The 121,896-nt window shown below is 62.4% G+C and overlaps 15 protein-coding genes across 16 annotated transcripts; 7 read left to right on the plus strand and 8 right to left on the minus strand.

The window, feature by feature from the left end:
* Nucleotides 1–4,540: 4,540 nt before the first annotated feature.
* Nucleotides 4,541–8,773, plus strand: KRP23_2880 (Condensin complex subunit 1; the record flags this gene model as incomplete). Of its 2 annotated transcripts, none has more annotated exons than XM_067887664.1 (5): nucleotides 4,541–5,203; nucleotides 5,289–5,632; nucleotides 5,707–8,049; nucleotides 8,134–8,509; nucleotides 8,576–8,773. In XM_067887664.1, the coding sequence occupies 5 exons, from the start codon at nucleotides 4,541–4,543 to the stop codon at nucleotides 8,771–8,773; spliced, it is 3,924 nt and encodes a 1,307-aa protein (XP_067750235.1). The 2 variants fall into 2 exon arrangements, with proteins under 2 accessions (XP_067750235.1, XP_067750234.1); XM_067887663.1 differs by having other exon boundaries at nucleotides 8,579–8,773.
* Nucleotides 8,774–8,898: 125 nt separating this feature from the next.
* Nucleotides 8,899–11,702, minus strand: KRP23_2881 (Alpha,alpha-trehalose-phosphate synthase [UDP-forming] A; the record flags this gene model as incomplete). Its single annotated transcript, XM_067887665.1, has 5 exons — nucleotides 8,899–9,246; nucleotides 9,339–9,704; nucleotides 9,771–10,016; nucleotides 10,090–10,279; nucleotides 10,342–11,702. 5 exons carry the CDS (start codon nucleotides 11,700–11,702, stop codon nucleotides 8,899–8,901), a joined length of 2,511 nt encoding a protein of 836 aa, XP_067750236.1.
* A 21,467-nt stretch (nucleotides 11,703–33,169) lies between these two features.
* On the minus strand, nucleotides 33,170–61,477 carry KRP23_2882 (uncharacterized protein; the record flags this gene model as incomplete). Its single annotated transcript, XM_067887666.1, has 4 exons — nucleotides 33,170–33,187; nucleotides 33,280–45,612; nucleotides 45,670–50,763; nucleotides 50,840–61,477. The coding sequence occupies 4 exons, from the start codon at nucleotides 61,475–61,477 to the stop codon at nucleotides 33,170–33,172; spliced, it is 28,083 nt and encodes a 9,360-aa protein (XP_067750237.1).
* A 1,457-nt stretch (nucleotides 61,478–62,934) lies between these two features.
* On the plus strand, nucleotides 62,935–90,870 carry KRP23_2883 (uncharacterized protein; the record flags this gene model as incomplete). Its single annotated transcript, XM_067887667.1, has 5 exons — nucleotides 62,935–66,593; nucleotides 66,668–67,508; nucleotides 67,573–74,005; nucleotides 74,087–88,782; nucleotides 89,734–90,870. The coding sequence occupies 5 exons, from the start codon at nucleotides 62,935–62,937 to the stop codon at nucleotides 90,868–90,870; spliced, it is 26,766 nt and encodes an 8,921-aa protein (XP_067750238.1).
* A 264-nt stretch (nucleotides 90,871–91,134) lies between these two features.
* Nucleotides 91,135–93,232, minus strand: KRP23_2884 (Plant UBX domain-containing protein 7; the record flags this gene model as incomplete). The annotated part of the gene is made up of 11 exons (XM_067887668.1): nucleotides 91,135–91,382; nucleotides 91,455–91,650; nucleotides 91,720–91,775; nucleotides 91,851–92,004; nucleotides 92,083–92,229; nucleotides 92,304–92,536; nucleotides 92,599–92,663; nucleotides 92,751–92,899; nucleotides 92,970–92,996; nucleotides 93,080–93,131; nucleotides 93,195–93,232. The coding sequence occupies 11 exons, from the start codon at nucleotides 93,230–93,232 to the stop codon at nucleotides 91,135–91,137; spliced, it is 1,365 nt and encodes a 454-aa protein (XP_067750239.1).
* Nucleotides 93,233–93,380: 148 nt separating this feature from the next.
* Nucleotides 93,381–93,716, minus strand: KRP23_2885 (Fructokinase; the record flags this gene model as incomplete). Its single annotated transcript, XM_067887669.1, has 1 exon — nucleotides 93,381–93,716. The coding sequence occupies one exon, from the start codon at nucleotides 93,714–93,716 to the stop codon at nucleotides 93,381–93,383; it is 336 nt and encodes a 111-aa protein (XP_067750240.1).
* A 171-nt stretch (nucleotides 93,717–93,887) lies between these two features.
* KRP23_2886 (uncharacterized protein) lies at nucleotides 93,888–94,175 on the minus strand (the record flags this gene model as incomplete). Its single annotated transcript, XM_067887670.1, has 1 exon — nucleotides 93,888–94,175. The coding sequence occupies one exon, from the start codon at nucleotides 94,173–94,175 to the stop codon at nucleotides 93,888–93,890; it is 288 nt and encodes a 95-aa protein (XP_067750241.1).
* A 967-nt stretch (nucleotides 94,176–95,142) lies between these two features.
* KRP23_2887 (Fructokinase) lies at nucleotides 95,143–96,027 on the plus strand (the record flags this gene model as incomplete). The annotated part of the gene is made up of 1 exon (XM_067887671.1): nucleotides 95,143–96,027. The coding sequence occupies one exon, from the start codon at nucleotides 95,143–95,145 to the stop codon at nucleotides 96,025–96,027; it is 885 nt and encodes a 294-aa protein (XP_067750242.1).
* Nucleotides 96,028–96,208: 181 nt separating this feature from the next.
* Nucleotides 96,209–97,238, plus strand: KRP23_2888 (Protein-lysine methyltransferase METTL21D; the record flags this gene model as incomplete). Its single annotated transcript, XM_067887672.1, has 4 exons — nucleotides 96,209–96,400; nucleotides 96,483–96,736; nucleotides 96,803–96,991; nucleotides 97,052–97,238. 4 exons carry the CDS (start codon nucleotides 96,209–96,211, stop codon nucleotides 97,236–97,238), a joined length of 822 nt encoding a protein of 273 aa, XP_067750243.1.
* A 169-nt stretch (nucleotides 97,239–97,407) lies between these two features.
* Nucleotides 97,408–99,346, minus strand: KRP23_2889 (Vacuolar protein-sorting-associated protein 33-like protein; the record flags this gene model as incomplete). The annotated part of the gene is made up of 2 exons (XM_067887674.1): nucleotides 97,408–97,508; nucleotides 97,588–99,346. The coding sequence occupies 2 exons, from the start codon at nucleotides 99,344–99,346 to the stop codon at nucleotides 97,408–97,410; spliced, it is 1,860 nt and encodes a 619-aa protein (XP_067750244.1).
* A 108-nt stretch (nucleotides 99,347–99,454) lies between these two features.
* On the plus strand, nucleotides 99,455–101,032 carry KRP23_2890 (uncharacterized protein; the record flags this gene model as incomplete). The annotated part of the gene is made up of 4 exons (XM_067887675.1): nucleotides 99,455–100,541; nucleotides 100,627–100,748; nucleotides 100,819–100,889; nucleotides 100,981–101,032. 4 exons carry the CDS (start codon nucleotides 99,455–99,457, stop codon nucleotides 101,030–101,032), a joined length of 1,332 nt encoding a protein of 443 aa, XP_067750245.1.
* A 136-nt stretch (nucleotides 101,033–101,168) lies between these two features.
* KRP23_2891 (Histone-lysine N-methyltransferase NSD3) lies at nucleotides 101,169–103,189 on the minus strand (the record flags this gene model as incomplete). Its single annotated transcript, XM_067887676.1, has 4 exons — nucleotides 101,169–101,342; nucleotides 101,425–101,543; nucleotides 101,617–102,247; nucleotides 102,323–103,189. The coding sequence occupies 4 exons, from the start codon at nucleotides 103,187–103,189 to the stop codon at nucleotides 101,169–101,171; spliced, it is 1,791 nt and encodes a 596-aa protein (XP_067750246.1).
* A 152-nt stretch (nucleotides 103,190–103,341) lies between these two features.
* Nucleotides 103,342–103,893, plus strand: KRP23_2892 (uncharacterized protein; the record flags this gene model as incomplete). The annotated part of the gene is made up of 1 exon (XM_067887677.1): nucleotides 103,342–103,893. One exon carries the CDS (start codon nucleotides 103,342–103,344, stop codon nucleotides 103,891–103,893), a length of 552 nt encoding a protein of 183 aa, XP_067750247.1.
* A 387-nt stretch (nucleotides 103,894–104,280) lies between these two features.
* Nucleotides 104,281–118,920, plus strand: KRP23_2893 (uncharacterized protein; the record flags this gene model as incomplete). Its single annotated transcript, XM_067887678.1, has 10 exons — nucleotides 104,281–104,972; nucleotides 105,054–105,395; nucleotides 105,474–109,713; nucleotides 109,787–111,181; nucleotides 111,250–114,608; nucleotides 114,685–115,629; nucleotides 115,703–116,446; nucleotides 116,523–117,263; nucleotides 117,340–117,712; nucleotides 117,781–118,920. The coding sequence occupies 10 exons, from the start codon at nucleotides 104,281–104,283 to the stop codon at nucleotides 118,918–118,920; spliced, it is 13,971 nt and encodes a 4,656-aa protein (XP_067750248.1).
* A 172-nt stretch (nucleotides 118,921–119,092) lies between these two features.
* KRP23_2894 (uncharacterized protein) lies at nucleotides 119,093–119,938 on the minus strand (the record flags this gene model as incomplete). Its single annotated transcript, XM_067887679.1, has 1 exon — nucleotides 119,093–119,938. The coding sequence occupies one exon, from the start codon at nucleotides 119,936–119,938 to the stop codon at nucleotides 119,093–119,095; it is 846 nt and encodes a 281-aa protein (XP_067750249.1).
* Between the last annotated feature and the right edge of the window lie 1,958 nt (nucleotides 119,939–121,896).

The raw sequence follows: 121,896 nt of genomic DNA on the forward strand, positions 1-121,896 counted from the left end.
CTCCGTCGTCCCTAACTCTCGGCCACTCCTATCTCTTGGACTGACCAGCAACAAACTCTCGGTTCAATGTACCTCAAGCTCGCTGACAGGCATCCCACGCAGCCGAGCGTATCCAGACCCTAAGACAAGCTAGCTAGACTTACCGAAGACGGACTTGACCCTTGGTGGCTTGTGGGGAAGACTGCTGATTTATTTCTCTTATCCTACAGCTCTGGGAGCCTCTGTAGGTCATCATTTGGCTAGTCCTATATCTCTATACAAATATCAAGTGTAAACAGATCTCTGTGGGAAATCGTATAGCCGGCTCTACACAGAGGGTACGACACGAAATGGGTACAAACGAGGCTTTTAACCTCGGCCGGGGTTTTATTAGGCCCAGCCGAGACCTCGGTCACTATTGTTCCTAGGTCACTATAGCGCGGGAAATGAGACCCGCCAATCAAGACGCTCTGTCGCCGTTCACTGAAAGGTGCAACGTCAGCCAAACCGTGACAGTTCGGCACCAAAACCCGACGCCACACGTACGACTGACCGACCTTGGCGTCACCATGTGGGAGTCTTGGAAATACGTCGAGGTTGCACTTTTGGCCGAAAATACTCCGGCCTCGGTCGACTCTCTGGGGCGTCTCCCAGGGGTCAATGGCAACGGAATCATGGACGGGTCGACTGGATCAGACGCGTGGCGGACGTTCGGTGGACGGCTGACTCCCGCCTCGGCCACCCCGAAGGCCGACCGAAGCTTCTGCTTCCACTTGCGGAGCGCCGTAGCGGCGTCCTCGGGTGCCCTTGCTCGGAGGTCTGCTTCCGACGGGAACACTTGGGGTTCACATCCCATAGCGCGCAGGAGTTGCACCGTGTCCTCGGCCACCTGCCGAGTACTCCACGGGCACAGTTAACTCACCACCGAGCTCCATCCAGATGGCTTGGCGAACAACCTCTGGAGCGAAGGATCGCATCCAGTTGCTCTTCACCTCCATGAGTTCTAGGTATCGACCCAGAACTCGGTTGGCGGCCGGGTGTCTCCGTTAAGAGGAGGCCGGCCGCCATTCGGCCGAGAATTCGCATCCTCGGCCATCGCCGGCGATCGGTGATCGTCGGACCCATCTTCGTCGTAACCGTTGGCTGGTTCGGGACCAGCCACTTCGTTCAACTCTTCGGTGAGGTTTCGCGCAAGCGACCTCACCCCTCCGCTGCATCCTGCAGATACTGCAGCGGCTTCCGAAAGCTCGGGCATAGCTGCCTTCTCTTCCAGGTCATCTTCTTCGTCATCTTCCTTGGCGTCAGAATAGTCCATCGGCTCATCAAAACTGTCCGAACGCTCGTTGATCGACGCCAACGTACTCGGCGTCGCGAACGACGAACCGGAACGCCCCGAACCCTCGGTACGCGTTCCACTTGACCTCGCCGGCGTTGCTGGTACCGCTGACTTCGCTTCTTTCGCCATCTTCTTTCTTCTTCTCTTCTTTCTTCCCTCGAATGCTCGTTAAGGTAAGAACCTATATGCAACCAAGACACACAGAAGGTCACACCAATCCCGGGTCGCGGCACCAGTTGTCGTGTAGGAACACGCAGAAAATCTCACTACCGAACGGTATGAGTCCCACCAACAACACACGCTTCCCTCGCGAAAGGTCAGCGAACGTTGGATCAACACCTGAAGACCAGGAACGATCCCTTACACCGGGTTGGTTGTAAGCGCCTCTGTATACCAAGGTTGAGTTCGGTCAACCTTAAAACCCGCACTACTAGCCACGAGCGAGGGCTAGAATGCAATATTGCGCTTTCGCGCGAACCCCCGCAGTCCCTCAGAAGTAAGGGTACCGGCAGTCACGCCTAATACGGGTTTGCCGAGGGTAACCTCGGCGGGTAGTGAAATACACTTGGGAACACTCGGGCTCCACCAGTATATAGGGACCGACACTCTCCGTCGTCCCTAACTCTCGGCCACTCCTATCTCTTGGACTGACCAGCAACAAACTCTCGGTTCAATGTACCTCAAGCTCGCTGACAGGCATCCCACGCAGCCGAGCGTATCCAGACCCTAAGACAAGCTAGCTAGACTTACCGAAGACGGACTTGACCCTTGGTGGCTTGTGGGGAAGACTGCTGATTTATTTCTCTTATCCTACAGCTCTGGGAGCCTCTGTAGGTCATCATTTGGCTAGTCCTATATCTCTATACAAATATCAAGTGTAAACAGATCTCTGTGGGAAATCGTATAGCCGGCTCTACACAGCCGAGGGTACGACACGAAATGGGTACAAACGAGGCTTTTAACCTCGGCCGGGGTTTTATTAGGCCCAGCCGAGACCTCGGTCACTATTGTTCCTAGGTCACTATAGCGCGGGAAATGAGACCCGCCAATCAAGACGCTCTGTCGCCGTTCACTGAAAGGTGCAACGTCAGCCAAACCGTGACAGTTCGGCACCAAAACCCGACGCCACACGTACGACTGACCGACCTTGGCGTCACCATGTGGGAGTCTTGGAAATACGTCGAGGTTGCACTTTTGGCCGAAAATACTCCGGCCTCGGTCGACTCTCTGGGGCGTCTCCCACGGGTCAATGGCAACGGAATCATGGACGGGTCGACTGGATCAGACGCGTGGCGGACGTTCGGTGGACGGCTGACTCCCGCCTCGGCCACCCCGAAGGCCGACCGAAGCTTCTGCTTCCACTTGCGGAGCGCCGTAGCGGCGTCCTCGGGTGCCCTTGCTCGGAGGTCTGCTTCCGACGGGAACACTTGGGGTTCACATCCCATAGCGCGCAGGAGTTGCACCGTGTCCTCGGCCACCTGCCGAGTACTCCACGGGCACAGTTAACTCACCACCGAGCTCCATCCAGATGGCTTGGCGAACAACCTCTGGAGCGAAGGATCGCATCCAGTTGCTCTTCACCTCCATGAGTTCTAGGTATCGACCCAGAACTCGGTTGGCGGCCGGGGTGTCTCCGTTAAGAGGAGGCCGGCCGCCATTCGGCCGAGAATTCGCATCCTCGGCCATCGCCGGCGATCGGTGATCGTCGGACCCATCTTCGTCGTAACCGTTGGCTGGTTCGGGACCAGCCACTTCGTTCAACTCTTCGGTGAGGTTTCGCGCAAGCGACCTCACCCCTCCGCTGCATCCTGCAGATACTGCAGCGGCTTCCGAAAGCTCGGGCATAGCTGCCTTCTCTTCCAGGTCATCTTCTTCGTCATCTTCCTTGGCGTCAGAATAGTCCATCGGCTCATCAAAACTGTCCGAACGCTCGTTGATCGACGCCAACGTACTCGGCGTCGCGAACGACGAACCGGAACGCCCCGAACCCTCGGTACGCGTTCCACTTGACCTCGCCGGCGTTGCTGGTACCGCTGACTTCGCTTCTTTCGCCATCTTCTTTCTTCTTCTCTTCTTTCTTCCCTCGAATGCTCGTTAAGGTAAGAACCTATATGCAACCAAGACACACAGAAGGTCACACCAATCCCGGGTCACGGCACCAGTTGTCGTGTAGGAACACGCAGAAAATCTCACTACCGAACGGTATGAGTCCCACCAACAACACACGCTTCCCTCGCGAAAGGTCAGCGAACGTTGGATCAACACCTGAAGACCAGGAACGATCCCTTACACCGGGTTGGTTGTAAGCGCCTCTGTATACCAAGGTTGAGTTCGGTCAACCTTAAAACCCGCACTACTAGCCACGAGCGAGGGCTAGAATGCAATATTGCGCTTTCGCGCGAACCCCCGCAGTCCCTCAGAAGTAAGGGTACCGGCAGTCACGCCTAATACGGGTTTGCCGAGGGTAACCTCGGCGGGTAGTGAAATACACTTGGGAACACTCGGGCTCCACCAGTATATAGGGACCGACACTCTCCGTCGTCCCTAACTCTCGGCCACTCCTATCTCTTGGACTGACCAGCAACAAACTCTCGGTTCAATGTACCTCAAGCTCGCTGACAGGCATCCCACGCAGCCGAGCGTATCCAGACCCTAAGACAAGCTAGCTAGACTTACCGAAGACGGACTTGACCCTTGGTGGCTTGTGGGGAAGACTGCTGATTTATTTCTCTTATCCTACAGCTCTGGGAGCCTCTGTAGGTCATCATTTGGCTAGTCCTATATCTCTATACAAATATCAAGTGTAAACAGATCTCTGTGGGAAATCGTATAGCCGGCTCTACACAGCCGAGGGTACGACACGAAATGGGTACAAACGAGGCTTTTAACCTCGGCCGGGGTTTTATTAGGCCCAGCCGAGACCTCGGTCACTATTGTTCCTTGGTCACTATAGCGCGGGAAATGAGACCCGCCAATCGAGACACTCTGTCGCCGTTCACTGAAAGGTGCAACGTCCGCCGGACCTTGACAGTTCGACTCCAAACCCAACGCCACATAAGCAAATTCGCCGACGTTTTGACGGAATACCCCATATATAACTTACGTAAACAAAAGAATGTACAATCCGTTAACATTTGTGTACCACACTTATCAGTGAGGACTAGTATTCACGTGGTGTGGACCACCTATTTAAAATTTAAAGTTCGTGCGGAAAATCATATTATAATGGAGTTCCTGGTGCCGCTGCACGCAGCGGACTTGGAGCTGCCCAAGGCGGGGCGCTACCACGTGCAGAGCGTGCTGACGTTCGAGGGTGAGACGCCGGCCGAGCTCTCTGCGCGCGTGCAGCGGCTGGAGGACCATGTGCTGGGCAGTGACGCGGGCCTGGAACTGCTGCGCGCCGAGTGGCTGGACCTGACGTACAGCCTCGTGAAGAAGCTGCCGGGGCTCTCGGAGCCGCTGCGCATGCGCGTGGTGGAGGCGCTGGCAGCCTTCGTGGCCAACGCGACGGAGGGCGTGCTGGCCAGACGCCCTGGGAGCGACGCGGACGACGTGGCGCAGTATCGCAGCGCCTTCAAGGCGAGCGTCTACTTCCTCATCACGGCGCTCACGAGCGTCAGCAACGCGCAGCTGCAGGCAGACAAGGACGTGGTCAAGCACAAGCGCAAGGCAAGCGCCACGTCCGCCCTCAACCGCGTCAACTGGAGCAAAGTGGTGGAGGGCGCCATCCAGAAGCTCAGCCGCTCCGTGAGCCCTGCCACCTTCAGCATGTGGAACATGAACGTGCCCGAGGAGGAGTTCTCCATGCTCTACTGCAAGGCCGTGTTCGAGCTGCTGGGGAACGCGTCGCTCTGTCGGGGCAAGACGCTCAAGCCCAAGCTCTACCATGTGCGTGGATGAGTTGTTGTTGTTGTTTCTAGTGCTTTGCGACTGTAGAATTGACTGTGTATTTGCCATGCTGTTTTTTTGCTAGCTACTGGCCATGGGGCTGCAAAAGGCGCCCGCGATCCACATTTCCGTCGTGGCGTCACTCATCGACCTGATCTATACGCACGAGCATTTGAGCGCCTCCATCGCCGAACTCGTCGAGCTGCTGTACTTCAAGTACGCCAACGTGACGTTCGCGGCGGATCTCATCAATGAGATTGGCAAGATCTCGTCACGTGACGCGTCCAAGGACGTGGCTGGAACGAGAAACATCTCGATGTTCCTCTCGAGCTTGTCGACTCTCACCCCCGCGTTGATCATGGGCAACCTGAGTTTCGTGTTGGCGTTGTTGGACTCGGAAGCATATCAGCTCCGCAACGCTGCCGTCACGTGCGTGACGCAGATCTTGCTGTGGAACTTCCGCCAGAGCGGACACCAGGACCCTCAACCTCCTCTGCCGATAGCGCGGCATCCAAGAAGAAAATGCGGAAGCGGAAGAAAACTGACGGAGAGACAAAGAGCGATGGGTCTGAGAGTGAGGACAGTACTGCTGATGAGGATGCCAGCAGCAGCAGCGACTCGAATGACGAAGAAGACGCAGGCAAGACTAGCGCAGAAGCCCCACGTACATTCTCTCGTTCGACGAGGGACCAGCTCCTCACTGTGCTTGAAGATCGCACTCACGATGTCAACTCTTTCGCGCGAAGTCACGTGCTCAAGATGTGGGCGTTGCTGTGTGAGGAGGGCGCTCTACCGCTGCACATGCTGAAGAATGTGACGCTAATGGCAGTGGGTCGGTTGCAAGACAAGGCAGCTGTGGTTCGTCGTCATAGCATTCACTTGCTGTCGCTGCTATTGGAAAGAAACCCGTTCATGGGGAACTTGAACCGTGATTTCTACGCGAAAAAGCGGGACGAGTTGACGGAAGAAATGAAGAAGAAGCGCGACGAGGTGATTGCCGGCGCGGAGAAGGAAATGAGTGAAGCTTTGGGAGAAATCGCGATCCAGAACGGAGGAGACGCAGAGTCTTCCGCGCTCTCTCAACCAGCGATTTCTTCCGAAGAGCAAGCGGCGGCACTTGAAAAAGAATTGCAGACGACCGTGCGTCTGTTGAAGTTTTACCAGGACGCAATCGACTTTATTGATGAATTCGAGTTGCAAGCGCTGCCGTTGATGGCCCAGTTGCTGGGAAGCAAATCGATTTCGGATGTGCTGGAGGCTATCCAGTTTTTCGAGAAGGCGTATCGTTTCCATCTTGGCGCCGCTCAAACCGGGATCAAGAAAGTTTTGCCTCTCACGTGGCGATCTGACGTGTCCATTCAAGAGCAGCTGTCTAACACATTCGTGGCGCTTTTTATTCGCATTGACGAGGAAGACCCTGAACGGAATTCACCGCAATTGGTGGCAGAAAATTTGGTAAAGTTTCTGGATGAGTGCACGGTTGCTGAGTATACTTGCCTCGAACGGATTATGGGGGAGCTTCATCGCAGCCAGAAGGTGCCAATGGTGGTAATTAGCTCTCTTTGGGGGCTTGTGGATGTAACGGTGTACCCCATCTCGATTGTGAGCAATGCATTGGTACTGCTCAGCATGATCGCAAGTATTGATGATTCGATGTTGTTCTCCAACGATCGCCTCGGCCAAGTGCTTTCGATGGGTTTTGGCGACGTCGCGTGCAGCCCAGACTCCCGCTTTCGTGTTCTTGGAGCCGCTTGCCGGTTGGTACAATGCATTCAGCTGGAGCCGAAAAATGCAGCTGCGAGGAGCAGCAGTCAGACTCAGCGGCGCATACAGCGCTCGAATCTAGACGCGACCGAGCAGATTATTCTTTGCTTGCAACGTTTTCTTGCGCTGGATTTTGTCGGCGATGACACGATTGAGCTGGAGTGTTTGCATTCTACGTGGTTCGACATTGTGCAACAAGCGATCGAAGCCATCTTCTCCATCTGCGAGCGCCCTGAAGATGTGTGTGGCGATGTGATCAAGCATCTCTCTCTGCGTCTGTTTGAAAGCGAAACGAACGATGTGTCTCGTGTGGAGCTGGCGCACTTCTTCTTCGTGCTCGGGCACTCAGCAGTTAAAGTGGCCATCCACGTGGAAAAGCTAGCCGCGAAAGTGAAGAAAATGCGTTTCAATCGCAATTCTGCGGCAAAACCCGCTGACAACACCGCGTCTAACGGCGACGCCGAAGACGTAACAGCAATGGAGGATGAACTTGGTGTGGCTGCAGAGGTCGAGGCGGAGGAGGATACCTTCGTGAACAACGTTATCCAGAAGGAGATTGCTTGCCGCAATCTGTTAGGGCTGTACAGCCCGCTTATCATTCGTGTGCTCGTTGGAAAGGAGGAAGAGTTCAAGGGTGACGAGCTACTGACGGAGTGCGCGGTGGTAGCGCTCAGCAAGTTCATGGCTGTGTCAGAGGAGTTTTGTGAAAAGCACTTGCAGCTTCTGTTCACGATTCTGCAGAATTCCCCACAGCCTTCCGTGCGAGGTGACGTGATTATTGCGCTAGGAGATCTATCGTTCCGTTTCCCGAACTTGGTGGAGCCGTGGACGTCACACCTGTACAACCGGCTCCGTGATGTGAATCTCAACGTCCGCAAGAACACAATCGTTGTGCTCTCTCACCTCATTCTGAACGACATGATCAAGGTGAAAGGCCAGGTGAGCGAGATTGCTATTTCATTGGTTGACGAGAACGATGGCATTCGCAACCTTGCGAAGCTGTTCTTCTTTGAGCTGTCGAAAAAGGGCAACAACCCCATTTACAACATGCTTCCGGACGCGATCGGCCAGCTGTCTACAAGGTACGGGTGGTACTTTGGATTTTGCTGCAGGAGCAGAGGTCTTATGGGTGACTGACGTGTTGTGTGCGTCCTTGTGTTGTCTAGTGAGCTCGTATCCAATCCGGAATTCCAGACGATCACGCAATTCCTCATTCAGTTCATTGCGAAGGAAAAGCAGATCGAAAGTATCGTGGAAAAGTTGGCCCAGCGGTTTCCGACAGCCTCCAAGGCACAGCAGCAGCGCGATCTCGCGTACTGCTTGGCGCGTTTGCCGCATACAGAGAAGTCGCTTAAGTATCTGTACCAGAACCGTAAACTCTTCAGCGATGCACTTCACGATGCTGCTGTTGCCGACCACTTCACGTCCCTGGTTGCTAAAGCGCGGCGTGGAAACAGTGCACTGTCAGCCACAGCTGAGATGAAAGAAGCTATTGATACACTGGACCAGTTCGTGGTCGGGAAGAAGGAGGGCAAGGAGGAGGTACGCTGCCTCCATTGTTCGTGATCTGTCCGTTTGACTCACAACTTATCCGTTGCCTGTGGTTAGCAGGATGAAACTATGGACGGAGAGACTAAGGAACGCGTGTCGTCACCACAAGCCAAGGGCAGGGCAAAGCGCAAGGCTGTCGGGAAAGGCGCCAAGGCGACGCGAGCCATGCCCAAGAAGAGAGAGCGAGCCAAGCGAAGGACTCGTAAGCAGAAAGCAACCCGTGCCGTGAGTGACGATTCTTCAGAAGAAGAGTAGGTGGAGGAAGTACGTAAAAGTTGACGTCGTCGTGAATGAATCAAGCTCTGCGTGTTCGTCTGACAAGTTGCCGGCGGGGCAGCGGTCGTTTTTCACGTAGTGGCAACATGTTGCTCAGCAAATAGTTAGCCTGAGAGCGGCTGGCGGTCTCCAGCCAGCAGGCTCGTGCAGGCAGTCAGCACGCGTAGAACTTCGTCCGGGTCCTCCAGATAATATTGCGCGCGACTAACTTTCATGCCCACTGTGCAAGTGTAGCAGTTGCTACCCTGCACCACATCGAACATATCCTCGTCTGTGCGCTCGTCGCCGAGTGCGAGGATGAAATCGAAGTCCAGCGCCGTGAAGTACGGCGTCTCGCTTTCATATTCCAAGATCCGGCTCACGGCGCGGCCCTTGTTCACCCGCCACGGGCGGATCATCACGTACTTCTTAATGCGACACATCACCACGCCAACCGGCAAATCACGCAGCATCTGATCAAATGCAATTGCATATCCTTGGCCTGCTTCAGCCCGAAGGTGGGGTCGGCATCTCGAAAGTGCCACGTGTAGCAACAGTCCTTCACGTCCAGTAGGGAGCCAGGCGTCCGCTCTGTGAAATGCTCCAAAATGCTCTCCACTTCATCTCGCCACTCGAGCTCAACGTCGCTGAACATACATTGCCAAGGAGTTCTTTCAAGAAAACCATTTTCGCTGCCATTGGTGCCCATGACCGAAGAAGACGAACTGGCCAGCGGATCATCTTCCAGGAGGACGGTGCTCGGTAGTGATTCCGCTGCGTGCGGCGACTCGTCCGCCATAATATCTCCACTGCCTATCGTAATAGTACCAATACCATCGACGTCGAGCGTAGATGGGTGCTTGGAGGCTGGGCGGAACCAATAACCATGCTCCGCAGCAAGCCCCACGCGCGGCAAGTGGCCAAACCATTCCTGTCAAACACATATGAGTCGTTAGAGACAGCAGCACGCATTTCTGCTATTGAAACACCCATTTACCTGCAAGCGGCTTTTGTTCCGTCCGCTGATAATATAGACGGTGTTGTGCGGGTCTGCGGTCAGGTCTTCCAGACACGAGAGCAGCGCTGGAGAAGGATCAGCTAACTCTTCCATGCTTTGGTAGTTTACGAGCGTGCCGTCATAGTCCAGCAGAAACAAGCGTCGTTGGCTCCGTTCGTAGTAACCGAGCAGTTGGGCCGTGTCTAGCTTGTCTAAGCGATTGTACTCTTGCGCGGTAGCAGCAGCCTGCATCATTACCAAGCGGTGGGTGTTAGCAGTTGTTGTAGGTCCAATCGACAAAATGTATCAATCCGCTTACCTCGTTCAGCGCGGACATGATCCGCTGAGCCCATAGCGTCGAGGTGTATGTGTTGACATAGCGGGAAAGTTGGTGGTGGCGGATACGCTTCGTGGTCGTGCTCATGCGAAGGGCGGTGTCGACGCTTGCTGCGACTTGCTCAATGTGCATCGGGTTCACCAGCAGCGCGCCTTGAAAAGATGACGCACAGCTGATGACATTGTAGCACAAATTAGAGTCCATTAACCACGGTACGCTTCACAAGCCACGCACCCTGCAAATTCGCTGTAGACGAGCACGCCGTGACAGCTCTTCTTCTGGGCGGCAATGAACTCCATGGCCTGTAGATTGATACCTTCCTTGATGCTACTGACGATGGCCACGTCTGCGCAATTGTACAGCGCAACGAGCTGGTCGTGGTCGATAGACTGCTTCAGATAGCGCACAGGGCAGTATTCAGCTGTCCCAAAGCGCCCATTCAGGCGCCCCACAAGCTCGTTAATCTGGCGGCTGAGCAATCTGTACTGCGACGACGCCGTGCGCCCAGCATCGCGTACTACCACGTAGAGCACGACCTTGCCGCGGTACTCTGGGTAGTGCTGCAGCAAGTACTCCATGGCCTCGAGCATCTCGGGGATGCCCTTGCAAACGTCGAGCTTGTGCACGCCCACGATGATTTTCATGCCATCCTGCTGTCGCTTGAGCATCTCGACGTGGGCCTCCACCTTAGGCGTGAGCGCGTACTTGACGGGGTCGATGCCCATGGGGCAGATGCCCAGCGAGATGAGTCTCCCGTTGTACTCGACGCGACTGGGCGACGACTCGAGCCCGAGCATGCGTGTGCACACGTTGAGGAAGTGGCGCACGTAGTCAAAGTGGTTGAACACGACCAGGTCCGCGCCCAGCACGCCGTGCAGCAGCGCCTCGCGGACGGGCAGCATCTGGAAGAACTCCGAGGACGGGAAGGGGCAGTGGAAGTAGAAGCCGCACGTGACTTCCGGGAAGCGGCGGCGCAGCAGGCCGGGCAACGCCATGAGCTGGTAGTCGCACACGAGCACGAGGTCCCCGTCCTTGTAGATCTCCGACACGGCGTCGAGAAACTTCTGGTTGGCCGAGCAGTAGGCGTCGAACTTGTCGCCAAAGTGCTCGAGCAGGCGGCTGTCGGCGCGCTGCGGCAGCGAGTGGAAGAGCGGCCAGAGCACCACGTTGCAGAACTGGTTGTGGTACAGGTCCAGCGCCTCCGGGGACAGGAAGACCGGGTGGCACGCAAAGTCCGTCTCGAGGCGGCGCCGCACGCCGTCCTGGCTTGACTCGTCCACAGCCGCGCCCGGCCACGAGACCCAGCGCACGGCGTTGCGCTGTCCCAGGTGGTCGATGGCGCTCTTGAGCCCCGTGGAGGATGCCACGTACTGCCAGCCGCCGCCCTGGTCCGTCTTGACCATGCGCACGCAGCGCTGCAGACTGCACACGATGATCTTGTTACTGTCGCTGGCCATGGGGACGGGCCCCGCGATGCGCGAGCTGTAGCGCTGCGAGTCCTGGCGCACGGCCGCCAGTCGCCGGTGCAGGTCGTGCAGCTGGTCCAGCAGTGCGCTCTCGCCCAGCTCCGGCTCCACGTCTGTCGGCTCGAGCATCTCGACGCAAAACAGAAAGTGACAGATATTGGCTCGAAGGTAGTGAGCGCCGCTCTTGTAGAGAGACATCTCGCTATAGGAACCACTTCAAGTTGATGTATGTATTCATGGGGAAAATGTACGCAGAGTAATGCAAGCTACCTACACTTCAAGTCGCCGCCTACTGCCCGTCCACAATCGCCAGCAGCATGTCGCGGTACTCGCCGCTCGTGTCGCCGCGGATGCGCTTGCTCAGCTCCTTGCCGAACAGCTTCTTGTACGCAGTCTTGATCTGCGGCAGCAGGACGTGGTAGCGCACCACCGCCGCGCTGAGGCCGTACTCGTCCGTGCCCAGGCCCTTCATGGTGCTCTCGAAGAGCTCCGCCAAAAGCTCGAACGGCTCAAACGCCATACGGACGTGGTACAGGAGCGCCGCCTGGGCGTCACCCTTGAACTCGCCCTTGATAGCCTTGACGATGCTCGTCTTCTTGTACTTCTTCGAGTAGGCCGCGTCGATGTTGCGCAGATGCTGCGCAGGACTCGAAACAACGATCCGAATGAACGTCTCCTCTTCCGTGCCCCACTTTCCTTCGCCAGCCTTGTACAGCGCGTCAGCATCCGCAGCAGCCCTAGCACTCGTGTACACTGCGGGGTCGAAGCTCGGCAAGTCTCCCTGCATCGCGGCCATGACCACCTTCTTCAGGTCGCCGCTCAGCTCACCTCGCAGAACACTCACAAGATCCTCCCCGTAGAGCTCGCGGTACGTCTTTTTCAACATTGCGATCTCGGCGTTCGAGCGAGCCATCACCACCGGGTAGATCCACTCCTCTGTCGTGCCCAGGCCCTTCGTCGCCTTACGCAGAATCTCAGCTTCCACGTGCTCTAGCGGACTCGCCAGCATCTTCAGCAGAATGCCGTAGTCGCTCGTGCTCTTCACCCACACCGTCAAGCTCTGTTTGTACAGGATGCGGTAGCGCCACCAGATCAGATAGCGCTGCTCGGCCGTCTTGGGTACAAGAATCGAAGCTAGAGCCTTCTCATCCGTCTCGGCACCGGAGCACTTCGCCTTAATTTCCTCGACCACAGAATCAATATCGCCGTACAGAGTCAACGAGGCACCTCCAGCAATATCATGCGAGCTCTGTGCATACAGGTTTCCAAACCCAACGGATCGAACAATCGTACTCGAGAACGTCGTCACTGCAGACACATTCTTCTGGGCAGTCGCACCACTCGATGAAATGCTCGCCTTCTCCTCCACCGACGTGCTCACGCCGACGGCTGCACGGCTCACAACAGCACTCGAGCCACTCACAGCAGTGCTACTCACAGCAGTGCCACTCATAGTGGCGTCACCCGCAGCAATGCTCGCCGATCCAGACGCAGACGCGCCGAACTCCACCTCGGCCGCGTCAAACACCGACAGAAGAAGCTGGCAGTACTCGCCGCTCACCACGCTCTGGATACGCGAGCGCAGCTCCTGGCGGTACAAGCGCATGTACACGATACGAATGCGCACAAGCAGCCCGTAGTAACGCACCACCCAAGCACTCAGTCCGTAGGCGCTCTTGCCAGCGCCCTTCAGCGTCGTCTCGAACAGCTCCGCGAGCAGCTCCACCGGCTCCACCACCGAGCGCACCAAGAACAGCAGAGCACGCTTGGCATCGCCAGAGAACTCCGCCGTAACCGCGCTTACGAGGTCCGTCTTGTACTTCGCCACGTACGCACGGTTGATACTGCGCAGGTGCTCCGCAGGACTCAGCACCAGGATGTTGATGAACGTCGTCTCGTCCGTGCCCACGCGACCTTCGCCAGCCTTGTACAAGACGTCCGCGTCGGCAGCAGCCTTCGCGCTCGTGTGCACAGAGGCGTCGAAGTCGGCCACCTCGCCGCGAATGGCGGTCAGGATCACCTTCTTCAGGTCGCCGCTCAGCTCACCTCGCAGAATCTGCACCAGGTCATCGCCGTACTTCTCCTGGAACGTCTTCTTCAGCAGCGCAATCTCAGCGTTCGAGCGAGCCATCACCACCGGGTAGATCCACTCCTCTGTCGTGCCCAGGCCCTTCGTCGCCTTACGCAGAATCTCAGCTTCCACGTGCTCTAGCGGACTCGCCAGCATCTTCAGCAGAATGCCGTAGTCGCTCGTGCTCTTCACCCACACCGTCAAGCTCTGTTTGTACAGGATGCGGTAGCGCCACCAGATCAGGTAGCGCTGCTCGGCAGTCTTTGACAGCAGCAGAGACGCCAGGGCGGTCTCGTCTGAAGCCGCACCGGTGCACACGCGCTGGATCTCCTGCGCAGCCGCGTCGATGTCGGCAGAGAACGTCATCGACTCGACGCTGGAGCCCTCACGGGCGTAGCGCGCGTACAGGCTGCTCATCGCCGCGGTGCCGGCAGCAACCAGCGCAGCAGAACTCTCCCCGCCGCTCTCGGCCGACCTCACCGTCACCGAGCCAGCAGAAGCGCGCTCCGTCTCACTTGCGCTGACACCAGCACCACTCGATGAAATGCTCGCCTTCTCCTCCACCGACGTGCTCACGCCGACGGCTGCACGGCTCACAACAGCACTCGAGCCACTCACAGCAGTGCTACTCACAGCAGTGCCACTCATAGTGGCGTCACCCGCAGCAATGCTCGCCGATCCAGACGCAGACGCGCCGAACTCCACCTCGGCCGCGTCAAACACCGACAGAAGAAGCTGGCAGTACTCGCCGCTCACCACGCTCTGGATACGCGAGCGCAGCTCCTGGCGGTACAAGCGCATGTACACGATACGAATGCGCACAAGCAGCCCGTAGTAACGCACCACCCAAGCACTCAGTCCGTAGGCGCTCTTGCCAGCGCCCTTCAGCGTCGTCTCGAACAGCTCCGCGAGCAGCTCCACCGGCTCCACCACCGAGCGCACCAAGAACAGCAGAGCACGCTTGGCATCGCCAGAGAACTCCGCCGTAACCGCGCTTACGAGGTCCGTCTTGTACTTCGCCACGTACGCACGGTTGATACTGCGCAGGTGCTCCGCAGGACTCAGCACCAGGATGTTGATGAACGTCGTCTCGTCCGTGCCCACGCGACCTTCGCCAGCCTTGTACAAGACGTCCGCGTCGGCAGCAGCCTTCGCGCTCGTGTGCACAGAGGCGTCGAAGTCGGCCACCTCGCCGCGAATGGCGGTCAGGATCACCTTCTTCAGGTCGCCGCTCAGCTCACCTCGCAGAATCTGCACCAGGTCATCGCCGTACTTCTCCTGGAACGTCTTCTTCAGCAGCGCAATCTCAGCGTTCGAGCGAGCCATCACCACCGGGTAGATCCACTCCTCTGTCGTGCCCAGGCCCTTCGTCGCCTTACGCAGAATCTCAGCTTCCACGTGCTCTAGCGGACTCGCCAGCATCTTCAGCAGAATGCCGTAGTCGCTCGTGCTCTTCACCCACACCGTCAAGCTCTGTTTGTACAGGATGCGGTAGCGCCACCAGATCAGGTAGCGCTGCTCGGCAGTCTTTGACAGCAGCAGAGACGCCAGGGCGGTCTCGTCTGAAGCCGCACCGGTGCACACGCGCTGGATCTCCTGCGCAGCCGCGTCGATGTCGGCAGAGAACGTCATCGACTCGACGCTGGAGCCCTCACGGGCGTAGCGCGCGTACAGGCTGCTCATCGCCGCGGTGCCGGCAGCAACCAGCGCAGCAGAACTCTCCCCGCCGCTCTCGGCCGACCTCACCGTCACCGAGCCAGCAGAAGCGCGCTCCGTCTCACTTGCGCTCACACCAGCACCACTCGATGAAATGCTCGCCTTCTCCTCCACCGACGTGCTCACGCCGACGGCTGCACGGCTCACAACAGCACTCGAGCCACTCACAGCAGTGCTACTCACAGCAGTGCCACTCATAGTGGCGTCACCCGCAGCAATGCTCGCCGATCCAGACGCAGACGCGCCGAACTCCACCTCGGCCGCGTCAAACACCGACAGAAGAAGCTGGCAGTACTCGCCGCTCACCACGCTCTGGATACGCGAGCGCAGCTCCTGGCGGTACAAGCGCATGTACACGATACGAATGCGCACAAGCAGCCCGTAGTAACGCACCACCCAAGCACTCAGTCCGTAGGCGCTCTTGCCAGCGCCCTTCAGCGTCGTCTCGAACAGCTCCGCGAGCAGCTCCACCGGCTCCACCACCGAGCGCACCAAGAACAGCAGAGCACGCTTGGCATCGCCAGAGAACTCCGCCGTAACCGCGCTTACGAGGTCCGTCTTGTACTTCGCCACGTACGCACGGTTGATACTGCGCAGGTGCTCCGCAGGACTCAGCACCAGGATGTTGATGAACGTCGTCTCGTCCGTGCCCACGCGACCTTCGCCAGCCTTGTACAAGACGTCCGCGTCGGCAGCAGCCTTCGCGCTCGTGTGCACAGAGGCGTCGAAGTCGGCCACCTCGCCGCGAATGGCGGTCAGGATCACCTTCTTCAGGTCGCCGCTCAGCTCACCTCGCAGAATCTGCACCAGGTCATCGCCGTACTTCTCCTGGAACGTCTTCTTCAGCAGCGCAATCTCAGCGTTCGAGCGAGCCATCACCACCGGGTAGATCCACTCCTCTGTCGTGCCCAGGCCCTTCGTCGCCTTACGCAGAATCTCAGCTTCCACGTGCTCTAGCGGACTCGCCAGCATCTTCAGCAGAATGCCGTAGTCGCTCGTGCTCTTCACCCACACCGTCAAGCTCTGTTTGTACAGGATGCGGTAGCGCCACCAGATCAGGTAGCGCTGCTCGGCAGTCTTTGACAGCAGCAGAGACGCCAGGGCGGTCTCGTCTGAAGCCGCACCGGTGCACACGCGCTGGATCTCCTGCGCAGCCGCGTCGATGTCGGCAGAGAACGTCATCGACTCGACGCTGGAGCCCTCACGGGCGTAGCGCGCGTACAGGCTGCTCATCGCCGCGGTGCCGGCAGCAACCAGCGCAGCAGAACTCTCCCCGCCGCTCTCGGCCGACCTCACCGTCACCGAGCCAGCAGAAGCGCGCTCCGTCTCACTTGCGCTCACACCAGCACCACTCGATGAAATGCTCGCCTTCTCCTCCACCGACGTGCTCACGCCGACGGCTGCACGGCTCACAACAGCACTCGAGCCACTCACAGCAGTGCTACTCACAGCAGTGCCACTCATAGTGGCGTCACCCGCAGCAATGCTCGCCGATCCAGACGCAGACGCGCCGAACTCCACCTCGGCCGCGTCAAACACCGACAGAAGAAGCTGGCAGTACTCGCCGCTCACCACGCTCTGGATACGCGAGCGCAGCTCCTGGCGGTACAAGCGCATGTACACGATACGAATGCGCACAAGCAGCCCGTAGTAACGCACCACCCAAGCACTCAGTCCGTAGGCGCTCTTGCCAGCGCCCTTCAGCGTCGTCTCGAACAGCTCCGCGAGCAGCTCCACCGGCTCCACCACCGAGCGCACCAAGAACAGCAGAGCACGCTTGGCATCGCCAGAGAACTCCGCCGTAACCGCGCTTACGAGGTCCGTCTTGTACTTCGCCACGTACGCACGGTTGATACTGCGCAGGTGCTCCGCAGGACTCAGCACCAGGATGTTGATGAACGTCGTCTCGTCCGTGCCCACGCGACCTTCGCCAGCCTTGTACAAGACGTCCGCGTCGGCAGCAGCCTTCGCGCTCGTGTGCACAGAGGCGTCGAAGTCGGCCACCTCGCCGCGAATGGCGGTCAGGATCACCTTCTTCAGGTCGCCGCTCAGCTCACCTCGCAGAATCTGCACCAGGTCATCGCCGTACTTCTCCTGGAACGTCTTCTTCAGCAGCGCAATCTCAGCGTTCGAGCGAGCCATCACCACCGGGTAGATCCACTCCTCTGTCGTGCCCAGGCCCTTCGTCGCCTTACGCAGAATCTCAGCTTCCACGTGCTCTAGCGGACTCGCCAGCATCTTCAGCAGAATGCCGTAGTCGCTCGTGCTCTTCACCCACACCGTCAAGCTCTGTTTGTACAGGATGCGGTAGCGCCACCAGATCAGGTAGCGCTGCTCGGCAGTCTTTGACAGCAGCAGAGACGCCAGGGCGGTCTCGTCTGAAGCCGCACCGGTGCACACGCGCTGGATCTCCTGCGCAGCCGCGTCGATGTCGGCAGAGAACGTCATCGACTCGACGCTGGAGCCCTCACGGGCGTAGCGCGCGTACAGGCTGCTCATCGCCGCGGTGCCGGCAGCAACCAGCGCAGCAGAACTCTCCCCGCCGCTCTCGGCCGACCTCACCGTCACCGAGCCAGCAGAAGCGCGCTCCGTCTCACTTGCGCTCACACCAGCACCACTCGATGAAATGCTCGCCTTCTCCTCCACCGACGTGCTCACGCCGACGGCTGCACGGCTCACAACAGCACTCGAGCCACTCACAGCAGTGCTACTCACAGCAGTGCCACTCATAGTGGCGTCACCCGCAGCAATGCTCGCCGATCCAGACGCAGACGCGCCGAACTCCACCTCGGCCGCGTCAAACACCGACAGAAGAAGCTGGCAGTACTCGCCGCTCACCACGCTCTGGATACGCGAGCGCAGCTCCTGGCGGTACAAGCGCATGTACACGATACGAATGCGCACAAGCAGCCCGTAGTAACGCACCACCCAAGCACTCAGTCCGTAGGCGCTCTTGCCAGCGCCCTTCAGCGTCGTCTCGAACAGCTCCGCGAGCAGCTCCACCGGCTCCACCACCGAGCGCACCAAGAACAGCAGAGCACGCTTGGCATCGCCAGAGAACTCCGCCGTAACCGCGCTTACGAGGTCCGTCTTGTACTTCGCCACGTACGCACGGTTGATACTGCGCAGGTGCTCCGCAGGACTCAGCACCAGGATGTTGATGAACGTCGTCTCGTCCGTGCCCACGCGACCTTCGCCAGCCTTGTACAAGACGTCCGCGTCGGCAGCAGCCTTCGCGCTCGTGTGCACAGAGGCGTCGAAGTCGGCCACCTCGCCGCGAATGGCGGTCAGGATCACCTTCTTCAGGTCGCCGCTCAGCTCACCTCGCAGAATCTGCACCAGGTCATCGCCGTACTTCTCCTGGAACGTCTTCTTCAGCAGCGCAATCTCAGCGTTCGAGCGAGCCATCACCACCGGGTAGATCCACTCCTCTGTCGTGCCCAGGCCCTTCGTCGCCTTACGCAGAATCTCAGCTTCCACGTGCTCTAGCGGACTCGCCAGCATCTTCAGCAGAATGCCGTAGTCGCTCGTGCTCTTCACCCACACCGTCAAGCTCTGTTTGTACAGGATGCGGTAGCGCCACCAGATCAGGTAGCGCTGCTCGGCAGTCTTTGACAGCAGCAGAGACGCCAGGGCGGTCTCGTCTGAAGCCGCACCGGTGCACACGCGCTGGATCTCCTGCGCAGCCGCGTCGATGTCGGCAGAGAACGTCATCGACTCGACGCTGGAGCCCTCACGGGCGTAGCGCGCGTACAGGCTGCTCATCGCCGCGGTGCCGGCAGCAACCAGCGCAGCAGAACTCTCCCCGCCGCTCTCGGCCGACCTCACCGTCACCGAGCCAGCAGAAGCGCGCTCCGTCTCACTTGCGCTCACACCAGCACCACTCGATGAAATGCTCGCCTTCTCCTCCACCGACGTGCTCACGCCGACGGCTGCACGGCTCACAACAGCACTCGAGCCACTCACAGCAGTGCTACTCACAGCAGTGCCACTCATAGTGGCGTCACCCGCAGCAATGCTCGCCGATCCAGACGCAGACGCGCCGAACTCCACCTCGGCCGCGTCAAACACCGACAGAAGAAGCTGGCAGTACTCGCCGCTCACCACGCTCTGGATACGCGAGCGCAGCTCCTGGCGGTACAAGCGCATGTACACGATACGAATGCGCACAAGCAGCCCGTAGTAACGCACCACCCAAGCACTCAGTCCGTAGGCGCTCTTGCCAGCGCCCTTCAGCGTCGTCTCGAACAGCTCCGCGAGCAGCTCCACCGGCTCCACCACCGAGCGCACCAAGAACAGCAGAGCACGCTTGGCATCGCCAGAGAACTCCGCCGTAACCGCGCTTACGAGGTCCGTCTTGTACTTCGCCACGTACGCACGGTTGATACTGCGCAGGTGCTCCGCAGGACTCAGCACCAGGATGTTGATGAACGTCGTCTCGTCCGTGCCCACGCGACCTTCGCCAGCCTTGTACAAGACGTCCGCGTCGGCAGCAGCCTTCGCGCTCGTGTGCACAGAGGCGTCGAAGTCGGCCACCTCGCCGCGAATGGCGGTCAGGATCACCTTCTTCAGGTCGCCGCTCAGCTCACCTCGCAGAATCTGCACCAGGTCATCGCCGTACTTCTCCTGGAACGTCTTCTTCAGCAGCGCAATCTCAGCGTTCGAGCGAGCCATCACCACCGGGTAGATCCACTCCTCTGTCGTGCCCAGGCCCTTCGTCGCCTTACGCAGAATCTCAGCTTCCACGTGCTCTAGCGGACTCGCCAGCATCTTCAGCAGAATGCCGTAGTCGCTCGTGCTCTTCACCCACACCGTCAAGCTCTGTTTGTACAGGATGCGGTAGCGCCACCAGATCAGGTAGCGCTGCTCGGCAGTCTTTGACAGCAGCAGAGACGCCAGGGCGGTCTCGTCTGAAGCCGCACCGGTGCACACGCGCTGGATCTCCTGCGCAGCCGCGTCGATGTCGGCAGAGAACGTCATCGACTCGACGCTGGAGCCCTCACGGGCGTAGCGCGCGTACAGGCTGCTCATCGCCGCGGTGCCGGCAGCAACCAGCGCAGCAGAACTCTCCCCGCCGCTCTCGGCCGACCTCACCGTCACCGAGCCAGCAGAAGCGCGCTCCGTCTCACTTGCGCTCACACCAGCACCACTCGATGAAATGCTCGCCTTCTCCTCCACCGACGTGCTCACGCCGACGGCTGCACGGCTCACAACAGCACTCGAGCCACTCACAGCAGTGCTACTCACAGCAGTGCCACTCATAGTGGCGTCACCCGCAGCAATGCTCGCCGATCCAGACGCAGACGCGCCGAACTCCACCTCGGCCGCGTCAAACACCGACAGAAGAAGCTGGCAGTACTCGCCGCTCACCACGCTCTGGATACGCGAGCGCAGCTCCTGGCGGTACAAGCGCATGTACACGATACGAATGCGCACAAGCAGCCCGTAGTAACGCACCACCCAAGCACTCAGTCCGTAGGCGCTCTTGCCAGCGCCCTTCAGCGTCGTCTCGAACAGCTCCGCGAGCAGCTCCACCGGCTCCACCACCGAGCGCACCAAGAACAGCAGAGCACGCTTGGCATCGCCAGAGAACTCCGCCGTAACCGCGCTTACGAGGTCCGTCTTGTACTTCGCCACGTACGCACGGTTGATACTGCGCAGGTGCTCCGCAGGACTCAGCACCAGGATGTTGATGAACGTCGTCTCGTCCGTGCCCACGCGACCTTCGCCAGCCTTGTACAAGACGTCCGCGTCGGCAGCAGCCTTCGCGCTCGTGTGCACAGAGGCGTCGAAGTCGGCCACCTCGCCGCGAATGGCGGTCAGGATCACCTTCTTCAGGTCGCCGCTCAGCTCACCTCGCAGAATCTGCACCAGGTCATCGCCGTACTTCTCCTGGAACGTCTTCTTCAGCAGCGCAATCTCAGCGTTCGAGCGAGCCATCACCACCGGGTAGATCCACTCCTCTGTCGTGCCCAGGCCCTTCGTCGCCTTACGCAGAATCTCAGCTTCCACGTGCTCTAGCGGACTCGCCAGCATCTTCAGCAGAATGCCGTAGTCGCTCGTGTTCTTCACCCACACCGTCAAGCTCTGTTTGTACAGGATGCGGTAGCGCCACCAGATCAGGTAGCGCTGCTCGGCAGTCTTTGACAGCAGCAGAGACGCCAGGGCGGTCTCGTCTGAAGCCGCACCGGTGCACACGCGCTGGATCTCCTGCGCAGCCGCGTCGATGTCGGCAGAGAACGTCATCGACTCGACGCTGGAGCCCTCACGGGCGTAGCGCGCGTACAGGCTGCTCATCGCCGCGGTGCCGGCAGCAACCAGCGCAGCAGAACTCTCCCCGCCGCTCTCGGCCGACCTCACCGTCACCGAGCCAGCAGAAGCGCGCTCCGTCTCACTTGCGCTCACACCAGCACCACTCGATGAAATGCTCGCCTTCTCCTCCACCGACGTGCTCACGCCGACGGCTGCACGGCTCACAACAGCACTCGAGCCACTCACAGCAGTGCTACTCACAGCAGTGCCACTCATAGTGGCGTCACCCGCAGCAATGCTCGCCGATCCAGACGCAGACGCGCCGAACTCCACCTCGGCCGCGTCAAACACCGACAGAAGAAGCTGGCAGTACTCGCCGCTCACCACGCTCTGGATACGCGAGCGCAGCTCCTGGCGGTACAAGCGCATGTACACGATACGAATGCGCACAAGCAGCCCGTAGTAACGCACCACCCAAGCACTCAGTCCGTAGGCGCTCTTGCCAGCGCCCTTCAGCGTCGTCTCGAACAGCTCCGCGAGCAGCTCCACCGGCTCCACCACCGAGCGCACCAAGAACAGCAGAGCACGCTTGGCATCGCCAGAGAACTCCGCCGTAACCGCGCTTACGAGGTCCGTCTTGTACTTCGCCACGTACGCACGGTTGATACTGCGCAGGTGCTCCGCAGGACTCAGCACCAGGATGTTGATGAACGTCGTCTCGTCCGTGCCCACGCGACCTTCGCCAGCCTTGTACAAGACGTCCGCGTCGGCAGCAGCCTTCGCGCTCGTGTGCACAGAGGCGTCGAAGTCGGCCACCTCGCCGCGAATGGCGGTCAGGATCACCTTCTTCAGGTCGCCGCTCAGCTCACCTCGCAGAATCTGCACCAGGTCATCGCCGTACTTCTCCTGGAACGTCTTCTTCAGCAGCGCAATCTCAGCGTTCGAGCGAGCCATCACCACCGGGTAGATCCACTCCTCTGTCGTGCCCAGGCCCTTCGTCGCCTTACGCAGAATCTCAGCTTCCACGTGCTCTAGCGGACTCGCCAGCATCTTCAGCAGAATGCCGTAGTCGCTCGTGTTCTTCACCCACACCGTCAAGCTCTGTTTGTACAGGATGCGGTAGCGCCACCAGATCAGGTAGCGCTGCTCGGCAGTCTTTGACAGCAGCAGAGACGCCAGGGCGGTCTCGTCTGAAGCCGCACCGGTGCACACGCGCTGGATCTCCTGCGCAGCCGCGTCGATGTCGGCAGAGAACGTCATCGACTCGACGCTGGAGCCCTCACGGGCGTAGCGCGCGTACAGGCTGCTCATCGCCGCGGTGCCGGCAGCAACCAGCGCAGCAGAACTCTCCCCGCCGCTCTCGGCCGACCTCACCGTCACCGAGCCAGCAGAAGCGCGCTCCGTCTCACTTGCGCTCACACCAGCACCACTCGATGAAATGCTCGCCTTCTCCTCCACCGACGTGCTCACGCCGACGGCTGCACGGCTCACAACAGCACTCGAGCCACTCACAGCAGTGCTACTCACAGCAGTGCCACTCATAGTGGCGTCACCCGCAGCAATGCTCGCCGATCCAGACGCAGACGCGCCGAACTCCACCTCGGCCGCGTCAAACACCGACAGAAGAAGCTGGCAGTACTCGCCGCTCACCACGCTCTGGATACGCGAGCGCAGCTCCTGGCGGTACAAGCGCATGTACACGATACGAATGCGCACAAGCAGCCCGTAGTAACGCACCACCCAAGCACTCAGTCCGTAGGCGCTCTTGCCAGCGCCCTTCAGCGTCGTCTCGAACAGCTCCGCGAGCAGCTCCACCGGCTCCACCACCGAGCGCACCAAGAACAGCAGAGCACGCTTGGCATCGCCAGAGAACTCCGCCGTAACCGCGCTTACGAGGTCCGTCTTGTACTTCGCCACGTACGCACGGTTGATACTGCGCAGGTGCTCCGCAGGACTCAGCACCAGGATGTTGATGAACGTCGTCTCGTCCGTGCCCACGCGACCTTCGCCAGCCTTGTACAAGACGTCCGCGTCGGCAGCAGCCTTCGCGCTCGTGTGCACAGAGGCGTCGAAGTCGGCCACCTCGCCGCGAATGGCGGTCAGGATCACCTTCTTCAGGTCGCCGCTCAGCTCACCTCGCAGAATCTGCACCAGGTCATCGCCGTACTTCTCCTGGAACGTCTTCTTCAGCAGCGCAATCTCAGCGTTCGAGCGAGCCATCACCACCGGGTAGATCCACTCCTCTGTCGTGCCCAGGCCCTTCGTCGCCTTACGCAGAATCTCAGCTTCCACGTGCTCTAGCGGACTCGCCAGCATCTTCAGCAGAATGCCGTAGTCGCTCGTGCTCTTCACCCACACCGTCAAGCTCTGTTTGTACAGGATGCGGTAGCGCCACCAGATCAGGTAGCGCTGCTCGGCAGTCTTTGACAGCAGCAGAGACGCCAGGGCGGTCTCGTCTGAAGCCGCACCGGTGCACACGCGCTGGATCTCCTGCGCAGCCGCGTCGATGTCGGCAGAGAACGTCATCGACTCGACGCTGGAGCCCTCACGGGCGTAGCGCGCGTACAGGCTGCTCATCGCCGCGGTGCCGGCAGCAACCAGCGCAGCAGAACTCTCCCCGCCGCTCTCGGCCGACCTCACCGTCACCGAGCCAGCAGAAGCGCGCTCCGTCTCACTTGCGCTCACACCAGCACCACTCGATGAAATGCTCGCCTTCTCCTCCACCGACGTGCTCACGCCGACGGCTGCACGGCTCACAACAGCACTCGAGCCACTCACAGCAGTGCTACTCACAGCAGTGCCACTCATAGTGGCGTCACCCGCAGCAATGCTCGCCGATCCAGACGCAGACGCGCCGAACTCCACCTCGGCCGCGTCAAACACCGACAGAAGAAGCTGGCAGTACTCGCCGCTCACCACGCTCTGGATACGCGAGCGCAGCTCCTGGCGGTACAAGCGCATGTACACGATACGAATGCGCACAAGCAGCCCGTAGTAACGCACCACCCAAGCACTCAGTCCGTAGGCGCTCTTGCCAGCGCCCTTCAGCGTCGTCTCGAACAGCTCCGCGAGCAGCTCCACCGGCTCCACCACCGAGCGCACCAAGAACAGCAGAGCACGCTTGGCATCGCCAGAGAACTCCGCCGTAACCGCGCTTACGAGGTCCGTCTTGTACTTCGCCACGTACGCACGGTTGATACTGCGCAGGTGCTCCGCAGGACTCAGCACCAGGATGTTGATGAACGTCGTCTCGTCCGTGCCCACGCGACCTTCGCCAGCCTTGTACAAGACGTCCGCGTCGGCAGCAGCCTTCGCGCTCGTGTGCACAGAGGCGTCGAAGTCGGCCACCTCGCCGCGAATGGCGGTCAGGATCACCTTCTTCAGGTCGCCGCTCAGCTCACCTCGCAGAATCTGCACCAGGTCATCGCCGTACTTCTCCTGGAACGTCTTCTTCAGCAGCGCAATCTCAGCGTTCGAGCGAGCCATCACCACCGGGTAGATCCACTCCTCTGTCGTGCCCAGGCCCTTCGTCGCCTTACGCAGAATCTCAGCTTCCACGTGCTCTAGCGGACTCGCCAGCATCTTCAGCAGAATGCCGTAGTCGCTCGTGCTCTTCACCCACACCGTCAAGCTCTGTTTGTACAGGATGCGGTAGCGCCACCAGATCAGGTAGCGCTGCTCGGCAGTCTTTGACAGCAGCAGAGACGCCAGGGCGGTCTCGTCTGAAGCCGCACCGGTGCACACGCGCTGGATCTCCTGCGCAGCCGCGTCGATGTCGGCAGAGAACGTCATCGACTCGACGCTGGAGCCCTCACGGGCGTAGCGCGCGTACAGGCTGCTCATCGCCGCGGTGCCGGCAGCAACCAGCGCAGCAGAACTCTCCCCGCCGCTCTCGGCCGACCTCACCGTCACCGAGCCAGCAGAAGCGCGCTCCGTCTCACTTGCGCTCACACCAGCACCACTCGATGAAATGCTCGCCTTCTCCTCCACCGACGTGCTCACGCCGACGGCTGCACGGCTCACAACAGCACTCGAGCCACTCACAGCAGTGCTACTCACAGCAGTGCCACTCATAGTGGCGTCACCCGCAGCAATGCTCGCCGATCCAGACGCAGACGCGCCGAACTCCACCTCGGCCGCGTCAAACACCGACAGAAGAAGCTGGCAGTACTCGCCGCTCACCACGCTCTGGATACGCGAGCGCAGCTCCTGGCGGTACAAGCGCATGTACACGATACGAATGCGCACAAGCAGCCCGTAGTAACGCACCACCCAAGCACTCAGTCCGTAGGCGCTCTTGCCAGCGCCCTTCAGCGTCGTCTCGAACAGCTCCGCGAGCAGCTCCACCGGCTCCACCACCGAGCGCACCAAGAACAGCAGAGCACGCTTGGCATCGCCAGAGAACTCCGCCGTAACCGCGCTTACGAGGTCCGTCTTGTACTTCGCCACGTACGCACGGTTGATACTGCGCAGGTGCTCCGCAGGACTCAGCACCAGGATGTTGATGAACGTCGTCTCGTCCGTGCCCACGCGACCTTCGCCAGCCTTGTACAAGACGTCCGCGTCGGCAGCAGCCTTCGCGCTCGTGTGCACAGAGGCGTCGAAGTCGGCCACCTCGCCGCGAATGGCGGTCAGGATCACCTTCTTCAGGTCGCCGCTCAGCTCACCTCGCAGAATCTGCACCAGGTCATCGCCGTACTTCTCCTGGAACGTCTTCTTCAGCAGCGCAATCTCAGCGTTCGAGCGAGCCATCACCACCGGGTAGATCCACTCCTCTGTCGTGCCCAGGCCCTTCGTCGCCTTACGCAGAATCTCAGCTTCCACGTGCTCTAGCGGACTCGCCAGCATCTTCAGCAGAATGCCGTAGTCGCTCGTGCTCTTCACCCACACCGTCAAGCTCTGTTTGTACAGGATGCGGTAGCGCCACCAGATCAGGTAGCGCTGCTCGGCAGTCTTTGACAGCAGCAGAGACGCCAGGGCGGTCTCGTCTGAAGCCGCACCGGTGCACACGCGCTGGATCTCCTGCGCAGCCGCGTCGATGTCGGCAGAGAACGTCATCGACTCGACGCTGGAGCCCTCACGGGCGTAGCGCGCGTACAGGCTGCTCATCGCCGCGGTGCCGGCAGCAACCAGCGCAGCAGAACTCTCCCCGCCGCTCTCGGCCGACCTCACCGTCACCGAGCCAGCAGAAGCGCGCTCCGTCTCACTTGCGCTCACACCAGCACCACTCGATGAAATGCTCGCCTTCTCCTCCACCGACGTGCTCACGCCGACGGCTGCACGGCTCACAACAGCACTCGAGCCACTCACAGCAGTGCTACTCACAGCAGTGCCACTCATAGTGGCGTCACCCGCAGCAATGCTCGCCGATCCAGACGCAGACGCGCCGAACTCCACCTCGGCCGCGTCAAACACCGACAGAAGAAGCTGGCAGTACTCGCCGCTCACCACGCTCTGGATACGCGAGCGCAGCTCCTGGCGGTACAAGCGCATGTACACGATACGAATGCGCACAAGCAGCCCGTAGTAACGCACCACCCAAGCACTCAGTCCGTAGGCGCTCTTGCCAGCGCCCTTCAGCGTCGTCTCGAACAGCTCCGCGAGCAGCTCCACCGGCTCCACCACCGAGCGCACCAAGAACAGCAGAGCACGCTTGGCATCGCCAGAGAACTCCGCCGTAACCGCGCTTACGAGGTCCGTCTTGTACTTCGCCACGTACGCACGGTTGATACTGCGCAGGTGCTCCGCAGGACTCAGCACCAGGATGTTGATGAACGTCGTCTCGTCCGTGCCCACGCGACCTTCGCCAGCCTTGTACAAGACGTCCGCGTCGGCAGCAGCCTTCGCGCTCGTGTGCACAGAGGCGTCGAAGTCGGCCACCTCGCCGCGAATGGCGGTCAGGATCACCTTCTTCAGGTCGCCGCTCAGCTCACCTCGCAGAATCTGCACCAGGTCATCGCCGTACTTCTCCTGGAACGTCTTCTTCAGCAGCGCAATCTCAGCGTTCGAGCGAGCCATCACCACCGGGTAGATCCACTCCTCTGTCGTGCCCAGGCCCTTCGTCGCCTTACGCAGAATCTCAGCTTCCACGTGCTCTAGCGGACTCGCCAGCATCTTCAGCAGAATGCCGTAGTCGCTCGTGCTCTTCACCCACACCGTCAAGCTCTGTTTGTACAGGATGCGGTAGCGCCACCAGATCAGGTAGCGCTGCTCGGCAGTCTTTGACAGCAGCAGAGACGCCAGGGCGGTCTCGTCTGAAGCCGCACCGGTGCACACGCGCTGGATCTCCTGCGCAGCCGCGTCGATGTCGGCAGAGAACGTCATCGACTCGACGCTGGAGCCCTCACGGGCGTAGCGCGCGTACAGGCTGCTCATCGCCGCGGTGCCGGCAGCAACCAGCGCAGCAGAACTCTCCCCGCCGCTCTCGGCCGACCTCACCGTCACCGAGCCAGCAGAAGCGCGCTCCGTCTCACTTGCGCTCACACCAGCACCACTCGATGAAATGCTCGCCTTCTCCTCCACCGACGTGCTCACGCCGACGGCTGCACGGCTCACAACAGCACTCGAGCCACTCACAGCAGTGCTACTCACAGCAGTGCCACTCATAGTGGCGTCACCCGCAGCAATGCTCGCCGATCCAGACGCAGACGCGCCGAACTCCACCTCGGCCGCGTCAAACACCGACAGAAGAAGCTGGCAGTACTCGCCGCTCACCACGCTCTGGATACGCGAGCGCAGCTCCTGGCGGTACAAGCGCATGTACACGATACGAATGCGCACAAGCAGCCCGTAGTAACGCACCACCCAAGCACTCAGTCCGTAGGCGCTCTTGCCAGCGCCCTTCAGCGTCGTCTCGAACAGCTCCGCGAGCAGCTCCACCGGCTCCACCACCGAGCGCACCAAGAACAGCAGAGCACGCTTGGCATCGCCAGAGAACTCCGCCGTAACCGCGCTTACGAGGTCCGTCTTGTACTTCGCCACGTACGCACGGTTGATACTGCGCAGGTGCTCCGCAGGACTCAGCACCAGGATGTTGATGAACGTCGTCTCGTCCGTGCCCACGCGACCTTCGCCAGCCTTGTACAAGACGTCCGCGTCGGCAGCAGCCTTCGCGCTCGTGTGCACAGAGGCGTCGAAGTCGGCCACCTCGCCGCGAATGGCGGTCAGGATCACCTTCTTCAGGTCGCCGCTCAGCTCACCTCGCAGAATCTGCACCAGGTCATCGCCGTACTTCTCCTGGAACGTCTTCTTCAGCAGCGCAATCTCAGCGTTCGAGCGAGCCATCACCACCGGGTAGATCCACTCCTCTGTCGTGCCCAGGCCCTTCGTCGCCTTACGCAGAATCTCAGCTTCCACGTGCTCTAGCGGACTCGCCAGCATCTTCAGCAGAATGCCGTAGTCGCTCGTGCTCTTCACCCACACCGTCAAGCTCTGTTTGTACAGGATGCGGTAGCGCCACCAGATCAGGTAGCGCTGCTCGGCAGTCTTTGACAGCAGCAGAGACGCCAGGGCGGTCTCGTCTGAAGCCGCACCGGTGCACACGCGCTGGATCTCCTGCGCAGCCGCGTCGATGTCGGCAGAGAACGTCATCGACTCGACGCTGGAGCCCTCACGGGCGTAGCGCGCGTACAGGCTGCTCATCGCCGCGGTGCCGGCAGCAACCAGCGCAGCAGAACTCTCCCCGCCGCTCTCGGCCGACCTCACCGTCACCGAGCCAGCAGAAGCGCGCTCCGTCTCACTTGCGCTCACACCAGCACCACTCGATGAAATGCTCGCCTTCTCCTCCACCGACGTGCTCACGCCGACGGCTGCACGGCTCACAACAGCACTCGAGCCACTCACAGCAGTGCTACTCACAGCAGTGCCACTCATAGTGGCGTCACCCGCAGCAATGCTCGCCGATCCAGACGCAGACGCGCCGAACTCCACCTCGGCCGCGTCAAACACCGACAGAAGAAGCTGGCAGTACTCGCCGCTCACCACGCTCTGGATACGCGAGCGCAGCTCCTGGCGGTACAAGCGCATGTACACGATACGAATGCGCACAAGCAGCCCGTAGTAACGCACCACCCAAGCACTCAGTCCGTAGGCGCTCTTGCCAGCGCCCTTCAGCGTCGTCTCGAACAGCTCCGCGAGCAGCTCCACCGGCTCCACCACCGAGCGCACCAAGAACAGCAGAGCACGCTTGGCATCGCCAGAGAACTCCGCCGTAACCGCGCTTACGAGGTCCGTCTTGTACTTCGCCACGTACGCACGGTTGATACTGCGCAGGTGCTCCGCAGGACTCAGCACCAGGATGTTGATGAACGTCGTCTCGTCCGTGCCCACGCGACCTTCGCCAGCCTTGTACAAGACGTCCGCGTCGGCAGCAGCCTTCGCGCTCGTGTGCACAGAGGCGTCGAAGTCGGCCACCTCGCCGCGAATGGCGGTCAGGATCACCTTCTTCAGGTCGCCGCTCAGCTCACCTCGCAGAATCTGCACCAGGTCATCGCCGTACTTCTCCTGGAACGTCTTCTTCAGCAGCGCAATCTCAGCGTTCGAGCGAGCCATCACCACCGGGTAGATCCACTCCTCTGTCGTGCCCAGGCCCTTCGTCGCCTTACGCAGAATCTCAGCTTCCACGTGCTCTAGCGGACTCGCCAGCATCTTCAGCAGAATGCCGTAGTCGCTCGTGCTCTTCACCCACACCGTCAAGCTCTGTTTGTACAGGATGCGGTAGCGCCACCAGATCAGGTAGCGCTGCTCGGCAGTCTTTGACAGCAGCAGAGACGCCAGGGCGGTCTCGTCTGAAGCCGCACCGGTGCACACGCGCTGGATCTCCTGCGCAGCCGCGTCGATGTCGGCAGAGAACGTCATCGACTCGACGCTGGAGCCCTCACGGGCGTAGCGCGCGTACAGGCTGCTCATCGCCGCGGTGCCGGCAGCAACCAGCGCAGCAGAACTCTCCCCGCCGCTCTCGGCCGACCTCACCGTCACCGAGCCAGCAGAAGCGCGCTCCGTCTCACTTGCGCTCACACCAGCACCACTCGATGAAATGCTCGCCTTCTCCTCCACCGACGTGCTCACGCCGACGGCTGCACGGCTCACAACAGCACTCGAGCCACTCACAGCAGTGCTACTCACAGCAGTGCCACTCATAGTGGCGTCACCCGCAGCAATGCTCGCCGATCCAGACGCAGACGCGCCGAACTCCACCTCGGCCGCGTCAAACACCGACAGAAGAAGCTGGCAGTACTCGCCGCTCACCACGCTCTGGATACGCGAGCGCAGCTCCTGGCGGTACAAGCGCATGTACACGATACGAATGCGCACAAGCAGCCCGTAGTAACGCACCACCCAAGCACTCAGTCCGTAGGCGCTCTTGCCAGCGCCCTTCAGCGTCGTCTCGAACAGCTCCGCGAGCAGCTCCACCGGCTCCACCACCGAGCGCACCAAGAACAGCAGAGCACGCTTGGCATCGCCAGAGAACTCCGCCGTAACCGCGCTTACGAGGTCCGTCTTGTACTTCGCCACGTACGCACGGTTGATACTGCGCAGGTGCTCCGCAGGACTCAGCACCAGGATGTTGATGAACGTCGTCTCGTCCGTGCCCACGCGACCTTCGCCAGCCTTGTACAAGACGTCCGCGTCGGCAGCAGCCTTCGCGCTCGTGTGCACAGAGGCGTCGAAGTCGGCCACCTCGCCGCGAATGGCGGTCAGGATCACCTTCTTCAGGTCGCCGCTCAGCTCACCTCGCAGAATCTGCACCAGGTCATCGCCGTACTTCTCCTGGAACGTCTTCTTCAGCAGCGCAATCTCAGCGTTCGAGCGAGCCATCACCACCGGGTAGATCCACTCCTCTGTCGTGCCCAGGCCCTTCGTCGCCTTACGCAGAATCTCAGCTTCCACGTGCTCTAGCGGACTCGCCAGCATCTTCAGCAGAATGCCGTAGTCGCTCGTGCTCTTCACCCACACCGTCAAGCTCTGTTTGTACAGGATGCGGTAGCGCCACCAGATCAGGTAGCGCTGCTCGGCAGTCTTTGACAGCAGCAGAGACGCCAGGGCGGTCTCGTCTGAAGCCGCACCGGTGCACACGCGCTGGATCTCCTGCGCAGCCGCGTCGATGTCGGCAGAGAACGTCATCGACTCGACGCTGGAGCCCTCACGGGCGTAGCGCGCGTACAGGCTGCTCATCGCCGCGGTGCCGGCAGCAACCAGCGCAGCAGAACTCTCCCCGCCGCTCTCGGCCGACCTCACCGTCACCGAGCCAGCAGAAGCGCGCTCCGTCTCACTTGCGCTCACACCAGCACCACTCGATGAAATGCTCGCCTTCTCCTCCACCGACGTGCTCACGCCGACGGCTGCACGGCTCACAACAGCACTCGAGCCACTCACAGCAGTGCTACTCACAGCAGTGCCACTCATAGTGGCGTCACCCGCAGCAATGCTCGCCGATCCAGACGCAGACGCGCCGAACTCCACCTCGGCCGCGTCAAACACCGACAGAAGAAGCTGGCAGTACTCGCCGCTCACCACGCTCTGGATACGCGAGCGCAGCTCCTGGCGGTACAAGCGCATGTACACGATACGAATGCGCACAAGCAGCCCGTAGTAACGCACCACCCAAGCACTCAGTCCGTAGGCGCTCTTGCCAGCGCCCTTCAGCGTCGTCTCGAACAGCTCCGCGAGCAGCTCCACCGGCTCCACCACCGAGCGCACCAAGAACAGCAGAGCACGCTTGGCATCGCCAGAGAACTCCGCCGTAACCGCGCTTACGAGGTCCGTCTTGTACTTCGCCACGTACGCACGGTTGATACTGCGCAGGTGCTCCGCAGGACTCAGCACCAGGATGTTGATGAACGTCGTCTCGTCCGTGCCCACGCGACCTTCGCCAGCCTTGTACAAGACGTCCGCGTCGGCAGCAGCCTTCGCGCTCGTGTGCACAGAGGCGTCGAAGTCGGCCACCTCGCCGCGAATGGCGGTCAGGATCACCTTCTTCAGGTCGCCGCTCAGCTCACCTCGCAGAATCTGCACCAGGTCATCGCCGTACTTCTCCTGGAACGTCTTCTTCAGCAGCGCAATCTCAGCGTTCGAGCGAGCCATCACCACCGGGTAGATCCACTCCTCTGTCGTGCCCAGGCCCTTCGTCGCCTTACGCAGAATCTCAGCTTCCACGTGCTCTAGCGGACTCGCCAGCATCTTCAGCAGAATGCCGTAGTCGCTCGTGCTCTTCACCCACACCGTCAAGCTCTGTTTGTACAGGATGCGGTAGCGCCACCAGATCAGGTAGCGCTGCTCGGCAGTCTTTGACAGCAGCAGAGACGCCAGGGCGGTCTCGTCTGAAGCCGCACCGGTGCACACGCGCTGGATCTCCTGCGCAGCCGCGTCGATGTCGGCAGAGAACGTCATCGACTCGACGCTGGAGCCCTCACGGGCGTAGCGCGCGTACAGGCTGCTCATCGCCGCGGTGCCGGCAGCAACCAGCGCAGCAGAACTCTCCCCGCCGCTCTCGGCCGACCTCACCGTCACCGAGCCAGCAGAAGCGCGCTCCGTCTCACTTGTGCTTCGATGTGCTGTGCTACTCGTCTGAATTCCACTGCTGATTTGGTTATCATCATTCATGGGCTTTTCAATTTGTGCTGAGAAGTCAGAGCCAGCGAAAAGAACACTATCGTCCGCGAAACTTACGAAGGAAGATAGACTCTGGGTTTGCTGGTTCTCCTTTTCTTTGTTTGCTCCGTCGATGACAGTGACGTGATACTGAGCATTGCCGTTGGCACTCAGTCCAAGTAAGAACTCACCAAAATCAATGCTTTGTGGCTTGGCAAATCCAAACTCCTGGAAGAAAGTCATGAGCGACTTTGCTGAGCCATAGAATACTGTTTCCCCTCCTTCGGTGATTAACACATGTTCATAGTCCCCAGAGAGTTCAGGAGATTCCTTCAGCATGGAGGTCAAGACCTCCGGACTTGCTGCCTTGGTCGTCTTTTTGTCCTCGCTAGCCACTTCGTCAATCATCAGGATACGTTTGTGCTGTCCAAACTCAACACCAAATTGGTGAACCGCAAGCTCAGGGAAATGCACCGAAAGCGTTTGTGACACGTTCCACGCTGCTCTCTTCTCATCCCGAGAACCATTTTCGTATAGATTCTCACTGAAGGTGGAAAAGCTCTTGGAGCAGAAATCACGAGAAAGCTCACGCAGTTCATCTGGAGAAATGGCCGAAACGTCCTTACCCCATTTCTCACAGAAGCTCACAAATTGCGACAGCCACGACCACCCAAAGGAAACCTCCTTCACTTTCCGCAGCTTCGACTCCGCCATAGTACTACCTGCCAACCCAATCACGACAAGTGTCTTCTCATACTCCATCTTCGCACCACCCAACCGTCTACTCGCAACACTTCCACTAGCCAATGTCTTCAAAACTCCAGTCGAGCCGACATTCGCGGACGTAGTCGCGGGGCGAGTGGTGGCACTCACGGCAGAGCCGATGGCAGCACCCGTGGCAGCGACCGTAGCCACGCCAATGGCGCTCGTCGCCAGACCGGTCACGCTGTCGCGAGAAACGTCCTCCGACGTCACGGTGGTGGTCTCCTCCGTCGTCTCGGAGGTCTCCTCGGTCTCCTCGGTCGTCTCGGTCGTCTCCTCGGTCGTGATCTCTGTGGTTTCCGTCGTCTCGGTCGAGCCAGACGTCACCAACCTGGTGGCGCCCGTCGTCACCGACTCGCCCTCCTCGGTCACAGTGGTCTCCTCCGTCGTCTCGGTGGTCTCCGACGTTTCCGTGGTCTGCTGGTTCGCGCCCGTGCCGCTCGTCCAGCCAGACGTCACCGCGTAGTCGCCACGCTCAGTCACGCTGCGGGTCACATCATCGCCCACGTCCTCACTGATCACCGCCTCCGTCGTCTCCGTCGCCTCCGTCGAGCCGACATTCGCGGACGTAGTCGCGGGGCGAGTGGTGGCACTCACGGCAGAGCCGATGGCAGCACCCGTGGCAGCGACCGTAGCCACGCCAATGGCGCTCGTCGCCAGACCGGTCACGCTGTCGCGAGAAACGTCCTCCGACGTCACGGTGGTGGTCTCCTCCGTCGTCTCGGAGGTCTCCTCGGTCTCCTCGGTCGTCTCGGTCGTCTCCTCGGTCGTGATCTCTGTGGTTTCCGTCGTCTCGGTCGAGCCAGACGTCACCAACCTGGTGGCGCCCGTCGTCACCGACTCGCCCTCCTCGGTCACAGTGGTCTCCTCCGTCGTCTCGGTGGTCTCCGACGTTTCCGTGGTCTGCTGGTTCGCGCCCGTGCCGCTCGTCCAGCCAGACGTCACCGCGTAGTCGCCACGCTCAGTCACGCTGCGGGTCACATCATCGCCCACGTCCTCACTGATCACCGCCTCCGTCGTCTCCGTCGCCTCCGTCGAGCCGACATTCGCGGACGTAGTCGCGGGGCGAGTGGTGGCACTCACGGCAGAGCCGATGGCAGCACCCGTGGCAGCGACCGTAGCCACGCCAATGGCGCTCGTCGCCAGACCGGTCACGCTGTCGCGAGAAACGTCCTCCGACGTCACGGTGGTGGTCTCCTCCGTCGTCTCGGAGGTCTCCTCGGTCTCCTCGGTCGTCTCGGTCGTCTCCTCGGTCGTGATCTCTGTGGTTTCCGTCGTCTCGGTCGAGCCAGACGTCACCAACCTGGTGGCGCCCGTCGTCACCGACTCGCCCTCCTCGGTCACAGTGGTCTCCTCCGTCGTCTCGGTGGTCTCCGACGTTTCCGTGGTCTGCTGGTTCGCGCCCGTGCCGCTCGTCCAGCCAGACGTCACCGCGTAGTCGCCACGCTCAGTCACGCTGCGGGTCACATCATCGCCCACGTCCTCACTGATCACCGCCTCCGTCGTCTCCGTCGCCTCCGTCGAGCCGACATTCGCGGACGTAGTCGCGGGGCGAGTGGTGGCACTCACGGCAGAGCCGATGGCAGCACCCGTGGCAGCGACCGTAGCCACGCCAATGGCGCTCGTCGCCAGACCGGTCACGCTGTCGCGAGAAACGTCCTCCGACGTCACGGTGGTGGTCTCCTCCGTCGTCTCGGAGGTCTCCTCGGTCTCCTCGGTCGTCTCGGTCGTCTCCTCGGTCGTGATCTCTGTGGTTTCCGTCGTCTCGGTCGAGCCAGACGTCACCAACCTGGTGGCGCCTGTCGTCACCGACTCGCCGGGGGCCGCGCCGGCCTCCTCCGTCTTGCGGATGGCGCGACCGCCCGACACAGATGTCGAGCTGGCAGACGGCGCCGCGAGGCTGCTCTCCTCGGTCTCCGTCTCCTCGCGCGTCTCCGTCTCCACCGTCGTGCTCTTCTCGCCAGAGGTCGTCTCCGTCTCCGTCGTGGTCTCCACCTCGACCGTCCTCACCAGCTCGCCGCTGGCAGACGTCGAAGGGCTCGTGGTCGACTTCACCGTCTTCGTCACGATGCTGCCATCGGCCTCCTGCGACTGGAACACCTCCGTCGTCACCGACTCGCCGGGGGCCGCGCCGGCCTCCTCCGTCTTGCGGATGGCGCGACCGCCCGACACAGATGTCGAGCTGGCAGACGGCGCCGCGAGGCTGCTCTCCTCGGTCTCCGTCTCCTCGCGCGTCTCCGTCTCCACCGTCGTGCTCTTCTCGCCAGAGGTCGTCTCCGTCTCCGTCGTGGTCTCCACCTCGATCGTCCTCACCAGCTCGCCGCTGGCAGACGTCGAAGGGCTCGTGGTCGACTTCACCGTCTTCGTCACGATGCTGCCATCGGCCTCCTGCGACTGGAACACCTCCGTCGTCACCGACTCGCCGGGGGCCGCGCCGGCCTCCTCCGTCTTGCGGATGGCGCGACCGCCCGACACAGATGTCGAGCTGGCAGACGGCGCCGCGAGGCTGCTCTCCTCGGTCTCCGTCTCCTCGCGCGTCTCCGTCTCCACCGTCGTGCTCTTCTCGCCAGAGGTCGTCTCCGTCTCCGTCGTGGTCTCCACCTCGACCGTCCTCACCAGCTCGCCGCTGGCAGACGTCGAAGGGCTCGTGGTCGACTTCACCGTCTTCGTCACGATGCTGCCATCGGCCTCCTGCGACTGGAACACCTCCGTCGTCACCGACTCGCCGGGGGCCGCGCCGGCCTCCTCCGTCTTGCGGATGGCGCGACCGCCCGACACAGATGTCGAGCTGGCAGACGGCGCCGCGAGGCTGCTCTCCTCGGTCTCCGTCTCCTCGCGCGTCTCCGTCTCCACCGTCGTGCTCTTCTCGCCAGAGGTCGTCTCCGTCTCCGTCGTGGTCTCCACCTCGATCGTCCTCACCAGCTCGCCGCTGGCAGACGTCGAAGGGCTCGTGGTCGACTTCACCGTCTTCGTCACGATGCTGCCATCGGCCTCCTGCGACTGGAACACCTCCGTCGTCACCGACTCGCCGGGGGCCGCGCCGGCCTCCTCCGTCTTGCGGATGGCGCGACCGCCCGACACAGATGTCGAGCTGGCAGACGGCGCCGCGAGGCTGCTCTCCTCGGTCTCCGTCTCCTCGCGCGTCTCCGTCTCCACCGTCGTGCTCTTCTCGCCAGAGGTCGTCTCCGTCTCCGTCGTGGTCTCCACCTCGACCGTCCTCACCAGCTCGCCGCTGGCAGACGTCGAAGGGCTCGTGGTCGACTTCACCGTCTTCGTCACGATGCTGCCATCGGCCTCCTGCGACTGGAACACCTCCGTCGTCACCGACTCGCCGGGGGCCGCGCCGGCCTCCTCCGTCTTGCGGATGGCGCGACCGCCCGACACAGATGTCGAGCTGGCAGACGGCGCCGCGAGGCTGCTCTCCTCGGTCTCCGTCTCCTCGCGCGTCTCCGTCTCCACCGTCGTGCTCTTCTCGCCAGAGGTCGTCTCCGTCTCCGTCGTGGTCTCCACCTCGATCGTCCTCACCAGCTCGCCGCTGGCAGACGTCGAAGGGCTCGTGGTCGACTTCACCGTCTTCGTCACGATGCTGCCATCGGCCTCCTGCGACTGGAACACCTCCGTCGTCACCGACTCGCCGGGGGCCGCGCCGGCCTCCTCCGTCTTGCGGATGGCGCGACCGCCCGACACAGATGTCGAGCTGGCAGACGGCGCCGCGAGGCTGCTCTCCTCGGTCTCCGTCTCCTCGCGCGTCTCCGTCTCCACCGTCGTGCTCTTCTCGCCAGAGGTCGTCTCCGTCTCCGTCGTGGTCTCCACCTCGACCGTCCTCACCAGCTCGCCGCTGGCAGACGTCGAAGGGCTCGTGGTCGACTTCACCGTCTTCGTCACGATGCTGCCATCGGCCTCCTGCGACTGGAACACCTCCGTCGTCACCGACTCGCCGGGGGCCGCGCCGGCCTCCTCCGTCTTGCGGATGGCGCGACCGCCCGACACAGATGTCGAGCTGGCAGACGGCGCCGCGAGGCTGCTCTCCTCGGTCTCCGTCTCCTCGCGCGTCTCCGTCTCCACCGTCGTGCTCTTCTCGCCAGAGGTCGTCTCCGTCTCCGTCGTGGTCTCCACCTCGACCGTCCTCACCAGCTCGCCGCTGGCAGACGTCGAAGGGCTCGTGGTCGACTTCACCGTCTTCGTCACGATGCTGCCATCGGCCTCCTGCGACTGGAACACCTCCGTCGTCACCGACTCGCCGGGGGCCGCGCCGGCCTCCTCCGTCTTGCGGATGGCGCGACCGCCCGACACAGATGTCGAGCTGGCAGACGGCGCCGCGAGGCTGCTCTCCTCGGTCTCCGTCTCCTCGCGCGTCTCCGTCTCCACCGTCGTGCTCTTCTCGCCAGAGGTCGTCTCCGTCTCCGTCGTGGTCTCCACCTCGACCGTCCTCACCAGCTCGCCGCTGGCAGACGTCGAAGGGCTCGTGGTCGACTTCACCGTCTTCGTCACGATGCTGCCATCGGCCTCCTGCGACTGGAACACCTCCGTCGTCACCGACTCGCCGGGGGCCGCGCCGGCCTCCTCCGTCTTGCGGATGGCGCGACCGCCCGACACAGATGTCGAGCTGGCAGACGGCGCCGCGAGGCTGCTCTCCTCGGTCTCCGTCTCCTCGCGCGTCTCCGTCTCCACCGTCGTGCTCTTCTCGCCAGAGGTCGTCTCCGTCTCCGTCGTGGTCTCCACCTCGACCGTCCTCACCAGCTCGCCGCTGGCAGACGTCGAAGGGCTCGTGGTCGACTTCACCGTCTTCGTCACGATGCTGCCATCGGCCTCCTGCGACTGGAACACCTCCGTCGTCACCGACTCGCCGGGGGCCGCGCCGGCCTCCTCCGTCTTGCGGATGGCGCGACCGCCCGACACAGATGTCGAGCTGGCAGACGGCGCCGCGAGGCTGCTCTCCTCGGTCTCCGTCTCCTCGCGCGTCTCCGTCTCCACCGTCGTGCTCTTCTCGCCAGAGGTCGTCTCCGTCTCCGTCGTGGTCTCCACCTCGACCGTCCTCACCAGCTCGCCGCTGGCAGACGTCGAAGGGCTCGTGGTCGACTTCACCGTCTTCGTCACGATGCTGCCATCGGCCTCCTGCGACTGGAACACCTCCGTCGTCACCGACTCGCCGGGGGCCGCGCCGGCCTCCTCCGTCTTGCGGATGGCGCGACCGCCCGACACAGATGTCGAGCTGGCAGACGGCGCCGCGAGGCTGCTCTCCTCGGTCTCCGTCTCCTCGCGCGTCTCCGTCTCCACCGTCGTGCTCTTCTCGCCAGAGGTCGTCTCCGTCTCCGTCGTGGTCTCCACCTCGACCGTCCTCACCAGCTCGCCGCTGGCAGACGTCGAAGGGCTCGTGGTCGACTTCACCGTCTTCGTCACGATGCTGCCATCGGCCTCCTGCGACTGGAACACCTCCGTCGTCACCGACTCGCCGGGGGCCGCGCCGGCCTCCTCCGTCTTGCGGATGGCGCGACCGCCCGACACAGATGTCGAGCTGGCAGACGGCGCCGCGAGGCTGCTCTCCTCGGTCTCCGTCTCCTCGCGCGTCTCCGTCTCCACCGTCGTGCTCTTCTCGCCAGAGGTCGTCTCCGTCTCCGTCGTGGTCTCCACCTCGACCGTCCTCACCAGCTCGCCGCTGGCAGACGTCGAAGGGCTCGTGGTCGACTTCACCGTCTTCGTCACGATGCTGCCATCGGCCTCCTGCGACTGGAACACCTCCGTCGTCACCGACTCGCCGGGGGCCGCGCCGGCCTCCTCCGTCTTGCGGATGGCGCGACCGCCCGACACAGATGTCGAGCTGGCAGACGGCGCCGCGAGGCTGCTCTCCTCGGTCTCCGTCTCCTCGCGCGTCTCCGTCTCCACCGTCGTGCTCTTCTCGCCAGAGGTCGTCTCCGTCTCCGTCGTGGTCTCCACCTCGATCGTCCTCACCAGCTCGCCGCTGGCAGACGTCGAAGGGCTCGTGGTCGACTTCACCGTCTTCGTCACGATGCTGCCATCGGCCTCCTGCGACTGGAACACCTCCGTCGTCACCGACTCGCCGGGGGCCGCGCCGGCCTCCTCCGTCTTGCGGATGGCGCGACCGCCCGACACAGATGTCGAGCTGGCAGACGGCGCCGCGAGGCTGCTCTCCTCGGTCTCCGTCTCCTCGCGCGTCTCCGTCTCCACCGTCGTGCTCTTCTCGCCAGAGGTCGTCTCCGTCTCCGTCGTGGTCTCCACCTCGATCGTCCTCACCAGCTCGCCGCTGGCAGACGTCGAAGGGCTCGTGGTCGACTTCACCGTCTTCGTCACGATGCTGCCATCGGCCTCCTGCGACTGGAACACCTCCGTCGTCACCGACTCGCCGGGGGCCGCGCCGGCCTCCTCCGTCTTGCGGATGGCGTGACCGTCCGACACAGATGTCGAGCTGGCAGACGGCGCCGCGAGGCTGCTCTCCTCGGTCTCCGTCTCCTCGCGCGTCTCCGTCTCCACCGTCGTGCTCTTCTCGCCAGAGGTCGTCTCCGTCTCCGTCGTGGTCTCCACCTCGACCGTCCTCACCAGCTCGCCGCTGGCAGACGTCGAAGGGCTCGTGGTCGACTTCACCGTCTTCGTCACGATGCTGCCATCGGCCTCCTGCGACTGGAACACCTCCGTCGTCACCGACTCGCCGGGGGCCGCGCCGGCCTCCTCCGTCTTGCGGATGGCGCGACCGCCCGACACAGATGTCGAGCTGGCAGACGGCGCCGCGAGGCTGCTCTCCTCGGTCTCCGTCTCCTCGCGCGTCTCCGTCTCCACCGTCGTGCTCTTCTCGCCAGAGGTCGTCTCCGTCTCCGTCGTGGTCTCCACCTCGATCGTCCTCACCAGCTCGCCGCTGGCAGACGTCGAAGGGCTCGTGGTCGACTTCACCGTCTTCGTCACGATGCTGCCATCGGCCTCCTGCGACTGGAACACCTCCGTCGTCACCGACTCGCCGGGGGCCGCGCCGGCCTCCTCCGTCTTGCGGATGGCGCGACCGCCCGACACAGATGTCGAGCTGGCAGACGGCGCCGCGAGGCTGCTCTCCTCGGTCTCCGTCTCCTCGCGCGTCTCCGTCTCCACCGTCGTGCTCTTCTCGCCAGAGGTCGTCTCCGTCTCCGTCGTGGTCTCCACCTCGATCGTCCTCACCAGCTCGCCGCTGGCAGACGTCGAAGGGCTCGTGGTCGACTTCACCGTCTTCGTCACGATGCTGCCATCGGCCTCCTGCGACTGGAACACCTCCGTCGTCACCGACTCGCCGGGGGCCGCGCCGGCCTCCTCCGTCTTGCGGATGGCGTGACCGTCCGACACAGATGTCGAGCTGGCAGACGGCGCCGCGAGGCTGCTCTCCTCGGTCTCCGTCTCCTCGCGCGTCTCCGTCTCCACCGTCGTGCTCTTCTCGCCAGAGGTCGTCTCCGTCTCCGTCGTGGTCTCCACCTCGACCGTCCTCACCAGCTCGCCGCTGGCAGACGTCGAAGGGCTCGTGGTCGACTTCACCGTCTTCGTCACGATGCTGCCATCGGCCTCCTGCGACTGGAACACCTCCGTCGTCACCGACTCGCCGGGGGCCGCGCCGGCCTCCTCCGTCTTGCGGATGGCGCGACCGCCCGACACAGATGTCGAGCTGGCAGACGGCGCCGCGAGGCTGCTCTCCTCGGTCTCCGTCTCCTCGCGCGTCTCCGTCTCCACCGTCGTGCTCTTCTCGCCAGAGGTCGTCTCCGTCTCCGTCGTGGTCTCCACCTCGACCGTCCTCACCAGCTCGCCGCTGGCAGACGTCGAAGGGCTCGTGGTCGACTTCACCGTCTTCGTCACGATGCTGCCATCGGCCTCCTGCGACTGGAACACCTCCGTCGTCACCGACTCGCCGGGGGCCGCGCCGGCCTCCTCCGTCTTGCGGATGGCGCGACCGCCCGACACAGATGTCGAGCTGGCAGACGGCGCCGCGAGGCTGCTCTCCTCGGTCTCCGTCTCCTCGCGCGTCTCCGTCTCCACCGTCGTGCTCTTCTCGCCAGAGGCCGTCTCCGTCTCCGTCGTGGTCTCCACCTCGATCGTCCTCACCAGCTCGCCGCTGGCAGACGTCGAAGGGCTCGTGGTCGACTTCACCGTCTTCGTCACGATGCTGCCATCGGCCTCCTGCGACTGGAACACCTCCGTCGTCACCGACTCGCCGGGGGCCGCGCCGGCCTCCTCCGTCTTGCGGATGGCGCGACCGCCCGACACAGATGTCGAGCTGGCAGACGGCGCCGCGAGGCTGCTCTCCTCGGTCTCCGTCTCCTCGCGCGTCTCCGTCTCCACCGTCGTGCTCTTCTCGCCAGAGGCCGTCTCCGTCTCCGTCGTGGTCTCCACCTCGATCGTCCTCACCAGCTCGCCGCTGGCAGACGTCGAAGGGCTCGTGGTCGACTTCACCGTCTTCGTCACGATGCTGCCATCGGCCTCCTGCGACTGGAACACCTCCGTCGTCACCGACTCGCCGGGGGCCGCGCCGGCCTCCTCCGTCTTGCGGATGGCGCGACCGCCCGACACAGATGTCGAGCTGGCAGACGGCGCCGCGAGGCTGCTCTCCTCGGTCTCCGTCTCCTCGCGCGTCTCCGTCTCCACCGTCGTGCTCTTCTCGCCAGAGGTCGTCTCCGTCTCCGTCGTGGTCTCCACCTCGACCGTCCTCACCAGCTCGCCGCTGGCAGACGTCGAAGGGCTCGTGGTCGACTTCACCGTCTTCGTCACGATGCTGCCATCGGCCTCCTGCGACTGGAACACCTCCGTCGTCACCGACTCGCCGGGGGCCGCGCCGGCCTCCTCCGTCTTGCGGATGGCGCGACCGCCCGACACAGATGTCGAGCTGGCAGACGGCGCCGCGAGGCTGCTCTCCTCGGTCTCCGTCTCCTCGCGCGTCTCCGTCTCCACCGTCGTGCTCTTCTCGCCAGAGGTCGTCTCCGTCTCCGTCGTGGTCTCCACCTCGACCGTCCTCACCAGCTCGCCGCTGGCAGACGTCGAAGGGCTCGTGGTCGACTTCACCGTCTTCGTCACGATGCTGCCATCGGCCTCCTGCGACTGGAACACCTCCGTCGTCACCGACTCGCCGGGGGCCGCGCCGGCCTCCTCCGTCTTGCGGATGGCGCGACCGCCCGACACAGATGTCGAGCTGGCAGACGGCGCCGCGAGGCTGCTCTCCTCGGTCTCCGTCTCCTCGCGCGTCTCCGTCTCCACCGTCGTGCTCTTCTCGCCAGAGGTCGTCTCCGTCTCCGTCGTGGTCTCCACCTCGACCGTCCTCACCAGCTCGCCGCTGGCAGACGTCGAAGGGCTCGTGGTCGACTTCACCGTCTTCGTCACGATGCTGCCATCGGCCTCCTGCGACTGGAACACCTCCGTCGTCACCGACTCGCCGGGGGCCGCGCCGGCCTCCTCCGTCTTGCGGATGGCGCGACCGCCCGACACAGATGTCGAGCTGGCAGACGGCGCCGCGAGGCTGCTCTCCTCGGTCTCCGTCTCCTCGCGCGTCTCCGTCTCCACCGTCGTGCTCTTCTCGCCAGAGGTCGTCTCCGTCTCCGTCGTGGTCTCCACCTCGATCGTCCTCACCAGCTCGCCGCTGGCAGACGTCGAAGTGCTCGTGGTCGTCTTCACCGTCTTCGTCACGATGCTGCCATCGGCCTCCTGCGACTGGAACACCTCCGTCGTCACCGACTCGCCGGGGGCCGCGCCGGCCTCCTCCGTCTTGCGGATGGCGCGACCGCCCGACACAGATGTCGAGCTGGCAGACGGCGCCGCGAGGCTGCTCTCCTCGGTCTCCGTCTCCTCGCGCGTCTCCGTCTCCACCGTCGTGCTCTTCTCGCCAGAGGTCGTCTCCGTCTCCGTCGTGGTCTCCACCTCGATCGTCCTCACCAGCTCGCCGCTGGCAGACGTCGAAGTGCTCGTGGTCGTCTTCACCGTCTTCGTCACGATGCTGCCATCGGCCTCCTGCGACTGGAACACCTCCGTCGTCACCGACTCGCCGGGGGCCGCGCCGGCCTCCTCCGTCTTGCGGATGGCGCGACCGCCCGACACAGATGTCGAGCTGGCAGACGGCGCCGCGAGGCTGCTCTCCTCGGTCTCCGTCTCCTCGCGCGTCTCCGTCTCCACCGTCGTGCTCTTCTCGCCAGAGGTCGTCTCCGTCTCCGTCGTGGTCTCCACCTCGACCGTCCTCACCAGCTCGCCGCTGGCAGACGTCGAAGGGCTCGTGGTCGACTTCACCGTCTTCGTCACGATGCTGCCATCGGCCTCCTGCGACTGGAACACCTCCGTCGTCACCGACTCGCCGGGGGCCGCGCCGGCCTCCTCCGTCTTGCGGATGGCGCGACCGCCCGACACAGATGTCGAGCTGGCAGACGGCGCCGCGAGGCTGCTCTCCTCGGTCTCCGTCTCCTCGCGCGTCTCCGTCTCCACCGTCGTGCTCTTCTCGCCAGAGGTCGTCTCCGTCTCCGTCGTGGTCTCCACCTCGATCGTCCTCACCAGCTCGCCGCTGGCAGACGTCGAAGTGCTCGTGGTCGACTTCACCGTCTTCGTCACGATGCTGCCATCGGCCTCCTGCGACTGGAACACCTCCGTCGTCACCGACTCGCCGGGGGCCGCGCCGGCCTCCTCCGTCTTGCGGATGGCGCGACCGCCCGACACAGATGTCGAGCTGGCAGACGGCGCCGCGAGGCTGCTCTCCTCGGTCTCCGTCTCCTCGCGCGTCTCCGTCTCCACCGTCGTGCTCTTCTCGCCAGAGGTCGTCTCCGTCTCCGTCGTGGTCTCCACCTCGATCGTCCTCACCAGCTCGCCGCTGGCAGACGTCGAAGTGCTCGTGGTCGACTTCACCGTCTTCGTCACGATGCTGCCATCGGCCTCCTGCGACTGGAACACCTCCGTCGTCACCGACTCGCCGGGGGCCGCGCCGGCCTCCTCCGTCTTGCGGATGGCGCGACCGCCCGACACAGATGTCGAGCTGGCAGACGGCGCCGCGAGGCTGCTCTCCTCGGTCTCCGTCTCCTCGCGCGTCTCCGTCTCCACCGTCGTGCTCTTCTCGCCAGAGGTCGTCTCCGTCTCCGTCGTGGTCTCCACCTCGACCGTCCTCACCAGCTCGCCGCTGGCAGACGTCGAAGGGCTCGTGGTCGACTTCACCGTCTTCGTCACGATGCTGCCATCGGCCTCCTGCGACTGGAACACCTCCGTCGTCACCGACTCGCCGGGGGCCGCGCCGGCCTCCTCCGTCTTGCGGATGGCGCGACCGCCCGACACAGATGTCGAGCTGGCAGACGGCGCCGCGAGGCTGCTCTCCTCGGTCTCCGTCTCCTCGCGCGTCTCCGTCTCCACCGTCGTGCTCTTCTCGCCAGAGGTCGTCTCCGTCTCCGTCGTGGTCTCCACCTCGATCGTCCTCACCAGCTCGCCGCTGGCAGACGTCGAAGGGCTCGTGGTCGACTTCACCGTCTTCGTCACGATGCTGCCATCGGCCTCCTGCGACTGGAACACCTCCGTCGTCACCGACTCGCCGGGGGCCGCGCCGGCCTCCTCCGTCTTGCGGATGGCGCGACCGCCCGACACAGATGTCGAGCTGGCAGACGGCGCCGCGAGGCTGCTCTCCTCGGTCTCCGTCTCCTCGCGCGTCTCCGTCTCCACCGTCGTGCTCTTCTCGCCAGAGGTCGTCTCCGTCTCCGTCGTGGTCTCCACCTCGACCGTCCTCACCAGCTCGCCGCTGGCAGACGTCGAAGTGCTCGTGGTCGTCTTCACCGTCTTCGTCACGATGCTGCCATCGGCCTCCTGCGACTGGAACACCTCCGTCGTCACCGACTCGCCGGGGGCCGCGCCGGCCTCCTCCGTCTTGCGGATGGCGCGACCGCCCGACACAGATGTCGAGCTGGCAGACGGCGCCGCGAGGCTGCTCTCCTCGGTCTCCGTCTCCTCGCGCGTCTCCGTCTCCACCGTCGTGCTCTTCTCGCCAGAGGTCGTCTCCATCTCCGTCGTGGTCTCCACCTCGATCGTCCTCACCAGCTCGCCGCTGGCAGACGTCGAAGTGCTCGTGGTCGTCTTCACCGTCTTCGTCACGATGCTGCCATCGGCCTCCTGCGACTGGAACACCTCCGTCGTCACCGACTCGCCGGGGGCCGCGCCGGCCTCCTCCGTCTTGCGGATGGCGCGACCGCCCGACACAGATGTCGAGCTGGCAGACGGCGCCGCGAGGCTGCTCTCCTCGGTCTCCGTCTCCTCGCGCGTCTCCGTCTCCACCGTCGTGCTCTTCTCGCCAGAGGTCGTCTCCGTCTCCGTCGTGGTCTCCACCTCGACCGTCCTCACCAGCTCGCCGCTGGCAGACGTCGAAGGGCTCGTGGTCGACTTCACCGTCTTCGTCACGATGCTGCCATCGGCCTCCTGCGACTGGAACACCTCCGTCGTCACCGACTCGCCGGGGGCCGCGCCGGCCTCCTCCGTCTTGCGGATGGCGCGACCGCCCGACACAGATGTCGAGCTGGCAGACGGCGCCGCGAGGCTGCTCTCCTCGGTCTCCGTCTCCTCGCGCGTCTCCGTCTCCACCGTCGTGCTCTTCTCGCCAGAGGTCGTCTCCGTCTCCGTCGTGGTCTCCACCTCGACCGTCCTCACCAGCTCGCCGCTGGCAGACGTCGAAGGGCTCGTGGTCGACTTCACCGTCTTCGTCACGATGCTGCCATCGGCCTCCTGCGACTGGAACACCTCCGTCGTCACCGACTCGCCGGGGGCCGCGCCGGCCTCCTCCGTCTTGCGGATGGCGCGACCGCCCGACACAGATGTCGAGCTGGCAGACGGCGCCGCGAGGCTGCTCTCCTCGGTCTCCGTCTCCTCGCGCGTCTCCGTCTCCACCGTCGTGCTCTTCTCGCCAGAGGTCGTCTCCGTCTCCGTCGTGGTCTCCACCTCGACCGTCCTCACCAGCTCGCCGCTGGCAGACGTCGAAGGGCTCGTGGTCGACTTCACCGTCTTCGTCACGATGCTGCCATCGGCCTCCTGCGACTGGAACACCTCCGTCGTCACCGACTCGCCGGGGGCCGCGCCGGCCTCCTCCGTCTTGCGGATGGCGCGACCGCCCGACACAGATGTCGAGCTGGCAGACGGCGCCGCGAGGCTGCTCTCCTCGGTCTCCGTCTCCTCGCGCGTCTCCGTCTCCACCGTCGTGCTCTTCTCGCCAGAGGTCGTCTCCGTCTCCGTCGTGGTCTCCACCTCGACCGTCCTCACCAGCTCGCCGCTGGCAGACGTCGAAGGGCTCGTGGTCGACTTCACCGTCTTCGTCACGATGCTGCCATCGGCCTCCTGCGACTGGAACACCTCCGTCGTCACCGACTCGCCGGGGGCCGCGCCGGCCTCCTCCGTCTTGCGGATGGCGCGACCGCCCGACACAGATGTCGAGCTGGCAGACGGCGCCGCGAGGCTGCTCTCCTCGGTCTCCGTCTCCTCGCGCGTCTCCGTCTCCACCGTCGTGCTCTTCTCGCCAGAGGTCGTCTCCGTCTCCGTCGTGGTCTCCACCTCGACCGTCCTCACCAGCTCGCCGCTGGCAGACGTCGAAGGGCTCGTGGTCGACTTCACCGTCTTCGTCACGATGCTGCCATCGGCCTCCTGCGACTGGAACACCTCCGTCGTCACCGACTCGCCGGGGGCCGCGCCGGCCTCCTCCGTCTTGCGGATGGCGCGACCGCCCGACACAGATGTCGAGCTGGCAGACGGCGCCGCGAGGCTGCTCTCCTCGGTCTCCGTCTCCTCGCGCGTCTCCGTCTCCACCGTCGTGCTCTTCTCGCCAGAGGTCGTCTCCGTCTCCGTCGTGGTCTCCACCTCGACCGTCCTCACCAGCTCGCCGCTGGCAGACGTCGAAGGGCTCGTGGTCGACTTCACCGTCTTCGTCACGATGCTGCCATCGGCCTCCTGCGACTGGAACACCTCCGTCGTCACCGACTCGCCGGGGGCCGCGCCGGCCTCCTCCGTCTTGCGGATGGCGCGACCGCCCGACACAGATGTCGAGCTGGCAGACGGCGCCGCGAGGCTGCTCTCCTCGGTCTCCGTCTCCTCGCGCGTCTCCGTCTCCACCGTCGTGCTCTTCTCGCCAGAGGTCGTCTCCGTCTCCGTCGTGGTCTCCACCTCGACCGTCCTCACCAGCTCGCCGCTGGCAGACGTCGAAGGGCTCGTGGTCGACTTCACCGTCTTCGTCACGATGCTGCCATCGGCCTCCTGCGACTGGAACACCTCCGTCGTCACCGACTCGCCGGGGGCCGCGCCGGCCTCCTCCGTCTTGCGGATGGCGCGACCGCCCGACACAGATGTCGAGCTGGCAGACGGCGCCGCGAGGCTGCTCTCCTCGGTCTCCGTCTCCTCGCGCGTCTCCGTCTCCACCGTCGTGCTCTTCTCGCCAGAGGTCGTCTCCGTCTCCGTCGTGGTCTCCACCTCGACCGTCCTCACCAGCTCGCCGCTGGCAGACGTCGAAGGGCTCGTGGTCGACTTCACCGTCTTCGTCACGATGCTGCCATCGGCCTCCTGCGACTGGAACACCTCCGTCGTCACCGACTCGCCGGGGGCCGCGCCGGCCTCCTCCGTCTTGCGGATGGCGCGACCGCCCGACACAGATGTCGAGCTGGCAGACGGCGCCGCGAGGCTGCTCTCCTCGGTCTCCGTCTCCTCGCGCGTCTCCGTCTCCACCGTCGTGCTCTTCTCGCCAGAGGTCGTCTCCGTCTCCGTCGTGGTCTCCACCTCGACCGTCCTCACCAGCTCGCCGCTGGCAGACGTCGAAGGGCTCGTGGTCGACTTCACCGTCTTCGTCACGATGCTGCCATCGGCCTCCTGCGACTGGAACACCTCCGTCGTCACCGACTCGCCGGGGGCCGCGCCGGCCTCCTCCGTCTTGCGGATGGCGCGACCGCCCGACACAGATGTCGAGCTGGCAGACGGCGCCGCGAGGCTGCTCTCCTCGGTCTCCGTCTCCTCGCGCGTCTCCGTCTCCACCGTCGTGCTCTTCTCGCCAGAGGTCGTCTCCGTCTCCGTCGTGGTCTCCACCTCGATCGTCCTCACCAGCTCGCCGCTGGCAGACGTCGAAGGGCTCGTGGTCGTCTTCACCGTCTTCGTCACGATGCTGCCATCGGCCTCCTGCGACTGGAACACCTCCGTCGTCACCGACTCGCCGGGGGCCGCGCCGGCCTCCTCCGTCTTGCGGATGGCGCGACCGCCCGACACAGATGTCGAGCTGGCAGACGGCGCCGCGAGGCTGCTCTCCTCGGTCTCCGTCTCCTCGCGCGTCTCCGTCTCCACCGTCGTGCTCTTCTCGCCAGAGGTCGTCTCCGTCTCCGTCGTGGTCTCCACCTCGATCGTCCTCACCAGCTCGCCGCTGGCAGACGTCGAAGTGCTCGTGGTCGTCTTCACCGTCTTCGTCACGATGCTGCCATCGGCCTCCTGCGACTGGAACACCTCCGTCGTCACCGACTCGCCGGGGGCCGCGCCGGCCTCCTCCGTCTTGCGGATGGCGCGACCGCCCGACACAGATGTCGAGCTGGCAGACGGCGCCGCGAGGCTGCTCTCCTCGGTCTCCGTCTCCTCGCGCGTCTCCGTCTCCACCGTCGTGCTCTTCTCGCCAGAGGTCGTCTCCGTCTCCGTCGTGGTCTCCACCTCGATCGTCCTCACCAGCTCGCCGCTGGCAGACGTCGAAGTGCTCGTGGTCGTCTTCACCGTCTTCGTCACGATGCTGCCATCGGCCTCCTGCGACTGGAACACCTCCGTCGTCACCGACTCGCCGGGGGCCGCGCCGGCCTCCTCCGTCTTGCGGATGGCGCGACCGCCCGACACAGATGTCGAGCTGGCAGACGGCGCCGCGAGGCTGCTCTCCTCGGTCTCCGTCTCCTCGCGCGTCTCCGTCTCCACCGTCGTGCTCTTCTCGCCAGAGGTCGTCTCCGTCTCCGTCGTGGTCTCCACCTCGATCGTCCTCACCAGCTCGCCGCTGGCAGACGTCGAAGTGCTCGTGGTCGTCTTCACCGTCTTCGTCACGATGCTGCCATCGGCCTCCTGCGACTGGAACACCTCCGTCGTCACCGACTCGCCGGGGGCCGCGCCGGCCTCCTCCGTCTTGCGGATGGCGCGACCGCCCGACACAGATGTCGAGCTGGCAGACGGCGCCGCGAGGCTGCTCTCCTCGGTCTCCGTCTCCTCGCGCGTCTCCGTCTCCACCGTCGTGCTCTTCTCGCCAGAGGTCGTCTCCGTCTCCGTCGTGGTCTCCACCTCGATCGTCCTCACCAGCTCGCCGCTGGCAGACGTCGAAGTGCTCGTGGTCGTCTTCACCGTCTTCGTCACGATGCTGCCATCGGCCTCCTGCGACTGGAACACCTCCGTCGTCACCGACTCGCCGGGGGCCGCGCCGGCCTCCTCCGTCTTGCGGATGGCGCGACCGCCCGACACAGATGTCGAGCTGGCAGACGGCGCCGCGAGGCTGCTCTCCTCGGTCTCCGTCTCCTCGCGCGTCTCCGTCTCCACCGTCGTGCTCTTCTCGCCAGAGGTCGTCTCCGTCTCCGTCGTGGTCTCCACCTCGATCGTCCTCACCAGCTCGCCGCTGGCAGACGTCGAAGTGCTCGTGGTCGTCTTCACCGTCTTCGTCACGATGCTGCCATCGGCCTCCTGCGACTGGAACACCTCCGTCGTCACCGACTCGCCGGGGGCCGCGCCGGCCTCCTCCGTCTTGCGGATGGCGCGACCGCCCGACACAGATGTCGAGCTGGCAGACGGCGCCGCGAGGCTGCTCTCCTCGGTCTCCGTCTCCTCGCGCGTCTCCGTCTCCACCGTCGTGCTCTTCTCGCCAGAGGTCGTCTCCGTCTCCGTCGTGGTCTCCACCTCGATCGTCCTCACCAGCTCGCCGCTGGCAGACGTCGAAGGGCTCGTGGTCGTACTTCACCGTCTTCGTCACGATGCTGCCATCGGCCTCCTGCGACTGGAACACCTCCGTCGTCACCGACTCGCCGGGGGCCGCGCCGGCCTCCTCCGTCTTGCGGATGGCGCGACCGCCCGACACAGATGTCGAGCTGGCAGACGGCGCCGCGAGGCTGCTCTCCTCGGTCTCCGTCTCCTCGCGCGTCTCCGTCTCCACCGTCGTGCTCTTCTCGCCAGAGGTCGTCTCCGTCTCCGTCGTGGTCTCCACCTCGATCGTCCTCACCAGCTCGCCGCTGGCAGACGTCGAAGGGCTCGTGGTCGACTTCACCGTCTTCGTCACGATGCTGCCATCGGCCTCCTGCGACTGGAACACCTCCGTCGTCACCGACTCGCCGGGGGCCGCGCCGGCCTCCTCCGTCTTGCGGATGGCGCGACCGCCCGACACAGATGTCGAGCTGGCAGACGGCGCCGCGAGGCTGCTCTCCTCGGTCTCCGTCTCCTCGCGCGTCTCCGTCTCCACCGTCGTGCTCTTCTCGCCAGAGGTCGTCTCCGTCTCCGTCGTGGTCTCCACCTCGATCGTCCTCACCAGCTCGCCGCTGGCAGACGTCGAAGTGCTCGTGGTCGTCTTCACCGTCTTCGTCACGATGCTGCCATCGGCCTCCTGCGACTGGAACACCTCCGTCGTCACCGACTCGCCGGGGGCCGCGCCGGCCTCCTCCGTCTTGCGGATGGCGCGACCGCCCGACACAGATGTCGAGCTGGCAGACGGCGCCGCGAGGCTGCTCTCCTCGGTCTCCGTCTCCTCGCGCGTCTCCGTCTCCACCGTCGTGCTCTTCTCGCCAGAGGTCGTCTCCGTCTCCGTCGTGGTCTCCACCTCGACCGTCCTCACCAGCTCGCCGCTGGCAGACGTCGAAGGGCTCGTGGTCGACTTCACCGTCTTCGTCACGATGCTGCCATCGGCCTCCTGCGACTGGAACACCTCCGTCGTCACCGACTCGCCGGGGGCCGCGCCGGCCTCCTCCGTCTTGCGGATGGCGCGACCGCCCGACACAGATGTCGAGCTGGCAGACGGCGCCGCGAGGCTGCTCTCCTCGGTCTCCGTCTCCTCGCGCGTCTCCGTCTCCACCGTCGTGCTCTTCTCGCCAGAGGTCGTCTCCGTCTCCGTCGTGGTCTCCACCTCGACCGTCCTCACCAGCTCGCCGCTGGCAGACGTCGAAGGGCTCGTGGTCGACTTCACCGTCTTCGTCACGATGCTGCCATCGGCCTCCTGCGACTGGAACACCTCCGTCGTCACCGACTCGCCGGGGGCCGCGCCGGCCTCCTCCGTCTTGCGGATGGCGCGACCGCCCGACACAGATGTCGAGCTGGCAGACGGCGCCGCGAGGCTGCTCTCCTCGGTCTCCGTCTCCTCGCGCGTCTCCGTCTCCACCGTCGTGCTCTTCTCGCCAGAGGTCGTCTCCGTCTCCGTCGTGGTCTCCACCTCGACCGTCCTCACCAGCTCGCCGCTGGCAGACGTCGAAGGGCTCGTGGTCGACTTCACCGTCTTCGTCACGATGCTGCCATCGGCCTCCTGCGACTGGAACACCTCCGTCGTCACCGACTCGCCGGGGGCCGCGCCGGCCTCCTCCGTCTTGCGGATGGCGCGACCGCCCGACACAGATGTCGAGCTGGCAGACGGCGCCGCGAGGCTGCTCTCCTCGGTCTCCGTCTCCTCGCGCGTCTCCGTCTCCACCGTCGTGCTCTTCTCGCCAGAGGTCGTCTCCGTCTCCGTCGTGGTCTCCACCTCGACCGTCCTCACCAGCTCGCCGCTGGCAGACGTCGAAGGGCTCGTGGTCGACTTCACCGTCTTCGTCACGATGCTGCCATCGGCCTCCTGCGACTGGAACACCTCCGTCGTCACCGACTCGCCGGGGGCCGCGCCGGCCTCCTCCGTCTTGCGGATGGCGCGACCGCCCGACACAGATGTCGAGCTGGCAGACGGCGCCGCGAGGCTGCTCTCCTCGGTCTCCGTCTCCTCGCGCGTCTCCGTCTCCACCGTCGTGCTCTTCTCGCCAGAGGTCGTCTCCGTCTCCGTCGTGGTCTCCACCTCGACCGTCCTCACCAGCTCGCCGCTGGCAGACGTCGAAGGGCTCGTGGTCGACTTCACCGTCTTCGTCACGATGCTGCCATCGGCCTCCTGCGACTGGAACACCTCCGTCGTCACCGACTCGCCGGGGGCCGCGCCGGCCTCCTCCGTCTTGCGGATGGCGCGACCGCCCGACACAGATGTCGAGCTGGCAGACGGCGCCGCGAGGCTGCTCTCCTCGGTCTCCGTCTCCTCGCGCGTCTCCGTCTCCACCGTCGTGCTCTTCTCGCCAGAGGTCGTCTCCGTCTCCGTCGTGGTCTCCACCTCGACCGTCCTCACCAGCTCGCCGCTGGCAGACGTCGAAGGGCTCGTGGTCGACTTCACCGTCTTCGTCACGATGCTGCCATCGGCCTCCTGCGACTGGAACACCTCCGTCGTCACCGACTCGCCGGGGGCCGCGCCGGCCTCCTCCGTCTTGCGGATGGCGCGACCGCCCGACACAGATGTCGAGCTGGCAGACGGCGCCGCGAGGCTGCTCTCCTCGGTCTCCGTCTCCTCGCGCGTCTCCGTCTCCACCGTCGTGCTCTTCTCGCCAGAGGTCGTCTCCGTCTCCGTCGTGGTCTCCACCTCGACCGTCCTCACCAGCTCGCCGCTGGCAGACGTCGAAGGGCTCGTGGTCGACTTCACCGTCTTCGTCACGATGCTGCCATCGGCCTCCTGCGACTGGAACACCTCCGTCGTCACCGACTCGCCGGGGGCCGCGCCGGCCTCCTCCGTCTTGCGGATGGCGCGACCGCCCGACACAGATGTCGAGCTGGCAGACGGCGCCGCGAGGCTGCTCTCCTCGGTCTCCGTCTCCTCGCGCGTCTCCGTCTCCACCGTCGTGCTCTTCTCGCCAGAGGTCGTCTCCGTCTCCGTCGTGGTCTCCACCTCGATCGTCCTCACCAGCTCGCCGCTGGCAGACGTCGAAGTGCTCGTGGTCGTCTTCACCGTCTTCGTCACGATGCTGCCATCGGCCTCCTGCGACTGGAACACCTCCGTCGTCACCGACTCGCCGGGGGCCGCGCCGGCCTCCTCCGTCTTGCGGATGGCGCGACCGCCCGACACAGATGTCGAGCTGGCAGACGGCGCCGCGAGGCTGCTCTCCTCGGTCTCCGTCTCCTCGCGCGTCTCCGTCTCCACCGTCGTGCTCTTCTCGCCAGAGGTCGTCTCCGTCTCCGTCGTGGTCTCCACCTCGATCGTCCTCACCAGCTCGCCGCTGGCAGACGTCGAAGTGCTCGTGGTCGTCTTCACCGTCTTCGTCACGATGCTGCCATCGGCCTCCTGCGACTGGAACACCTCCGTCGTCACCGACTCGCCGGGGGCCGCGCCGGCCTCCTCCGTCTTGCGGATGGCGCGACCGCCCGACACAGATGTCGAGCTGGCAGACGGCGCCGCGAGGCTGCTCTCCTCGGTCTCCGTCTCCTCGCGCGTCTCCGTCTCCACCGTCGTGCTCTTCTCGCCAGAGGTCGTCTCCGTCTCCGTCGTGGTCTCCACCTCGACCGTCCTCACCAGCTCGCCGCTGGCAGACGTCGAAGGGCTCGTGGTCGACTTCACCGTCTTCGTCACGATGCTGCCATCGGCCTCCTGCGACTGGAACACCTCCGTCGTCACCGACTCGCCGGGGGCCGCGCCGGCCTCCTCCGTCTTGCGGATGGCGCGACCGCCCGACACAGATGTCGAGCTGGCAGACGGCGCCGCGAGGCTGCTCTCCTCGGTCTCCGTCTCCTCGCGCGTCTCCGTCTCCACCGTCGTGCTCTTCTCGCCAGAGGTCGTCTCCGTCTCCGTCGTGGTCTCCACCTCGATCGTCCTCACCAGCTCGCCGCTGGCAGACGTCGAAGTGCTCGTGGTCGTCTTCACCGTCTTCGTCACGATGCTGCCATCGGCCTCCTGCGACTGGAACACCTCCGTCGTCACCGACTCGCCGGGGGCCGCGCCGGCCTCCTCCGTCTTGCGGATGGCGCGACCGCCCGACACAGATGTCGAGCTGGCAGACGGCGCCGCGAGGCTGCTCTCCTCGGTCTCCGTCTCCTCGCGCGTCTCCGTCTCCACCGTCGTGCTCTTCTCGCCAGAGGTCGTCTCCGTCTCCGTCGTGGTCTCCACCTCGATCGTCCTCACCAGCTCGCCGCTGGCAGACGTCGAAGTGCTCGTGGTCGTCTTCACCGTCTTCGTCACGATGCTGCCATCGGCCTCCTGCGACTGGAACACCTCCGTCGTCACCGACTCGCCGGGGGCCGCGCCGGCCTCCTCCGTCTTGCGGATGGCGCGACCGCCCGACACAGATGTCGAGCTGGCAGACGGCGCCGCGAGGCTGCTCTCCTCGGTCTCCGTCTCCTCGCGCGTCTCCGTCTCCACCGTCGTGCTCTTCTCGCCAGAGGTCGTCTCCGTCTCCGTCGTGGTCTCCACCTCGATCGTCCTCACCAGCTCGCCGCTGGCAGACGTCGAAGTGCTCGTGGTCGTCTTCACCGTCTTCGTCACGATGCTGCCATCGGCCTCCTGCGACTGGAACACCTCCGTCGTCACCGACTCGCCGGGGGCCGCGCCGGCCTCCTCCGTCTTGCGGATGGCGCGACCGCCCGACACAGATGTCGAGCTGGCAGACGGCGCCGCGAGGCTGCTCTCCTCGGTCTCCGTCTCCTCGCGCGTCTCCGTCTCCACCGTCGTGCTCTTCTCGCCAGAGGTCGTCTCCGTCTCCGTCGTGGTCTCCACCTCGATCGTCCTCACCAGCTCGCCGCTGGCAGACGTCGAAGTGCTCGTGGTCGTCTTCACCGTCTTCGTCACGATGCTGCCATCGGCCTCCTGCGACTGGAACACCTCCGTCGTCACCGACTCGCCGGGGGCCGCGCCGGCCTCCTCCGTCTTGCGGATGGCGCGACCGCCCGACACAGATGTCGAGCTGGCAGACGGCGCCGCGAGGCTGCTCTCCTCGGTCTCCGTCTCCTCGCGCGTCTCCGTCTCCACCGTCGTGCTCTTCTCGCCAGAGGTCGTCTCCGTCTCCGTCGTGGTCTCCACCTCGACCGTCCTCACCAGCTCGCCGCTGGCAGACGTCGAAGGGCTCGTGGTCGACTTCACCGTCTTCGTCACGATGCTGCCATCGGCCTCCTGCGACTGGAACACCTCCGTCGTCACCGACTCGCCGGGGGCCGCGCCGGCCTCCTCCGTCTTGCGGATGGCGCGACCGCCCGACACAGATGTCGAGCTGGCAGACGGCGCCGCGAGGCTGCTCTCCTCGGTCTCCGTCTCCTCGCGCGTCTCCGTCTCCACCGTCGTGCTCTTCTCGCCAGAGGTCGTCTCCGTCTCCGTCGTGGTCTCCACCTCGACCGTCCTCACCAGCTCGCCGCTGGCAGACGTCGAAGGGCTCGTGGTCGACTTCACCGTCTTCGTCACGATGCTGCCATCGGCCTCCTGCGACTGGAACACCTCCGTCGTCACCGACTCGCCGGGGGCCGCGCCGGCCTCCTCCGTCTTGCGGATGGCGCGACCGCCCGACACAGATGTCGAGCTGGCAGACGGCGCCGCGAGGCTGCTCTCCTCGGTCTCCGTCTCCTCGCGCGTCTCCGTCTCCACCGTCGTGCTCTTCTCGCCAGAGGTCGTCTCCGTCTCCGTCGTGGTCTCCACCTCGACCGTCCTCACCAGCTCGCCGCTGGCAGACGTCGAAGTGCTCGTGGTCGTCTTCACCGTCTTCGTCACGATGCTGCCATCGGCCTCCTGCGACTGGAACACCTCCGTCGTCACCGACTCGCCGGGGGCCGCGCCGGCCTCCTCCGTCTTGCGGATGGCGCGACCGCCCGACACAGATGTCGAGCTGGCAGACGGCGCCGCGAGGCTGCTCTCCTCGGTCTCCGTCTCCTCGCGCGTCTCCGTCTCCACCGTCGTGCTCTTCTCGCCAGAGGTCGTCTCCGTCTCCGTCGTGGTCTCCACCTCGATCGTCCTCACCAGCTCGCCGCTGGCAGACGTCGAAGTGCTCGTGGTCGTCTTCACCGTCTTCGTCACGATGCTGCCATCGGCCTCCTGCGACTGGAACACCTCCGTCGTCACCGACTCGCCGGGGGCCGCGCCGGCCTCCTCCGTCTTGCGGATGGCGCGACCGCCCGACACAGATGTCGAGCTGGCAGACGGCGCCGCGAGGCTGCTCTCCTCGGTCTCCGTCTCCTCGCGCGTCTCCGTCTCCACCGTCGTGCTCTTCTCGCCAGAGGTCGTCTCCGTCTCCGTCGTGGTCTCCACCTCGACCGTCCTCACCAGCTCGCCGCTGGCAGACGTCGAAGGGCTCGTGGTCGACTTCACCGTCTTCGTCACGATGCTGCCATCGGCCTCCTGCGACTGGAACACCTCCGTCGTCACCGACTCGCCGGGGGCCGCGCCGGCCTCCTCCGTCTTGCGGATGGCGCGACCGCCCGACACAGATGTCGAGCTGGCAGACGGCGCCGCGAGGCTGCTCTCCTCGGTCTCCGTCTCCTCGCGCGTCTCCGTCTCCACCGTCGTGCTCTTCTCGCCAGAGGTCGTCTCCGTCTCCGTCGTGGTCTCCACCTCGACCGTCCTCACCAGCTCGCCGCTGGCAGACGTCGAAGGGCTCGTGGTCGACTTCACCGTCTTCGTCACGATGCTGCCATCGGCCTCCTGCGACTGGAACACCTCCGTCGTCACCGACTCGCCGGGGGCCGCGCCGGCCTCCTCCGTCTTGCGGATGGCGCGACCGCCCGACACAGATGTCGAGCTGGCAGACGGCGCCGCGAGGCTGCTCTCCTCGGTCTCCGTCTCCTCGCGCGTCTCCGTCTCCACCGTCGTGCTCTTCTCGCCAGAGGTCGTCTCCGTCTCCGTCGTGGTCTCCACCTCGACCGTCCTCACCAGCTCGCCGCTGGCAGACGTCGAAGGGCTCGTGGTCGACTTCACCGTCTTCGTCACGATGCTGCCATCGGCCTCCTGCGACTGGAACACCCCCGTCGTCACCGACTCGCCGGGGGCCGCGCCGGCCTCCTCCGTCTTGCGGATGGCGCGACCGCCCGACACAGATGTCGAGCTGGCAGACGGCGCCGCGAGGCTGCTCTCCTCGGTCTCCGTCTCCTCGCGCGTCTCCGTCTCCACCGTCGTGCTCTTCTCGCCAGAGGTCGTCTCCGTCTCCGTCGTGGTCTCCACCTCGATCGTCCTCACCAGCTCGCCGCTGGCAGACGTCGAAGTGCTCGTGGTCGTCTTCACCGTCTTCGTCACGATGCTGCCATCGGCCTCCTGCGACTGGAACACCTCCGTCGTCACCGACTCGCCGGGGGCCGCGCCGGCCTCCTCCGTCTTGCGGATGGCGCGACCGCCCGACACAGATGTCGAGCTGGCAGACGGCGCCGCGAGGCTGCTCTCCTCGGTCTCCGTCTCCTCGCGCGTCTCCGTCTCCACCGTCGTGCTCTTCTCGCCAGAGGTCGTCTCCGTCTCCGTCGTGGTCTCCACCTCGATCGTCCTCACCAGCTCGCCGCTGGCAGACGTCGAAGTGCTCGTGGTCGTCTTCACCGTCTTCGTCACGATGCTGCCATCGGCCTCCTGCGACTGGAACACCTCCGTCGTCACCGACTCGCCGGGGGCCGCGCCGGCCTCCTCCGTCTTGCGGATGGCGCGACCGCCCGACACAGATGTCGAGCTGGCAGACGGCGCCGCGAGGCTGCTCTCCTCGGTCTCCGTCTCCTCGCGCGTCTCCGTCTCCACCGTCGTGCTCTTCTCGCCAGAGGTCGTCTCCGTCTCCGTCGTGGTCTCCACCTCGATCGTCCTCACCAGCTCGCCGCTGGCAGACGTCGAAGTGCTCGTGGTCGTCTTCACCGTCTTCGTCACGATGCTGCCATCGGCCTCCTGCGACTGGAACACCTCCGTCGTCACCGACTCGCCGGGGGCCGCGCCGGCCTCCTCCGTCTTGCGGATGGCGCGACCGCCCGACACAGATGTCGAGCTGGCAGACGGCGCCGCGAGGCTGCTCTCCTCGGTCTCCGTCTCCTCGCGCGTCTCCGTCTCCACCGTCGTGCTCTTCTCGCCAGAGGTCGTCTCCGTCTCCGTCGTGGTCTCCACCTCGATCGTCCTCACCAGCTCGCCGCTGGCAGACGTCGAAGTGCTCGTGGTCGTCTTCACCGTCTTCGTCACGATGCTGCCATCGGCCTCCTGCGACTGGAACACCTCCGTCGTCACCGACTCGCCGGGGGCCGCGCCGGCCTCCTCCGTCTTGCGGATGGCGCGACCGCCCGACACAGATGTCGAGCTGGCAGACGGCGCCGCGAGGCTGCTCTCCTCGGTCTCCGTCTCCTCGCGCGTCTCCGTCTCCACCGTCGTGCTCTTCTCGCCAGAGGTCGTCTCCGTCTCCGTCGTGGTCTCCACCTCGATCGTCCTCACCAGCTCGCCGCTGGCAGACGTCGAAGTGCTCGTGGTCGTCTTCACCGTCTTCGTCACGATGCTGCCATCGGCCTCCTGCGACTGGAACACCTCCGTCGTCACCGACTCGCCGGGGGCCGCGCCGGCCTCCTCCGTCTTGCGGATGGCGCGACCGCCCGACACAGATGTCGAGCTGGCAGACGGCGCCGCGAGGCTGCTCTCCTCGGTCTCCGTCTCCTCGCGCGTCTCCGTCTCCACCGTCGTGCTCTTCTCGCCAGAGGTCGTCTCCGTCTCCGTCGTGGTCTCCACCTCGACCGTCCTCACCAGCTCGCCGCTGGCAGACGTCGAAGGGCTCGTGGTCGACTTCACCGTCTTCGTCACGATGCTGCCATCGGCCTCCTGCGACTGGAACACCTCCGTCGTCACCGACTCGCCGGGGGCCGCGCCGGCCTCCTCCGTCTTGCGGATGGCGCGACCGCCCGACACAGATGTCGAGCTGGCAGACGGCGCCGCGAGGCTGCTCTCCTCGGTCTCCGTCTCCTCGCGCGTCTCCGTCTCCACCGTCGTGCTCTTCTCGCCAGAGGTCGTCTCCGTCTCCGTCGTGGTCTCCACCTCGATCGTCCTCACCAGCTCGCCGCTGGCAGACGTCGAAGTGCTCGTGGTCGTCTTCACCGTCTTCGTCACGATGCTGCCATCGGCCTCCTGCGACTGGAACACCTCCGTCGTCACCGACTCGCCGGGGGCCGCGCCGGCCTCCTCCGTCTTGCGGATGGCGCGACCGCCCGACACAGATGTCGAGCTGGCAGACGGCGCCGCGAGGCTGCTCTCCTCGGTCTCCGTCTCCTCGCGCGTCTCCGTCTCCACCGTCGTGCTCTTCTCGCCAGAGGTCGTCTCCGTCTCCGTCGTGGTCTCCACCTCGATCGTCCTCACCAGCTCGCCGCTGGCAGACGTCGAAGTGCTCGTGGTCGTCTTCACCGTCTTCGTCACGATGCTGCCATCGGCCTCCTGCGACTGGAACACCTCCGTCGTCACCGACTCGCCGGGGGCCGCGCCGGCCTCCTCCGTCTTGCGGATGGCGCGACCGCCCGACACAGATGTCGAGCTGGCAGACGGCGCCGCGAGGCTGCTCTCCTCGGTCTCCGTCTCCTCGCGCGTCTCCGTCTCCACCGTCGTGCTCTTCTCGCCAGAGGTCGTCTCCGTCTCCGTCGTGGTCTCCACCTCGATCGTCCTCACCAGCTCGCCGCTGGCAGACGTCGAAGTGCTCGTGGTCGTCTTCACCGTCTTCGTCACGATGCTGCCATCGGCCTCCTGCGACTGGAACACCTCCGTCGTCACCGACTCGCCGGGGGCCGCGCCGGCCTCCTCCGTCTTGCGGATGGCGCGACCGCCCGACACAGATGTCGAGCTGGCAGACGGCGCCGCGAGGCTGCTCTCCTCGGTCTCCGTCTCCTCGCGCGTCTCCGTCTCCACCGTCGTGCTCTTCTCGCCAGAGGTCGTCTCCGTCTCCGTCGTGGTCTCCACCTCGATCGTCCTCACCAGCTCGCCGCTGGCAGACGTCGAAGTGCTCGTGGTCGACTTCACCGTCTTCGTCACGATGCTGCCATCGGCCTCCTGCGACTGGAACACCTCCGTCGTCACCGACTCGCCGGGGGCCGCGCCGGCCTCCTCCGTCTTGGAGATGGCATCGGTGTTTGAGTGTTGGGATATAGCTGAGGCACTCTGGTTTTTATTGATGTTGTGGCGTAGGTGGCTGCTCTTACCTTCCGTCTCAGTCGTCGTCTCCGTCTTGACTGCTGTAGTTGTCTCTCCGTTAGGTTCTTCTGTCTCCATTGTCGTCTCCACCTCAATGGTCGTGACGCTCTCTCCAGTAGCCGACGTGGACGTGCGTCGCGTGGTCTTCACCGTCTTAGTCACGACGCAACCGTCGGCCTCCACGGAGCGGAAGACCTCCGTCTTGACGTCCTCTCCGTCGGTGGGCGTCTTGTTGGGATCGCTCGGCTCCGTCTCGGGCTCACGGGGTGCCTTGTCGCCCTTGGTGTTGCTCTTCTGCTCGCTCACGGCCTCAAAGTCCGCGACGGGCGTCTTCTCCGTGGTGTACGTCGTCACGCCGCCCTCCACCTTCTTCACCTGCGTCCCCTTGGCCGCCGTCAGTTTCTGCTTGGGGTCCATCTCGGCCGACTCGGCTCCGCCCATGATCTTTTTTTCACGCTTGACACTGACACTCAACACTCAACACACCCAACACGCTCGCGCGGTGTGCTCTCGCCCGTTCGCACTCGACCTGCTCTCGAGCGCGCAAAAGCGAATATGGGGAGGCACAGGAAGATCGTCGAGCTCGCCACACGTTTTCTGCATGACCTGCATGCCATCAAGGGACCCGTACTAAATGATCCCTGAGATACATGTTACCCGAGATATCTGATAATATATCTCTGGGATGATACTGACTTCGCGTCGCTCAGAAAGTTCTTCGCTCTGTTTTGGTGTTGGGTTGGACACAGTTCTGACGAACTGCGAAATTGGAAACTGCTATATTGAGTAGAGTTGCTGTCCATTGATATAATTATATGTGCAAGGACAGTTGCACATAGCATGCACATCTTCCAGCAAATCAGTTTGAAGCTCTCAACCAATCAGTGAAAAGCGTAGCCAGGCTTGCCATAGAGGCTCCAGCTTGCCCGGCTTTAAAAGGAGTTCCGGCACCGCAGCTCATACGCATGTGTGCTGCCAGGTCAGTGCCGCCCAGCGCCTGTCGCCGTCGGAACATGCTTCGCACGTCGACCGATATGGATCACCGCCACCCCCGCGCAATGAGATGGCAGCTTCCGTCGTCGTCGTCGCTGAGCGCTGGCCTCTTTGCTCGGATCTGCGCGACAGAGGGTGCTGAAAAATATAGGATATCGCCCCGTTTGATGGAGCAGCTGAGTGGTGGCGGACCGACATGTTGGCCAGCGCAAAGGCGGGAGCGTTCGGCGACTCAGGTCTCAGCCCCGCGGCAGCTGGCGTTGAAGGTGCTGCTCACTTCCGATCGCGACGGGGCAAGGCAAGGTGGAGAGAGCTTGGTCTACCACGGCAACGTGCAGGTAGGTGTAAATTGCCGACGGCTGGTATACGACTTGCCAGTGGTTGTGAGGACTTGCTGCTATGGTCAATTCATGCGAGCGTTTCAAGTTGGGATCGACCATTTTCCGAGGCCCGGTGTACATACTCATGCTCTGTACTCATGCTCTGTTTGCGCGGGTGGGCCCTGAAGCCTTTGCGGGACCCTCTCGCGTACGAATCGTTGGCAGCTCCGAGCCTTGGGCCTTGCACTTCGCCACCGCACGTAGCTTAGACGTTACAGCTACTCAACTACATATTGCAGCCCTTCTCGGTGTGGACGTCGCCGTCCAGCAAGACACACCCAAGTTTCTGGCCCTCAGCCATGCACATGTCTGGCCTGTCAGTGCCTCCAAATGAGTCTCTGTCGCCTCCATCGTCGATACGCCGCGCGCTCCATACACTAGGCTGGCCTGATTTACGCGTCCCGCCCCCAACATGGCTACATTTGAAAGATTTGCTTCCCCCAGCTTCACTTTGGAGTTTGCGGGGCCCGAACACATTTGTCGGGGGCAGTGAGTTTGAGTGAGTTTGAGTGAGTTTCCGTATCGATGGACATGGGAAGCCCCAACAGCAAGGACGAGCGCAAGACGGCGCGGCTGAGCGGCGACGGCGAGCGGCCGAGCCTCGACTTTTCGGACACGGGCAGCAGCAGCCAGAAGATCCTGAGCTTCGACGAGAGCGGCCAGCGCGCGCGGATGGACCTGATCGAGGACCACTACGCCGATATAAAAGAGAAAAAGGGCGAGGAGAAGGAGCGACCCGAAGAGGGCACGAGCGTGCAGACGCAGGTGTTCCGTTCCGAGGAGACGGACGGCAGCGTCGTGACCAAGACGGTGCGCACCACCAAGACGACGGCGCGCACTAGCACCGGGGACTTCGTCACGACCACCGAGGTGCAGACCACGACGGAGACAGAGAGCGAGGACGGTGTCAAGAACACGTCGGTCGCGTCGGAGACCAGCACGGAGACAGTCGCCGGTCACGTCTCGACGTCTGCGGAGGACAAGACCGACGACGTGCAGACGCAGGTGTTCCGCTCAGTGGAGAAAGATGGGAGCATCGTGACCAAGACGGTGCGCGCCACCAGACGAACGGCAGTGTTGAACGACATTGCCACGACCACGGTCGAAGTGGAGACAACGACGGAGACGGAGACCACCAACGGGGCCAAGAGCACCAGCGTGTCGATGGAGACACGGACGGAGGTTGCGAGCAGCACCTTGGACGCAGTGGCGGAGGGAAACGTATTGGTCAGTGAAAACTTGTCCGATGGCGACAATGCGATGGACAATGAGTCTGGGGCTCGTCGCTCATTCGTGTTTGGAAAGAAACGAAAGTACCACAAGCAGTGGCACCCATTGTTTGTGTCGTATCTGGACCGTCAGGAGAAACGCGTCGAGACACTCTCCACGGCAGATTTGCTGGAGTATGCGCGTGCATTTTGTCATGAGAACTTCACTGAGTTCCACCCGGAACTTTTCAATGGTGAATCAACTGAGGAGAGCAAGGCGTGCTGGGAGAAGGTGGTGCAGCTCGCAGCTCATTATCCGATGGTAGCTGTTCTATTGCTTGCGCATGATGTCGGCAAGAAGAACTTGCTGATTATGGACGAGGTTACGCAAGGCTTTGATAGCGACAACCATTTGCGCAAGGAGGTGGCAGTGTCCATGCTTGGCTGCTCAATGACGCACGCTTGCCAAGTTTTTGACGACCTTCTAGTTCTGAAAAACGGAGACGTCGTATATCACGGGGCTGGTGAAGATATTGTGGAGTACTTCCACGAGCTGGGCTATCAGTGTGCCCCCGGACAGCGAGTAGCGCACTTTTTACTGAACTTGGCTGTGGACCAGGAAGATCGCTACCGTATCACTGTGCCAAGTGGTTCCAAGCCGGATGGTAGTGGCGGTCAGTTCGTCCGAACATTTGCTGTCCTCATGAAGTTTGCTGACGACGCTGCACTAATAGTCGGCGGTAGAACTATTTCAGCCCCAAGGTACAATCAACAAAGCATAACGCAGCCACACCAAGAGAGCACTGCGCTAGCCACTGAAGCGAACAGCAGTGCCCCCAAAGACACCATGATAGGTCTGCCCAAGCAGGCTGGCATAGCGCCAGGCGAGTCGGTGAAGACGGAGGTGTTCCGCTCGGAAGAAGCTGACGGCAGCATCGTGACCAAGACGGTCCGTACCACGACGCGCACGGTGAAGTCCAGCACGGGCGAGCTGGTGACAACGATCGAGGTGGAGACGACGACGGAGACGGAGTCCACGGATGGCACGACGAGCACCACGGTTGCGATGGAGACTCGCGAGGAGACGGAGACGGAGGAGAGCAGCCTCACGACGACGTCTGCGTCGGACGCTACCGCCGTGAGTGTGTCCGAGCAGGCTGGCGCGGCGCCGGGCGAGTCGGTGAAGACGGAGGTGTTCCGCTCGGAAGAAGCTGACGGCAGCATCGTGACCAAGACGGTCCGTACCACGTCGCGCACGGTGAAGTCCAGCACGGGCGAGCTGGTGACAACGATCGAGGTGGAGACGACGACGGAGACGGAGTTCACGGATGGCACGACGAGCACCACGGTTGCGATGGAGACTCGCGAGGAGACGGAGACGGAGGAGAGCAGCCTCACGACGACGTCTGCGTCGGACGCTACCGCCGTGAGTGTGTCCGAGCAGGCTGGCGCGGCGCCGGGCGAGTCGGTGAAGACGGAGGTGTTCCGCTCGGAAGAAGCTGACGGCAGCATCGTGACCAAGACGGTCCGTACCACGACGCGCACGGTGAAGTCCAGCACGGGCGAGCTGGTGACAACGATCGAGGTGGAGACGACGACGGAGACGGAGTCCACGGATGGCACGACGAGCACCACGGTTGCGATGGAGACTCGCGAGGAGACGGAGACGGAGGAGAGCAGCCTCACGACGACGTCTGCGTCGGACGCTACCGCCGTGAGTGTGTCCGAGCAGGCTGGCGCGGCGCCGGGCGAGTCGGTGAAGACGGAGGTGTTCCGCTCGGAAGAAGCTGACGGCAGCATCGTGACCAAGACGGTCCGTACCACGACGCGCACGGTGAAGTCCAGCACGGGCGAGCTGGTGACAACGATCGAGGTGGAGACGACGACGGAGACGGAGTCCACGGATGGCACGACGAGCACCACGGTTGCGATGGAGACTCGCGAGGAGACGGAGACGGAGGAGAGCAGCCTCACGACGACGTCTGCGTCGGACGCTACCGCCGTGAGTGTGTCCGAGCAGGCTGGCGCGGCGCCGGGCGAGTCGGTGAAGACGGAGGTGTTCCGCTCGGAAGAAGCTGACGGCAGCATCGTGACCAAGACGGTCCGTACCACGACGCGCACGGTGAAGTCCAGCACGGGCGAGCTGGTGACAACGATCGAGGTGGAGACGACGACGGAGACGGAGTCCACGGATGGCACGACGAGCACCACGGTTGCGATGGAGACTCGCGAGGAGACGGAGACGGAGGAGAGCAGCCTCACGACGACGTCTGCGTCGGACGCTACCGCCGTGAGTGTGTCCGAGCAGGCTGGCGCGGCGCCGGGCGAGTCGGTGAAGACGGAGGTGTTCCGCTCGGAAGAAGCTGACGGCAGCATCGTGACCAAGACGGTCCGTACCACGACGCGCACGGTGAAGTCCAGCACGGGCGAGCTGGTGACAACGATCGAGGTGGAGACGACGACGGAGACGGAGTCCACGGATGGCACGACGAGCACCACGGTTGCGATGGAGACTCGCGAGGAGACGGAGACGGAGGAGAGCAGCCTCACGACGACGTCTGCGTCGGACGCTACCGCCGTGAGTGTGTCCGAGCAGGCTGGCGCGGCGCCGGGCGAGTCGGTGAAGACGGAGGTGTTCCGCTCGGAAGAAGCTGACGGCAGCATCGTGACCAAGACGGTCCGTACCACGACGCGCACGGTGAAGTCCAGCACGGGCGAGCTGGTGACAACGATCGAGGTGGAGACGACGACGGAGACGGAGTCCACGGATGGCACGACGAGCACCACGGTTGCGATGGAGACTCGCGAGGAGACGGAGACGGAGGAGAGCAGCCTCACGACGACGTCTGCGTCGGACGCTACCGCCGTGAGTGTGTCCGAGCAGGCTGGCGCGGCGCCGGGCGAGTCGGTGAAGACGGAGGTGTTCCGCTCGGAAGAAGCTGACGGCAGCATCGTGACCAAGACGGTCCGTACCACGTACGCGCACGGTGAAGTCCAGCACGGGCGAGCTGGTGACAACGATCGAGGTGGAGACGACGACGGAGACGGAGTTCCACGGATGGCACGACGAGCACCACGGTTGCGATGGAGACTCGCGAGGAGACGGAGACGGAGGAGAGCAGCCTCACGACGACGTCTGCGTCGGACGCTACCGCCGTGAGTGTGTCCGAGCAGGCTGGCGCGGCGCCGGGCGAGTCGGTGAAGACGGAGGTGTTCCGCTCGGAAGAAGCTGACGGCAGCATCGTGACCAAGACGGTCCGTACCACGACGCGCACGGTGAAGTCCAGCACGGGCGAGCTGGTGACAACGATCGAGGTGGAGACGACGACGGAGACGGAGTCCACGGATGGCACGACGAGCACCACGGTTGCGATGGAGACTCGCGAGGAGACGGAGACGGAGGAGAGCAGCCTCACGACGACGTCTGCGTCGGACGCTACCGCCGTGAGTGTGTCCGAGCAGGCTGGCGCGGCGCCGGGCGAGTCGGTGAAGACGGAGGTGTTCCGCTCGGAAGAAGCTGACGGCAGCATCGTGACCAAGACGGTCCGTACCACGACGCGCACGGTGAAGTCCAGCACGGGCGAGCTGGTGACAACGATCGAGGTGGAGACGACGACGGAGACGGAGTCCACGGATGGCACGACGAGCACCACGGTTGCGATGGAGACTCGCGAGGAGACGGAGACGGAGGAGAGCAGCCTCACGACGACGTCTGCGTCGGACGCTACCGCCGTGAGTGTGTCCGAGCAGGCTGGCGCGGCGCCGGGCGAGTCGGTGAAGACGGAGGTGTTCCGCTCGGAAGAAGCTGACGGCAGCATCGTGACCAAGACGGTCCGTACCACGACGCGCACGGTGAAGTCCAGCACGGGCGAGCTGGTGACAACGATCGAGGTGGAGACGACGACGGAGACGGAGTTCCACGGATGGCACGACGAGCACCACGGTTGCGATGGAGACTCGCGAGGAGACGGAGACGGAGGAGAGCAGCCTCACGACGACGTCTGCGTCGGACGCTACCGCCGTGAGTGTGTCCGAGCAGGCTGGCGCGGCGCCGGGCGAGTCGGTGAAGACGGAGGTGTTCCGCTCGGAAGAAGCTGACGGCAGCATCGTGACCAAGACGGTCCGTACCACGACGCGCACGGTGAAGTCCAGCACGGGCGAGCTGGTGACAACGATCGAGGTGGAGACGACGACGGAGACGGAGTCCACGGATGGCACGACGAGCACCACGGTTGCGATGGAGACTCGCGAGGAGACGGAGACGGAGGAGAGCAGCCTCACGACGACGTCTGCGTCGGACGCTACCGCCGTGAGTGTGTCCGAGCAGGCTGGCGCGGCGCCGGGCGAGTCGGTGAAGACGGAGGTGTTCCGCTCGGAAGAAGCTGACGGCAGCATCGTGACCAAGACGGTCCGTACCACGACGCGCACGGTGAAGTCCAGCACGGGCGAGCTGGTGACAACGATCGAGGTGGAGACGACGACGGAGACGGAGTCCACGGATGGCACGACGAGCACCACGGTTGCGATGGAGACTCGCGAGGAGACGGAGACGGAGGAGAGCAGCCTCACGACGACGTCTGCGTCGGACGCTACCGCCGTGAGTGTGTCCGAGCAGGCTGGCGCGGCGCCGGGCGAGTCGGTGAAGACGGAGGTGTTCCGCTCGGAAGAAGCTGACGGCAGCATCGTGACCAAGACGGTCCGTACCACGACGCGCACGGTGAAGTCCAGCACGGGCGAGCTGGTGACAACGATCGAGGTGGAGACGACGACGGAGACGGAGTCCACGGATGGCACGACGAGCACCACGGTTGCGATGGAGACTCGCGAGGAGACGGAGACGGAGGAGAGCAGCCTCACGACGACGTCTGCGTCGGACGCTACCGCCGTGAGTGTGTCCGAGCAGGCTGGCGCGGCGCCGGGCGAGTCGGTGAAGACGGAGGTGTTCCGCTCGGAAGAAGCTGACGGCAGCATCGTGACCAAGACGGTCCGTACCACGACGCGCACGGTGAAGTCCAGCACGGGCGAGCTGGTGACAACGATCGAGGTGGAGACGACGACGGAGACGGAGTCCACGGATGGCACGACGAGCACCACGGTTGCGATGGAGACTCGCGAGGAGACGGAGACGGAGGAGAGCAGCCTCACGACGACGTCTGCGTCGGACGCTACCGCCGTGAGTGTGTCCGAGCAGGCTGGCGCGGCGCCGGGCGAGTCGGTGAAGACGGAGGTGTTCCGCTCGGAAGAAGCTGACGGCAGCATCGTGACCAAGACGGTCCGTACCACGACGCGCACGGTGAAGTCCAGCACGGGCGAGCTGGTGACAACGATCGAGGTGGAGACGACGACGGAGACGGAGTCCACGGATGGCACGACGAGCACCACGGTTGCGATGGAGACTCGCGAGGAGACGGAGACGGAGGAGAGCAGCCTCACGACGACGTCTGCGTCGGACGCTACCGCCGTGAGTGTGTCCGAGCAGGCTGGCGCGGCGCCGGGCGAGTCGGTGAAGACGGAGGTGTTCCGCTCGGAAGAAGCTGACGGCAGCATCGTGACCAAGACGGTCCGTACCACGACGCGCACGGTGAAGTCCAGCACGGGCGAGCTGGTGACAACGATCGAGGTGGAGACGACGACGGAGACGGAGTCCACGGATGGCACGACGAGCACCACGGTTGCGATGGAGACTCGCGAGGAGACGGAGACGGAGGAGAGCAGCCTCACGACGACGTCTGCGTCGGACGCTACCGCCGTGAGTGTGTCCGAGCAGGCTGGCGCGGCGCCGGGCGAGTCGGTGAAGACGGAGGTGTTCCGCTCGGAAGAAGCTGACGGCAGCATCGTGACCAAGACGGTCCGTACCACGACGCGCACGGTGAAGTCCAGCACGGGCGAGCTGGTGACAACGATCGAGGTGGAGACGACGACGGAGACGGAGTCCACGGATGGCACGACGAGCACCACGGTTGCGATGGAGACTCGCGAGGAGACGGAGACGGAGGAGAGCAGCCTCACGACGACGTCTGCGTCGGACGCTACCGCCGTGAGTGTGTCCGAGCAGGCTGGCGCGGCGCCGGGCGAGTCGGTGAAGACGGAGGTGTTCCGCTCGGAAGAAGCTGACGGCAGCATCGTGACCAAGACGGTCCGTACCACGACGCGCACGGTGAAGTCCAGCACGGGCGAGCTGGTGACAACGATCGAGGTGGAGACGACGACGGAGACGGAGTCCACGGATGGCACGACGAGCACCACGGTTGCGATGGAGACTCGCGAGGAGACGGAGACGGAGGAGAGCAGCCTCACGACGACGTCTGCGTCGGACGCTACCGCCGTGAGTGTGTCCGAGCAGGCTGGCGCGGCGCCGGGCGAGTCGGTGAAGACGGAGGTGTTCCGCTCGGAAGAAGCTGACGGCAGCATCGTGACCAAGACGGTCCGTACCACGACGCGCACGGTGAAGTCCAGCACGGGCGAGCTGGTGACAACGATCGAGGTGGAGACGACGACGGAGACGGAGTCCACGGATGGCACGACGAGCACCACGGTTGCGATGGAGACTCGCGAGGAGACGGAGACGGAGGAGAGCAGCCTCACGACGACGTCTGCGTCGGACGCTACCGCCGTGAGTGTGTCCGAGCAGGCTGGCGCGGCGCCGGGCGAGTCGGTGAAGACGGAGGTGTTCCGCTCGGAAGAAGCTGACGGCAGCATCGTGACCAAGACGGTCCGTACCACGACGCGCACGGTGAAGTCCAGCACGGGCGAGCTGGTGACAACGATCGAGGTGGAGACGACGACGGAGACGGAGTCCACGGATGGCACGACGAGCACCACGGTTGCGATGGAGACTCGCGAGGAGACGGAGACGGAGGAGAGCAGCCTCACGACGACGTCTGCGTCGGACGCTACCGCCGTGAGTGTGTCCGAGCAGGCTGGCGCGGCGCCGGGCGAGTCGGTGAAGACGGAGGTGTTCCGCTCGGAAGAAGCTGACGGCAGCATCGTGACCAAGACGGTCCGTACCACGACGCGCACGGTGAAGTCCAGCACGGGCGAGCTGGTGACAACGATCGAGGTGGAGACGACGACGGAGACGGAGTCCACGGATGGCACGACGAGCACCACGGTTGCGATGGAGACTCGCGAGGAGACGGAGACGGAGGAGAGCAGCCTCACGACGACGTCTGCGTCGGACGCTACCGCCGTGAGTGTGTCCGAGCAGGCTGGCGCGGCGCCGGGCGAGTCGGTGAAGACGGAGGTGTTCCGCTCGGAAGAAGCTGACGGCAGCATCGTGACCAAGACGGTCCGTACCACGACGCGCACGGTGAAGTCCAGCACGGGCGAGCTGGTGACAACGATCGAGGTGGAGACGACGACGGAGACGGAGTCCACGGATGGCACGACGAGCACCACGGTTGCGATGGAGACTCGCGAGGAGACGGAGACGGAGGAGAGCAGCCTCACGACGACGTCTGCGTCGGACGCTACCGCCGTGAGTGTGTCCGAGCAGGCTGGCGCGGCGCCGGGCGAGTCGGTGAAGACGGAGGTGTTCCGCTCGGAAGAAGCTGACGGCAGCATCGTGACCAAGACGGTCCGTACCACGACGCGCACGGTGAAGTCCAGCACGGGCGAGCTGGTGACAACGATCGAGGTGGAGACGACGACGGAGACGGAGTCCACGGATGGCACGACGAGCACCACGGTTGCGATGGAGACTCGCGAGGAGACGGAGACGGAGGAGAGCAGCCTCACGACGACGTCTGCGTCGGACGCTACCGCCGTGAGTGTGTCCGAGCAGGCTGGCGCGGCGCCGGGCGAGTCGGTGAAGACGGAGGTGTTCCGCTCGGAAGAAGCTGACGGCAGCATCGTGACCAAGACGGTCCGTACCACGACGCGCACGGTGAAGTCCAGCACGGGCGAGCTGGTGACAACGATCGAGGTGGAGACGACGACGGAGACGGAGTCCACGGATGGCACGACGAGCACCACGGTTGCGATGGAGACTCGCGAGGAGACGGAGACGGAGGAGAGCAGCCTCACGACGACGTCTGCGTCGGACGCTACCGCCGTGAGTGTGTCCGAGCAGGCTGGCGCGGCGCCGGGCGAGTCGGTGAAGACGGAGGTGTTCCGCTCGGAAGAAGCTGACGGCAGCATCGTGACCAAGACGGTCCGTACCACGACGCGCACGGTGAAGTCCAGCACGGGCGAGCTGGTGACAACGATCGAGGTGGAGACGACGACGGAGACGGAGTCCACGGATGGCACGACGAGCACCACGGTTGCGATGGAGACTCGCGAGGAGACGGAGACGGAGGAGAGCAGCCTCACGACGACGTCTGCGTCGGACGCTACCGCCGTGAGTGTGTCCGAGCAGGCTGGCGCGGCGCCGGGCGAGTCGGTGAAGACGGAGGTGTTCCGCTCGGAAGAAGCTGACGGCAGCATCGTGACCAAGACGGTCCGTACCACGACGCGCACGGTGAAGTCCAGCACGGGCGAGCTGGTGACAACGATCGAGGTGGAGACGACGACGGAGACGGAGTCCACGGATGGCACGACGAGCACCACGGTTGCGATGGAGACTCGCGAGGAGACGGAGACGGAGGAGAGCAGCCTCACGACGACGTCTGCGTCGGACGCTACCGCCGTGAGTGTGTCCGAGCAGGCTGGCGCGGCGCCGGGCGAGTCGGTGAAGACGGAGGTGTTCCGCTCGGAAGAAGCTGACGGCAGCATCGTGACCAAGACGGTCCGTACCACGACGCGCACGGTGAAGTCCAGCACGGGCGAGCTGGTGACAACGATCGAGGTGGAGACGACGACGGAGACGGAGTCCACGGATGGCACGACGAGCACCACGGTTGCGATGGAGACTCGCGAGGAGACGGAGACGGAGGAGAGCAGCCTCACGACGACGTCTGCGTCGGACGCTACCGCCGTGAGTGTGTCCGAGCAGGCTGGCGCGGCGCCGGGCGAGTCGGTGAAGACGGAGGTGTTCCGCTCGGAAGAAGCTGACGGCAGCATCGTGACCAAGACGGTCCGTACCACGACGCGCACGGTGAAGTCCAGCACGGGCGAGCTGGTGACAACGATCGAGGTGGAGACGACGACGGAGACGGAGTCCACGGATGGCACGACGAGCACCACGGTTGCGATGGAGACTCGCGAGGAGACGGAGACGGAGGAGAGCAGCCTCACGACGACGTCTGCGTCGGACGCTACCGCCGTGAGTGTGTCCGAGCAGGCTGGCGCGGCGCCGGGCGAGTCGGTGAAGACGGAGGTGTTCCGCTCGGAAGAAGCTGACGGCAGCATCGTGACCAAGACGGTCCGTACCACGACGCGCACGGTGAAGTCCAGCACGGGCGAGCTGGTGACAACGATCGAGGTGGAGACGACGACGGAGACGGAGTTCACGGATGGCACGACGAGCACCACGGTTGCGATGGAGACTCGCGAGGAGACGGAGACGGAGGAGAGCAGCCTCACGACGACGTCTGCGTCGGACGCTACCGCCGTGAGTGTGTCCGAGCAGGCTGGCGCGGCGCCGGGCGAGTCGGTGAAGACGGAGGTGTTCCGCTCGGAAGAAGCTGACGGCAGCATCGTGACCAAGACGGTCCGTACCACGACGCGCACGGTGAAGTCCAGCACGGGCGAGCTGGTGACAACGATCGAGGTGGAGACGACGACGGAGACGGAGTCCACGGATGGCACGACGAGCACCACGGTTGCGATGGAGACTCGCGAGGAGACGGAGACGGAGGAGAGCAGCCTCACGACGACGTCTGCGTCGGACGCTACCGCCGTGAGTGTGTCCGAGCAGGCTGGCGCGGCGCCGGGCGAGTCGGTGAAGACGGAGGTGTTCCGCTCGGAAGAAGCTGACGGCAGCATCGTGACCAAGACGGTCCGTACCACGACGCGCACGGTGAAGTCCAGCACGGGCGAGCTGGTGACAACGATCGAGGTGGAGACGACGACGGAGACGGAGTCCACGGATGGCACGACGAGCACCACGGTTGCGATGGAGACTCGCGAGGAGACGGAGACGGAGGAGAGCAGCCTCACGACGACGTCTGCGTCGGACGCTACCGCCGTGAGTGTGTCCGAGCAGGCTGGCGCGGCGCCGGGCGAGTCGGTGAAGACGGAGGTGTTCCGCTCGGAAGAAGCTGACGGCAGCATCGTGACCAAGACGGTCCGTACCACGACGCGCACGGTGAAGTCCAGCACGGGCGAGCTGGTGACAACGATCGAGGTGGAGACGACGACGGAGACGGAGTCCACGGATGGCACGACGAGCACCACGGTTGCGATGGAGACTCGTGAAGAAACCGAATGTGTTGACGTTGGCGATGAAGTCATGATTGTTGAATATGTGGAAGAGTACGAAACCTACGCAGACAATGAGGTGGAAGGTGAAGCACACAACATAACACTACTGATCACAAACCCTGCATCCACAGATAAAACTGCCACAACTATAACGACGCCGACAGAGGTAGCATCAGCGCCTTCCATCGAGGAGACCACGACGTACACGACGGAGACGTCGGAGGTGGTGTCTGCGGTGCCGTCCACCCAGGAGACGACGGAGACGACATACACGACTGAGACGTTGGAGACGTCGGAGGTGACGTCGGCGCCTTCCATCGAGGAGACCGAGGAGACCGAGGAGACCACGACGTACACGACGGAGACGTCGGAGGTGGTGTCTGCGGTGCCGTCCACCCAGGAGACGACGGAGACGACATACACGACTGAGACGTTGGAGACGTCGGAGGTGACGTCGGCGCCTTCCATCGAGGAGACCGAGGAGACCGAGGAGACCGAGGAGACCACGACGTACACGACGGAGACGTCGGAGGTGGTGTCTGCGGTGCCGTCCACCCAGGAGACGACGGAGACGACGGAGACGACATACACGACTGAGACGTTGGAGACGTCGGAGGTGACGTCGGCGCCTTCCATCGAGGAGACCGAGGAGACCGAGGAGACCACGACGTACACGACGGAGACGTCGGAGGTGGTGTCTGCGGTGCCGTCCACCCAGGAGACGACGGAGACGACGGAGACGACATACACGACTGAGACGTTGGAGACGTCGGAGGTGACGTCGGCGCCTTCCATCGAGGAGACCGAGGAGACCGAGGAGACCGAGGAGACCGAGGAGACCACGACGTACACGACGGAGACGTCGGAGGTGGTGTCTGCGGTGCCGTCCACCCAGGAGACGACGGAGACGACGGAGACGACATACACGACTGAGACGTTGGAGACGTCGGAGGTGACGTCGGCGCCTTCCATCGAGGAGACCGAGGAGACCGAGGAGACCGAGGAGACCACGACGTACACGACGGAGACGTCGGAGGTGGTGTCTGCGGTGCCGTCCACCCAGGAGACGACGGAGACGACGGAGACGACATACACGACTGAGACGTTGGAGACGTCGGAGGTGACGTCGGCGCCTTCCATCGAGGAGACCGAGGAGACCGAGGAGACCGAGGAGACCACGACGTACACGACGGAGACGTCGGAGGTGGTGTCTGCGGTGCCGTCCACCCAGGAGACGACGGAGACGACGGAGACGACATACACGACTGAGACGTTGGAGACGTCGGAGGTGACGTCGGCGCCTTCCATCGAGGAGACCGAGGAGACCGAGGAGACCACGACGTACACGACGGAGACGTCGGAGGTGGTGTCTGCGGTGCCGTCCACCCAGGAGACGACGGAGACGACGGAGACGACATACACGACTGAGACGTTGGAGACGTCGGAGGTGACGTCGGCGCCTTCCATCGAGGAGACCGAGGAGACCGAGGAGACCACGACGTACACGACGGAGACGTCGGAGGTGGTGTCTGCGGTGCCGTCCACCCAGGAGACGACGGAGACGACGGAGACGACATACACGACTGAGACGTTGGAGACGTCGGAGGTGACGTCGGCGCCTTCCATCGAGGAGACCGAGGAGACCGAGGAGACCGAGGAGACCACGACGTACACGACGGAGACGTCGGAGGTGGTGTCTGCGGTGCCGTCCACCCAGGAGACGACGGAGACGACGGAGACGACATACACGACTGAGACGTTGGAGACGTCGGAGGTGACGTCGGCGCCTTCCATCGAGGAGACCGAGGAGACCGAGGAGACCGAGGAGACCACGACGTACACGACGGAGACGTCGGAGGTGGTGTCTGCGGTGCCGTCCACCCAGGAGACGACGGAGACGACGGAGACGACATACACGACTGAGACGTTGGAGACGTCGGAGGTGACGTCGGCGCCTTCCATCGAGGAGACCGAGGAGACCGAGGAGACCACGACGTACACGACGGAGACGTCGGAGGTGGTGTCTGCGGTGCCGTCCACCCAGGAGACGACGGAGACGACGGAGACGACATACACGACTGAGACGTTGGAGACGTCGGAGGTGACGTCGGCGCCTTCCATCGAGGAGACCGAGGAGACCGAGGAGACCACGACGTACACGACGGAGACGTCGGAGGTGGTGTCTGCGGTGCCGTCCACCCAGGAGACGACGGAGACGACGGAGACGACATACACGACTGAGACGTTGGAGACGTCGGAGGTGACGTCGGCGCCTTCCATCGAGGAGACCGAGGAGACCGAGGAGACCACGACGTACACGACGGAGACGTCGGAGGTGGTGTCTGCGGTGCCGTCCACCCAGGAGACGACGGAGACGACGGAGACGACATACACGACTGAGACGTTGGAGACGTCGGAGGTGACGTCGGCGCCTTCCATCGAGGAGACCGAGGAGACCGAGGAGACCGAGGAGACCACGACGTACACGACGGAGACGTCGGAGGTGGTGTCTGCGGTGCCGTCCACCCAGGAGACGACGGAGACGACGGAGACGACATACACGACTGAGACGTTGGAGACGTCGGAGGTGACGTCGGCGCCTTCCATCGAGGAGACCGAGGAGACCGAGGAGACCACGACGTACACGACGGAGACGTCGGAGGTGGTGTCTGCGGTGCCGTCCACCCAGGAGACGACGGAGACGACGGAGACGACATACACGACTGAGACGTTGGAGACGTCGGAGGTGACGTCGGCGCCTTCCATCGAGGAGACCGAGGAGACCGAGGAGACCGAGGAGACCACGACGTACACGACGGAGACGTCGGAGGTGGTGTCTGCGGTGCCGTCCACCCAGGAGACGACGGAGACGACGGAGACGACATACACGACTGAGACGTTGGAGACGTCGGAGGTGACGTCGGCGCCTTCCATCGAGGAGACCGAGGAGACCGAGGAGACCGAGGAGACCACGACGTACACGACGGAGACGTCGGAGGTGGTGTCTGCGGTGCCGTCCACCCAGGAGACGACGGAGACGACGGAGACGACATACACGACTGAGACGTTGGAGACGTCGGAGGTGACGTCGGCGCCTTCCATCGAGGAGACCGAGGAGACCGAGGAGACCGAGGAGACCACGACGTACACGACGGAGACGTCGGAGGTGGTGTCTGCGGTGCCGTCCACCCAGGAGACGACGGAGACGACGGAGACGACATACACGACTGAGACGTTGGAGACGTCGGAGGTGACGTCGGCGCCTTCCATCGAGGAGACCGAGGAGACCGAGGAGACCGAGGAGACCACGACGTACACGACGGAGACGTCGGAGGTGGTGTCTGCGGTGCCGTCCACCCAGGAGACGACGGAGACGACGGAGACGACATACACGACTGAGACGTTGGAGACGTCGGAGGTGACGTCGGCGCCTTCCATCGAGGAGACCGAGGAGACCGAGGAGACCGAGGAGACCACGACGTACACGACGGAGACGTCGGAGGTGGTGTCTGCGGTGCCGTCCACCCAGGAGACGACGGAGACGACGGAGACGACATACACGACTGAGACGTTGGAGACGTCGGAGGTGACGTCGGCGCCTTCCATCGAGGAGACCGAGGAGACCGAGGAGACCGAGGAGACCACGACGTACACGACGGAGACGTCGGAGGTGGTGTCTGCGGTGCCGTCCACCCAGGAGACGACGGAGACGACGGAGACGACATACACGACTGAGACGTTGGAGACGTCGGAGGTGACGTCGGCGCCTTCCATCGAGGAGACCGAGGAGACCGAGGAGACCGAGGAGACCACGACGTACACGACGGAGACGTCGGAGGTGGTGTCTGCGGTGCCGTCCACCCAGGAGACGACGGAGACGACGGAGACGACATACACGACTGAGACGTTGGAGACGTCGGAGGTGACGTCGGCGCCTTCCATCGAGGAGACCGAGGAGACCGAGGAGACCGAGGAGACCACGACGTACACGACGGAGACGTCGGAGGTGGTGTCTGCGGTGCCGTCCACCCAGGAGACGACGGAGACGACGGAGACGACATACACGACTGAGACGTTGGAGACGTCGGAGGTGACGTCGGCGCCTTCCATCGAGGAGACCGAGGAGACCGAGGAGACCGAGGAGACCACGACGTACACGACGGAGACGTCGGAGGTGGTGTCTGCGGTGCCGTCCACCCAGGAGACGACGGAGACGACGGAGACGACATACACGACTGAGACGTTGGAGACGTCGGAGGTGACGTCGGCGCCTTCCATCGAGGAGACCGAGGAGACCGAGGAGACCGAGGAGACCACGACGTACACGACGGAGACGTCGGAGGTGGTGTCTGCGGTGCCGTCCACCCAGGAGACGACGGAGACGACGGAGACGACATACACGACTGAGACGTTGGAGACGTCGGAGGTGACGTCGGCGCCTTCCATCGAGGAGACCGAGGAGACCGAGGAGACCGAGGAGACCACGACGTACACGACGGAGACGTCGGAGGTGGTGTCTGCGGTGCCGTCCACCCAGGAGACGACGGAGACGACGGAGACGACATACACGACTGAGACGTTGGAGACGTCGGAGGTGACGTCGGCGCCTTCCATCGAGGAGACCGAGGAGACCGAGGAGACCGAGGAGACCACGACGTACACGACGGAGACGTCGGAGGTGGTGTCTGCGGTGCCGTCCACCCAGGAGACGACGGAGACGACGGAGACGACATACACGACTGAGACGTTGGAGACGTCGGAGGTGACGTCGGCGCCTTCCATCGAGGAGACCGAGGAGACCGAGGAGACCGAGGAGACCACGACGTACACGACGGAGACGTCGGAGGTGGTGTCTGCGGTGCCGTCCACCCAGGAGACGACGGAGACGACGGAGACGACATACACGACTGAGACGTTGGAGACGTCGGAGGTGACGTCGGCGCCTTCCATCGAGGAGACCGAGGAGACCGAGGAGACCGAGGAGACCACGACGTACACGACGGAGACGTCGGAGGTGGTGTCTGCGGTGCCGTCCACCCAGGAGACGACGGAGACGACGGAGACGACATACACGACTGAGACGTTGGAGACGTCGGAGGTGACGTCGGCGCCTTCCATCGAGGAGACCGAGGAGACCGAGGAGACCGAGGAGACCACGACGTACACGACGGAGACGTCGGAGGTGGTGTCTGCGGTGCCGTCCACCCAGGAGACGACGGAGACGACGGAGACGACATACACGACTGAGACGTTGGAGACGTCGGAGGTGACGTCGGCGCCTTCCATCGAGGAGACCGAGGAGACCGAGGAGACCGAGGAGACCACGACGTACACGACGGAGACGTCGGAGGTGGTGTCTGCGGTGCCGTCCACCCAGGAGACGACGGAGACGACGGAGACGACATACACGACTGAGACGTTGGAGACGTCGGAGGTGACGTCGGCGCCTTCCATCGAGGAGACCGAGGAGACCGAGGAGACCACGACGTACACGACGGAGACGTCGGAGGTGGTGTCTGCGGTGCCGTCCACCCAGGAGACGACGGAGACGACGGAGACGACATACACGACTGAGACGTTGGAGACGTCGGAGGTGACGTCGGCGCCTTCCATCGAGGAGACCGAGGAGACCGAGGAGACCGAGGAGACCACGACGTACACGACGGAGACGTCGGAGGTGGTGTCTGCGGTGCCGTCCACCCAGGAGACGACGGAGACGACGGAGACGACATACACGACTGAGACGTTGGAGACGTCGGAGGTGACGTCGGCGCCTTCCATCGAGGAGACCGAGGAGACCGAGGAGACCGAGGAGACCACGACGTACACGACGGAGACGTCGGAGGTGGTGTCTGCGGTGCCGTCCACCCAGGAGACGACGGAGACGACGGAGACGACATACACGACTGAGACGTTGGAGACGTCGGAGGTGACGTCGGCGCCTTCCATCGAGGAGACCGAGGAGACCGAGGAGACCGAGGAGACCACGACGTACACGACGGAGACGTCGGAGGTGGTGTCTGCGGTGCCGTCCACCCAGGAGACGACGGAGACGACGGAGACGACATACACGACTGAGACGTTGGAGACGTCGGAGGTGACGTCGGCGCCTTCCATCGAGGAGACCGAGGAGACCGAGGAGACCGAGGAGACCACGACGTACACGACGGAGACGTCGGAGGTGGTGTCTGCGGTGCCGTCCACCCAGGAGACGACGGAGACGACGGAGACGACATACACGACTGAGACGTTGGAGACGTCGGAGGTGACGTCGGCGCCTTCCATCGAGGAGACCGAGGAGACCGAGGAGACCGAGGAGACCACGACGTACACGACGGAGACGTCGGAGGTGGTGTCTGCGGTGCCGTCCACCCAGGAGACGACGGAGACGACGGAGACGACATACACGACTGAGACGTTGGAGACGTCGGAGGTGACGTCGGCGCCTTCCATCGAGGAGACCGAGGAGACCGAGGAGACCACGACGTACACGACGGAGACGTCGGAGGTGGTGTCTGCGGTGCCGTCCACCCAGGAGACGACGGAGACGACGGAGACGACATACACGACTGAGACGTTGGAGACGTCGGAGGTGACGTCGGCGCCTTCCATCGAGGAGACCGAGGAGACCGAGGAGACCGAGGAGACCACGACGTACACGACGGAGACGTCGGAGGTGGTGTCTGCGGTGCCGTCCACCCAGGAGACGACGGAGACGACGGAGACGACATACACGACTGAGACGTTGGAGACGTCGGAGGTGACGTCGGCGCCTTCCATCGAGGAGACCGAGGAGACCGAGGAGACCGAGGAGACCACGACGTACACGACGGAGACGTCGGAGGTGGTGTCTGCGGTGCCGTCCACCCAGGAGACGACGGAGACGACGGAGACGACATACACGACTGAGACGTTGGAGACGTCGGAGGTGACGTCGGCGCCTTCCATCGAGGAGACCGAGGAGACCGAGGAGACCGAGGAGACCACGACGTACACGACGGAGACGTCGGAGGTGGTGTCTGCGGTGCCGTCCACCCAGGAGACGACGGAGACGACGGAGACGACATACACGACTGAGACGTTGGAGACGTCGGAGGTGACGTCGGCGCCTTCCATCGAGGAGACCGAGGAGACCGAGGAGACCACGACGTACACGACGGAGACGTCGGAGGTGGTGTCTGCGGTGCCGTCCACCCAGGAGACGACGGAGACGACGGAGACGACATACACGACTGAGACGTTGGAGACGTCGGAGGTGACGTCGGCGCCTTCCATCGAGGAGACCGAGGAGACCGAGGAGACCGAGGAGACCACGACGTACACGACGGAGACGTCGGAGGTGGTGTCTGCGGTGCCGTCCACCCAGGAGACGACGGAGACGACGGAGACGACATACACGACTGAGACGTTGGAGACGTCGGAGGTGACGTCGGCGCCTTCCATCGAGGAGACCGAGGAGACCGAGGAGACCACGACGTACACGACGGAGACGTCGGAGGTGGTGTCTGCGGTGCCGTCCACCCAGGAGACGACGGAGACGACGGAGACGACATACACGACTGAGACGTTGGAGACGTCGGAGGTGACGTCGGCGCCTTCCATCGAGGAGACCGAGGAGACCGAGGAGACCGAGGAGACCACGACGTACACGACGGAGACGTCGGAGGTGGTGTCTGCGGTGCCGTCCACCCAGGAGACGACGGAGACGACGGAGACGACATACACGACTGAGACGTTGGAGACGTCGGAGGTGACGTCGGCGCCTTCCATCGAGGAGACCGAGGAGACCGAGGAGACCACGACGTACACGACGGAGACGTCGGAGGTGGTGTCTGCGGTGCCGTCCACCCAGGAGACGACGGAGACGACGGAGACGACATACACGACTGAGACGTTGGAGACGTCGGAGGTGACGTCGGCGCCTTCCATCGAGGAGACCGAGGAGACCGAGGAGACCGAGGAGACCACGACGTACACGACGGAGACGTCGGAGGTGGTGTCTGCGGTGCCGTCCACCCAGGAGACGACGGAGACGACGGAGACGACATACACGACTGAGACGTTGGAGACGTCGGAGGTGACGTCGGCGCCTTCCATCGAGGAGACCGAGGAGACCGAGGAGACCACGACGTACACGACGGAGACGTCGGAGGTGGTGTCTGCGGTGCCGTCCACCCAGGAGACGACGGAGACGACGGAGACGACATACACGACTGAGACGTTGGAGACGTCGGAGGTGACGTCGGCGCCTTCCATCGAGGAGACCGAGGAGACCGAGGAGACCGAGGAGACCACGACGTACACGACGGAGACGTCGGAGGTGGTGTCTGCGGTGCCGTCCACCCAGGAGACGACGGAGACGACGGAGACGACATACACGACTGAGACGTTGGAGACGTCGGAGGTGACGTCGGCGCCTTCCATCGAGGAGACCGAGGAGACCGAGGAGACCACGACGTACACGACGGAGACGTCGGAGGTGGTGTCTGCGGTGCCGTCCACCCAGGAGACGACGGAGACGACGGAGACGACATACACGACTGAGACGTTGGAGACGTCGGAGGTGACGTCGGCGCCTTCCATCGAGGAGACCGAGGAGACCGAGGAGACCGAGGAGACCACGACGTACACGACGGAGACGTCGGAGGTGGTGTCTGCGGTGCCGTCCACCCAGGAGACGACGGAGACGACGGAGACGACATACACGACTGAGACGTTGGAGACGTCGGAGGTGACGTCGGCGCCTTCCATCGAGGAGACCGAGGAGACCGAGGAGACCGAGGAGACCACGACGTACACGACGGAGACGTCGGAGGTGGTGTCTGCGGTGCCGTCCACCCAGGAGACGACGGAGACGACGGAGACGACATACACGACTGAGACGTTGGAGACGTCGGAGGTGACGTCGGCGCCTTCCATCGAGGAGACCGAGGAGACCGAGGAGACCGAGGAGACCACGACGTACACGACGGAGACGTCGGAGGTGGTGTCTGCGGTGCCGTCCACCCAGGAGACGACGGAGACGACGGAGACGACATACACGACTGAGACGTTGGAGACGTCGGAGGTGACGTCGGCGCCTTCCATCGAGGAGACCGAGGAGACCGAGGAGACCGAGGAGACCACGACGTACACGACGGAGACGTCGGAGGTGGTGTCTGCGGTGCCGTCCACCCAGGAGACGACGGAGACGACGGAGACGACATACACGACTGAGACGTTGGAGACGTCGGAGGTGACGTCGGCGCCTTCCATCGAGGAGACCGAGGAGACCGAGGAGACCACGACGTACACGACGGAGACGTCGGAGGTGGTGTCTGCGGTGCCGTCCACCCAGGAGACGACGGAGACGACGGAGACGACATACACGACTGAGACGTTGGAGACGTCGGAGGTGACGTCGGCGCCTTCCATCGAGGAGACCGAGGAGACCGAGGAGACCGAGGAGACCACGACGTACACGACGGAGACGTCGGAGGTGGTGTCTGCGGTGCCGTCCACCCAGGAGACGACGGAGACGACGGAGACGACATACACGACTGAGACGTTGGAGACGTCGGAGGTGACGTCGGCGCCTTCCATCGAGGAGACCGAGGAGACCGAGGAGACCGAGGAGACCACGACGTACACGACGGAGACGTCGGAGGTGGTGTCTGCGGTGCCGTCCACCCAGGAGACGACGGAGACGACGGAGACGACATACACGACTGAGACGTTGGAGACGTCGGAGGTGACGTCGGCGCCTTCCATCGAGGAGACCGAGGAGACCGAGGAGACCACGACGTACACGACGGAGACGTCGGAGGTGGTGTCTGCGGTGCCGTCCACCCAGGAGACGACGGAGACGACGGAGACGACATACACGACTGAGACGTTGGAGACGTCGGAGGTGACGTCGGCGCCTTCCATCGAGGAGACCGAGGAGACCGAGGAGACCGAGGAGACCACGACGTACACGACGGAGACGTCGGAGGTGGTGTCTGCGGTGCCGTCCACCCAGGAGACGACGGAGACGACGGAGACGACATACACGACTGAGACGTTGGAGACGTCGGAGGTGACGTCGGCGCCTTCCATCGAGGAGACCGAGGAGACCGAGGAGACCACGACGTACACGACGGAGACGTCGGAGGTGGTGTCTGCGGTGCCGTCCACCCAGGAGACGACGGAGACGACGGAGACGACATACACGACTGAGACGTTGGAGACGTCGGAGGTGACGTCGGCGCCTTCCATCGAGGAGACCGAGGAGACCGAGGAGACCACGACGTACACGACGGAGACGTCGGAGGTGGTGTCTGCGGTGCCGTCCACCCAGGAGACGACGGAGACGACGGAGACGACATACACGACTGAGACGTTGGAGACGTCGGAGGTGACGTCGGCGCCTTCCATCGAGGAGACCGAGGAGACCGAGGAGACCGAGGAGACCACGACGTACACGACGGAGACGTCGGAGGTGGTGTCTGCGGTGCCGTCCACCCAGGAGACGACGGAGACGACGGAGACGACATACACGACTGAGACGTTGGAGACGTCGGAGGTGACGTCGGCGCCTTCCATCGAGGAGACCGAGGAGACCGAGGAGACCACGACGTACACGACGGAGACGTCGGAGGTGGTGTCTGCGGTGCCGTCCACCCAGGAGACGACGGAGACGACGGAGACGACATACACGACTGAGACGTTGGAGACGTCGGAGGTGACGTCGGCGCCTTCCATCGAGGAGACCGAGGAGACCGAGGAGACCGAGGAGACCACGACGTACACGACGGAGACGTCGGAGGTGGTGTCTGCGGTGCCGTCCACCCAGGAGACGACGGAGACGACGGAGACGACATACACGACTGAGACGTTGGAGACGTCGGAGGTGACGTCGGCGCCTTCCATCGAGGAGACCGAGGAGACCGAGGAGACCACGACGTACACGACGGAGACGTCGGAGGTGGTGTCTGCGGTGCCGTCCACCCAGGAGACGACGGAGACGACGGAGACGACATACACGACTGAGACGTTGGAGACGTCGGAGGTGACGTCGGCGCCTTCCATCGAGGAGACCGAGGAGACCGAGGAGACCGAGGAGACCACGACGTACACGACGGAGACGTCGGAGGTGGTGTCTGCGGTGCCGTCCACCCAGGAGACGACGGAGACGACGGAGACGACATACACGACTGAGACGTTGGAGACGTCGGAGGTGACGTCGGCGCCTTCCATCGAGGAGACCGAGGAGACCGAGGAGACCGAGGAGACCACGACGTACACGACGGAGACGTCGGAGGTGGTGTCTGCGGTGCCGTCCACCCAGGAGACGACGGAGACGACGGAGACGACATACACGACTGAGACGTTGGAGACGTCGGAGGTGACGTCGGCGCCTTCCATCGAGGAGACCGAGGAGACCGAGGAGACCACGACGTACACGACGGAGACGTCGGAGGTGGTGTCTGCGGTGCCGTCCACCCAGGAGACGACGGAGACGACGGAGACGACATACACGACTGAGACGTTGGAGACGTCGGAGGTGACGTCGGCGCCTTCCATCGAGGAGACCGAGGAGACCGAGGAGACCGAGGAGACCACGACGTACACGACGGAGACGTCGGAGGTGGTGTCTGCGGTGCCGTCCACCCAGGAGACGACGGAGACGACGGAGACGACATACACGACTGAGACGTTGGAGACGTCGGAGGTGACGTCGGCGCCTTCCATCGAGGAGACCGAGGAGACCGAGGAGACCGAGGAGACCACGACGTACACGACGGAGACCACGACGTACACGACGGAGACGTCGGAGGTGGTGTCTGCGGTGCCGTCCACCCAGGAGACGACGGAGACGACGGAGACGACATACACGACTGAGACGTTGGAGACGTCGGAGGTGACGTCGGCGCCTTCCATCGAGGAGACCGAGGAGACCGAGGAGACCACGACGTACACGACGGAGACGTCGGAGGTGGTGTCTGCGGTGCCGTCCACCCAGGAGACGACGGAGACGACATACACGACTGAGACGTTGGAGACGTCGGAGGTGACGTCGGCGCCTTCCATCGAGGAGACCGAGGAGACCGAGGAGACCACGACGTACACGACGGAGACGTCGGAGGTGGTGTCTGCGGTGCCGTCCACCCAGGAGACGACGGAGACGACGGAGACGACATACACGACTGAGACGTTGGAGACGTCGGAGGTGACGTCGGCGCCTTCCATCGAGGAGACCGAGGAGACCGAGGAGACCACGACGTACACGACGGAGACGTCGGAGGTGGTGTCTGCGGTGCCGTCCACCCAGGAGACGACGGAGACGACGGAGACGACATACACGACTGAGACGTTGGAGACGTCGGAGGTGACGTCGGCGCCTTCCATCGAGGAGACCGAGGAGACCGAGGAGACCACGACGTACACGACGGAGACCACGACGTACACGACGGAGACGTCGGAGGTGGTGTCTGCGGTGCCGTCCACCCAGGAGACGACGGAGACGACGGAGACGACATACACGACTGAGACGTTGGAGACGTCGGAGGTGACGTCGGCGCCTTCCATCGAGGAGACCGAGGAGACCGAGGAGACCGAGGAGACCACGACGTACACGACGGAGACGTCGGAGGTGGTGTCTGCGGTGCCGTCCACCCAGGAGACGACGGAGACGACGGAGACGACATACACGACTGAGACGTTGGAGACGTCGGAGGTGACGTCGGCGCCTTCCATCGAGGAGACCGAGGAGACCGAGGAGACCGAGGAGACCACGACGTACACGACGGAGACGTCGGAGGTGGTGTCTGCGGTGCCGTCCACCCAGGAGACGACGGAGACGACGGAGACGACATACACGACTGAGACGTTGGAGACGTCGGAGGTGACGTCGGCGCCTTCCATCGAGGAGACCGAGGAGACCGAGGAGACCGAGGAGACCACGACGTACACGACGGAGACGTCGGAGGTGGTGTCTGCGGTGCCGTCCACCCAGGAGACGACGGAGACGACGGAGACGACATACACGACTGAGACGTTGGAGACGTCGGAGGTGACGTCGGCGCCTTCCATCGAGGAGACCGAGGAGACCGAGGAGACCACGACGTACACGACGGAGACGTCGGAGGTGGTGTCTGCGGTGCCGTCCACCCAGGAGACGACGGAGACGACGGAGACGACATACACGACTGAGACGTTGGAGACGTCGGAGGTGACGTCGGCGCCTTCCATCGAGGAGACCGAGGAGACCGAGGAGACCGAGGAGACCACGACGTACACGACGGAGACGTCGGAGGTGGTGTCTGCGGTGCCGTCCACCCAGGAGACGACGGAGACGACGGAGACGACATACACGACTGAGACGTTGGAGACGTCGGAGGTGACGTCGGCGCCTTCCATCGAGGAGACCGAGGAGACCGAGGAGACCACGACGTACACGACGGAGACGTCGGAGGTGGTGTCTGCGGTGCCGTCCACCCAGGAGACGACGGAGACGACGGAGACGACATACACGACTGAGACGTTGGAGCCGTCGGAGGTGACGTCGGCGCCTTCCATCGAGGAGACCGAGGAGACCACGACGTACACGACGGAGACGTCGGAGGTGGTGTCTATACTTTCATTGGTACGGAAAAGTACTGAAATTTCAGATATGGGTTTCGGGTCTGCAGGTAGTGTTGTGGGTGTGCCCGAGCAGGCTGGCGCGGCGCCGGGCGAGTCGGTGAAGACGGAGGTGTTCCGCTCGGAAGAAGCTGACGGCAGCATCGTGACCAAGACGGTCCGTACCACGACGCGCACGGTGAAGTCCAGCACGGGCGAGCTGGTGACAACGATCGAGGTGGAGACGACGACGGAGACGGAGTCCACGGATGGCACGACGAGCACCACGGTTGCGATGGAGACTCGCGAGGAGACGGAGACGGAGGAGAGCAGCCTCACGACGACGTCTGCGTCGGACGCTACCGCCGTGAGTGTGTCCGAGCAGGCTGGCGCGGCGCCGGGCGAGTCGGTGAAGACGGAGGTGTTCCGCTCGGAAGAAGCTGACGGCAGCATCGTGACCAAGACGGTCCGTACCACGACGCGCACGGTGAAGTCCAGCACGGGCGAGCTGGTGACAACGATCGAGGTGGAGACGACGACGGAGACGGAGTCCACGGATGGCACGACGAGCACCACGGTTGCGATGGAGACTCGCGAGGAGACGGAGACGGAGGAGAGCAGCCTCACGACGACGTCTGCGTCGGACGCTACCGCCGTGAGTGTGTCCGAGCAGGCTGGCGCGGCGCCGGGCGAGTCGGTGAAGACGGAGGTGTTCCGCTCGGAAGAAGCTGACGGCAGCATCGTGACCAAGACGGTCCGTACCACGACGCGCACGGTGAAGTCCAGCACGGGCGAGCTGGTGACAACGATCGAGGTGGAGACGACGACGGAGACGGAGTCCACGGATGGCACGACGAGCACCACGGTTGCGATGGAGACTCGTGATGAGACGGAGGAAAGCACAACATCTAGTATTGGGGCTGTTGATTTCAAGAGTGGGAACACTCAGGATGCTCACAGTACGGAAGATTCCGATGTGGGGGCGCATGAAAACAGCACGGTGAACCAAATTGAAAGTGGTGGGATCATATCACGAGCTAGCTCCTCGCTGAACGGTGAAGTGGAGTTGGCTAGTAGCAATGGCGGTGACTCTATGAGTGTCCATTCTATCAGCACCAAGAAGGTGAAAACCAGCAAGCAGAAGGTAGAGGATGCCTCAGCTTCGCTGACATCTGATGAGACCGAGCGAACGCAGAGCACGCGTGTTGCGGCTGCGTGGGGAGAAGAGGCTGCAAGGTCATCTACTGAACACACGAGCGAGTCCATGCAAATGTTGATGGTGCGCAGCAGGCACTCATTAAGATTGACTTTCGACGACCTTGTGTGTGTAAATGAGATCTCGAAGGAGTCAATTGATGCAGTGGAAGGCGTTACCGGCTATGCGGAGTCAGGCATGCTGACCGCAGTTATTGGAGCGGGCCGAGTCGGCAAAGCCGCCTTCCTCGGCGCCCTGGCAGGTGAAACGAATCAAACGAAGGGCAAGGTATACTACAATGGGAGCGAAGCCAGCTCCCTCGTGCGCCGTCGTGCCACTGGCTACTGTTGGTTTGGCGACAATCATGCTGTGTGGCATGGCACGACCACGGTACGTGAAGCTATGTGCATCAGTGCCTCTCTGCGCCAAGTCACTGCGATCTCCGAGAGCCGCAAACAGGAGACGGTAGAGTCTTGGCTTGCTTTACTGGGGATCACAGAGTTGGCTGCACGTCAAATCGATTCGTGCTCGACCGTGGAGACTCGCCTCGTGGCAATTGGTGTTGAGCTTGCGTTCGAACCGGGTGTGTTGCTAGTGGACGAACCTACGAGTGGGCTCGACTCGAAGGGTGCGCAACGAGTCATTCATGTGCTACAACAAGTCGCTAGAACGGGTCGCACAGTCGTGTGCAGCCTGGGCGATTCGGTGTCTTCCATCGAACTGCGTGCGTTCAGCCGGCTGTTATTGCTGTCAAGCAATGGCGAAGTGCTTTTCCATGGCGAGTCCCGTTCGATGGTGCAGTACTTGGAAGGTCTTCCTGGCGTGAAGAAGCTGGGCAGGGGCAAGAATATTATCGGATGGGCTCTCGAAAGTGTTGGTGAAGGATCTATCATTTCTCAGGCAACAACAGCTATAACGACGACGCGAGCTGGCAAAGTTCGCACGAGCAGAAAGAAAAAGAAATATGCAAGTGCCTCCTCAATGTCAACGGGCTCGGATACAGTCAACCGCGAGAAGGAAATGCGGTTTGTACAGTTGTTCCAGCGCAGTGAGGTGAAGCGTACGCTGCTTACACAAATGCAGCGCGTGGGTTACCTACGCCCAGACTCTGCGGAGGAGCACACTCCGGCACTCATTACGGCCTTCAAGAGCGAGGAACTAGCGGCGTACGCAACCTCGTGGCGTACGCAGGTGGTATGGCTTACCCGGCGAGTCGTGCTCTCGTACTGGCGCAGCTTGTCTTCGACTGTTACAATTCGCTCGTTGATGATGACATCTGCAGTGACCACTCAATGGCAGCGCTTCAGCGTAATGGGTTTGTTCCTGACGGTTTTCATGTGGCTCTTGTGGCTCTTCGTTGCTGCAAGGAGCTCCGAGTACGACACTTTCGATGGAGTAAACCATGGCGTGTCACTCATCGCGTGGTCGACGCTGATGCTTGGGGCTAGCTTTGCGCTAGGTGCTATCATAAGGGCTAGCCGCGGAAACGCTCGGAGGGAGAATGCGTGTTGGCGCCGTGAGCAGGCTTGGCAGGCGTATCCTGCGGTTATGTATCACGTCTGCTTCAGCGTGGTGGAACTGCTATTTGTACTGACGATCACGTTCGTAGCTGCGGTGTTCACCTTCACCCTCTTCGGCTTTTGGTCCGTTGCTGAGAGCGGCAACTTCACGCTTTACTGGCTCACACTCTCGATCTTCGCCCTTGGACAAGTGTACCTGGGCCAGTGGCTTGTGAGGCTGGCGCCAAGTGAGAGTATTGCTGCAGCCGCTGGTGCTGGCATCAATTTTCTTCCGCTGCTGATGTTCGTGTGGTATTGGAGGGGCAGTGCACTGGGCAATCTAACCTGGTTGCTTGTGTTCCTGACGCCGCAGCGACTTGCTCTCCAGGTTCTGCAGGCACTCGTATTCGGTTCTACTGCTGACTCGTGTATCTACGACATTGAGGGAATTGACGCTGTAGCTGAGAGTCAACTTCCATGTCGTGAGCTTCGGTTGATTCCGTCGGAGAGCTACTCCACCGAGCAGCAGCAGCTCACCGTTCACTCGTACGCGGAACTCGAGTATGGAGCTGAACGTTCCAGCGTGGCGCTCCGCCTGATCGAGCTGGGGCTGTTCCTGGCTGTTTTCCGGTTCCTCGTAGTTGTAGCCCTGCAGAAGCGGCCCGAAGCCTAGAGCGCACACGGTGCACCAGGTAGACACAGTCTTTCATCTTAGGATAAATGGCAGTGAATGGTAAATCTAAGACGCATTGCCGCTCATTAATTATGCTGTTACTTCGCAACTAAAAAGCACGCTCAGCAATTATCCAGAGAAGACGAATAGTGGAGTAGGGGGCCATCGAGCCATCTCTCTACCTGTCAGCATACTTCAGCTTCTTTCACCACCGCGCCAGGATTTCTCCGACTGAATTGAGAATTGAGACGGTATCATCCATGCTCACAGCCATTTCACCATGAGCGACGCGTTCTCGAGCTTGCCTTCCTCAATGGAGAGAGTGTCGTTGTAGGCCACTGCGCTGGGCGGGAATGCGGTGCGCAACTCAAACGCACGTCCTCGAGCCTCAGGGACTTGATCCTTCACAAATGACCACACCATCGCAAGTGAGTCCGTCTTGAGGAAGCGCCGTGTCAAGCGGGAACCATCAGGCACGCGAATTTGAACTCGGGTCACGTCGGGGGCTCCAGCTATGATATACCAAGCAACAAGGGGTCGTCAAGTTTAACACTCACAAAGCAGGACCCATCGACAAACAATACCATCGGGCTCTGGCGTCAACGCCACAACCGGCTCTTGTGCCTTCTCCTCCTCCTGTTCTTCCTCTTGGCCCATGCCCTCTTCGGCTTGCTTCGTCTCGCCTTCGTCACTCTCGTCAATGTTACCCTGCATTGACGCAGCAATCGCTGCAGCCAGCTGGTCATCTTCGGACGCGTCCATGATACTGGGTTCGGCCTCCTGAAGGACATTCAACGAAAGGTGGTTCAGCCGGGTATCTATCAAGTGGTGCAATCAATGCCTGCATACCTTCTTTTGTTCAGTCTGCGCGGTATCTAGAGAGTGCATACAACAAAAGTCGGACACTACCAGGAGACAGACAATTGGCAAGCGTCAGTAAACTTGATGTGACCCGTCCCAGTCTCCATCGTCAATCTTACATTTCTCGGTCATATCCTGTGGCTCAAGAAAGCCCGTCCAGCGTTGTCGGATTTCTCCAGTCCGCGGGTCAATGATCACCACTATCGGAAGTGAGCCACGGTCAATCTGGTAGAGACTGCAAAACTTCTTGCCGTGCTCAGACGCCCAGTAATTCTACGAAACAGTGTCATGAAATTGTCAGCATCATCTGCTTTGAAGTGCCGTTAAGTTTGGGAGCACACATAGGCATACCTGCCAAAACACAAAGCCGCTCGCCACGAGATTCTGCACCACGTCGTCACTCCACGTGTCGCGGTTAAGCATGTGGCTAGCGAACACGATCTCGTCCTGGATGTTCACCAGGAGCCACTTTCCCTCGTTCTTGGCGTGGGTACGAGCCTGCACGTACAGCAACAACACTCATGAGCATCGCCACACCAAAGCAAAATGCAACCAACGCTGAAGATACGCACGTCCGAGTACGTTCCCTGGAACATTATGGCAGTCGGCGGCTGGAATAGCGTACTCAGATCACGAGTGCGTTCACCGTTGGCGCCATCCGCAGCGTTCGAGTTCTCTGAGGCTTCACCGAAGGCCACTGCGCCGGGCCCCCCAAATGCTGTAGAAATGCTGCCCGCCGTCATGGCCGCGATGCTCTCGGCCGCAAAGTCACGGTTTTGGTCGCGCATGTGGCGCATGGGCCGCACTGCATCTCACACCAGTCAGTCTACCACAGTCCACCCATTGGCCTCTATACAGCCCACGTACAGAGGTCCATCTCCCCCACGAGACGCTGGCGCTTGGACGGATCCGGCGCTCGCACCGCATTGCTACTGCAGCAACAACCCACAACAAAAGAAAAGCCAACCAGCGTGTTAATCCGGTCCTCAGATAGCACCTCCTCTCACAGGTCGACGCACTCTTCTCCGTAGGCTGCAGCGATCGCAGCCGCCGTGGCCGCGTCCATGTCTGTAGATGGGGTGAAGTTGCTGGGGCTGGCCGCTGATTGGCGAGGCTCTGCGAAGGCCGTGCTGGTGCTCTGGCCCCCGCTTTCCATGTACAAATTGACCTGCAGCGGTGGTCGCCCAGTCAGTATCTAGACAAGCAAAACCCTTTCTTCACCCTGTTGCAGCTCGTACCGATTCATCTAGTTTCCAGCTTGTGAGCTGCGCATTTTGACGTTTTATCCACGTGTTGCGGAGTTAAAACAGGTAATTGGGGTGTTAGCAACGGGTCTAAGGAGGCTCACCTCGAGGTACTGTAGCGCGCTGCTGGAGTCGGCGCCGGTGATGCTCATGAACCTGCAGTAGAGACACCATAGGTGAGACGCGGCGGGGGCAGCCAACCAGCGAGGGCGTACGCACGAGGCCAGCGCTTCTTGAGCGTCGGGAGCGTCCGCCATGGTGTCTGTCGGATCGGAAGAAAAGTGGAAGTAGGGAAAGCTATATCGAACACCAATCATATTTAACGAATGTCTATGATTGGTCCATATTATAGATAAAATGGCTGTATGTAGGATCTATTATATTTCATGCTGCAGATGTACTTCTCTACGGGCGACCGCTGGCCATACTTGTTGAGGCGAACCACGAACTTCTCGCGGATCTGAGCACGCCTACCACGTCCGTGTGACCCCAGTTGGGCTTGGGCGTGCTCGTGATGAAGCCGTACGTCGGCGACGCCTTGTTCAGATCCACGGGGTCGAACGACGCGATGCCGATCGAGTCGAACTTGCGCTCCTTGAGCCAGTCCACGATGGCGCCCATGGTCTCGTCGGGGGTCGTCGTCTCCACCTCAAACTTCTCCAGGATGTTCTCCGGGTGGTCCTCGGCGATGGCCACCACCCACGTGGTGCCGCCAACTTCGACTCCGGCGAAACGAGCCATTGTCTTTGGTTGAGTTGCGTTGTCGGTGTCGGAGATACTCGGCACGTTGGTTTGTTCGACGCCGAGGTGTGTAACTAATGGTAGTGGACTACGCGGTGTCTTGGAGGCACCATCGACAGGTTTAACCTTGTCTTTTGCGAGAATGTCCATGAAATCGATACATTTGCACTTCTAGTCCTTCCACCACGTTTCTGTCTCGCCGTTGTCGTCCTCGCTGCTCTTCTTCGCCTTCGGTTTGGACTTGGCGTTCATCGAGCTTCTCCTTTCTGGAAGGTGCTCAAAAGCGTTGTCTTGACCTTGCTGCCTGTGGTTGTCCCCCTCGACCACTTGCAAAAGCGACTCGAAGCGCCAGATCTCGCTCTCCATGTGCAAGTCCCGCAGCAGCATCGGGTCCAATGGCAAGACGCCATCTCGAAGGAACCAGGGGTTACGGCAACGTGAGCACCAACATGGGTACATTGACGTACGTCAGAGGCTATGCATTCCTGAACTTGCTCCGGCTCTCTTTACTTCAACGAGCGTGTGCATGGATACGCATTTGACAAGCATGGAGCTGCTGGCGGAGGCAAGTGAGCTCTGTGGCGAGACAACAACCTCCGGTGCGCGCAGCTTCGGAGCGATCCTGGATCGATTGCTTGTGGGGGGTTACCTAGTTGCTTCGAGGCAAGTGGGAGAAGAGCTTTGACCGGCAGGGTCTAGGCAACCTGATTTTGCAAGATAGGGGAAGGGCGAAGTCGGTAAACTGAAGGTGTTAGCACCGTGGCAGGCGCGGCGCCGTGAAGCAGAGGGTGTTTACAAGTGCCAGTCCGCGGCACACGGCCGAGCAAGATTCAACAGCCGCAAGTTTCCATTGTTGAGCTCGTTCATGCGTGCAAAATGTCGCTTTGCTTTGGCTGTGCGGGTTCGCTTCGGTGGCGCGGCTCGGACGAAGGTCAGCGCGGCGGTCACAAATGCAAACGCGGGCTCTTTCGCTCAGCGGCATTGCGTACGTTTTCGTTGCACGCTGCAACCTGACCTTGCGCGGCGGGAGCTTCGAACCCAAACCTGGGAGTTCCAGATGCCTCCCGCTGAATATCATTTCCTCGGCGATTTGAGTGGTTGCACTATGGATTGCACAGGCCCCACGGTGGGCCACCGAGGCTGGCCTGTTGCTCGTGTGCGTGGCCGCCAGCTCTTTGTGAGGCTTGAACTTGAGTCCCCATCCTAGACCGCACAAGGAATGCTGAAACAGCTGGTTGACGTTGCAGCAGCCCGGACCAAGCAGCGCTGAGGGCGGGCGTCACGATGAGACCATACCCAGCTCTAATGACCAGGACGGGGTGTCACCCAACGCCAGGATCGTAACGGTCTCCGCCCGCGTCAGATCTCGACTCATTTTGGAACTTCCCAAGTACCAAGCAAGTCCTCCTCCCCAAAGCTGCTAAAGATGCCTCGTTTCGCCGGAGTCGAAGTTGGCGGCACCACGTGGGTGGTGGCCATCGCCGAGGACCACCCGGAGAACATCCTGGAGAAGTTTGAGGTGGAGACGACGACCCCCGACGAGACCATGGGCGCCATCGTGGACTGGCTCAAGGAGCGCAAGTTCGACTCGATCGGCATCGCGTCGTTCGGCCCCGTGGATCTGAACAAGGCGTCGCCGACGTACGGCTTCATCACGAGCACGCCCAAGCCCAACTGGGGTCACACGGACGTGGTGGGCGTGTTCAAGCGCGCGTTCCCGGCGGTGCCCATCGGCTTCGACACGGACGTGAACGCGCCGGCGCTGTACGAGGTGGCCTACGGCGGCCACGGCGACATCAGCAGCGCCGTGTACATCACGGTGGGCACGGGCGTCGGCGTCGGCGTGTGCACGAACGGCAGCGCCATCCACGGCTTCATGCACCCGGAGGGCGGCCACATCATCGTGCCGCCTGCCCCGCAGGATATCGAGACGGACTTCAAGGGCGTGTGCCCGTTCCACGGCAACTGCATCGAGGGTATGGTGGCTTCAGGCTCCATCTCGGCGCGTACGGGCGTGGACCGTCGCGACCTCGCCACCATCACGGATGATGACCCCGTGTGGGACACGATCGCGCACTACCTGGCCAACCTGTGCATCAACGTGACATTCATTACGTCCCCGGACGTGATTGTGATCGGCGGCGGCATTGCCCGTCGTGAGAAGCTCTTCGACCTGATCCGCGAGAAGTTCGTGGCTCGCGTGAACAAGTACGGCCAGCAGCCGCCCGTGGAAAAGTACATCCGCGCGTCGTTCCACCCGGCCATCGGCCTCGTGAGCTCGCTGCACCTGGCGCGTCTCGAGCTGCAGTAAGTTGTGTCAAGAGGAGGCATTGCCTGGTCGCGTCGCGTGGAGCTCTCCCCACACTTGTAGTAGAAGGTAGTCAGATTGGAGCGAGGAGGGCAGTAGGTCCCCATTGAAACCGAGCGCTTGGAATACATGCTGTGATTTGTGTATCGAAGTGGTGACTCTTCATCGTACTGCCAAGTTTGCCATGTCGGGGTGGAGTGGACGCTGGGAGGCTCTGTTCAAGCAAGCTGAATTGGAATCCAAGACGGGGCCGACACTTGGCGTCAACTATGTGCGAGCAAGCGCTCCATTTGCAACCCTCGAGGTGCAGGGCACGTCACTGGTTGTTGGGCAAGACCTGGCCAAGCACGGCGTCGCCGGTGTCGTTTGGAATTGTGTGCGTTCCCTTGCTCTGGATCGTGTGCGTCCAAGATGGTGGTCAGTGCTCTTCCCCTGACAGTCTCTCGAACATATTACAGGCGCGAGCGATGGTGTCGTTCTTCGAGGCGGAGCCGCAGCTCGTGGCGCAGCGTCACGTACTGGAGCTGGGTGCAGGCCCAGGCGCTGTGGGCTTGGCAGTCGCAAACGTGTGCGACGTATCGTCGCTGCTGCTCACGGACCTGGAAAGCGTGGTGCCGTTAACACGGGAAAATGTCCGAGTCGCTGCGGAGCAACATGCAGCGATAGCCACGCTAGCTTCAAGCAGTCGCCTTGGTGTCCGCGCGCTGTGTTGGTACGAGGCAAAGCCCGTTGGATTTCATGCTAGGAGGACTCACTTACACGTCGCTTGATACCATAGGGGCGATGTTGTCAGCGATAAGTTCCCGGTCGATGTGGTGGTGGCTTCTGACTGCCTGTACGAGTCAGCATCCCATTCAGCATTGTTGGCGACGCTGCTGGAACTTACAGATAGATCCGAGCGCGGTCAGCTAGCCGATTCTCCCAAGCGTGTCACCGTGTTCCTAGCCTACAAGCAACGCATGCCCTCGTGAGTACTCCATAAAGCCCACCCTCGCGCAAAGTTTCCTAATCATGGGTGCATTCACAGCAAGGAAAAGGTATTCTTTGAGTCGGCCGCCAAACACTTCGATATTGCAGTCTACTCCACAGGCTCAAGCTCGTCGAGCGGCAACAACGACAGTGGCAATGCCATTGAGTTCTATGACGAAGCAATTTACATTTGCAAGCTTGAGCACCTTCACAGAGGAAAACTTGCAACTCAAACTCAATTGTAGAGCAGGAAATGGGCCGGACAAGCACAAGCTTAGTACTTCGACGTACATGTACGCATGCCAGGAACCATGCCATACATGCATTCAAAACTAAAATTCACGCAAACGTCATGCCCTGCCTCTCTATTCACTACTGTTGCCTCTTACCCTTACGTCCACTTGGTACACGAGCCTACAACTTCAGGAAGCGCAGCACCTCTTTGTCGAAGCACGACTTGAGCAACGTGTCGCCATTAATGATCTTGGTCGTCGCCACAATAATGTCGTACGGACCTGTGTAGGCAAAAAATCAAAACGAGCAGTGAGTTTGGTGTTGAGGAATGGGAAGCAAGGGCCCATGCAAGCAACGTACAGTCAGGCTGGCGGGACACATGACGCAGTGCAGCGATCTCCATAAAGGTAACACCGCCCAGGTAGTATACAAGCAGCACCTTGCGCTCCTCACTTCCGAAGTTGTCCAATTTGGAGGCTGTAGTAGACGAAGCGGGATCGTCGGCTGGATTCTTGTTGGTCGTTTGCGAGACTTCACCCGAAGGTCCAGGCAGTTGACGCAGGCCTTCCTGCACAGCACTCCACCCACGAGGCTTGATCGCATTCTCTACAATACGTACGGACAGTGGGGCGTACCCAGCAGCATGGCTGCGACTGACGTAGGCACAGTCGCGCGGGTTGCGCGGGTCGACGTCTTCATTTAGCAAACGGAACGATTTCCGAGCGAGACCAAAACCGCTAGCCTCATTCCACAGAGTATCACGGCGACTGAGCAAGCCTGCCTTTTCCAAGTTGCTCAACGCCAGCATCATCTCGAACCCGTAGGTTTGCACGAGTTCGCGGCTCAGGTGCGTGTAGTTCTTCGTCTTGACACCACCCGCAGCGACCGACTGCAGACAGAATTGGCGCAGCACGCCGAGCAGCGGCTCCTGGTCTCCAATGCGTTCCTCGAGCTGCTCGAAGATCGTCTCGCCCGTGAGCACCAAGTTCTCGGCGTCCTTGAGGTCGCGGAAGCGCTTGGAATCCGTCGTCTTCTTGATCAGCTCCGCCAGGTTAATGTGCTGCTGCAGAGACTGGTAGTTCTGCTTGAGACCTGGGATGCGCTTGACGAACTCGCGGATCTCGCTGATGGAGGCGTCGCGATTCTTGCGGAACTCATCGTAGCGCTCGCGGATCTCGCGCGCCTGTTGCTGCAAGTTCATGCCGAGCCGCTCCACGTGGTAGTCGCGCACCTCTGCGTACAGCTGGTCGTTCGAGTTGAGCGGCACCGACACTTGCGCCGGGCGGTTGGCGTTGTTCTGTCCGTCGTCGTCGGCGATGAGCTCGGCGTCCACGGTGACGAACCCGTGCGTGATGCCCAAGATCTCGTCCAGCAGTCCCTCGTACGTGAGCGGTGTGCACATGGGCGTGACAAGGTCCACGTTGCGGTCGATGAGCACGAGCGTGTCGATCTCGGGGTCCAGCACACCGATGGGGTTGCCCGCGACCTCCTGCTCGCGGCGAAAGTGAGCCATCATGTGGTAGATGGTCTGCGCCATGGAGCCCTTGTACTTGACGTGCGGGATCATGCCAAACACCGTCTGCAGCTTTATGAGCGAGGCCGCGACCGTGTGCAGGTTGGTCTTGTCGCCGTCCACGTAAAATTCCTTGAAGCACGAGTCCAGCTCGAGTGTGAGCACGTCGTCGTCGAACGGAATCAGGTCCAGCTTGTACTCGCCCACACTGAGGCTGCCGAACACGCCCTCCTTCTTGAGCACCTCGTCGCACACGAGCGTGCGGCGGCTCACGTAGTACAAGTGGAAGCGCTTCTTGGGCAGGTCGCGCACGTACTTGGCCACGTAGCGCATGGCACGAACGGACGGTCGCACGAGGAACAACACGCACTCGCAGCTGCTTTTGACTGTCTTGCCGAACGCGTGGAAGTCTTTGACGCCGTGATCTTTGAGCACCGCCGTGCCATCTACCAGCACGTGGTTCAGCGGCCCATTGAGCTCCGGGTCCAGCACGAAGCAGATGTCCTTGCCTATCGAGTCCAGGATCGAGAACAGCTCGCGCCGAGAGTCCTCGCGCAGCACCGCCAGGTTCAGCACGCCGTTCTCCAGCGTGCACGCCTTCGACATGATCCTCCTCCCTGATACAAAATGCGGAATGATGAATTCGGACTTAAAAGAATATTGATTGGTACATTGTACCGTTTAAAGCAAGACCAACACTCTCGATTTAAGCGCATGCTTGGAAGGGCAAGCAGAGCTGCTCGCCGGCGGACGTCGCTGGGCTCGCGTCTGGCGCGTACCGCGTCCTCTTCTCCTTGTGAGGACGCGGTGCTCACTCGAGAGTTTATCTACGCATCGCTGTACGCCAAGGAGGCTGGGTACTTCACGACGCAGCAGCGTGAGGTGCTCCACGCGCCCACACAGAGTATCGACTTTGGCAACTTGTGGGGCGCTGGAGAGTACCGCAATGTGGTTGCGCAGCTGTACAAAGAGAGCCCCGAGGCGTGGCTCACGCCTGTGGAGGTGTTCGCGCCCCACTACTCGCAGGCGCTGGCCCGCTACATGCTCCACTCGCCCTTCTGCGGCCAGGACCTCGAGATCTACGAGATCGGGGGCGGCTCCGGCTCCAACGCGCTGCACATTCTCAACTTCCTCAAGCAGCACGCACCCGATGTGTACGCCAAGACCAAGTACACGCTCGTGGAGATCAGCCCTGTGATGGCCGAGCGACAGCGGCAGCGCGTGGCCGCCGCACACCCGCAGCAGTGCACAGTCATCAACCAAGACATCCTGACCTTTGCAGACATGCACAAGCCTGTGAAGACGCAGTGCTTTTTCTTGGCACTCGAGGTGCTAGACAACCTGCCCCACGACAAGGTGACGCTGCAGAACGGCAAGTGGTTCGAGACCATTATCAAGATTGACGCAGAAGAGGAGGACCAAGTGCTGCAGGAGTCCATGCGTCCCGTGAAGGACATGCTGATCCGCCAGACGCTCCGCTACTTTGGCTGCGAACTGCCGCTGCGCGTCTCGTACAAGAACAAAACTGGCCTGGCGCAGCGTGTGCGGCGGATGCTGGGCAAAGACGACCCCGTGCTCCACTCGGCGTTCGTCCCCACGGGCGCCATGCAGCTGCTGAACACATTGCGCTCGGCATTCCCGAAGCACCACCTTATTGCGGCCGACTTCGATTCACTCCCAGCGCCAAACCTGGACGACAATTCCCCAGTCAAAGCCATTGAGCACCCGCTGAGCCCCACGGCCACGTCGTCCGGAACGCTTTTTGCTGGCAATGCACCACTCGTTGCGTCGAAAGTCACAGGTAGTATGATCGAGAAGCCGAAATTATGCCTCCTATCGCTGCAAAAGTCAACTCACTTTGTTCTTCTTGTCTTGTTTGCGTGTAGGTGTGACGAAGGACCACGACACATATCTCGTCCAAGGCGGCATTGCCGATATCTTCTTCGCCACGGACTTCGACAAACTAAAGAAAGCGTATTGTTCCGCGCTGCAGCGCCAGCCTGATGAGGTAGGAGCGTTAGTCATGTAAAAGGCATCTATCGAGCAATCGGAGCTGACAGGGGTAACATCTGCCTCAGGTTTCGGTCGTCAAGTCGGCTGACTTTTTGAAGGAATTTGCTGACGTACAGAAGACCAAGACGATCACTCGGTGCGTAGGTGTGGTCTTCTTAATCACGTTCACGGATACTCATCGTGTGTGTTCATCGAGACTAACGGATGTTCTTGGTTCCTTATTCCAGGTACAACCCGTTGCTGGAAGACTACTCCAACACGAGCTTCATCTTGTCTTAGCCATTGCAAGCAGTGTTTCATCGTGGCTCACAAGAAGAGACTCGTACACGATGGTAAAAGGCTTAGAGCGTGATTTTCAGATAGAGACTGCACCAACCAAATGCACAACGTGAAATATCGCCCATAATACTGAGCATCAACGTTTGGCGGCACGTCGTCGTAAGAGCTTGGAGTGAAGGTCCGACCCAATCTTCTTCTGCTTGAGCGCGTCTTGCGTCTGCTGACTGCACCTAGAGCACATGATGTAGGTTGACGTAGGGATATCTTTCGTCGCGTGGCCAAACTTCTTGATCGCTTTCGGCAGGTGATCCTACATCGACAAACATCAATGCGCACAATATTGTCAGGTCTTGCAGTGGTGGCCAGCAGACTTGTAAGTGGGCAAGACCTACCTCGCAGAATGACGTGACGCAAAAGCGGCAAGAATACTGAGCAATGATGCCGCAGTCCTGGCAGCGATGGCGCGGGCACACCCACGTCTTGCCCTCGGGAACCTCGTAGCCCAAGCAGTCTGGATTTACATGCCCAAGCAACCCGTTAATAAAATAATAATCGTCGAGGCGATGCTTTAGATTCGCCCTTACCTTCGTGGTACACTTTCGGACACCGTGAGAATGCGCCATTCATCCCCTTCCAGTCGCATTCGATCACATCACCGCCGTCCTTGCAGCAGAAACACACATCCTCCGACTCTTTGAACTCGTCGCGGTCTTCACGCTCCAGTAGGAACTTGAAATATGTCACTGCATAGTCAAGTGGCTTCATTTCCGCTGCCGAGTTGGCAGGTTGCAGCTGTTCTGGGCCGTCTTCATCTGCTGTGCTGTCTTCAATCTCAATACGCCGCTTTCGCTTCTTCTGCTTGGGTGCCGGAGCAGTCTTTATCGACGCAGGTTCGGCACCGTTGGCTTCTTCGCTGGCAGGAGCGCTATCATCATCTGTCGAGCAGTTCGGGCACAACCAATTCTTGACCCGCCACACCTTGTGTGCCTGTGCCTTGCCAATCAGCTTGTCGATGCATGCTGTGCAGTACACCCGCGTACATATTGTGTGCGTACAGGCCTTGGTTTTAGCCGCCATGGTTGCTGTCGACTGCGCGCACAGTCCACAGTAATTGTCGGAACTGCCCTTCTTCGCGACCACCGGCGTCTGCACGCGCTGTTGCAGCACCCGCTGCAAACACACCTTGCAAATGTGAAGCTCCTCCCCCTTGCCGTCCTGGTTGCACGATCACCACAGAACACTCTTGTCAATTTTCACGTCTTTACCAGAAACAATCATATCACCACGAACCTTAAGCACGAACGGGTGCTTCGGATACTCCGGGGCGCCGGGTTTCCTCTGCATACGACACAAGATGCAACTCATCTTGCTGGGCGGTGACACGGCCGCAACTCTCGCCTTGGGCTTCGTCTGCACCTGTGCCTGCTTCTTCTCCTCCTTCTGGGCCTTGGGTCGTTCTAGTCTCTCCTGTCGCTTCTTGGCCTTGACGGCCGCGGTTAGAAGCCTCGCGCTCACCTCCAGCTTCCTCTTCTTGTGGTCCTGACTGATCTCTATCCCCGTGAGCACGGAGCTTTGCACCAGCGCGTACCGCTGCATGCGTGTGAACGCGGCCACCGTGCGAGCGAACAGGTCGTACTCAAAGTCCGAGCGGAAGTGGAAGCAGAAGCAGAGCCTCGCGGGGGGCTCCGCCGCGTCCCGGGGTCTCAGCGTGAGTACCTGGGGCGCGTCCACCTTGGCGATCATGTTGGGGGACGCCACGGCGGCGGCCAGCGACATCGACACGTCCTGCCGCTTGCGACTGGCAGCGGCGCTCAGCACGTGCGTCTTCTGGACGACTGGCGGGACGTCCGCGTAGCTCTTGAGGGGCGCGGCGCCTACCGTCCTTGACTGTGGACGCGGGAACGGCGCCGTGGCGCCCCACAGGATGGACCGCTCCTCGCGCTTAAGCGCCACCGTGGCCAGCCGCGCCACCTGCAGCATTTGCGACGTCACGGCGTCCGCCACCACGAGCTTTTGCTGGCTCCACTTGGTCAAGAACGACTCGCGCGCGGGAACCGGACGTGGAGGCAGCGACAGCGACGCGTCGGCTGCCACCACGTGGAAGCCCGCGGCGCTCTCAGTCTCGTTCAGCTGCAGCAACACACCCCGGAACGCCATGGATAATATCCGGCAATCGGAAGCTGCAAGTCACTGAAACGAGGGATGCGGATCTACAGTACTATAGTGACAAGATCCTACTGGTCGCGAAAGGACGCAGCGGATCCTGTGGCACAGACGAAGCCATTTTCAGATCTGCTGCTGCGTTGACGATGCCTGCGATCAGCTACAACGAGGACGACCCTCGCCAGCCGTACCGCTCGCTGCTGGAGGAAGGGGAGCAGGCCGACGTGTTCGCGGAGGAGCAGCAGGCCAAGCAGGACCGACTGGACGCGCTGGTGGCCAGCCTGGCCGCGCCCACCAACCTCGAGGAGCTGCAGAGCTTCTTGGCTAGTGATGCCACGTCGAAGGACAAGATCGAGCAGCTCGTGGACTTCCTGGCCGATGGTGGGCCGACGCAGGACAAGCACGAAGAGCTCACGGCAGCCACTGATGTGTTTGCGGACGAGCAGGCGCAGAAGCAGAAGGCGCTGGAGAAGCTCGTGGACAGTCTGGCCACCTCCAACACGACGACGCTGCTGGCTACGGACACCAATAACGTGAACGCCGTGAGCGCCCAGACCTCGTTCCTGAATGTGGTCGGAGGTGCCGTCCTGCTACTCGTGGCCGTGGTGCTGGCAGTCGTGACCAAGCGCTCGAGCAAGAAGCGTGAGCAGGATGAGGACACGCACAAAGACTTTAGCTACACTATCCTGTACGAGTGAGTGACGGAGTGTGGAGCTGGCTGTGGAGGGTTGCCATCCTGTACTAGGAGCAGCATCCGTCGGTGCTGTATCTGTACGAGGTCTCGAATAGCGAGTGCACAAGGATTTATCGTAACTATCAATGTCTTTTGCCAGCAATGTTGAGGCTGGACGGCTGTTACCAGGGACATGGTGTTTGCAGTGCTCATGAAAGTGTCCTCAAGTGTCCAGCGATCATTTAGTCCTGATTTGGTCTTGCACAAAGTATACTCTTGGACCAAAATCGCGCATTTTCAGTCTTGACAAAGCGTCGCAAACTAAAATGGCCTTGAACATCACTAGCAGTTTCCCTGCCCGTTCACGAGTCGCGACTCGATACAAGCAGCAGGGCACAGAGAGATTCAACGCATGAAGATGGAGGCGCTCGCGTACTTGGCGCGCTCCGACAGCTCGGACGACGACTGGGACGCGAGCGACGGCCGCCCCACGCCGCTTGACCCCGAGTACTGGCGAGGCATCACGCACTCGGTGGTGCCAGCCCCCGCCACTTACACACACGCAGACAGGATGGAGTCTCCGCACTCTTACGATCACTACGCTCCTCCTGCGAGCTACCCCATGTACCATCCGCACCAGCGACCTGTGTCGTCTCCGAGCCATTTCGGAGGCGGCGTCCTCATGTCTCCGATCCACTACCAGGCGGGACCACCCATGGTCCCCATAAGCCCCGTCGCCCATATGGACGCTGCGAGTTACGGTGCTCCAATGCATCGACCAGCGGAATGGAGCAGCTTCCAGCCGAGAAGTTTCTCCAGTGCCGTCTCGCCCGTGGCCACTCCCCAGCAACTCAAGCACCAGGTTCGAGAGGCGCTGGTGAGAGCGCAGGCGTTTCTGGACTTGGTCCCATTCTTTCAGTCCTACGACTTGTCGTACGCAGGTGGAGTCCGTCTGGGGACGATACAGGAGGCGCTCGGCAGGATGGGCGTGATCCTTGGAGACCACATACTGCAAAGAGTCGGCCAGCTCTTCAGTATTCCAGGGTCGGGGCTCGTGGACTATGTGGCTTTCGGTCGCTTCCTGGAGCTCGACGCTCAAGAGTTGTAAGTGAAGTCGCACTCTGTTGTACGAGATGGGGTGCCGTACGCGTCTAACATGGTCGGTTGGCCGTCACTTTAACGCAGGGACAATATGCGATCAATGGTGGCTGCGCGGCGGAGCATTCTTGTGAACAGCGGCCTTGACCTGGGAGACATCTTTGTGCAGTACGATTCTCACCGCACTGGGTTCGTGTCTCGATCGATGTTCGCCACTCTCTTGCGAGACTACAGCATTTCCATGCCGGAGACCACGCTACACTTCCTGATGATCCAGCTTGCGAAGCCGTCAGACACGACGTCTGTTTCGTACGTGCGCTTCCTCGAAATCACGGATGTAGGAGTTGCAAGGAGCGCTTCAGCGAACCCACCGCTCAGCCACGGACTGGAGAACTCCCCGGCTCGCTTCAGCAGTTGGACGAGTGGCCGGTAAGGATTCTATCATTGAGGATGAAAATTAAGACGCTCATCGTTTCATGCTCGTGGGTCTTGCTTTGTGTGTGACAGATCCAACCCGTTCGAGCAAGAAAGTGCCGCTCGAGGTTATGCGATGCAAAACGCGGTTCCTGTAGCTACTCAACCCGCCAGAGTTGTGAACCATGCGTCAGCGAGCCCCGAGTTCGCAACACCTTTGCTCAGACTTGGATGGGTCTGTCGAGTGTGCGCACACCAGCAGATAGTAGATTGGGCCACTCACTGTGAAATTTGTGAAACATCAAAACCGCGGCCAGGGCTACGCGGCGAAGGGTATATCAAATGCTTGCAGTGCAAGTTCGACAATAACTACGACATGGAGGAGTGTGAAATGTGTGGGCGTCCACTCAATGCAAGTAACAAAAAGATGTCGAAATCAGAGAAGAAGCGCAGATCGAGAAAGCGCTACGTCTCAAGCTCTTCGTCGAGTTCTCCGTCTTCATCCTCTTCTTCAAGTTCATCGGGCCATCGCCGAAGTAGCAGGCGCAAATTCGAAAAGCAGTCCCGCTCGGCTCGATCAAGTCGAAAGAAAGAAGAGAAGAAGCCGCGGTTTCAACGAGGCGAGGAAATCCAAGCCATTCCTCTCGGCAGAAGAGGTTATGAGATCGGGGTGATCGCACGCGTCCGGCCCAATGGTACGTATGACATTGAGTTTGACAGCGGCCTTTACGAGAAGAACGTCGAGGAAGACTGCGTCCTCGAGATTTCACGTGCGCGCGTTATCAAGGCCAAAGACTTATCCGACAGCGAGGAAACTAAGCCGAAAGCTAAATGCTCCGATGACGACAATGATCCTGGGTACGAACCAGGAGATCGAGTCGAGGCTCGTTTTCAAGGCAATGGACGCTTCTTTGCTGGTACAATCAAGAAATGCAGAACAGGCGGATTGTATGATATCGAGTACGATGACGGTGAAGTTGAGCTTCGCGTTCGTTCGAAGTACATTAAGCGCGAGGAGGCGAAGAATCAGCGGAAGCCTTCTCCAAAAGAAGATGACGTATCTACCTCTGAAGTGCCGTGGGCTAAAGGACAGAAGGTAGAAGCCAAACTGCGTGGGTGCACAGACTACGTGAGATGCGTCGTATTTCACGCAAATGCAGATGGCAGTTGTGACGTGGAGCTTGACACTGGTGAGCTGGAAAAACGAGTTCCGGGAAGAAACATTCGCGCCCGTGTGAGCTCGCCAATAAAAGCGAGGCCTACCGTCCAAAGTGAAGAGGAACCAGTCCGACCAAAGAGACCCTTGGTGAAGAGGCCTAGTGCACCTTCCACAAGTGAGGATTCGTGTGCCCAGCCTAAATGGAGGTTCAAGCAAGGCCAAGCTGTCGAAGCAAAGCCTAAGGGAAGAGATGGATATTTCCCCGGCGTAATTGCTAGATGCCGCTTGAATGGCTCCTATGACATTGATTTTGACGACGGAGAAAAAGTATTAGCAGTATCAGCCATCACCGTCCGCGCTATCGAAACAGCACCCGCTGCCAAGAAGACAACAACTACGGCTTCACAGGAATCACTCAAGGCAACCATTGATTTCAAAGTTGGCCAACCAATTGAAGCCCAGTACAAGAGCAAGAGCAAATTCTACCCGGGCGTGATCTCTCGCTGCCGCCTGAATGGCACGTACGACATCGACTACGACGACGGCGAGAAGGAGACGGGTGTGGCGGCCGAGCTGATCCGGGCGGTGGGCAAGAAGGGCGGCGCTGACAGCGACGACGGCCCGAAGCAGAAGAAGTTCAAGGAGGGCGACAAGGTGGAGGCCCAGTACAAGGGCAAGAGCAAATTCTACCCGGGCGTGATCTCTCGCTGCCGCCTGAATGGCACGTACGACATCGACTACGACGACGGCGAGAAGGAGACGGGTGTGGCGGCCGAGCTGATCCGGGCGGTGGGCAAGAAGGGCGGCGCTGACAGCGACGACGGCCCGAAGCAGAAGAAGTTCAAGGAGGGCGACAAGGTGGAGGCCCAGTACAAGGGCAAGAGCAAATTCTACCCGGGCGTGATCTCTCGCTGCCGCCTGAATGGCACGTACGACATCGACTACGACGACGGCGAGAAGGAGACGGGTGTGGCGGCCGAGCTGATCCGGGCGGTGGGCAAGAAGGGCGGCGCTGACAGCGACGACGGCCCGAAGCAGAAGAAGTTCAAGGAGGGCGACAAGGTGGAGGCCCAGTACAAGGGCAAGAGCAAATTCTACCCGGGCGTGATCTCTCGCTGCCGCCTGAATGGCACGTACGACATCGACTACGACGACGGCGAGAAGGAGACGGGTGTGGCGGCCGAGCTGATCCGGGCGGTGGGCAAGAAGGGCGGCGCTGACAGCGACGACGGCCCGAAGCAGAAGAAGTTCAAGGAGGGCGACAAGGTGGAGGCCCAGTACAAGGGCAAGAGCAAATTCTACCCGGGCGTGATCTCTCGCTGCCGCCTGAATGGCACGTACGACATCGACTACGACGACGGCGAGAAGGAGACGGGTGTGGCGGCCGAGCTGATCCGGGCGGTGGGCAAGAAGAGCGGCGCTGACAGCGACGACGGCCCGAAGCAGAAGAAGTTCAAGGAGGGCGACAAGGTGGAGGCCCAGTACAAGGGCAAGAGCAAATTCTACCCGGGCGTGATCTCTCGCTGCCGCCTGAATGACACGTACGACATCGACTACGACGACGGCGAGAAGGAGACGGGTGTGGCGGCCGAGCTGATCCGGGCGGTGGGCAAGAAGAGCGGCGCTGACAGCGACGACGGCCCGAAGCAGAAGAAGTTCAAGGAGGGCGACAAGGTGGAGGCCCAGTACAAGGGCAAGAGCAAATTCTACCCGGGCGTGATCTCTCGCTGCCGCCTGAATGGCACGTACGACATCGACTACGACGACGGCGAGAAGGAGACGGGTGTGGCGGCCGAGCTGATCCGGGCGGTGGGCAAGAAGAGCGGCGCTGACAGCGACGACGGCCCGAAGCAGAAGAAGTTCAAGGAGGGCGACAAGGTGGAGGCCCAGTACAAGGGCAAGAGCAAATTCTACCCGGGCGTGATCTCTCGCTGCCGCCTGAATGGCACGTACGACATCGACTACGACGACGGCGAGAAGGAGACGGGTGTGGCGGCCGAGCTGATCCGGGCGGTGGGCAAGAAGAGCGGCGCTGACAGCGACGACGGCCCGAAGCAGAAGAAGTTCAAGGAGGGCGACAAGGTGGAGGCCCAGTACAAGGGCAAGAGCAAATTCTACCCGGGCGTGATCTCTCGCTGCCGCCTGAATGGCACGTACGACATCGACTACGACGACGGCGAGAAGGAGACGGGTGTGGCGGCCGAGCTGATCCGGGCGGTGGGCAAGAAGGGCGGCGCTGACAGCGACGACGGCCCGAAGCAGAAGAAGTTCAAGGAGGGCGACAAGGTGGAGGCCCAGTACAAGGGCAAGAGCAAATTCTACCCGGGCGTGATCTCTCGCTGCCGCCTGAATGGCACGTACGACATCGACTACGACGACGGCGAGAAGGAGACGGGTGTGGCGGCCGAGCTGATCCGGGCGGTGGGCAAGAAGGGCGGCGCTGACAGCGACGACGGCCCGAAGCAGAAGAAGTTCAAGGAGGGCGACAAGGTGGAGGCCCAGTACAAGGGCAAGAGCAAATTCTACCCGGGCGTGATCTCTCGCTGCCGCCTGAATGGCACGTACGACATCGACTACGACGACGGCGAGAAGGAGACGGGTGTGGCGGCCGAGCTGATCCGGGCGGTGGGCAAGAAGGGCGGCGCTGACAGCGACGACGGCCCGAAGCAGAAGAAGTTCAAGGAGGGCGACAAGGTGGAGGCCCAGTACAAGGGCAAGAGCAAATTCTACCCGGGCGTGATCTCTCGCTGCCGCCTGAATGGCACGTACGACATCGACTACGACGACGGCGAGAAGGAGACGGGTGTGGCGGCCGAGCTGATCCGGGCGGTGGGCAAGAAGGGCGGCGCTGACAGCGACGACGGCCCGAAGCAGAAGAAGTTCAAGGAGGGCGACAAGGTGGAGGCCCAGTACAAGGGCAAGAGCAAATTCTACCCGGGCGTGATCTCTCGCTGCCGCCTGAATGGCACGTACGACATCGACTACGACGACGGCGAGAAGGAGACGGGTGTGGCGGCCGAGCTGATCCGGGCGGTGGGCAAGAAGGGCGGCGCTGACAGCGACGACGGCCCGAAGCAGAAGAAGTTCAAGGAGGGCGACAAGGTGGAGGCCCAGTACAAGGGCAAGAGCAAATTCTACCCGGGCGTGATCTCTCGCTGCCGCCTGAATGGACACGTACGACATCGACTACGACGACGGCGAGAAGGAGACGGGTGTGGCGGCCGAGCTGATCCGGGCGGTGGGCAAGAAGAGCGGCGCTGACAGCGACGACGGCCCGAAGCAGAAGAAGTTCAAGGAGGGCGACAAGGTGGAGGCCCAGTACAAGGGCAAGAGCAAATTCTACCCGGGCGTGATCTCTCGCTGCCGCCTGAATGGCACGTACGACATCGACTACGACGACGGCGAGAAGGAGACGGGTGTGGCGGCCGAGCTGATCCGGGCGGTGGGCAAGAAGAGCGGCGCTGACAGCGACGACGGCCCGAAGCAGAAGAAGTTCAAGGAGGGCGACAAGGTGGAGGCCCAGTACAAGGGCAAGAGCAAATTCTACCCGGGCGTGATCTCTCGCTGCCGCCTGAATGGCACGTACGACATCGACTACGACGACGGCGAGAAGGAGACGGGTGTGGCGGCCGAGCTGATCCGGGCGGTGGGCAAGAAGAGCGGCGCTGACAGCGACGACGGCCCGAAGCAGAAGAAGTTCAAGGAGGGCGACAAGGTGGAGGCCCAGTACAAGGGCAAGAGCAAATTCTACCCGGGCGTGATCTCTCGCTGCCGCCTGAATGGCACGTACGACATCGACTACGACGACGGCGAGAAGGAGACGGGTGTGGCGGCCGAGCTGATCCGGGCGGTGGGCAAGAAGAGCGGCGCTGACAGCGACGACGGCCCGAAGCAGAAGAAGTTCAAGGAGGGCGACAAGGTGGAGGCCCAGTACAAGGGCAAGAGCAAATTCTACCCGGGCGTGATCTCTCGCTGCCGCCTGAATGGCACGTACGACATCGACTACGACGACGGCGAGAAGGAGACGGGTGTGGCGGCCGAGCTGATCCGGGCGGTGGGCAAGAAGAGCGGCGCTGACAGCGACGACGGCCCGAAGCAGAAGAAGTTCAAGGAGGGCGACAAGGTGGAGGCCCAGTACAAGGGCAAGAGCAAATTCTACCCGGGCGTGATCTCTCGCTGCCGCCTGAATGGCACGTACGACATCGACTACGACGACGGCGAGAAGGAGACGGGTGTGGCGGCCGAGCTGATCCGGGCGGTGGGCAAGAAGAGCGGCGCTGACAGCGACGACGGCCCGAAGCAGAAGAAGTTCAAGGAGGGCGACAAGGTGGAGGCCCAGTACAAGGGCAAGAGCAAATTCTACCCGGGCGTGATCTCTCGCTGCCGCCTGAATGGCACGTACGACATCGACTACGACGACGGCGAGAAGGAGACGGGTGTGGCGGCCGAGCTGATCCGGGCGGTGGGCAAGAAGAGCGGCGCTGACAGCGACGACGGCCCGAAGCAGAAGAAGTTCAAGGAGGGCGACAAGGTGGAGGCCCAGTACAAGGGCAAGAGCAAATTCTACCCGGGCGTGATCTCTCGCTGCCGCCTGAATGGCACGTACGACATCGACTACGACGACGGCGAGAAGGAGACGGGTGTGGCGGCCGAGCTGATCCGGGCGGTGGGCAAGAAGGCGGCGCTGACAGCGACGACGGCCCGAAGCAGAAGAAGTTCAAGGAGGGCGACAAGGTGGAGGCCCAGTACAAGGGCAAGAGCAAATTCTACCCGGGCGTGATCTCTCGCTGCCGCCTGAATGGCACGTACGACATCGACTACGACGACGGCGAGAAGGAGACGGGTGTGGCGGCCGAGCTGATCCGGGCGGTGGGCAAGAAGAGCGGCGCTGACAGCGACGACGGCCCGAAGCAGAAGAAGTTCAAGGAGGGCGACAAGGTGGAGGCCCAGTACAAGGGCAAGAGCAAATTCTACCCGGGCGTGATCTCTCGCTGCCGCCTGAATGGCACGTACGACATCGACTACGACGACGGCGAGAAGGAGACGGGTGTGGCGGCCGAGCTGATCCGGGCGGTGGGCAAGAAGAGCGGCGCTGACAGCGACGACGGCCCGAAGCAGAAGAAGTTCAAGGAGGGCGACAAGGTGGAGGCCCAGTACAAGGGCAAGAGCAAATTCTACCCGGGCGTGATCTCTCGCTGCCGCCTGAATGGCACGTACGACATCGACTACGACGACGGCGAGAAGGAGACGGGTGTGGCGGCCGAGCTGATCCGGGCGGTGGGCAAGAAGGGCGGCGCTGACAGCGACGACGGCCCGAAGCAGAAGAAGTTCAAGGAGGGCGACAAGGTGGAGGCCCAGTACAAGGGCAAGAGCAAATTCTACCCGGGCGTGATCTCTCGCTGCCGCCTGAATGGCACGTACGACATCGACTACGACGACGGCGAGAAGGAGACGGGTGTGGCGGCCGAGCTGATCCGGGCGGTGGGCAAGAAGAGCGGCGCTGACAGCGACGACGGCCCGAAGCAGAAGAAGTTCAAGGAGGGCGACAAGGTGGAGGCCCAGTACAAGGGCAAGAGCAAATTCTACCCGGGCGTGATCTCTCGCTGCCGCCTGAATGGCACGTACGACATCGACTACGACGACGGCGAGAAGGAGACGGGTGTGGCGGCCGAGCTGATCCGGGCGGTGGGCAAGAAGAGCGGCGCTGACAGCGACGACGGCCCGAAGCAGAAGAAGTTCAAGGAGGGCGACAAGGTGGAGGCCCAGTACAAGGGCAAGAGCAAATTCTACCCGGGCGTGATCTCTCGCTGCCGCCTGAATGGCACGTACGACATCGACTACGACGACGGCGAGAAGGAGACGGGTGTGGCGGCCGAGCTGATCCGGGCGGTGGGCAAGAAGAGCGGCGCTGACAGCGACGACGGCCCGAAGCAGAAGAAGTTCAAGGAGGGCGACAAGGTGGAGGCCCAGTACAAGGGCAAGAGCAAATTCTACCCGGGCGTGATCTCTCGCTGCCGCCTGAATGGCACGTACGACATCGACTACGACGACGGCGAGAAGGAGACGGGTGTGGCGGCCGAGCTGATCCGGGCGGTGGGCAAGAAGGGCGGCGCTGACAGCGACGACGGCCCGAAGCAGAAGAAGTTCAAGGAGGGCGACAAGGTGGAGGCCCAGTACAAGGGCAAGAGCAAATTCTACCCGGGCGTGATCTCTCGCTGCCGCCTGAATGGCACGTACGACATCGACTACGACGACGGCGAGAAGGAGACGGGTGTGGCGGCCGAGCTGATCCGGGCGGTGGGCAAGAAGAGCGGCGCTGACAGCGACGACGGCCCGAAGCAGAAGAAGTTCAAGGAGGGCGACAAGGTGGAGGCCCAGTACAAGGGCAAGAGCAAATTCTACCCGGGCGTGATCTCTCGCTGCCGCCTGAATGGCACGTACGACATCGACTACGACGACGGCGAGAAGGAGACGGGTGTGGCGGCCGAGCTGATCCGGGCGGTGGGCAAGAAGAGCGGCGCTGACAGCGACGACGGCCCGAAGCAGAAGAAGTTCAAGGAGGGCGACAAGGTGGAGGCCCAGTACAAGGGCAAGAGCAAATTCTACCCGGGCGTGATCTCTCGCTGCCGCCTGAATGGCACGTACGACATCGACTACGACGACGGCGAGAAGGAGACGGGTGTGGCGGCCGAGCTGATCCGGGCGGTGGGCAAGAAGAGCGGCGCTGACAGCGACGACGGCCCGAAGCAGAAGAAGTTCAAGGAGGGCGACAAGGTGGAGGCCCAGTACAAGGGCAAGAGCAAATTCTACCCGGGCGTGATCTCTCGCTGCCGCCTGAATGGCACGTACGACATCGACTACGACGACGGCGAGAAGGAGACGGGTGTGGCGGCCGAGCTGATCCGGGCGGTGGGCAAGAAGAGCGGCGCTGACAGCGACGACGGCCCGAAGCAGAAGAAGTTCAAGGAGGGCGACAAGGTGGAGGCCCAGTACAAGGGCAAGAGCAAATTCTACCCGGGCGTGATCTCTCGCTGCCGCCTGAATGGCACGTACGACATCGACTACGACGACGGCGAGAAGGAGACGGGTGTGGCGGCCGAGCTGATCCGGGCGGTGGGCAAGAAGAGCGGCGCTGACAGCGACGACGGCCCGAAGCAGAAGAAGTTCAAGGAGGGCGACAAGGTGGAGGCCCAGTACAAGGGCAAGAGCAAATTCTACCCGGGCGTGATCTCTCGCTGCCGCCTGAATGGCACGTACGACATCGACTACGACGACGGCGAGAAGGAGACGGGTGTGGCGGCCGAGCTGATCCGGGCGGTGGGCAAGAAGAGCGGCGCTGACAGCGACGACGGCCCGAAGCAGAAGAAGTTCAAGGAGGGCGACAAGGTGGAGGCCCAGTACAAGGGCAAGAGCAAATTCTACCCGGGCGTGATCTCTCGCTGCCGCCTGAATGGCACGTACGACATCGACTACGACGACGGCGAGAAGGAGACGGGTGTGGCGGCCGAGCTGATCCGGGCGGTGGGCAAGAAGAGCGGCGCTGACAGCGACGACGGCCCGAAGCAGAAGAAGTTCAAGGAGGGCGACAAGGTGGAGGCCCAGTACAAGGGCAAGAGCAAATTCTACCCGGGCGTGATCTCTCGCTGCCGCCTGAATGGCACGTACGACATCGACTACGACGACGGCGAGAAGGAGACGGGTGTGGCGGCCGAGCTGATCCGGGCGGTGGGCAAGAAGAGCGGCGCTGACAGCGACGACGGCCCGAAGCAGAAGAAGTTCAAGGAGGGCGACAAGGTGGAGGCCCAGTACAAGGGCAAGAGCAAATTCTACCCGGGCGTGATCTCTCGCTGCCGCCTGAATGGCACGTACGACATCGACTACGACGACGGCGAGAAGGAGACGGGTGTGGCGGCCGAGCTGATCCGGGCGGTGGGCAAGAAGAGCGGCGCTGACAGCGACGACGGCCCGAAGCAGAAGAAGTTCAAGGAGGGCGACAAGGTGGAGGCCCAGTACAAGGGCAAGAGCAAATTCTACCCGGGCGTGATCTCTCGCTGCCGCCTGAATGGCACGTACGACATCGACTACGACGACGGCGAGAAGGAGACGGGTGTGGCGGCCGAGCTGATCCGGGCGGTGGGCAAGAAGGAGCGGCGCTGACAGCGACGACGGCCCGAAGCAGAAGAAGTTCAAGGAGGGCGACAAGGTGGAGGCCCAGTACAAGGGCAAGAGCAAATTCTACCCGGGCGTGATCTCTCGCTGCCGCCTGAATGGCACGTACGACATCGACTACGACGACGGCGAGAAGGAGACGGGTGTGGCGGCCGAGCTGATCCGGGCGGTGGGCAAGAAGAGCGGCGCTGACAGCGACGACGGCCCGAAGCAGAAGAAGTTCAAGGAGGGCGACAAGGTGGAGGCCCAGTACAAGGGCAAGAGCAAATTCTACCCGGGCGTGATCTCTCGCTGCCGCCTGAATGGCACGTACGACATCGACTACGACGACGGCGAGAAGGAGACGGGTGTGGCGGCCGAGCTGATCCGGGCGGTGGGCAAGAAGGGCGGCGCTGACAGCGACGACGGCCCGAAGCAGAAGAAGTTCAAGGAGGGCGACAAGGTGGAGGCCCAGTACAAGGGCAAGAGCAAATTCTACCCGGGCGTGATCTCTCGCTGCCGCCTGAATGGCACGTACGACATCGACTACGACGACGGCGAGAAGGAGACGGGTGTGGCGGCCGAGCTGATCCGGGCGGTGGGCAAGAAGGGCGGCGCTGACAGCGACGACGGCCCGAAGCAGAAGAAGTTCAAGGAGGGCGACAAGGTGGAGGCCCAGTACAAGGGCAAGAGCAAATTCTACCCGGGCGTGATCTCTCGCTGCCGCCTGAATGGCACGTACGACATCGACTACGACGACGGCGAGAAGGAGACGGGTGTGGCGGCCGAGCTGATCCGGGCGGTGGGCAAGAAGGGCGGCGCTGACAGCGACGACGGCCCGAAGCAGAAGAAGTTCAAGGAGGGCGACAAGGTGGAGGCCCAGTACAAGGGCAAGAGCAAATTCTACCCGGGCGTGATCTCTCGCTGCCGCCTGAATGGCACGTACGACATCGACTACGACGACGGCGAGAAGGAGACGGGTGTGGCGGCCGAGCTGATCCGGGCGGTGGGCAAGAAGAGGCGGCGCTGACAGCGACGACGGCCCGAAGCAGAAGAAGTTCAAGGAGGGCGACAAGGTGGAGGCCCAGTACAAGGGCAAGAGCAAATTCTACCCGGGCGTGATCTCTCGCTGCCGCCTGAATGGCACGTACGACATCGACTACGACGACGGCGAGAAGGAGACGGGTGTGGCGGCCGAGCTGATCCGGGCGGTGGGCAAGAAGGGCGGCGCTGACAGCGACGACGGCCCGAAGCAGAAGAAGTTCAAGGAGGGCGACAAGGTGGAGGCCCAGTACAAGGGCAAGAGCAAATTCTACCCGGGCGTGATCTCTCGCTGCCGCCTGAATGGCACGTACGACATCGACTACGACGACGGCGAGAAGGAGACGGGTGTGGCGGCCGAGCTGATCCGGGCGGTGGGCAAGAAGGGCGGCGCTGACAGCGACGACGGCCCGAAGCAGAAGAAGTTCAAGGAGGGCGACAAGGTGGAGGCCCAGTACAAGGGCAAGAGCAAATTCTACCCGGGCGTGATCTCTCGCTGCCGCCTGAATGGCACGTACGACATCGACTACGACGACGGCGAGAAGGAGACGGGTGTGGCGGCCGAGCTGATCCGGGCGGTGGGCAAGAAGGGCGGCGCTGACAGCGACGACGGCCCGAAGCAGAAGAAGTTCAAGGAGGGCGACAAGGTGGAGGCCCAGTACAAGGGCAAGAGCAAATTCTACCCGGGCGTGATCTCTCGCTGCCGCCTGAATGGCACGTACGACATCGACTACGACGACGGCGAGAAGGAGACGGGTGTGGCGGCCGAGCTGATCCGGGCGGTGGGCAAGAAGGAGCGGCGCTGACAGCGACGACGGCCCGAAGCAGAAGAAGTTCAAGGAGGGCGACAAGGTGGAGGCCCAGTACAAGGGCAAGAGCAAATTCTACCCGGGCGTGATCTCTCGCTGCCGCCTGAATGGCACGTACGACATCGACTACGACGACGGCGAGAAGGAGACGGGTGTGGCGGCCGAGCTGATCCGGGCGGTGGGCAAGAAGGGCGGCGCTGACAGCGACGACGGCCCGAAGCAGAAGAAGTTCAAGGAGGGCGACAAGGTGGAGGCCCAGTACAAGGGCAAGAGCAAATTCTACCCGGGCGTGATCTCTCGCTGCCGCCTGAATGGCACGTACGACATCGACTACGACGACGGCGAGAAGGAGACGGGTGTGGCGGCCGAGCTGATCCGGGCGGTGGGCAAGAAGGGCGGCGCTGACAGCGACGACGGCCCGAAGCAGAAGAAGTTCAAGGAGGGCGACAAGGTGGAGGCCCAGTACAAGGGCAAGAGCAAATTCTACCCGGGCGTGATCTCTCGCTGCCGCCTGAATGGCACGTACGACATCGACTACGACGACGGCGAGAAGGAGACGGGTGTGGCGGCCGAGCTGATCCGGGCGGTGGGCAAGAAGGGCGGCGCTGACAGCGACGACGGCCCGAAGCAGAAGAAGTTCAAGGAGGGCGACAAGGTGGAGGCCCAGTACAAGGGCAAGAGCAAATTCTACCCGGGCGTGATCTCTCGCTGCCGCCTGAATGGCACGTACGACATCGACTACGACGACGGCGAGAAGGAGACGGGTGTGGCGGCCGAGCTGATCCGGGCGGTGGGCAAGAAGGGCGGCGCTGACAGCGACGACGGGCCCGAAGCAGAAGAAGTTCAAGGAGGGCGACAAGGTGGAGGCCCAGTACAAGGGCAAGAGCAAATTCTACCCGGGCGTGATCTCTCGCTGCCGCCTGAATGGCACGTACGACATCGACTACGACGACGGCGAGAAGGAGACGGGTGTGGCGGCCGAGCTGATCCGGGCGGTGGGCAAGAAGGGCGGCGCTGACAGCGACGACGGCCCGAAGCAGAAGAAGTTCAAGGAGGGCGACAAGGTGGAGGCCCAGTACAAGGGCAAGAGCAAATTCTACCCGGGCGTGATCTCTCGCTGCCGCCTGAATGGCACGTACGACATCGACTACGACGACGGCGAGAAGGAGACGGGTGTGGCGGCCGAGCTGATCCGGGCGGTGGGCAAGAAGGCGGCGCTGACAGCGACGACGGCCCGAAGCAGAAGAAGTTCAAGGAGGGCGACAAGGTGGAGGCCCAGTACAAGGGCAAGAGCAAATTCTACCCGGGCGTGATCTCTCGCTGCCGCCTGAATGGCACGTACGACATCGACTACGACGACGGCGAGAAGGAGACGGGTGTGGCGGCCGAGCTGATCCGGGCGGTGGGCAAGAAGAGCGGCGCTGACAGCGACGACGGCCCGAAGCAGAAGAAGTTCAAGGAGGGCGACAAGGTGGAGGCCCAGTACAAGGGCAAGAGCAAATTCTACCCGGGCGTGATCTCTCGCTGCCGCCTGAATGGCACGTACGACATCGACTACGACGACGGCGAGAAGGAGACGGGTGTGGCGGCCGAGCTGATCCGGGCGGTGGGCAAGAAGGGCGGCGCTGACAGCGACGACGGCCCGAAGCAGAAGAAGTTCAAGGAGGGCGACAAGGTGGAGGCCCAGTACAAGGGCAAGAGCAAATTCTACCCGGGCGTGATCTCTCGCTGCCGCCTGAATGGCACGTACGACATCGACTACGACGACGGCGAGAAGGAGACGGGTGTGGCGGCCGAGCTGATCCGGGCGGTGGGCAAGAAGAGCGGCGCTGACAGCGACGACGGCCCGAAGCAGAAGAAGTTCAAGGAGGGCGACAAGGTGGAGGCCCAGTACAAGGGCAAGAGCAAATTCTACCCGGGCGTGATCTCTCGCTGCCGCCTGAATGGCACGTACGACATCGACTACGACGACGGCGAGAAGGAGACGGGTGTTGACAGTGAACAGATTCGTCCGGTGCAGTCGGCCAGTATGCCTAAAAGCAAGGATAATGATGCTTCAATGTCCAAGGCGGAAGCTAAAGGCGAATCGAAGTCTGTGCCAGTCGAGTCCAGCCAAACGTATCGAGTGGGTACACGTGTTGAGGCCCGATACATGGGGAAGGATAATTACTTCAAGGGAACGATCTCGCGCGCTAATGCTGACGGGACCTATGTGATCGAGTATGATGACGGAGATAAAGAAAACCGAGTTCCCAGCTCGTCAATTCGGGCCTTGAAGTCGATGTCGTCGTTCCGAGGAGATGATTTCGTGGTGGGAAAGCCTGCTGCTCGTCCAAATGCTGGCGGAAGCTTTCGGCGGCGTAGCGGGAACTCATCCGACTGAGTAGGTACACGGAAGCTCTCAAGGCAGACAGAACTTCTGCATTGTACAGTGGTCGTAGTTGGATGTTTGCATTGTGTATTTCATAATCAATTCGCGCACTGCTTGAGACTCCACCCTCGCAGTTCTAACTCTGACAGAGCGGTGCCTACTTTCATGGGGGAGACGGAAGTGGCTATGGCTTGCGAGGCCCGGCCTCCTGTTCGCCTCCTGTAATCTTGGCGCTGGATTTGCTGCGGCCCTCCCTCCGACTACGAATCGAGGTCATGATTTTGTAAAAGTTGAGGCGGCCCGTCTTGGTGATGACCAAATTTGAGTTCGGGCCTGCGTTGACCATCGAGAACTTGTCCTTGGCAGCAGGCTTCGCGTCCTTGGAGGCAATTTGCTTCTCAGTTTTCTTCCCTGCGCGGATGAGGATCACACTCGAATGCGAATACATTCGTCTCCAGGCGTCGTCGATCTCTGGACTCCAGTTATCCCCCGATGTTCGTTCCATGGCGTGCAGCAGAGCTCGCCCTACGCAGTCGTAGTGCTCGAGCTTCACACCAAATCGACGATGCGTCTTGGTCAGCGCGAGGATCTTCTCCGCGATGTTCTCCGAGGCCAGCATGGTGCGCATACCAGCACTGATGTGCACGAGGACGCGGCCTCGGACGTGCATGGACGATCGGAAAACGTGTTTCAGGTCTCCGCCGTGCTCCTCGAGGTAAGCGTAGAAGACGTCGTAAAGCTCCGTGATCTTGTTGTTTTGTGCCTTGGTAATGTGTTTGGCTTCCTTGTGCATACTCTGGGTCGCAGACGCCGCCAGTGATCGTTGTGGGGGAGCATCTTTGAAGACTTTATCCCAGTGCTGGGCTGCAACACTGCGATGCTCCTCGGTTGACTTCTCGTAGTAGATGAAAGACGCCAGGTACTTCTTCATCAGTCGGACATCCGAGTACGCGAACTTCTTGGGTGGCTTGGCCTTGGTCTTTGACCCTGCCGGTACTGGCGGTCCCGGGCGCGATGCACCCGAGCCCATGGCGAACCTCGCTAGGGATGCTGCGCTTCCTCTGCTCGGACCAACGATGGCAATATGGTTTGAAGTGTGACGCCTGGCAATCTTGGTAACGTTCACATAGACAGCATATAGGGGAAGCTAGCGTCTTCTGCATCGACGCCCAAGGCGGCCTCACGTTCTTATGCTGAACCAGGAATAACGACGTAATGAGAGTCCTCAGTAGATTGACAGGCGACCTGATGCTCAGATCGACACAAGGGTTGAAGAGGTTGGAGGAAAACGATCATCAAAGACAAAAAGTGAAGGCTAACGAGGACGAGGATCAATGCTGGTGGCTCCATGAAGAGAGCTACAGAGTGGAGTGCAGAGCTACTTTGTTTGCCCGAGTCGTGTGGCGAAGTCTTGAGAAACCTACCGATATGTGTACACCGTCCTCTGCTTCAATTAACACATAGCGATGGACTATCGGTCTTGATGGGAGGCAGCCTGGGGCCTGCATAACCCCGCACAGAAGGGGGAATATAAATACTGCTTTGACCGTCATCCTCACCAGGAATTAACACCATCGACGACTTATCTTCGGGCGGTGACGCTGTCATCACCCTTTGAAGCCGTTGCACATCAAAGAGGGCTCTGGTTTAACCTTCAGCCGGCAGTCCCAGCGTTCATGCGCCTGAATTCCATTATTTGCTCCAGGCTAAACAACACTACCTCACCCCCGAGTGCTCTTTGCCGTGTACTCACTGTCTCCATCGCTCGTGTCGTCAATCCAGATCGAATCCGACTTGCGCTAGCAACTTCAGTCGAGTTGACGGAAGACGGCTTCGGATACACGACGAAGATTTTGCAACACGCCCCCATCGACGGGATCGCCGACTTCGGCTTCGGAAGTCCGAGCATCATCCGCCAGACGGATGTATTGCAGGGGATGTGAGCGGCGGTGAAGTCAGGGGAGGGCTCTGGCCTTACTTCCAACCGAAAGTGGTCATTTCAAATGGAACCGACTCGGTCTGGAGAGTATATGGCTGGTGCCAGACACAAGTAAGTGTTCCGACTCGCAAACTCTGGAATAACTGCATTCGCATGAGCTGGGGCGATATCTCCCCCAATTTCCAACGTCGCAGCACTTCGTGAGCTGGTATGATGAGCGACACTCGAGTCTGTGCTTAGGTAGCTCGTTGCCGCTGCATCCCACGTCAACTTTCTTGCTAGTGGCACGAACACTTTGCATTGAAAGGCTTGGACTGCCACCTCCATTGTATCAACTTGTCTACGACTACGCAGTCGTTTCGTGGGATCCTCTGACAAGTCACCATTCGTTTTCGGGCGTTTGTATTCGCGGTGCTCTGCATGTGGATATGGCCCACAAAGATGAGGAAGCATGCGTGTATGTCAAGGAATCCGTTCTCCATGAACTCGAGCAGGAGCGGCGAAAACTCAAATGGCAGCTTTCTCGTGCTCTGCAGACGTCAGATACGCGAGCGGCTGAGCTCGAGGCGAGCAAAGCCAAAGTGAAGGATCTGCTGACGATCGTGGAGCTGAACAAAGGAGTCGCAGACCAGGTCGTGCAGCGCTCTCATGGCCGAGACGCCAAGAGGAGACAAGAACTCGAAGCGTTGCACCAGCGGAACAAGCAGCAGCGCCAGCGATACGTCGATTTGGTAACGCGGTCAATGAACCGGAGGGCTCGCGACAGACGGCAACGCGAAGTCTTCCGCTCACTACATGACATGGTGCTGCTGCGTAGTCGACGTCGCGAGGCTCTTATGAGGTTGCAAGCTCGAACTCGAAGGAGAATTTTACGACGAGGTCTCGAGAGGTGGAAGTGTGTCTGCTACTCGAACGGTTTAAATTACAGCACGGGAAGCGCAAAAGTCTATCCTGTGCCACAAGAGCAACTACACGCAAGCCAAGCAGCTTTCACGACTGAGCAACTGCTGTCTCCAAACGGATCGACCATTACCAAGGGTGTGCGCAAT

Source organism: Phytophthora ramorum, assembly GCF_020800215.1.
Source record: "Phytophthora ramorum isolate Pr-102 chromosome Unknown Phyram_PR-102_s0002, whole genome shotgun sequence".
NCBI classification, from domain to species: domain Eukaryota; phylum Oomycota; class Peronosporomycetes; order Peronosporales; family Peronosporaceae; genus Phytophthora; species Phytophthora ramorum.